The sequence below is a fragment of the Epinephelus fuscoguttatus genome, linkage group LG3 (assembly GCF_011397635.1).
Source record: "Epinephelus fuscoguttatus linkage group LG3, E.fuscoguttatus.final_Chr_v1".
NCBI classification, from domain to species: domain Eukaryota; kingdom Metazoa; phylum Chordata; class Actinopteri; order Perciformes; family Serranidae; genus Epinephelus; species Epinephelus fuscoguttatus.
In genome coordinates this window covers 7769481-7895081 of record NC_064754.1, presented here as the reverse complement: position 1 = coordinate 7895081, position 125601 = coordinate 7769481, and the positions used below count along the sequence as shown (strand labels likewise).

General features: G+C 40.0%; 5 protein-coding genes and 1 long non-coding RNA gene across 27 annotated transcripts; 5 read left to right on the top strand and 1 right to left on the bottom strand.

Moving 5' to 3' along the window:
* The first annotated feature begins 7024 nt into the window (after positions 1-7024).
* LOC125883342 (kallikrein-8-like) lies at positions 7025-11472 on the top strand. Its single transcript, XM_049567541.1, has 6 exons — positions 7025-7046; positions 7634-7820; positions 8046-8237; positions 8432-8493; positions 8893-9050; positions 9183-11472. Exons 1-6 carry the CDS (start codon positions 7025-7027, stop codon positions 9375-9377), a joined length of 816 nt encoding a protein of 271 aa, XP_049423498.1. The 3' UTR covers positions 9378-11472.
* Positions 11473-20046: 8574 nt separating this feature from the next.
* On the top strand, positions 20047-95941 carry LOC125885440 (thrombin-like enzyme elegaxobin-1). 22 transcript variants are annotated; one of them, XR_007448900.1, is made up of 7 exons: positions 20061-20164; positions 21719-21893; positions 22126-22302; positions 22443-22504; positions 24756-24919; positions 42137-42445; positions 95515-95880. XR_007448900.1 is itself a non-coding variant. In XM_049570964.1 (7 exons), exons 1-7 carry the CDS (start codon positions 20125-20127, stop codon positions 94920-94922), a joined length of 822 nt encoding a protein of 273 aa, XP_049426921.1. In that variant the 5' UTR covers positions 20096-20124; the 3' UTR covers positions 94923-95886. The 22 variants fall into 22 exon arrangements, 21 of the variants coding, with proteins under 21 accessions (XP_049426912.1, XP_049426924.1, XP_049426930.1 ...); XM_049570964.1 differs by lacking the exons at positions 21719-21893; positions 22126-22302; positions 22443-22504; positions 24756-24919; positions 42137-42445 and adding exons at positions 40727-40774; positions 93263-93401; positions 93627-93806; positions 93991-94052; positions 94451-94602 and having other exon boundaries at positions 20096-20164; positions 94722-95886; XM_049570963.1 differs by lacking the exons at positions 21719-21893; positions 22126-22302; positions 22443-22504; positions 24756-24919; positions 42137-42445 and adding exons at positions 80686-80733; positions 93263-93401; positions 93627-93806; positions 93991-94052; positions 94451-94602 and having other exon boundaries at positions 20097-20164; positions 94722-95886.
* Positions 45721-46874, top strand: LOC125885450 (complement factor D-like). The gene is made up of 2 exons (XM_049570990.1): positions 45721-46009; positions 46192-46874. The coding sequence occupies exons 1-2, from the start codon at positions 45840-45842 to the stop codon at positions 46379-46381; spliced, it is 360 nt and encodes a 119-aa protein (XP_049426947.1). The 5' UTR covers positions 45721-45839; the 3' UTR covers positions 46382-46874.
* On the bottom strand, positions 82030-122727 carry LOC125885451 (uncharacterized). The gene is made up of 3 exons (XR_007448901.1): positions 119093-122727; positions 114538-114623; positions 82030-82166 (listed from the first exon to the last, which is right to left on the bottom strand). It is a non-coding gene; the product is annotated as an uncharacterized LOC125885451 (long non-coding RNA).
* Positions 104845-109293, top strand: LOC125885443 (anionic trypsin-2-like). Its single transcript, XM_049570980.1, has 6 exons — positions 104845-105212; positions 107729-107915; positions 108141-108320; positions 108463-108524; positions 108822-108967; positions 109091-109293. Exons 1-6 carry the CDS (start codon positions 105173-105175, stop codon positions 109268-109270), a joined length of 795 nt encoding a protein of 264 aa, XP_049426937.1. The 5' UTR covers positions 104845-105172; the 3' UTR covers positions 109271-109293.
* On the top strand, positions 109781-116756 carry LOC125885444 (kallikrein-6-like). Its single transcript, XM_049570981.1, has 6 exons — positions 109781-110163; positions 112363-112540; positions 112705-112899; positions 114586-114638; positions 115239-115396; positions 115516-116756. Exons 1-6 carry the CDS (start codon positions 110118-110120, stop codon positions 115666-115668), a joined length of 783 nt encoding a protein of 260 aa, XP_049426938.1. The 5' UTR covers positions 109781-110117; the 3' UTR covers positions 115669-116756.
* Positions 122728-125601: the final 2874 nt, after the last annotated feature.

The window sequence follows — 125601 nt, the reverse complement described above, 5'->3', positions numbered from 1 at the left end:
TCCAGCAGGGAGCAATTTAAGTGCGACACACAACAAACAGAGCACCGGTCTGCTATTAGCCACCATCAAATAGCTATTATGTATATATGTGATTTATTACATGACTATTTTGGTACAAACATTTACCTGCCAGTGTGGCAGATAGCCTTCCAAGATTTACCAAATGGAAAATCTACCTGCAACTGGGGCTTGGAGGGTGTTCATTTTCAGCCCTGGTTGCAGGTACCGCCTCATGCTACCAGTAGTGACAAGAACACAAAACTAGAGAGGAATCAGTCAGGAAGGATGAGGAGAGAGCAGCTGTCTGTGGACACCACATGTAAAACCATTCCCTTCTGGGGGGTTGTCCTGCCTTTGCCTCTCCATTGCACCGGTTGTCACTCTCATTTGCACCAAAGCAGGTGAAGCTGATTCACAATCACTTGTGCTTCCTAAATGGACAGATTGATATCCCTTTTTTTGAGCAGTGTCATTGATCAGGTGGCTTGTTGTGGCCTGTGGAATGCTGGCTGCCTCCTCTTCAATGACTGTGCGAAGTCACTGGATATTGGCATGAATTGGAACACACTGTCGTACACACCAATCCAAAACAAACATGCTCAATGGGTGAAATGTCACGTGAGCATGCAGGCCATGCAAGAACTGGAATGTTTTCAGCTTTCAGTAGTTGTGCAACATGGGGCCGTGTATTATCATGCTGTATGAGGTCATGGCGGCGGATGAATGGCATAACAGTGGGTCTCAGGATCTCATCATGGTATCTCCGTGCGTTTGAACCGCCATCAATAAAATGCACCTGTGTTCGTTTTCTGTAGTTTTTGCCAGTCCATACCATAACACGAGGGCCACCATGGGGCACTCTGTTCACAACTTTGGCATGAGCAAAACACTCTCCTGCACATCGTCATACACTCTGTCTGTGCATACAGTGTAAAACAGTGGTTCCCAACTGGTCCAGCCAGGGGTTCAACATCATAATCGCATCTGGCCATGATGTTGAGCTAGTTTGCTGTCTCCATCAAGCTGTCTTTTAGCTATTCACTCTACAGCAGGAAATGGTGCTTGGAAGTAAAAGCTATGTGCCAGAAATTCACCGTACTTCAAAATAAAGTGTACAAACTTGACACGTTCTTAAGTCACTTGCAGTCCAATCAGAATGGACCCTGAGCCACCCTTCTTTGAGACCGTTTCTGATGGTTTGTAGAGGAATTCTTCGGCTGTGCAGTCCCATTGGTTCATCAGCTGTTCAGGTGTCTGGTCTCAGATAAACTTGCAGATGAAGATGCTGGATGTGGAGGTCCTGGGCTGGTGAGGTTGGATGTACCGCCAAATTCAAGGACATTGCATTGGAGATGTCTAGCTGTAGTGAAATGAACATTCATTTCATGGGCAACAGCTCTGGTGGACATTCCTGCAGTCAGCATGCCAATGACATGCTCCTTCAAAACTTCTGACATCCGTGGCTTTGTGTTACATGATACAAATGATACATGATAAAACTGATACATGATAAAACTGCAAATTTTAGAGTGACCGTTCATTGCAACCATTCCAAGCCACACCTGTGAAGTTATCATGCTGTTTAATCAGCATGTTACATCTGTCAAGGGGCTGGATTATATACATGGAAAAGTAAAAGTGCTCACTAACGCACATTTTTAAAAATGTACATCTTTTACTTCTTCTTCTTCTTCTTTTTTTTAGTTTTTTTTTTTTTTTTTACATTTCGTCCCTGTACAACTCTGACAGTGTCCCACCTTCTTTATTAAAAGTTCAAAATGTATTTTCAAATGTCCTGCTTCATATCAAATAATATATATATATATATATATATATATAATATATATATATATGTGTGTATAATTTCAAATAGATTTAAATAATAAAATTACACGTAGGGGTTAGAAAAAGGTACAGTAAACCCTATACAAAAGGGCAAAAAGGAGCTGTTATGTATTTTCGAACCCTGTAACAGTATGTGAACACTGTAGATGCCCACCAGTTTCTCTTCTATGCAAAGCCAAGAAAAAAGGAACTTTCATTTCCGGTCTCACTCCTTTTTCCTCTTGCCCTGTACATGTATCAAGCAGGAACAATTTCAACTCGCACAGGTGAGTCTTTGTGTCAATATAGACTGTCTGCCACAAATCTTTTTGCATGCTGGTGCCTTTTTGACAGCCCGAGTCTGCGACTGATGAGGACCATGCTATTTCATGATTAGGTAAAAATAATAACTGTATAGTGACTATATTTAATTTGACTTTTAGTAACAAAAACATATACTTTTGCAACCCTAAAGCCTCTGACGGAAAGGGATTTCTTTTCTTTGGAAAAGAAAAATCGATGTCTGAAACATGCAAGGGTGCCAAATGACTTTACCCGGTGACTCAAAGAGGCCAGAGCTAGACAGGCGCCCTACTGGAAAAGACAGCAGGTTCCTTTACCTGTTTTTAAAGTACAATCATGAAATACATATGGATATTATTGTGGCTGAACTTGTGCTCATGTGACCCCAGAGGTTCACTGTTTCAGCACTACAACAAACTGTTGGGGTGAAGCATTTCTAGCAGTCTCCATGTACACATGAAGGTTGTGAAAGAAAACTTTGGACGATCCTAACTGGTTTCTAGTGATGTTTTTTGGGACACATGTGCAGACGTTTTGCAAAAGGGGCCGTGTGCGTGAGCATTTTAAGAGGCACACAGTGCAGTTATACAGTATGAACAATAGCTGTGTTCATACACACTGATGTCTGTATCATGTTGGTCTAATCTGCCTGCTGAATAAAATGCATCTCATGTGAAATTTTTTTTGTATATCACAGTCTCTTTCATGACACTTGATAAATGATCAAAAAATTTGCAAAACTGCGGGCCTTTGTAGCCAATGGGGTTGCGTTGATAACCGTTCCTGAGGCGATTGGTGGCTCGAAGGCTGACATTACAGCGTGAACAGATTTAAAAGGCACCGATGTAGCACCAGGAGGGCAGTCATTGGAAGAGATGGGTGGCGTAACATGTCTTCTCCTTTTGCTGTGGGCCGGTGAGTATTGTTCACACATCCTAACTTTAACCATTCTATATGCTTTGAAATAGTATTCAGTGTGTTTGAGTTGAGTTAATCCATCAGAAGTGCTGTTACTCCACCTCTCACTCTCTCTTTGTGTTAAGACATCTATTTCATATTCTAAAAACAGTCTGAGTTATCAGTCAATGACATTTTTAAATCAATTCCAAACTGTAGAGGAAGCCAGTGTGATGAGCCAGTGTGGTCTCTTCCTCTGATGTTCATTCATATCCTGACAGCTGAACTCTAGATCAGTTGGAGGTGTGAAGTGGCCTCAGTTGTGGACCTTCTCTCTTTTCTGAATGGCTCTTGTCTTTTCTAGAGAAGCCAGTTAGAAGTTTTGGTAGGTGGTGTGATGCAGCTCTGAGTGATATGGAGCAGATCCAGGGGTTGAGACAGCAGATGGTGGATGGCATTAAGAGCATAAAGATGTCAGGCCCTTTACTTCAGGCAAACTCAAACGGTGGTGCCTGCAGTTTGGTGTGTTGCACCAGATGTTGTGGCCATCATATTGTGTGCTCAAAGGTAGAGAAGCTATAGCAAATGATTAGCTCTCACATCAGAAAGTGTCTGGGAGCCCCACACTACCTCAGCAGTATATGGAAAAGGGATTTTGGAGCCATTTTTCTGAACAGTTCTGAACAGGCAATTCATACAAGATTAAAGGGACACTTTGCGGACTTTCAACCAGCTTTGTGTCATAACAATATGGATAGTATGTGTATGAAATGTGTTAAACTTCCACCATCTTACCAGCGCCTACATCTGTCTGCTTCCCTCCCAGCTAAACACGTCATCCAGCAGAGTTCTGCTGGCTCTCAGACAGCTGCTCGAACTTCAGGCTGTACTCCTGCATTTTCAACAGACCTACCTCTCTCTCTCTCTCTCTCTCTCTCTCTCTCTCTCTCTCTCTCTCTCTCTCTCTCAAACCCCAGACTCTGATCCAACAATAAAACTAAGCAATGCTGATTAAATATAAACCAATATTCTGTAACTGCACTGCCTATTTCTCGCCTAAATGTTTATTAGAAACATGTTTTAGTTTACAGTAGAACTGTAATACATGATTGCTTGTTACTATCTGGCCACCATTGTGTCAAAAGGACGAGTTCGCATTACGTCACCCACAAGCGGCTTCTTTTAATGGCTGGGTGCCGCGCTGTGAATTCTGGTAGTTGTATGTGTTCTATCTCTGAAGCAAAAACGAATGCCACAGTGCTTTTCTGCTGTTTTCTCTGATAACGCAGCACCAATTTCAAAGGTGTTTGCATCTTTCTACTGCCAGGATGGCCCAGCTTAAATATATAAATAAAATATACTTATAAATATACTTTAAAGACAACACTCATGCATTTTGTAATGCCACCCGTTGTTAGTATTGTTTTAGGTCGCTGTGCAAGTCGTCACATATATAGGGCTGGGCGATATTACTTAATATCAATATCATGATTAATTTAAAAAAAAAATTTGGGGGGGGGGATAAATATGCTCGACTTGAATCCTTTGCATATTGTGTGGCATTTGTAAAGGCCTGTGACAGCAACAGTTGCTTTGTGGAAGCGCTAGTTGTCAGGCGCTTGTCAGTCTCCATCTTTTTTGTCCCCCCTCTATTAAATATGAAAGGAGGCTGAAAATCACAGGACGTCTGTTCTGATGACAAGCCAAACGGGGCAGAGCTCCATGAGAAACAGTAGGAGAGACACAGCCCGAGGGGAACCCAGAGGTGTTTCTCAATACTCAAGGTCAGTAGTTCAGACTTGTGGACTTGGCAAGTTCGGAGTTGGCAAGTCCACGCGAGAGTCCAGACTTCCCAAGAACGGGAGGACGGGAGTACAGTCATTTCTGCTTTTGGAACAGCAGCGAACTTGATGATGTCACCACCTCCGCTCCCTTGGCTGTTGTGCTGTGCTGTCTACATGCATTTATAATAAAACAATATAAACACAGCCCAGACCTGCGGCTTTTCATAGACATTGTAATATTTTAATAAAATGTCTTATTAAAGCTTTTCCCTGCAGCTGGCTTCTGATTATAATCAAAAGTCAGGTGCAGGGGGAAAAGTTTGTGGAGAGTTGGTGGTTATTGTGATTGTGAGCATTGACGAGTTGGAAATCAAAAATCAATAATTGACATGGATGGGAGAAGGCGTGCAGTTATTGCAGGAGGAGGCTGCCCAGCTGAGGAGGCAGATCCCAAAAAGACAGCGGAGAATGAGGCGGAGGATGAGGATGAGGATGAGACGTGATGAGACGAATGAAAAGTTCAAAGTACTCATTATGCAGAGTGACCCAGTTTCAAGTGTTGTAATCATCATATACATGAATATGTATTGAGTATTAATTGATCAATTTACACATAGGCTACATGTAAGCAGCATTTAAATGTTGTCATGGTAGAACTAATTTTAACACCTTTCACTAGTGTACTAGTCTAATATATAACAACACACAGCAACTTGTAAATATGAAACAACAACATATAAAAACAAACTATCAGAACAGTAACTATAGCTATCAAATAAATGTAGCTTGAGTAGAATGTACAGTATTTCCCTCTCAGTATAAAGTAGCACAAAATGGAAATACCCAAAGTACAAGTACATCACATTTGTACTTAAGTACAGTAGCTACTTGAGTAAATATACTTAGTTACTGTCCATCACTGCATTTGTCTCATCATTATGCTTTCTGTCTACATTTTTATGGAGACTTGACAGTTTGCTTGGTGCACCTAGAAAAAACAAAAGCAGTTTAATGTTGTATTAAGTCTGACATTTTATTGAAGTGTTGAGTTGTAGATTGTGGTGCTGTTGAACTGTACTGGATTACACTGACAGCAGTTACTCCGTGGTGCTGTGCACCGGATGAAAAAACAAGCGCGTCACACCGAATGTGCGCCACTACGGCGTTGCTTTGGTTTGTGAGTGCACATGACGCACGTCTACACTGAAAGTAATGGGTTTGTGCGTGCAAAACACGCTACATCTGAACTCCCCCCATGCACACACACAAACATGCTTTAACCAAGGCCAAAATTACCCAGGTGGCCCGCCTTTGTCTTAGATAGGCTGGGAAAACCCTGTGTTTGGGATCAAGCTGCTCGAGTTGATTTGTTGGCTCGGTGTGTGCTTGTCTCCTCCATGTAGGCAGCGTCAGTCTCGCTTTGAGTGAATGCAGACTAGATGGAGGGGGCGGAGTCACGTGACCTACATGGCATAGTTTTTTTTTTCACGGGGACAGCACAGGGAAAGTAATACCCAAAATCACTGACATGAGTAAAGCCCTATTCGGACGGGATTAGTTTTACATAGGTACGTAGGGTAAAGTAATAATTACCAGAAATTTTAGTCCCGTCCGAATGTGCCATGTATCATTACCGCACGATGTCAGTAAAGATTACCGCGACTTTTACCTTCTGTAAAAGGGTCCCGGACCAGCAGTAAATATGTGTGTAGATATTTCGTCATATCCTGTTTACAAGTGGTTTTTCGGACTATAGAATAGGACTGACAACCTCTCCAATGTCTCATGTCACTATTTGTCGGCTTTTTATAATGTCTTTTTTTTTTGCGGATGCACTGCTGTTGCACTGCTGCTGCGCCGTGTCTTCAGTTGAATTTACAATAATTTTACAATAATAAATTAGATCAACTTTTGGTCTATAATATTGTTGGCTATATTACGCATTTTAATAAAAAAACAACAACAATAAAAAAAATAAACACCAAAATAATTAGTGGAAACTTTTTTTTTTATTGATACTCCTCCTCTCTGACAGAGGACACAACAGAGCCGGCTATCACACAGTTAAAACACAAATAAAAGCCTAGTCATGAAAAATAACTTACCACAATCACCTCGGCTGCAGTGTTTTTGCATCAGAGTCCAATCTAAGTGGGATCTGCCCGAATTTGACAAGCGAACAGTCGCGTTACGGACACAAAAACAGCATTACGCACATGACGACAGGAGGGGACAGCAGTGCGTGAATGGATTTACCCCTCCCACTTGTGGTAGTTTTACTGATATTTCTTATCCCGTGCAAATTGGCCATCAATATTACCAACGTCCTGTGGTAAAGTGACATTACCCCACGTGCCCATGTAAAACTAATCCTGTCCGAATTAAGATAACGTCAGTTAGAGGGTCTGAATGTTGGTTTCGGTATATTTTCGGTTAATTGCCCAGCCCTAACATATCAGCTCTTTGTCAGTGGCCTTACAGGTCTACATATCACACGTCAGATAGCTCCCTGCTTCTGCTATTGACATTCCAGGGTGCTGCAGCCAAGGTCGGGACATCAACAAAGCACATGGTTAGGTTTAACAAAAACATCATTGTTTGGTTCTACATTCATACAGGAAGTGAACACTGGGCTCTCAGGTGAAAGTCCTGGCTTTGTTGGACCCATCCACCCCCAATTATAAAACACTGTGAAACTAGGCATCAGTGGAATGCTCAGAACACTTTCACAGTCCATCATGTGTATTGATAACTTTCTAGAGAGTGAATAAGTTGTCCTCCTGTAAGTTTAAACAGTGCTGTTGCAGAGAACATTTGTGTTTCAGGTGTCACAGTGAGCACCGTGGTGGATCTGCAGAAGAGAATTACTGGAGGTCAAGACTGTGGACAAAATGAGCGCCCTTACCATGTGAAGTTGAGGATAACTGATGGTACCCATGAGACGTTTTGTGGTGGCTCTCTGATCGGTGACCAGTGGATTCTGACTGCAGAACACTGCCAGGAGCCAGGATGGTGAGAAAGTGACAGTTTTACTTGAACCAGTAATAATATATTTCTCACTCACATATTCAGTGTGAAAGTCCTGAAGCAGCAATCAACAATGATTTGATGTAAATTCCCAAAATAAAGACATCAATGCTTATGTTCATGTTGATTAATTATTGACCTATAATATACAAATAGGGTGCACTGACAGTAATTCAATGATGATCCTCTTTTACCTTTACTTACTTCTAGGAAAATATATGCAACTTTAGGTGTGCATCCAGGGCCAGGAACACCAGTGGAAATCAAATCAGCACCTGTTGTCTTTAAGCGCAAAGATGTCTTGAAGATAGACAGGATTCATGACATCATGCTGCTGAAGCTACCTGAACGTACTAAGATTAAACCTGTGCAACTTCCTGACTGTAACAATTGTCCCAAACTGTGAGTTGTGTTCTTTCCCCTTTATTAAGTCTGAAAGCTCAGCTGTTGAAGAACTCAAAGTTTGAAATTCCTCTTGGATCTTTTTTTAAATATGAAATCATTAGTGGTGAAGTAGTTTGTCTTTTGAATTACTTTAATTTATGTTACAATAACATTCTTTTAACTTTTTTTTTTTTTTTTGTATTGTATTTCAGAGGTGATACAGTTCAGATTGCAGGTCATGGAGCCACAACTACAGGCCCAAATAATGAAATACGTAAGTTTAATCTTGTTTATCTTAAAACAACAACAAATGTTTCTTGGATTTGTTTGTATGTTTGGTCACACTGCTGACATATCTTTACGTTTAATCCATTTAAATTTAGTTTTAAATTGACTAGTTTTGAAAAGACTTTCTTTTCAAGCCTTACTCTGCACATTTTAAGATGTATAGGAAATTAATTTAATAATATATATTTTTTTGTAATAAAACAGATGAATAATGTCATTTAAAGATGCTCCTTGATATTTAAGAAACATCTTGAAATGTGTTTGGATGCATTTGATAGAAAAAAAATAAGCATAAATGATTCATTTGTTGGTGAAATTAATTTGTGTGTTAAGAAGATAATTATTTATTTTTGTAGTAAAGAAACTTTTTTTTATTTCCATCTAGTGGATGATGTATCTGCTACTCTCCAGTGTGCAAATACCAAGATTGTTGACTGTCGGGGGCTCAGAGACTGTGTGGAGAAGCGTGGCCCACAGTTTTATGCATCTAAACGTGATCAACACTTGTTCTGTTGCCAAGAAGAAAACGTGGATATCAGTCCTGTAAGTTGGTGTGTCTTTTAACCATGGATCGTTTCCACAAGTTATTTCAAGTTTTACCACTTTAATATAAATAATCATTTCAATAAATTATGCAAATATCTGTATTAAACAATATAAACATGTCTCTCACAGGGTGACTCTGGTGGAGGAGTGGTGTACAATGACATGATTTACGGTGTCATTTCTTTCCATGGCAATCCAACCCATGCCTGTGTTGAACCAGCTGCAATGATGGACGTCTGTGGATACAAAGAGTGGATCACAAGCGAAACTGGCGGTTTCTTCACTAAAAAGGTCAAAACGTTGCCATGTTTTGGCCGTTTTTAACTGTAAAATGTCCTGCCATTTAACAGACATTTCCATCGATTGGTTCACATTAAATGTTCAGCTGTTACTTGTAAAACCCTTTAAGACAAAAAAATGTCATGATTCTGCAACATAGCTTCACAAGGTAGTGTCTAAGTTTCTAATTCAACAGATTTTCTATGTTATCATACACTGTGTAGAAAATCCTCAAAGGGACAAACGCTATAGTCTGCTGCTTTTTAAACAATGCTGATAAAAATGATAAATGACTTTTCTCTCACAAGATTGTGTCTGTTAAAATAAAATTGCAATGCATCACAATCATTGTTTAACAGGTTGCTGTTGTTTGTATTATTGATCCTCAAAAAAAAACATCTTTTAACCTGCAAGTACAGATGTTATTTGACCACTTGAGGCGTCAGAAACAAGTTGTAATAGTTCATTTACACTTTTGGCAGTTCAGGAGGATTGTTATCATGGACACCTGATAAATGTAAGTCTAAATATTAACTCTCCTTAAAGCTGTGTTTTTTTGTCTTGACCAACTCCTGAGGCTGATAATTGGCTATTGTTAACCGGTTAGCTAACTGTGTCTGTCAGCTGTCTGGCACTGAGCAGACAGAGTACAGTGGGTTTATAGAGCTTTTTGCCTGCTGTGTGTGAAGCATCAATAATGATTCAACTGATGCTTCACACACATCTCCAACCCAGCAGCACAGTAGACCTATACAATTACAGCAGTTTCAGGTGGACAATGTCAGAGAACTGTTTTTACAGAACGTTATGATGTCACTGTGAAGTTAGTATCTGAATTATTAAGTTATGACAAAAACAGCCTGCCACCCTCACAGCAGAAGTATAGAAGAGAATAAAGTGTTGAGAAAAAAGGGAGCTAGTTTAAATCATATATTATTTTGCAATTGCAATTTATTTATTTAATTATTTTGATTAATAAACAATGTACAATGTATTACAATCTAGCATGAGATCCATTTTTTCCAATTCAATTTTATTTATAAAGCCCAATATCACAAATCACAATTTGCCTCAGAGGAATTTACAGCATACGACATCCCTCTGTCCTTCAGACCCTCACAGCGGATAAGGAGAAACTCCCCCAATAAAGTAGAGATGACAGTGTATTACTTCAAATATAGACATGTATCTGATCTGACACTTGAAAGGTAGTATTTATTGCAGGACTGAAGAAAGAGTCATTCCCAACTGCTCCAATTATTTACTTATTTATTTCTGCTTACAATATTCAGTAACAAGATGCCGTGGAAAGCTTGGACTTCAGGTCATTCTGGCTAATTTCTTTCTTAATTCTTGGTCTGAAAGTGGCAGTTTCAGTTGGGCAGCACTTACCTGCTGAGTAAAACATGTTTATGAAATCAGACATGAATCTGCCTTAAAGATGCAGTTTAGACATTTATATAACTGCTGATTCAATAAATTACATCTACTGCATGAATCACAATGCTGAATTTATCAACAGGTGAGGCAGTTGCCGTTGTGGAGGATATTTCTCGTCAACTCATAGAACCCATTGGCTCAGCTATGAGCCTAGAAAATAACAATCTGCTAGCAAGAATGAAAGTCAATAACACTGCTTATGGTATGATTTGACAGTATGTTGAACAGCAAGACTAGCTAGCTATCCAGTGATGTCATTGTCCCAAATCAATATCAAGACATTCACTAATAAGCAACACACCATGTGTAGTGTTCCTGCTGGCTGCAGCCTGAAGGCCCTGACACACCAAGCCGACGGTCAGCCGTCGGTCAAAGTTGGACCGTCGGTGAGCGTCTGTCGGCCTAGTTTTTGCAGTGTGTCCCACACCGTCGGCACTTCGGCGTTGGCAGCTTTTCAGCTGATTGAGCATGTTGAATCGGCAGCGGAGCTTGTTGGTGAGAGAGATCACTCTGATTGGCTGTTCAGGTTTTATTTCCTCGCCCCGGTAGCGAGTGAATCTGCCTGTAGTGAAACCGGGGCTAACCGGTGCTTCCTCTTCAGACTCCACTTCACTCAACTGCCCGACAGACCCACTGCTTCTTCCCACTTTAACCTGAATAACAAACTGGGGCTAGCTGTGAGGCTAGCGGAGCGTTAGTCGCAACATGACTGGAGGCACAGCTAGTTAGCCTCGGCTAGCTTCCCAGCTAGCCCCGGCTCTCTGTTTGGATCCAACTGGAGCACCGAGCCCTGGTTTGTTATTCAGGTTAAAGAACAAACAGAAAGTACATGCTACTTGGCCATCAGATGTAGTCTTTGTAGTGTGTTCAAATGCAACTGACACAGGGCGACGTGAGGCAACGTAGATGACGCAACAGTTGGCTTTCGTCGCCGCTAGTTCTTTGATGTCGGTTTGGTGTGTCCGCACCTTTAGGTAGTGTGTTGAAATGTGAATGGGATGTGAGATGATTGATTATGTGATACAAAGCCAGGGTAAGTTCAGAGAGCTCTCGGAGTAGATCTTGCAGCTTGTGTATTCAGGACTGCCAACTTTTCAAAAAACCTTGGAGTGAGATTTGGTGGGGCCAACCGAAATTTTGCCACATACACTGCAATTTTTTGTATGGCCCATTCAGCGTCATTACCATACAGCAAAAACGTTCTTTTGTTTGTTTTTTTAAACATACCATTTTGCATACATCAGTAGTTCTCGGTGTATTAGCCTAACTCAGAATGTACCAACTGAACCAACTGACCCAACAGTAAGACACAAGACACAGCATGGCTCAAATTTGTGCATGTTTACTTTGGGATTCTGTATAAAAATAAAGTCAACAGATATGCAGCATCATGCAAGAAACATTTAAATAAAAATGAAAACCCCCAAAAGCTATGTTATTGTGACATTTTTGAACATCCCCAGACTACATGCAGCTAATACCAATTTAAATTAAAAAAACAAAAACAAAATTAAAGTTTAACCATTTATACAAACAATTCCAAAAAATAGGGAGGCTACTGTCAAAGTCCTTAAGATCTGCGTGCTTTGTTTGCAGCTACTTGCCTGTGGCCTTTTTTGAGGCCTTGATGATTTCTGGGGAGGGCTCCCACGTGAAACAGGGCTCCAGGCCAGCCATTTTTATTGTCATTATTAATGACAGGGTTCCATCCAGAGCCAGGCTGTTCCTGGTTTTAGTCTCTCTTTCTCTGCATCTGCATTGGAGTGGGGTAACACCAGGACCAGCTTTGCAATGGTGGCAAGCCTTATGAACAGACTGAACCCTGTCACCTATGAAGAATGAACCAAGAACACAGTGGGGAAAAAAATCTCACATTCCTTTGAAAGATGAGTGAAGGTTGATAATTAATTTTGTCTAAAACAAAATGTACGCACCTACTGTATATGATGCTTTATACATACATAAGAAATTATTCTAATTTGTATATACTACTATATATACAGTAATTAATATACAATTATAAAGCAGCATAGAGGAATGGTTTTGTATAGATAAAACAGACAAAATTAATTAGGCATCAACCTACAGTAGACTTTTACAGCTGCATTGAAACCTCAAAATAATATGTACAAAGCTCTCGAAATGCCTTTAAATGATCTCACAACACAAAAAAAACAATTATGCAAATGTTACTTAAAGTTTAAGAGCACAAACACTTAACATACATACCTGAAAAGAGCGGGGGAAATCGATCTTCTTCTTCTTCTTCTTCTTCTTCTTCTTCTTCTTCTTCTTCTCCTTCTTCTTCTGAGTGCAATCCTGGTGTCAATTGGGCCACAGCGCCACCAACTTCCAAGCAGTCGGGAGGTGTATTGTGCATTGAAACAGGGACTTTTTTTGTTTTGGCTCAGACGGACACTTCAGCGTGAGAAATCAGATGTGTGGCTTGAGAGCGTGTGAAGCCAATCACATGCGTGTGTCTCACGGCCAATGCGTGAGAGTTGGCAGCCCTGCTATTACAGTCTCCATCCTGTAGTATTCAGGGCCATTTTGATGCAAGTTACCTCAAAAGACCTTTGTTCTCTCAACACTTCTTCCCTTTCTTATAGTCTCTTTCCATACATTCACCACTGAGCACAAACAACCTCTGCTCTAACTCACAATGGTGGAGGGCTTTCTCTTTCAGGTGTCACAGTGAGCACCATGGTGGATCTGCAGAAGAGAATAGTTGGAGGTGACACGTGTGGACCAGTTGAGCGTTGGTACCACGTGAAACTGACTGCAGTTCAGGGCAACACTGGGTCACTTTGTGGTGGTTCTCTGATCAGTGACCGCTGGATTCTGACTGTGGCTCACTGCTGGGAGCAGGGACGGTGAGAAAGTGAATGTTTTGTCAAAATCCTCCCAAAGTGTGAGTTGTGATCTTTCCCCTTTTAATAAGTCTGAAAGCTCAGCTGTTGAAGACCTGGAAATGAAAAAATCCTGTCGATTTTTTTCATACATCTTTAAAAAGTTTCATTTCACTGTGTTTCAGAAGTGATGCAGTTCAGATTGCAGGTTATGGAGCAAATACTGCAGGCCCTAATAAAAAATGTGAGATGAATCATGTTTAGTTTATGATTGCAAGTAGTATTGCAAGATTGCCAGTGTTTTTATTTTTAATATTAATGACACATAAGCCCCGTTTCCACTGAGCAGTGGTACAGTTCAGTTTAGTCCAGTAAGCTTTTTTTCTGTTTCCACTGCAAAATGTTGTGGATGGTAGGCTACTCACTGAAACCGTTCTGTATGGGGCCATTATGGTAGCAAAATAGCTGCAAATGCGTATTTCAATCTGTGTGTGCGTAATCAGATTTGTACATGTATAAAATAATTTGTAAAAGCGTAATAAAGTTTGTGAATACGTACAAAAATCTGCAAATGTGTATTTAGAATCTGTGAGTGTGTAATCAGATATGTAAATGTGTAAAAAAAAATCTACAAATCTGTATTCAGATTTGCAAGTGTATTGCCATCTGTACATCTGTACAATGATCTGTAAATGTGTACAGAGATCCATAAGTAACAGATTTGTAAACACCTATGTCTTCAGCTTTAACTCAGTCGGGCCTCTCAGTTGGCTCTCTTTGTACACCTGATTTTTGCTTCTCTTCTGCTGTGTGAGATCCGCAAATGTGTGAGAAGATTTGTGTCTGTAACTCAAAGTGTGGGTCACCCTGAGCACAGGCTGACAGGCTCAAGCTGCCGAGACCTTCAGAATGTGTTGCCCTGAGCACAGGCTCACAGGTGCTACTTTGCTGCACTGTTTTGTTGTTGTATGGACAGGCTGCAGCCTTGGAGGCCTATGGATCCTTGTTTGCTCTCTGTAAGTACATGTTCAGGTTTTTTGCAGTAGTTGTCATCATGACAACTTCACTGACTACTTTAATTGACATCAAAGTGTCATTTCTATAGTGTTGTCCCATGAAAATATATAATAAAATATTTCCAAAAATGGGAGGGGTGTACTCACTTATGTGAGATACTGTATATAGTTGACCTTTGCACAAGATATCATCCAGCAATAAATTGCACTTCAGAAATTTCTAATATTTTGTCTTAGTAGTGTGTTTGCTAATATTATTGTGTATGTAATCTGTAATCTATAAAATGTTTTTTCATTGACTCATATTAGACATATGAAAGAAGTAAAACTGAACATTTGATAATCAAAAACAAATAAATGTTTGGAATCTTACCTTGGAAAATCACTCAAATGCTGACATTATTATCAAAATTGTTGTGGATAATATTTGTCTTGATCGACTAATTGAAAAATTGGTTAATTGTTGCAGTTCTGATCACATTAGTAACATTTAGCCTGATCATATGTACAGTATTCTTCCAGCCAAAGGTTTGAGTTCAGCCACTTTATATTCATTTCTTTATTATACATCCTTTATACAGTGTAAATTTCATAGATACATTACTACAATCTATATAATTTCATGTTATTGTATATAGTCCACCTTGCACTCTGTTCTGGTGGCGTGTCCATTGCGTTGCCTATTTTACTGCACCTCCGCCACAAGGGGGCACTGGCGTAACAGTCAACAGCCTTGTGTGTAAAAATATGTCAACGTAATTAAGTAATTTGTTTACATGTTCAGTTTCAAATGCAAAACTTGTGTTTGTGCAATATGCTGTTTATGTTTTTGTGCAAGAATGCCTCAACTTTTTAATACTGGCATTACATAATTACTATTTCACAGAGCACTGGTATCCTGCTGTTTGTGTTAAATTGTGTTGGAATAGTTACTGAAACTGGCTTAATATGGCACAGCCCCACCTACAATATTTTTCACCAGCCACCACTGCATGACAACTACTGCAAAAAAGCTGAACATGTACTTACAGAGATCAAACAAGAATCCATAGGCCTCCAAGGCTGCAGCCTGTTCATACAACAACAAAACAGTGCAGCAAAGTAGCACCTGTGAGCCTGTGCTCAGGGCAACACATTCTGAAGGTCTCGGCACTTTGAGCCTGTCAGCCTGTGCTCAGGATGACCCACACTTGAGTAACACACACACAAATCTTCTCACACATTTGCGGATCTCACACAGCAGAAGAGAAGCAAAAATCAGGTGTACAAAGAGAGCCAACTGAGAGGCCCGACTGAGTTAAAGCTGAAGACATAGGTATTTACAAATCTGTCTGCATATTTACGGCTCTCTGTACACATTTACAGATCTGTGTACAGATTTACAGATGGCAATACACTTGCAAATCTGAATACAGATTTGTAGATTTTTTTTTACACATTTACATATCTGATTACGCACACACAGATTCTGAAAACACATTTGCAGATTTTTGTATGCATTCACAAACTTTATTACGCTTTTACAAATTATTTTACACATGTACAAATCTGATTACGCACACACTATTTTGCTACCATAATGGCCCCACAGTTCCGTACCGTCCCCAGTTTTGATATCCCTCCTGTTGAGGTACCTAGCACACAGATCTGGTACTAACAGGGTATCCACGGATCCTTGAAAAGTCTTAAATTCATGTATCTAAAATTAAGGCCTAAAAATGTCTTAAATTCATTAGAAATGTCTTAAATTGGTCTTAAATTCATTACTCAAAGGGCGTAAAATTGTTGCGGCAGGAATATTTAATCTGACTTTCTTTCTTTTCTTTTTTTTTTCTCGCGGCACTTTTCTGTGAGTGTCCATGTGCCGTCCAATAACAGCGTGCGCTGGCAGTAGCTCATACACAATGAATGGGTTCGTCGGTGGAGGTCTGCGCTTTGCGCGCTCTGTGTGAAAAGGGCTTATCAGCGCGCGCTGGCCACCTGGCACTCAATATGCTGCTGTAGTGGTTTGTTTTCCAGACATGTGAGTATCTTTGAGCAGTGAAAGTTATTATTTATTCCTTTTTACTTGTCAGCAGTGATTTGTTTTCCACAGAGCTCTACGTGCGAGCATTTTACTCGCATTTGCGACTAAAAATAGTTTTGTGCCAGCAAAATACATCATTCAGCACACAGTGCGAGTCCAGATTTCAACCAGCAGCAGAAACGAAAGGCGAATCCTGCTGGTTGTGGGTTGAACGGGGGTCACAGACAGGAATACGACAGTCAAAATAACGGCTTACCAGCGACAGTGAAGTCCGACTCCAGGTCCAGTAATTTCCTCTTTTGTTGGTGTCATGACTGCCCAGTGGTACCTGGACAGCCGAGCCATGGCGGCACACAGGTATGTGGCGTGTCAGAGGAGAAACGAGCCGTTCACATTTCTGTCTTTGTGGCAGGTAACGGCCCACAAACCTCGCCGCACTTTAGGGACTGTTCTTTACTTATGAAGGGACTGTTCTTTACTTGTCAGAGGAGGAGGGTGGCTGGTTGATTTTTATTTTATTTATTTATTTTATTTTGATCCCCCCTATGTTCATCACTTATTGATGCTGTTTTTGAAGTATGAATAAGTCAATAAGTAATTTATTCCATTGAAATATTATTGATGTATTATAGAAGTGATTTATCTTTTGATAAATAACAAAAGGCACATCTGCCTCATTTTTGCTGTGGTATTGTGATACTACTCAGAACCGTGATACTTTCACTGGTATCGTACCGTGGGTCCCAATTTTGGTACCATGACAACACTAGATGTCACAACCATTCCATTTGGAGTTGCACAGTGAAGCGGCTCTGGTGCCGCTTAAAAAAGTGCTCCCCCACTTTTGGGAGTGGGGGAGCACTGCTCTCTCAGAGGCCAAAAGTGTTCCCCTACTTCTAATATTACAAATTAAGCACTGGTTATAGTACAGCGAGATCCCCCAACCATCACTTATATTTATAGTTTTTTCGGTCTTAAATTCCATTCAAGGTGGCATTAAAAAGGTCTTAAAAAGTCTTAAATTTAACTTACTGAAACCTGCAGATACCCTGTACTAAGAGGTGGAGCTGTAAACACTGCAGTCTGATTGGTCAATAGAGGACAGTCACTCTGCTCAGGGCTGAGCTGTGGCTGTGTTTTGATGCTCATGTAACTACTGTTCATACAAAATGAAATGGTGTTTTGCTGCCTCTCGCAGCAGCTGGAGTCTGCTCCCAGCAACTTTTAAGGTGGAATGTTAATTTGTAATGTTACTTAATGAATAAGGTCAATCAACACCTTAAATATTCCATATGACAACACTGACCATCACTTTAGTTTTTATGTGACATACACTTTTAGTAATGAGTGGATCTTCAAACATTTATATATTTATGTCAGCTGGATTATGTGTATGGCATATATTCTAATCCTTACTCTGAGAAAAAAAAGCACTGCGAAGCGTTGTTCCTGTGGACTACAGCAACACTATAAACCCCTGAGCTTGCCTGAGAAGGACTAAATGCACAAACCAGCTGTTTTTAAATATCCCATGGAGAGAGACTCTCACTGCAGCCTGTTTATTTTGTTCTCTTGTGTTTCATGAGTTTATTAGTTCCACCTGTGTCCAATCACCTTGCTCTCTTTGTGTGTTTAGCCCGTGTGCTCCCCTTGTCTTTTATCAGTAATCATCACTTTGTGTGCCCGAAAGTCCCGCCTGTTTACAAGGTTTGTTTCCCAGTGTTTCTGAGGTCCTGGTTTTCTTTTGAATTTGCCTTTACTGCAGCTGTCTCATCTATTCATCCTACGTTTGAGTCCAAAACTGCTCTTCCTGAATTGTTTCATATTTATGTTTTCTAACATCTTTAATCATTTTGTGACCTCTTAGTTATGACTTGAAAACTACAGGTTGGGAACCACTGTTTCATTCGCCCATCTCTTATCTCCTCTTTCCTCCCCTGCTGCCTCTACTCTCTCCTCTCTCCTCTCTCCTTTTTCAGTGGTACAGTGACTTATCACTTCTCCTCCTCCAGGCTAACCGTTGCTCTTTGGTCTTTGATACTGCATTATGTTCCTGAGTGTGCACATGCATTTGTCTGTGTTGGTGTGAGAGAGAAAGAAAGAAAGAGAGTTTGCTCACACTTGATACAGAGCCATATGCCAGATAGTGGGATTTAAGTTGACACGTGGACAAGAGAAGCTGTACTGTGCTCAAGTTTCATTTATTTAAATATGACCTAGGCTACTGTCACACCATAAGGCCCATAAAAACTCAGGGTGTGTAAATGTATGGACTATAGGTGCCTCACCTGAGCTCCAATGTTTTGATAAGGCAACGGTAACGGAAAAAATTTTACTAAGTAACTCAAATAAAACTGTGTAACATTCACCATCTTGTGAGCAGCTGTTAGAGTCCAAGTGAGGTTAAATTTGACTCGATTTGACTTGTCAAATTACATAGCTGCATCTGTGAGCATACAGAGCTGTGAGAACAGCCTCCACTCTCCAAACCCCTCTACACACACACACACACACACACACAAAGCACTGGCCCTCGACAGGTCCATTCACATTTTGACGTTTTGGCGAAAGTTTTAATTCTGCACCTGTATCACTAGATGTCAATACATCCTACACACTTTACCATTAAGGGACACTTTTACCAATCTTTTGATCTTTAGACAATGGACTTAGGGCGTTTTCATATTAGGTAATGTATTGATTCGTACCATGCCTGGGCACGATTGCTCCTGGTCCACTCAGCATTCACATTGTTGTTCCATAACCAAGTACACCTGCATCATCATTTTTGTTGTGCTACAGTGTAGAAAAGGGCACTACAATCGGACACCGCTGCCCCTGGGACTGTCATCAGCTTTGAGCAGATCTCCCTCTCGCTGGAGCTCTGACTGCAGGTCAAAGGTAGCAGTGAAGCTGGAACCAGGTCTATTCGTGGCGGGCTGCGCTGCCGTCTGATATAGAGGCATCAGTATTAAAATGAGACTGTTTCATAACAGGTTACAAGCTCCTTGTAGTTGCGTTAAATACCATTCTGCTTTGGCACAGTAGGCATTCACACCTGATGCACACCGTACCAGAGTACGCATGAACCATACTCACAGTGTTCAAACTAATCAAGAGAACTGAACTTTGGGGTGTACTTAGATTTAGGCCCGGCTCCCTGATGTGAAAGCCCCCTTGAGTAATATCTGTGTTCATGCACAGTGGTGTCAGTTCCATGTTGGTTTCATCTGCCTAATGCAGCTGAGCTGAGGACAGTTTTTCTTTCCTCTTTGTATATCACAGTCTCTTTCATGACACTTGATAAGTCATCCAAATTTGCAAACCTGTGGACCTTTGTAGCCAATGGGGTTGTGTTGATAAACCTTATGAGGTGATTGGTGGCTCAGAGGCCAACAGGACAGTGTGAACAGATTTAAAAAGGTGCCACTGTAGAACCAGGAGGGCAGTCATTGGAAGAGATGGGTGGCATAACACGTCTTCTCCTTTTGCTGTGGGCCGGTGAGTATTGTTCACACATCCTAACTTTAACCATTCTATATGCTTTGAAATAGTATTCAGTGTGTTTGAGTTGAGTTAAAACATCAGAAGTGCTGTTACTCCACCTCTCACTCTCTCTTTGTGTTAAGACATCTATTTCATATTCTAAAAACAGTCTGAGTTATCAGTCAGTAACATTTTTAAATCAATTCCAAACTGTAGAGGAAGCCAGTGTGATGAGCCAGTGTGGTCTCTTCCTCTGATGTTCATTCATATCCTGACAGCTGAACTCTAGATCAGTTGGAGGTGTGAAGTGGCCTCAGTTGTGGACCTTCTCTTTTCTGAATGGCTCTTGTCTTTTCTAGAGAAGCCAGTTAGAAGTTTTGGTAGGTGGTGTGATGCAGCTCTGAGTGATATGGAGCAGATCCAGGGTTAGACAGCAGATGGTGGATGGCATTAAGAGCATAAAGATGTCAGGCCCTTTACTTCAAGCAAACTCAAACTGTGGTGCCTGCAGTTTGGTGTGTTGCACCAGATGTTGTGGCCATCATATTGTGTGCTCAAAGGTAGAGAAGCTATAGCGAATGATTAGCTCTCACATCAGAAAGTGTCTGGGAGCCCCACACTACCTCAGTAATATATGGAAAAGGGATTTTGGAGCCCTTTGTTATCAGTTTAACAGAGGAGTATAAATGTGCAAAAGCAAGGCTGAAGACAATGCTGTCAAAGTGGAGGGATATAACAGTGCAGAGTACAGCACCAGCGGTCTCAGCAGGAGCAAGTGGAATCCAAGAGAGGCACTTGTACAGGATCAGCTGTTAGATGTAGACATATTAAAGGGTATTTTTCTGAACAGTTCTGAACAGGCAATTCATGCAAGATTAAAGGGATACTTTGCTGATGTCCAACCAGCTTTGTGTCATAACAATATGGATAATGTGTGTATGAAATGTGTTAAACTTGTGTCAAACGGACAAGTTCACATTACGTCACCCACAAGCAGCTTCTTTTAATGGCTGGGTGCAGCGCTGTGCATTCTGGTAGTTGTAGGTTTTCTACCTCTGAGGCAAAATCGAACGCCACAGTGCTTTTCCTGTTTCAAAGGTGTTTGCATCTTTCTACTGCCAGGATGGCCCAGATTTATGAAAAGACCATCTTTGCAGTGGCTAAATAGTTCTTTAACCTCTCTCTCTTGTGACTCTATTGACCTGCCTGTCCTGTGACACCCTCACACAACTTTGTATTGAAACCATTTACCTTACATTACCTCACCCCACAGAGGAATTCATGCAAGTGCTCTTCTTTTTGTTCTAATGGAATTTTGCTTTAAGGTAAATAAATAAAGAAAAAAACAATTAAAAGGCAATAGTGAGAGATACTGTAATGCCACCTGATGTTAATGCTCTTCTAGGTTGTTGTATTATGAGTGACTGTTAGGGGACAGAAGCTCTTTTTGGCCTCCATACAAACACTCACACAACTTTTTGCAAAGTTTGCCTTTTATATTAACTGAGAGTGAAGAAACTGTTCTGAACAAGCAGTGTTCTGGCTTACAGGGAGACTTTTGTGTTTCAGGTGTCACAGTGAGCACAGCGATGGATCTGCATAAGAGAATCATTGGAGGTCGTGAGTGTCCTCACAATGAACGTCTGTACCATGTCAAAATAACTGATGACGCTGATGATATACTCTGTGGTGGATCTCTAATCAGTAACCAGTGGTTTCTGACTGCAGCTCACTGCTTACAGGAGTGAGTCTATGGCAATTTTACTAAAAAACTAGTAACAATATATTTCTCACTTATGAACACACAGAAAGTCCTGAAGCAGCAAGTAGCAAGGATTTGCTGTGAAACTACAGCATTCCCAAAATGAAGATAGCAATGCTTTTGTTCATGTTTAGTAATTACTGACCTATACTAATACATCATGATGCATCTAGTAATTCAGTGATGTTGCTCTTTAACCTCTGCTTATTTACAGCTCTATGACAGTATTTTTAGGTGCGCACCCAGGTCCAGAAAGAGAAGTGCAGATCACAACACATGAGATATTTAGGGACAACCGGGACAGACCTCATGACATCATGCTGGTGAGACTATCTCACCCCACTAACATTATCCCAGTACGACTTCCTGACTGTGCACATCGTCCCAATATGTGAGTTTTGATCTTTCCCCTTTATCTAGTCTAAAAGCTCAACTGCTGAGCAACTCCAAATCAAGCATCCCATTTGAATCGTTAGCAATTCTCTGCAAAGGGAACTGCTAAAAAAAAGCTGTCTTTTTACTGTATTTCAGAGGTGATACCGTTCAGATTGCAGGTCATGGACCCACAGCTGCAGGCCCACAAGGTGAAAGAGGTGAGATGAATCTTGTTTACTTTTTGATGATGATGATGATGATAATAACAATAATAATAATAATAATAATAATAATAATAATAATGATAATGATAATAATAATAATAATAATGATAATAATTATCAGCGTTTGTCACAGCCAGTTTTCTTATTTTTGTTTGTATGTTTGATATCATTACCAAAGCACATATATTATATACTTTTTTTTTCGTAAAAACATGTTGCTTATTAATTCTGTTTATACACAAGAAATCTTGATATCTCCATATACCTTCGTTTTAAGCCAAACCAGACAAATAGGGTCACATCTTTTCAATAAAGCAGATAAACAGCGTAGTTAGGGGCCGGGCCTATTGTTATCCTGCATCTTCTTCTTCATCTTCTTCTTCCGAGCAAATCCTACTTCCCATGCACGAAAAATCACCAAACTTTGCGCAAAGGTCCAGTCCCATGCCAGATTGCCTCAGCTGCAAAAACAGGCCAATAGTCCTGATGGTGGCGCTACAGCAAGCCTCTAAAGTTCAGTGAAAATTCACAACAAATCAACCATATGTGCTACAGATTTGCAACTTTCACCAAAATGTAGCCCCAATACTGAAGAAACTTTTGTACATTTAAACCTATTGCAAATTATGAAGTTCATCACTACTACTGTAAACCTATCTCCTCCCACAATTTTTGCTCAATTGACACCAAACTTGCTACAGAGCATCTTCAGACTGTCCTCCACAAACGATCCAGACAGATTTTTGATTTATCGAAAATTGAGCCTACAGTGCATCAAAATGTTTGACTGTAAACAGTACTGTAAACATATACTTGCAAATTCTTGCTCAATACATTTTAAATGTTCATTAAAAAAATGACAAAATTTTGGAGTCATGGTTGATGATGTTTGGAAAATGTAAGAATTTTATCTCAAAAACTGATTTTTTTTTTTTTTTTCCCCCAGCATTTTGAATTTTGCTCTCATGCGAACAATTGGAGTCAATGCAAAAATGGCATTTTTAAACATCAGTTTTTCACTTATGGAGCCAATAAATCATTGTTAAAAACAAATTACCAACATCTCCATGCTGTCTAGATGCAATATGTGTATTTTCGGATTTTTGTCTTAATAACTGAATTTTTTACAGTGGTTTCAAATCTGCCTTTACACACTAACAGCTGCTGTCTTGCACACAGGTGACCGGCTTAGTCAATTTGTGAAGCTACATGTGACATTTCCATTTGCCAATTAGCTCAGTGAGATAGAGGATGGTTCTTGGTGTTGAAGATTGTGTGTTCAAGCTTCAGCTCGTGCAACATTTCCATTTGAGAAATCTACCCAAACTGCTAATCATTGCAGCTGTAGAATTCCTACAATGAGCTAGAATAAGTTTTAAACATATATACCGCAGAGTTGTCTCTTGCTAATTAGCTCAGTGAGATAGAACATAATCTCTTATGCTTACAATGCCACCTCTTCCTACACTCTGCTTGTTGCTCAGAATTGCCTAATTTTGCCTAAAATTGCCCGACCATTGCTGTGCAGCAGCTATAATTAAAAGATGCTGTTTGATTCTTATAATAAGATGTTTGAATGCATTTATTATATTATTATATTATCATTAATAATAATTCATTAATCAATGTTTAATGAAGGCTATATGCACCTGTAAAAACAATAGAATCACCTGTAAATATTATCAAACTGCTATAATACAAATAATCCAGTTTCTAATTGCAGAAAAGTACTGTTGTTAGTCGGGTTGTTTTATATTATTTTATGTAAATAATCTTCTGTATTAATCAATATTTACTACAATAAAATGATTTACCACCCATAAAACATTTGATATACCCACCAGCTGTCTATCCAGATGATAGATAGATATGATCCACAGATAACACGAAGTTCACTGCTGCCTTAAGAGAACTTGCTGTTTTACATATAGGCCTACACAACAGGGGGTTTAGTAAGTTTTTGTGACAAACTAAGCCCAAAGATCATAAAATCCAAAATGAAATATGATTTTACATTACAAACGGATTAAACTGTATATCCAAAAACTCATACCATAACTTCACTTGTTGTGAAATTACACAAAAAAAATACAAAAATAAAACATACATTTTTTGGTTATTCAGGGTTACAGGTTTTTCACGTTATTTTGCACTGGTCTGTTTTTTTTTTTTATTTTGTTGTTTTCTTCATGTATTTCAAAAATTAAATAAATAAATAAACAGGAACATTTTTGTAAAATTACAGATTATATATACCTTGACGAACACGTTGAGTCAAGTACCCTCCAGTGTGCAGACACCACGGTTGTCGACTGTCAGCGTGTCAGAGACCTGGTTGGGCACATTGACCCAGACAAACTGTATCAGCACTTGTTCTGTGGCCAAAGGCATGGAGTGGATACATGTCCAGTGAGTTGGCATGGCTTCTAACCTTATACCTTTTTCATAGACATTAGAATTTTCCACTACTTTAATATAATACAGTAAGTATTTCCATAAATTATATAAAAGTCTGTATCAAATGACATCTCTCTCACAGGGTGACTCTGGTGGAGGAGTGGTGCGCAACGGCATGATCTACGGTGTCATTTCATTCAGTGGTGACTCGGATTATGTCTGTAGAGAACCAGCTGCATTTATGAACGTCTGTGAATACATCAATTGGATCAATGGTGTCATTACCAGACAGTAAAGATGTCAACAGACATTTCACATAAGAAAACAGTTGAGTTAACCTAAATTTGTAATCAATACATTTACGATTGATTGGTTTAATTTAAATTATTATTCTTGATACCCTTTAAGACAAACCTTAAATTCTGATTATATAACATGAATTTAGTTTCACAAGCTAGTGTCTAAGTTTACACATTCTTGCTGTCAGACTGTCAAAAATCATCTACATTTTGATTTTACAGATCTAAATTCAGATAAAGACAATTAGACATATCCCTTATATAGATTTAATATAGTATTAGTATTATTAGTATTATATAGTATTTTGCCTGTTAGTACACTCATTGAGTCATTGTGTGAAAACACTACAAAGGGCCAATTATAATAAGGTCTGCTATTCATTTAAAAATACTGGTAACAGTGATAAATATGACAGTTCTTTTACATGTTGTGTCTGTTGAAATAAAATTAAAGTGACTCACAATTTAACAGTTTGCTCTTGTTTATTTGCTTTTAATGTCACAAACAAAACAAAAAAAAATATGCAAACAGATTTTTGCACAATTTAGCTCGGGAACACGAAATGGACATACCACCACCTGTTAAGTTATTATGGCGAACATTTAGCAAAGAGTTGCTTCCTGTACACAGTCAGCAGTTATGGAGCAACATTAGCTTTCATTTGGAGTCGTGCTTCTGGCCACTATATAAAGTTAAGTCCAGTATATTTACTGTCATTTTAGCTCTGCTTTTGGGCTCCACCAAAGGTGATTATTTGCTCTTTAGCTGCTAAATGCTCCTCTATGATCACCAGCTAGTCGCTAACAGTGTCTGTCTGCTGGTTGATGCTAAGTGCACAATGGGTTTAACACTAGCCGTGGTTGTGCCATGATCTTTGCCTAACCATAACCAAGTGGTTTCTAGGGGGTGAAAATTGCAGAAATTCAGAGCCTACTATTCTGAGCCAACAGTCAGCTGCTGTTTGAAGCAGTGCTGAAGGACCGTCTCAGTGAGCCGCTCTCCTCCTGCTTTCTCTGCCTGGTTAGCACAAGCTAACATAGCAGCAGTGGCGTCTGACACCATATGCTTAACAACAATAATCTCCCTCCCGCACAGATATGGCGCAACTCTGTTGTTAAACACATTAATAACTGTTTCGTAACATTGGGCGTGTGATGCAAACAGTTTTAATCTCTTGATATATATCTACCAGCTGGCTGCTGAAGTTTGTTCTTAATTCTTGGTCTGAAAGTGGCAGTTTGAGTTTGGCAACACTTATCTGCTGAGTAAAACATGTTTATGAAATCAAACATGAATCTGTAGGAATGAGATAAAATGTGCTTCATCATAACACAACAAAAGCCAGATATGCGATGAGTGAAGCAACTGTTCAGAAACTAGTTGTTCCGTGCAACTCAGCAGGCGACTATAATGAACAGTAGAGCCAAATGGCTCAGTCTGATACAAACAGGTGGGGATGTGTGTGATAAAAGTAAAGGTTTATTTACTGCTCCACTCGTCTGCCTTAAAGATGCAGTTTAGACATTTTTATAACTGCTGATTCAATAAATTACATCCTATAGTATTCAGAGTATGACGCAGTAAAGGACTGCCATCAATGTAAACAGAGGTTCTGTTGCTATGGTTACTCATGAGATACAAGCTGATACCATCATGAAGCCACCTCACTGATTTAGAACTGCAAACTGACAGTTTCTTCTTTTTATTTTTACCTTTTATTGACATTCAGTAACACATTTATTATGTACTTTACTTCAATTATTAATCACATGGTCTCAACCTGAGTGTCTTCTTTTGTTTCTGAGATAAAAAGAAAGGAAAACAAAAAAACACAAATAAAGAAAAACATAACAAGAATAACTATCTATTTCAGCTACGCTGCCCCTCGCCTTTTTAGAGTAAAGACTGTGTTCTGTGCTATTTTCTTCTTTAGTTTCCAAGCCAAACTCAATTTAGATCTGCCTTCATAATACCTTTGTTTAAGAAACATTAGATTTCTCTTAATTCCGTGTGTAGTCAAATCATTAATTTCGTTCCTTGTTTTCTTATATATATATATATATATATATATATATACATATCCTGTGCTGTTTTCATTTTATGTTTTTTCTCTAATTCTTTTAATTTATTTTGTAATTCTTCTAATTTCTTATTTCTCATCTTTTTCTTATAAGAGGATATTGCTATAATTTTCCCTCTCAGGACAGCCTTTAGGGCATCCCATAGAATGGGAGGGGACACGTCACCATTATCATTTATTTCCAAGGACAAGTGGATCTCTCTTTAATCTGTTCTTTAAAGGGAGGATCATTGAGTAGGCTCAAGTTTAGTTTCCAATTATTCATTTTTTGTTGTAGGTTTAGATCAATAGACAGCTATACAGGTGCGTGGTCGCTTAAATCTATCGTACCAATTTCACAGGTGTTTATTTTGTCTTTGTCTTTTCCAAATGTTATAAAGTAATCTATTCTTGTGTATAATGAGTGGGGTGAGGAGTAGTGAGTATAGTCCCTTTGATCAGGATGTAAGTCTCTCCATATATCGATTAAACCAACCTCCTCAAATAATGTATTAATTTTCTTTACTAAAGACTTTGTATCCTGTGCTTTTCCATTAGAGGTGTCTAGTTTTGGCCATAGGTGTATATTTAGGTCTCCCCCACAGATTAGAAGGCCTGCTGTCTCTGATATCATCATATCAACCATTTTCTTGAAGAAATGGATATCGCTTCCATTTGTGCTTGTTCTTTCCTCATTTTAGTTATAATCTTATTACGTTTAATTGGGTTCAACAGCCAACTTCTGTAACCGAGGATCGGACCGCCAAGGCCCCCGCCTTGGTCTGCTGCCCAATCCACATTGCACCGAACCCTTCTCGATCCCTCTGCGGGTGGTTTGCCTGCAGGGGATGAACCCATGTAGCCGTTCGGGCTGGGCCCGGCCGGACCCCATGGGCGAAGGCCCGACCACCAGGCGCTCGCCCACGGACCACAACCCCAGGCCTGGCTCCAGGGCGGGGCCCCGGTAACCCTCCGGGCCGGGTACACGTATCCTTGATCATAACCATCATGAAGGGTCTTTTGAACCGTTCTTCATCTGACCCTTCGCCCAGAACCAATCTGCCATGGGAAACCCTACCAGGGGCAAAATGCCCCCGACAGCATAGCTCCTAGGGTCATTAGGGCACTCACGTTCACGAGTGAGGGTAGGATGGAGCGGGATTGGGGCAGCGTCAGCAGTGATGCGAGTGCTTAACCGGTCCGTTGTGGTGAAGAGGGAGCTTAGCCAGAAAGCGAAGCTCTCGATTTACCGGTCGATCTTCGTTCCAACCCTCACCTATGGTCATGAGCTCTGGGTAGAGACCGAAAGAATGAGATCGCGAATACAAGCGGCCGAAATGAGTTTCCTCCGCAGGGTGGCCGGGCTCAGCCTTAGGGATAGGGTGAGGAGCTCAGACATCCGGGAGGGACTCAGAGTAGAGCCGCTGCTCCTCCACATCGAGAGGAGCCAGTTGAGGTGGTTCGGGCATCTGGTAAGGATGCCTTCCGGACGCCTCCCTTGGGAGGTGTTTCGGGCATGTCCAACCAGGAGGAGACCTCGGGGCCGCCCCAGGACACGCTGGAGGGACTACATCACCCGGCTGGCCTGGGAACGCCTCGGGGTTCCCGCGGAAGAGCTGACGGAAGTGGCTGGGGAGAGGACTGTCTGGGCTTCCTTGCTGAGGCTGCTGTCCCCGTGACCCGGACCCGCATAAGCGGAGGACGACGAGTATGAGTACGAGTACGAGTACGAGTGGGTTCAACAGACTATTTACATTATGTGAAACGACTTTGACCTTGCCATTAGCCATACTCTGACTGTCTGAATGCTTTCGAAATAGCACAACCCGGTGCAATCAACACACTCCCTGAACATACATAAACAAACATTACATGAACATTAGAGCTGTATAGAACAACAGCTACTGAAAGAGCTCTTAGTTGTACTTGAACAAAGTAAAAAGAAGAAACAGATATGTTGACTTCTAACTGTGGGGTCTCCAATATGACCCTAAATAAGCCCAGATGAAAAAAAAATTTAAATACAAATAAAAATAATATTAAAAAACAAAATGAAAAAAATAAATAAAAAGTAAATAAATAAAATAAAAAAATAAATATAAATAAATAAAATAAAAATAAAATCAAATAAATAAATATAGACGGATAAAAATAAAATAGTAATAATAATAGTGTATAATAAATAAATAAATAAATAAATAAATAAATAAATAAATAAATAAAACAAAAATAAATAAAATGAAATAACCTGTCCCCTTCAAGTTTCAGTCTCTCAGTGTCCTATAGTCAGTCCTGCTCTTGGCACCTGAACGCTCGGAGTCTTTCCTTGTAGTCCCCGGTCCGATCCTTATTCACCTGTCCCTTCGTTTTTCTCTCTGTGTGCCACGATAAACGTCGGATCTGCTCCAATAAATTCTCTGGGCGTTTGATGACCGTTCCCGGAAATCCCCTCTTTGCCATGTCGCCAGTCGCCTCCTCCACCGAGCCATATAACACAGTTCCCTCCGGATAAAAGACTGTCATCTTTGCTGGGAATGGGGTTTGGAACCGGATTTCACCTCTGCATATTCCCTCCGCTGCTTCAGAACCACAGGTGCATAGTCATGATCCAGGTTAATGCTGTTTCCCAGGTACTCAAACCCACGTTTATGTCAGGTTAGTTTTAATATTTCTTCTTTCCTTCTGTAGCTGGCCATTTTGGCAACGATGGATCGTTGTGCCGCCTTGACACCAGAGCGTGGTGCGCTCTCTCAACTCGTAGCTCAGCGGAGTTGGGCAGCTCGAATTTATCCCTTAATAAACGTTCCACAAAAGGAACCATCAACGTAGCTTCCGATCCCTCTTTGACACCATGTATTCTGATATTTTCTCTTCTGGACCGTCCCTCCAGGTCCGTCACCCTGGTCTCCATTTCGGTATGCAGTTTGAGCATCTCTGTTACTGCTTCCTCATTAGCCAGTATTTGAGTTTCAGCTTCTATGATCCTTTCTTCTGCCTCTTCCACTCTCTTGTTTGTTTTATTTATTTCCTCTCTAATTCCCTTCAGCTGCGCATCATTGACTTTCCTGAATTCTCTTAGTTCTTTAAGTATAAGGTCCAGGCTCGCATTGCTAGCTTGTTCCCCTTCGTTTGTTAGCATGTCGTTATCCTCCATGGCGCTGCTAGCAGGTGAAGTCTGGTCGACTCCGTTTCCCTCGTGTAACTCGTAGCCTACTGTATAACATTAGATTTCTTACTGATTTTTCCTCTTGGCATCTTGAAGCCCTCAGTCTTATTTCTTGCTGCCGCAAATTTGTTTTCACAAATTCGAGTTGCTATGGGCTGTTTTTAACTCAAATGTCGGGAGCTCGTTCTCCTGTGCTGCCATCTTCTAGCTTGCCAAACTGGAAGTCACAAACTGACAGTTTCAATAGAGCTACTTAGTAGGTGTCCCATATCAGGTTTTAATGGACACCCTGCAGCACCCTGCAACCAGAGTCGAGTATTCACCCAGACCATGCTATAAATGTTGCCATCGTACTTTTCGGCAAAACTCCAGATATGTAACATTTGTACATTATTACATAGAGGATATGTTAAAACTTTACATTTCTACACATTTCAGCAACACTGTGGATAATGCATGGTTATGTTAAGCCACAAAAACACTTGGTTAAGGTCAGGAAAAGATCATATTTTGGCTCAAAACACCCAGTTTTGGTGGCACAAGGGCTGTCAAAAATGCTGCTGATGTTTTGCTACAAAACACCAACTATAGGTGGCACAGTCACTGCAAGAAATGCCACTGATGTCTCACCAAAAAACAACCATTTTCATCTGCTGCTTGGCAGCCATCTTGCCAAGATGTCACACCATCCTTGTCATCCACCATGACTTGCAAGTAAAATCATCGGCACCACTTACTGCAGCAATCCCCATGAACCATGACCTCTCCGGCAACGGTAAACAGCTGGTCAACTGTTTGGCCTGATAGTTGGAGCAGTCCCTTGGACCACTTCCTCCACCCTCTCATCCACAGGCACAGTCCTCAACATCCCTGCAACAATGACGAGGGTATACAGATGGATTTGATTATTCTGACTCCGTACTCCAGGACACTGAATTGGACTTTGGACATTTTTTAGAATAAAGTATTGAATTTTAGCTTTGAAAGTGTTCACAACCACACTGAGTGCACAGTGTAGGCCTCAGAACCATTTTGATGCAAGTTACCTGAAAAGACCTTTGCTAACACTTCTTCCCTTTCTTACTTCTGGTTTGAGGATGACTGACTATTTTCCATTGTTTTGCTTCTTCATTTCACCTGAAATCTTCACGTTAAATCTGCAAGTCAGGATGAAGAGTCAAAACACCACAAGATTTCTAAATGGTTTTAAAGAAAACACTTTTGACTGTAAGTAACAGCAATAACAAGGTACTACAAAAGTAAGGATCGCTGCATGGTGGAAAGAAATCCAACTAAGTAGTGCTTGATGGTTAAAATGTTGAATTGTTCTGTCAGTGTCAGAGACATGAATCTTTGGGAGCTACAACGCAACAAAAGCCGAGCATATCTTGAATGGGACAATTGTTTGTACCATCTAAAAACCAATGTGACTAAATACATTTTGAAACACAGTATTTGCCTAATTCATTGGGGAGGTAAAAATTATGGCTGAGGTTGTTGACCATTGCTGTTGTCCAGGAGACAGACACCGTCTCCACATTTGAGAATACGCTTTAAGGGAAAGTGCACCCAAAAATTAAAATTCACCCATTATCTACTCACCCATATGCCGATGGAGGCTCAGGTGAAGTTTTAGAGTCCTCACAACATGTGCGGAGATCCAAGGGGAGAGGGGGTAGCAACATAACTCCACCTAATCGAGGCGTACTGGCAGAACAGTTAAACATCTTTGATAAAGCTTGTAGTTAGGGCTTGCTCAGACTTGCCTTGGACTATTTGGTAGTTAGATGGACTTTGGCCTAGTATATCCAGGGGATGTCCCATGATACACTGACCTTCTCTCTCTGTTTGTACACATTCATGTCCCATTAATGCATGTTACTGACTTGGCTTCTTCCCTGGAACTTTTGTGCTTTCTCAGGACAGTGTGAACAGACTTAAAAAGCCAACTTGGTTGCACCAGGAGGGCAGTCATCAAAAATTCCATGACAGCGATGGCACATCTTACGTCTCTTCTCTTTGTGCTGTGAGTCGGTGAGTAGTTAACAATTTCTAAAGATTTTAGTTTACACTGAGCTTATAGTCTCTTTCAGTTCTCGTGCAATACGAGTTAACCTGCAAGACAGTGGAGCACAAAGGCTCCGGAGAAGAAGCAGAAGAAGTTTGTGACATGCAGTACGGCCGAGTTAGTGGGATGCAGTAGGAGCAAAGGAGAGAGAGAGAGAGAGAGGAGAGAAGGTGCTTGATGTATTGCAGGAGGTCCCCCGGCAGACTAGGCCTAAGTCAGCCTAACTAGGGGCTGGTACAGGGCGAGCCTGAGCCAGCCCTAACTATAAGCTTTGTCAAAGAGGAAAGTCTTAAGTCTAGTCTTAAATGTGGAGACGGTGTCTGCCTCCCGGACCGTAACAGGAAGATGATTCCACAGGCGAGGAGCCTGATAGCTGAAGGCTCTGGCTCCTGATCTACTTTTGGAGACTTTAGGGACCACAAGTAACCCTGCGTTCTCAGAGCGCAGTGTTCTGGTGGGATAATATGGCACTATGAGCTCTTTAAGATATGACGAAGCCTGACCATTTAGAGCTTTATAAGTTAGGAGTAGGATTTTAAATTCAATTCTGGATTTTACAGGGAGCCAGTGCAGAGAAGCTAAAACAGGAGAAATTTGTTCTCACCTCTTAGTTCCTGTTAGTACACGTGCTGCTGCATTCTGAATTAGCTGGAGAGTTTTTAAAGACTTACTAGAGCTACCTGATAATAGAGAGTTACAGTAATCCAGCCTTCAAATCTTTGTCATCGTCTTTCTAAACGTAGACTATAGCTTTTAATGAGAATTAAAAGACAAATCGTGATCAAATATTTCTCTGAGGTTTCTTACAGTGGTGCTAGAGACCAGAGCAATGGCATTTAGAGAAACTATGTCATCAGATAAAGAGTCTCTGAGGCCAAGAACAATAACTTCAGTTTTGTCTGAATTTAACATCAAGAAATTAGAAGTCATCCAGGTTTTTAGGTCTTTAAGACAATTATGAAGTTTAGTTAATTGATTAGTTTCTTCTGGCTTTGTCGATAAATACAATTGTGTATCATCCGCATAACAATGGAAATTTACAGAGTGATTCCTGATGATGTTACCTAAGGGCAGTTTTGGGCAGTAACATGTTACAGTAATAATAAGTATAATATTACTTTTCCCAGTAACGAGGGTTGTGGCGAGTTATTTATCAGATTTAAGTAATAATATTACAGTTACTTACCCCCAGAAAGCTCGCTACTGCGTTACAATGGGGAACAGCTGATATTCCAATACTGTTGTGAGCAGCGAGCACCACTATCCACCAGATGCGATAGTCAGGTGATAACCATCTTGCAAATAGGGCGATCACCGGTCTTGTTTCAACGCCATCTTGGGGATTCAGGCGCTTGTTGAGTGCGACATGCTACGCAGCTGCATAATCAGTGTAGTGCACCAAGGTGGTTTGTATTCGATAATAAACTACATTCTGTGACGGCCCCTGCTTGGCTGCATGGGTTGGTTTAGTTCATGCTATGTTAATGACGTAATTGGTGACATGATGTGTTGTCTTTTCCCCGAGGTCATCAGCTGATTGTCTTGATCACGAGCACCTGGGCCCGGTGCGTGGACAGATATAAGCGGTGCTGGCCGACGCCGTGCGCTCTCTCTCTCCCGACTCTTCGCCAGCGCCCATACTTTTGTTTGGCTTTTCTGTTTATTTAGGTTATCTCCACAACATCACATCTCGCATGCTCCACACATCCACATGTACACTACTGATCACACTGACTAACACGTCCCATACCTGCATTATGTTTATTTACGTTGCTTTATTTAAATAAATATACTTTTGTATATGAGTTCGCGCTGTGTCTCTCCGCTTTTGTCATTGCCTGCGAGCCGGGTTATGACAATTCACAGAGACATAATAAAAGTGTGACACCGTCTGTCATCATAGAGAGCACCGTCTATTTATCTTGCGCATGTGCACATGCGCATACATCTCTGTCTGTCAAGCCTTAGCTATGTTTAGTGGTGATCACCGAGATTCACACAGGGATGTACTGGGAAAGTAATTTATTATTACATAAGTAACTAGTTACTTTTGGCTGGGAGTAATAAGTAAAGTAACAATATTACTTTTAAAAAGGGTAATTAGTAATAAGTAATATCTTACATGGGCGGCACGATGGTGTGGTGGTTAGCACTCTCGCCTCACAGCAAGAGGGTTGCCGGTTCAATCCTGGGCGTGGGAGCCCTTCTGTGCGGAGTTTGCATGTTCTCCCCGTGTCGGAGGTTCTCTCCGGGCACTCTGGCTTCCTCCCACAGTCCAAAGACATGCAGCTTGGGGACTAGGTTAATTGATAACTCTAAATTGTCCGTAGGTGTGAATGTGAGCGTGAATGGTTGTCTGTCTCTACGTGTCAGTCCTGCGACAGTCTGGCGACCTGTCCAGGGTGTACCCTGCCTCTCGCCCGATGTCAGCTGGGATAGGCTCCAGCCCCCCCGTGACCCTCAAGAGGATGAAACGGTTAGAAGATGAATGAATGAATGAATGAATGAATAAAATCTTACATTTTTTGAGTAACAAGCCCAACACTGCCTAAGGGAAGCATATATAGAGTGAACAGGATAGGTCCAAGCACAGAACCTTGTGGAACTCCAAAAAAAACTTTAGTACGTAAAGATGATTCATTATGAACATGAACAAACTGAAAACAATTAGATAAATAAGATTTACACAGCTTAGTGCAGAACCTTTTAGGCCAATTAAATGTTCCAGTCTCTGAAGCAGAATTTGATGGTCAATTGTGTCAAACGCCGCACTAAGATCTAATAAAACAAGTACAGAGACGAGTCCTTTGTCTGAAGCAATCAGAAGATTATTTGTAATTTTAATTAGTGCTGTGTCAGTGCTATGATGCACTCTAAATCCTGACTGGAATTCCTCAAATAAATTATTATCATAGAGAAAGTCACACAGCTGGTCTGTGACTACTTTCTCAAGGATCTTTGAAAGAAAGGTAACGTTTCACTTAAAAAAACTACCAACAACATACACCATTTCTCGCTCATAAATTGAATCTGAAAGTCCTCCAGCAGCAATCAGTACTGACTTTACGCAGTTTTAAGAATTAAAAAAAAGTAAAAAAAATACCACAATCCATCTTGTGAGCAGCTGTTAGAGTCCAAGTGAGGTTAAATTTGACTCGATTTGACTTGTCAAATTACATAGCTGCATCTGTGAGCATACAGAGCTGTGAGAACAGCCTCCACTCTCCAAACCCCTCTACACACACACACACACACACACCAAGCACTGGCCCTCAGCAGGGCCATTCATATTTTAGCATTTTTGTGAAAGTTTTAATTCTGCACCCGTACTACGAGATGTCAATACATCCTACACACTTTACCATTAAGGGACACTTACCAATCTTTAGACAATGGACTTAGGGCGTTTTCATGTTAGGTAATGTATTGATTCGTTCCATGCCTGAGTACGATTGCTCCTGGTCCACTCCGCCGCCACTCAGCGTTCACATTGTTGTTCCATAACCAAGAACACCTGCATCATCATTTTTGTTGTGCTACAGTGTAGAAAAGGGCACTACACTCGGACACCGCTGCCCCTGGGACTGTCATCAGCTTTGAGCAGATCTCCCTCTCGCCGGAGTTCTGACTGCAGGTCAAAGGTAGCAGTGAAGCTGGAACCAGGTCTATTCGTGGTGCGCTGCTATTGATGTAGAGGCATCAGTATTAAATTGAGACTGTTTCATAACAGGTTACAAGCTCCCTGTAGTTGCGTACCAGAGTACGCATGAACCATACTCACAGTGTTCAAACTAATCAAGAGAACTGAACTTTGGGGTGTACTTAGATTTAGGCCCGGCTCCCTGATGTGAAAGCCCCCTTGAGTAATATCTGTGTTCATGCACAGTGGTGTCAGTTCCATGTTGGTTTCATCTGCCTAATGCAGCTGAGCTGAGGACAGTTTTTTTTCCTCTTTGTATATCACAGTCTCTTTCATGACACTTGATGAGTCATCCAAAAGTGCAAACCTGTGGACCTTTGTAGCCAATGGGGTTGTGTTGATAAACCTTTATGAGGTGATTGGTGGCTCAGAGGCCAACAGGGAAGTGTGAACAGATTTAAAAAGGTGCCACTGTAGAACCAGGAGGGCAGTCATTGGAAGAGATGGGTGGCATAACACGTCTTCTCCTTTTGCTGTGGGCCGGTGAGTATTGTTCACACATCCTAACTTTAACCATTCTATATGCTTTGAAATAGTATTCAGTGTGTTTGAGTTGAGTTAATCCATCAGAAGTGCTGTTACTCCACCTCTCACTCTCTCTTTGTGTTAAGACATCTATTTCATATTCTAAAAACAGTCTGAGTTATCAGTCAATAACATTTTTAAATCAATTCCAAAATGTAGAGGAAGCCAGTGTGATGAGCCAGTGTGGTCTCTTCCTCTGATGTTCATTCATATCCTGACAGCTGAACTCTAGATCAGTTGGAGGTGTGAAGTGGCCTCAGTTGTGTACCTTCTCTCTTTTCTGAATGGCTCTTGTCTTTTCTAGAGAAGCCAGTTAGAAGTTTTGGTAGGTGGTGTGATGCAGCTCTGAGTGATATGGAGCAGATCCAGGGGTTGAGACAGCAGATGGTGGATGGCATTAAGAGCATAAAGATGTCAGGCCCTTTACTTCAAGCAAACTCAAAGTGTGGTGCCTGCAGTTTGGTGTGTTGCACCAGATGTTGTGGCCATCATATTGTGTGCTCAAAGGTAGAGAAGCTATAGCGAATGATTAGCTCTCACATCAGAAAGTTTCTGGGAGCCCCACACTACCTCAGCAGTATATGGAAAAGGGATTTTGGAGCCATTTTTCTGAACAGTTCTGAACAGGCAATTCATACAAGATTAGAGGGACACTCTGCTGACTTTCAACCAGCTTTGTGTCATAACAATATGGATAGTATGTGTATGAAATGTGTTAAACTTCCACCATCTTACCAGCGCCTACATCTGCCTGCTTCCCTCTCAGACAGCTGCTCAAGCTTCAGGCTGCATCTTTCTATTGCGAGGATGGCCCAGTTTAAATATATAAATAAAATATACTTATAAATATACTTTAAAGACACTGATGCATTTTGTAATGCCACCCGTTGTTTAGTGTTGTTTTAGGTCGTTGCGCAAATCGTCACATATCATAGGGCTGGGCGATATTACTTAAAATCAGTATCACGATTAATTGAAGCTTTTACCTCGATTACGATTAATGAATGATTATTTTATTATTTACAAAAAAACAAAACCTTTTTGGGGGGGGGGGTAAATGTGCTCGACTATTATTCTTAAATCCTTTGCATATTGTGTGGCATTTGTAAAGGCCTGTGACAGCGACCGTTGCTTTGTGGAAGCACTAGTTGTCAGGCGCTTGTCAGTCTCCTTCTTTTTTGTCCCCCCTCTATTAAAGATGAAAGGAGGCTGAAAATTACAGGACGTCTGTTCTGATGATAAGTCACTGGTCCTGAAATGTGTGTTTCTCTTCTATAACACAAATTCTACATCTCCAAGGCGATGTCTTTCCACATTTAGACTTCCTTCGCCTTTCAAACGGGGCAGAGCTCCATGAGAAACAGTAGGAGAGACACAGCCCGAGGGGAACCCAGAGGCGTTTCTCAATACTCAAGTTCAGTAGTTCGGACTTGTGGACTTGGCAAGTTCGGAGCTGGCAAGTCCACGCGAGAGTCCGGACTTCCCAAGAACGGGAGGACGGGAGTACAGTCATTTCTGCTTTTGGAACAGCAGCGTTGTATAGCCTCCATGCATTTAGAAAGAAACAATATAAACACAGCCCAGACCTGCGTCTTTTCATAGACATTGTAATATTTTAATAAAATGTCTTATTAAATCTTTTCTCTGCACCTGGCTTCTGATTATAATCAAAAGTCAGGTGCGGGGGAAAAGTTTGTGGAGAGTTGGTGGTTATTGTGATCGTGAGCATTGGTGAGTTGGAAATCAAAAATCAATAATTGACATGGATGGGAGAAGGCGTCTTGGTGCAGTTATTGCAGCAGGATTGCTGTAGGCTACCTGCAGGCTGAGGAGGAGGCTGCCCAGCTGAGGAGGCAGATCCCAGAAAGACAGCGAAGAATGAGGCGGAGGATGAGGATGAGGATGAGACGTGATGAGACAAATGAAAAGTTCAAAGTACTCATTATGCAGAGTGACCCAGTTTCAAGTGTTGTAATCATCATATACATGAATATGTATTGAGTATTAATTGAACAATTTACACGTAGGCTACATGTAAGCAGCATTTAAATGTTGTCATGGTAGAACTAATTTTAACACCTTTCACTAGTGTACTAGTCTAATATATAACAACACACAGCAACTTGTAAATATGAAACTTACAACATATAAAACAAACTATCTGAAAAGTAACTATAACTATCAAATAAATGTAGCTCCAGTAGAATGTACAGTATTTCCCTCTAAGTATAAAGTAGCACAAAATGGAAATACCCAAAGTACAAGTACATCACATTTGTACTTAAGTACAGTAGCTACTTGAGTAAATATACTTAGTTACTGTCCATCTCTGCATTTGTCTCATCATTATGCTTTCTGTCTACATTTTTATGGAGACTTGACAGTTTACTTGGTGCACCTAGAAAAAACAAAAGCAGTTTAATGTTGTATTAAGTCTGACATTTTATTGAAGTGTTGAGTTGTAGATTGTGGTGCTGTTGAACTGTACTGGATTACACTGAGAAAAAATGTGTGTGACATAGAACATAGAAAAATAAACCAGCTACATTCTGTCTTACCTTTCCTCAGTACAGTTGCAGCCTTCATTGAAAGTGGGTCCTCCATGCTAAGCTGCACACACACACTTTGTAATCAGTCCTAGGTATTCTGGTCTGGGAAAATCCTGTGGACCAGAGTTGATTTGTTGGTGTGTTTTTTTGCAGATGTACCATGGTACAAAACTTACATGGCATAGTTTTTTCACGGGACAAAAAAATCCCAAAATCATGGACATGAGTAAAGCCCTATCATGGACTGGGATTAGTTTTACATGGGAGACAAATGTAGTGTTAATTACCAGAAATTTTAGTCCGAAGAGTATGTGCCATGCATTACTGCACGATGAATGTAAAGATTACCGCTGACTTCTGAGCTACCAAAGGGTCCCGGACCAGCAGTAAATATGTGTGTAGATATTTCGTCATATCCTGTTTACAAGTGGTTTTTCGGACTATAGAATAGGACTGACAACCTCTCCAATGTCTCATGTCACTATTTGTCGGCTTTTCATAATGTAATGGATGCACTGGTTAGTTCATCAGTTGAATTTACAATAATTTTACAATAATAAATTAGATCAACTTTTGGTCTATAATTGGCTTATTGTTGGCTATATTACTCATTTTAATAAAAAAAAAAATAAACACCAAAATAATTAGAAACTTTTTTTTTTTATTGATACTCCTCCTCTGACAGAGGACACAACAGAGCCGGTTATCACACAGTTAAACTTACAAACATTTGTGTTTCAATGTCACAGTGAGCACCGTGGTGGATCTGCAGAAGTGTTTTGCATCAGAGTAGACAAATGTCTGCTTTACCATGTGAGGTTGAGGATAACAGCATGGTGCCCATGGGATTTGTGTGGTGGCTCTCTGATCAGCAACCAGTGGATTTTACTGCAGCACATGCCAGGAGCGAATGGTGAGAAAAGTGACAGTTTACTTGCCAGTAATAATATATTTCCACCACATATTCCATGTAAAGTCCTGAAGCAGCAATCAACAATGATTGTGATGTAAATTCCCAAAATAAAGACATCAATGTTGGTTCATGTTGATTAATTATTGCGGTTAATTGCCCAGCCCTAACATCAGCTCTATGTCAGTGGCCTTACAGGTCTACATATCACACGTCAGATAGCTCCCTGCTTCTGCTACTGACCTTCCAGGGTGCTGCAGCCAAGGTCGGGACATCAACAAAGCACATGGTTAGGTTTAACAAAAACATCATTGTTTGGTTCTACATTCATACAGGAAGTGAACACTGGGCTCTCAGGTGAAAGTCCTGGTTTTGTTGGACCCATCCACCCCCAATTATAAAAAACTGTGAAACTAGGCATCAGTGGAATGCTCATAACACTTTCACAGTTCATCATGTGTACTGATAACTTTCTAGAGAGTGAATAAGTTGTTCTCTGCAACAGCACTGTTTAAACTTACAGGAGGACATTTGTGTTTCAGGTGTCACAGTGAGCACCGTGGTGGATCTGCAGAAGAGAATTATTGGAGGTCAAGACTGTGGACAAAAAGAGCGTCCTTACCATGTGAAGTTGAGGATAACTGATGGTACCCATGAGATGTTTTGTGGTGGCTCTCTGATCAGTGACCGCTGGATTCTGACTGCAGCACACTGCCAGGAGCCAGGATGGTGAGAAAGCGACAGTTTTACTTGAACCAGTAATAATATATTTCTCACTCACATATTCAGTGTGAAAGTCCTGAAGCAGCAATCAACAATGATTTGATGTAAATTCCCAAAATAAGGACATCAATGCTTATGTTCATGTTGATTAATTATATTCTAGGAAAATATATGCAACTTTAGGTGTGCATCGGGGGCCAGGAACACCAGTGGAAATCAAATCAGCACCTGTCGTCTTTAAGCGCAAAGATGTCTTGAAGATAGACAGGATTCATGACATCATGCTGCTGAAGCTACCTGAACGTACTAAGATTAAACCTGTGGAACTTCCTGACTGTAACAGTTGTCCCAAAATGTGAGTTGTGTTCTTTCCCCTTTATTAAGTCTGAAAGCTCAGCTGTTGAAGAAGTCAAAGTTTGAAAGTAGTTTGTCTTTTGAATTACTTCAATTTATGTTACAATAACATTCTTTTAATTGTTTTTGTATTGTATTTCAGAGGTCATACAGTTCAGATTGCAGGTCATGGAGCCACAACTAAAGGCCCAAATAATGAAAGACGTAAGATTAATCTTGTTTATTTTAAAATAACAGTTTTCTATGTTTAGTAAGTGTTCTTGGATTTGTTTGTATGTTTGGTCACACTGCCGACATATCTTTACATTTAATCCATTTTAATTTAGTTTTAAATTGACTAGTTTTGAAAAGACTTTCTTTTCAAGCCTTACTCTGCACATTTTAATATGTATAGGAAATTAATTTAATAATATATTTTTTTGTAATAAAGCAGATGAATAATGTCATTTAAAGATGCTCCTTGATATTTAAAAACATCTTGAAATGTGTTTGGATGCATTTGATAGAAAAAAAATAAGTATAAATGATTCATTTGTTGGTGAAATTAATTTGTGTGTTAAGAAGATAATTATTTATTTTTGTAGTAAAGAAACTTTTTTTTATTTCCATCTAGTGGATGATGTATCTGCTACTCTCCAGTGTGCAAATACCAAGATTGTTGAATCTGTGAGTAGATCTGCACAGTAAAAAACGTCAATCAACACTTATTCTGTTGCCAAGAAGAAAACGTGGATATCAGTCCTGTAAGTTGGTGTGTCTTTTAACCATGGATCGTTTCCACAAGTTATTTCAAGTTTTACCACTTTAATATAAATAATCATTTCAATAAATTATGCAAATATCTGTATTAAACAATATAAACATGTCTCTCACAGGGTGACTCTGGTGGAGGAGTGGTGTACAATGACATGATTTACGGCGTCATTTCTTTCCATGGCAATGACTGTGTTGAAGCAGCTGCAATGATGGACGTCTGTGGATACAAAGAGTGGATCATACGCAAAACTGGCAGTATCTTCACTAAAAAGGTCAAAACGTTGCCATGTTTTGGCCGTTTTTAACTGTAAAATGTCCTGCCATTTAACAGACATTTCCATCGATTGGTTCACATTAAATGTTCAGCTGTTACTTGTAAAACCCTTTAAAACGAAAAATGTCATGACTCTGCAACATAGCTTCACAAGGTAGTGTCTAAGTTTCTAATTCAACAGATTTTCTATGTTATCATACACTGTGTAGAAAATCTTCAAAGGGACAAACGCTACAGTCTGCTGCTTTTTAAACAATGCTGATAAAAATGATAAATGACTCTTCTCTCACAAGATTGTGTCTGTTAAAATAAAATTGCAATGCATCACAATCATTGTTTAACAGGTTGCTGTTGTTTGTATTATTGATCCTCAAAAAAACCCATCTTTTAACCTACAAGTACAGATATTATTTGACCACTTGAGGCGTCAGAAACAAGTTGTAATAGTTCATTTACACTTTTGGCAGTTCAGGAGGATTGTTATCATGGACACCTGACAAATGTAAGTCTAAATATTAACTCTCCTTAAAGCTGTGTTTTTTTGTCTTGACCATCTCCTGAGGCTGATAATTGGCTATTGTTAACCGGTTAGCTAACCGTGTCTGTCACCTGTCTGGCACTGAGCAGACAGAGTACAGTGGGTTTATAGAGCTTTTTGCCTGCTGTGTGTGAAGCATCAATAATGATTCAACTGATGCTTCACACACATCTCCAACCCAGCAGCACAGTAGACCTACACAATTACAGCAGTTTCAGGTGGACAATGTCAGAGAACTGTTTTTACAGAACGTTGTGATGTCACTGTGAAGTTAGTATCTGATTATTAAGTTATGACAAAAACAGCCTGCCACCCTCACAGCAGAAGTAGAAGAGAATACAGTGTTGAGAAAAAAGGGAGCTAGTTTAAATCATATAATATTTTGCAATTGCAATTTATTTATTTAATTATTTTGATTAATAAACAATGTACAATGTATTACAATCTAGCATGAGATCCAATTTTTCCAATTCAATTTTATTTATAAAGCCCAATATCACAAATCACAATTTGCCTCAGAGGAATTTACAGCTCTGCTCCAATTATTTACTTATTTATTTATGCTTACAATATTCAGTAACAAGATGCCGTGGAAAGCTTGGACTTCAGGTCATTCTAGTTAATTTCTTTCTTAATTCTTGGTCTGAAAGTGGCAGTTTCAGTAAAACATGTTAATGAAATCAAACATGAATCTGCCTTAAAGATGCAGTTTAGACATTTTTATAACTGCTGATTCAATAAATTACGTCTACTGTCTGAATCACAATGCTGAATTTATCAACAGGTGAGGCAGTTGCCGTTGTGGAGGATATTTCTCGTCAACTCAGAGCTCATAGAACCCATTGGCTCAGCTATGAGCCTAGAAAATAACAATCTGCTAGCAAGAATGAAAGTCAATAACACTGCTTATGGTAGATCACTCTGATTGGTTGTTCAGGTTTTATTTCCTCGCCCCTGTAGCGAGTGAATCTGCGTGTAGTGAAACCGGGGCTAACCGGTGCTTCCTCCTCAGGCTCCACTTCACTCAACTGCCCGATAGACCCGCTGCTTCTTCCCACTTTAACCTGAATAACAAACTGAGGCCAGCTGTGAGGCTAGCGGAGCGTTAGCCGCAACATGACCGGAGGCACAGCTAGTTAGCCTCGGCTAGCTTCCCAGCTAGCCCCGGCTCTCTGTTTGGATCCAACTGGAGCACCGAGCCCTGGTTTGTTATTCAGGTTAAAGAACAAACAGAAAGTACATGCTACTTGGCCGTCGGATGTAGTCTTTGTAGTGTGTTCAAATGCAACTGATACAGGGCGACGTGAGGCGATGTAGATGACGCAACAGTTGGCTTTAGTCGCCGCTAGTTCTTTGATGTCGGTTTGGTGTGTCCGCACCTTTAGGTAGTGTGTTGAAATGTGAATGGGATGTGAGATGATTGATTATGTGATACAAAGCCAGGGTAAGTTCAGAGAGCTCTCGGAGTAGATCTTGCAGCATACACTGCAATTTTTTGTATGGCCCATTCAGCGTCATTACCACACAGCAAAAACGTTTTTTTTTTGTTTTGTTTTTTTAAATATACCATTTTCCATACATCAGTAGTTCTCGGTGTATTAGCCTAACTCAGAATGTACCAATTGAACCAACTGACCCAACAGTAAGACACAAGACACAGCATGGCTCAAATTTGTGTATGTTTACTTTGGGATTCTGTATAAACATAAAGTCAACAGATATGCAGCATCATGCAAGAAACATTTAAATAAAAATGAAAACCCCCAAAAGCTATGTTATTGTGACATTTTTGAACATCCCCAGACTACATGCAGCTAATACCAATTTAAATAAAAAAAAATAAAATAAAATCAAAGTTTAACCATTTATACAAACAATTCCCAAAATAGGGAGGCTACTGTCAAAGTCCTTAAGATCTGTGTGCTTTGTTGTAGGCTACTTGCTTGTGGCCTTTTTTGAGGCCTTGATGATTTCTGGGGAGGGCTCCCACATGAAACAGGGCTCCAGGCCAGCCATTTTTATTGTCATTATTGATGACAGGGTTCCATCCAGAGCCAGGCTGTTCCTGGTTTTAGTCTCTCTTTCTCTGCATCTGCATTGGAGTGGGGTAACACCAGGACCAGCTTTGCAATGATGGCAAGCCTCATGAACAGACTGAACCCTGTCACCTATGAAGAATGAACCAAGAACACAGTGGGAAAAAAAATCTCACGTTCCTTTGAAAGATGAGTGAAGGTTGATAATTAATTTTGTCTAAAACAAAATGTACGCACCTACTGTATATGATGCTTTATACATACATAACAAATTATTCTAATTTGTATATACTACTATATATACAGTAATTAATACACAATTATAAAGCAGCATAGAGGAATGCTTTTGTATAGATAAAACAGACAAAATTAATTAGGCATCAACCTACAGTAGACTTTTACAGCTGCATTGAAACCTCAAAATAATATGTACAAAGCTCTCGAAATGCCTTTAAATGATCTCACAACACACAAAAAACAATTATGCAAACGTTACTTAAAGTTTAAGGGCACAAACACTTAACATACATTCCTGAGAAGAGCGGGGGAAATCATTCTTCTTCTTCTTCTTCTTCTGAGTGCAATCCTGGTGTCAATTGGGCCACAGCGCCACCAACATCCAATGTTGCGGTCAGGAGGTGTATTGTGCATTGAAACAGGGACTTTTTTTGTTTTGGCTCAGACGGACACTTCAGCGTGAGAAATCAGATGTGTGGCTTGAGAGCGCGTGAAGCCAATCACATGCGTGTGTCTCACGGCCAATGCGTGAGAGTTGGCAGCCCTGGTATTACAGTCTCCATCCTGTAGTATTCAGGGCCATTTTGATGCAAGTTACCTGAAAAGACCTTTGTTCTCTCAACACTTCTTCCCTTTCTTATAGTCTCTTTCCATACATTCACCACTGAGCACAAACAACCTCTGCTCTAACTCACAATGGTGGAGGGCTTTCCCTTTCAGGTGTCACAGTGAGCACCATGGTGGATCTGCAGAAGACAATAGTTGGAGGTGACACGTGTGGACCAATTGAGCGTTGGTACCACGTGAAATTGACTGCAGTTCAGGGCAACACCGGGTCGCTCTGTGGTGGTTCTCTGATCAGTGACCGCTGGATTCTGACTGCGGCTCACTGCTGGGAGCAGGGACGGTGAGAAAGTGAACGTTTTACTTAAAAACTACCAACAACATACACCATTTCTCGCTCATAAATTGAATCTGAAAGATAATATATGTTGGCTTATGTTCATGTCCATTAATTACTAACCTACACAGTTACAATCTGGTATTCACACTAATTCAGTGATGTTCCTCTTTAACCTCTATTTGTAGGACAATAAGAGCAGTTCTAGGTGTGCATCCAGGTCCTGGACAAACAGTGCAAATCACAGCACCACCCGTGATCTATACTGACAGCAGCAACAACGGTGTCAGTCATGACATCATGCTGCTGAAGCTACCTAACCTTGCTCAGATTCAACCTGTACCACTTCCTGATTGTCAAAATCCTCCCAAAGAGTGAGTTGTGATCTTTCCCCTTTTAATAAGTCTGACAGCTCAGCTGTTGGGGACCTGGAAATGAAAAAATCCTGTCGATTTTTTTCATACATCTTTAAAAAGTTTCATTTTACTGTGTTTCAGAAGTGATGCAGTTCAGATTGCAGGTTATGGAGCAAATACTGCAGGCCCTAATAAAAAATGTGAGATGAATCATGTTTAGTTTATGATTGCAAGTAGTATTGCAAGATTGCCAGTGTTTTTATTTTATCATTACTGACACATAAGCCCCGTTTCCACTGAGCAGTGGTACAGTTCAGTTTAGTCCAGTAAGCTTTTTTTCTGTTTCCACTGCAAAATGTTGTGTATGGTAGGCTACTCACTGAAACCGTTCTGTATGGGGCCATTATAGCAGCAAAATAGCTGCAAATGCGTATTTCAATCTGTGTGTGCGTAATCAGATTTGTACATGTATAAAATAATTTGTAAAAGCGTAATAAAGTTTGTGAATACGTACAAAAATCTGCAAATGTGTATTTAGAATCTGTGTGTGCGTAATCAGATATGTAAATGTGTAAAAAAAAAATCTACAAATCTGTATTCAGAGTCAAAGTGTATTGCCATCTGTACATCTGTACAATGATCTGTAAATGTGTACAGAGATCCATAAGTAACAGATTTGTAAATACCTATGTCTTCAGCTTTAACTCAGTCGGGCCTCTCAATTGGCTCTCTTTGTACACCTGATTTTTGCTTCTCTTCTGCCGTGTGAGATCCGCAAATGTGTGAGAAGATTTGTGTCTGTAACTCAAGTGTGGGTCACCCTGAGCACAGGCTGACAGGCTCAAGCTTCCCAGATCTTCAGATTGTTTTGCCCTGAGCACAGGCTCACAGGTGCTACTTTGCTGCGCTGTTTTGTTGTTGTACGGACAGGCTGCAGCCTTGGAGGCCTATGGATCCTTGTTTGCTCTCTGTAAGTACATGTTCAGGTTTTTTGCAGTAGTTGTCATCATGACAACTTCACTGACTACTTTAATTTATATCAAAGCGTCATTTCTATAGTGTTGTCCCATGAAAAGATATAATAAAATATTTCCAAAAATGGGAGGGGTGTACTCACTTATGTGAGATAGTGTATATAGTTGACCTTTGCACAAGACATCATCCAGCAATATATTGCACTTTAGAAATTTCTAATATTTTGTCTTAGTAATGTGTTTGCTAATATTATTGTGTATGTAATCTGTAATCTATAAAATGTTTTTTCATTGACTCATATTAGACATATGAAAGAAGTAAAACTGAACATCTGATAATCAAAAACAAATAAATGTTTGGAATCTTACCTTGGAAAATCACTCAAATGCTGACATTATTATCAAAATTGTTGTGGATAATATTTGTCTTGATCGACTAATTGAAAAATTGGTTAATTGTTGCAGTTCTGATCACATTAGTAACATTTAGCCTGATCATATGTACAGTATTCTTCCAGCCAAAGGTTTGAGTTCAGCCACTTTATATTCATTTCTTTATTATACATCCTTTATACAGTGTAAATTTCATAGATACATTACTACAATCTATATAATTTCATGTTATTGTATATAGTCCACCTTGCACTCTGTTCTGGTGGCGTGTCCACTGCGTTGCCTATTTTACTGCACCTCCGCCACAAGGGGGCACTGGCGTAACAGTCAACAGCCTTGTGTGTAAAAATGTGTCAACGTAATTAAGTAATTTGTTTACATGTTCAGTTTCAAATGCAAAACTTGTGTTTGTGCAATATGCTGTTTATGTTTTTGTGCAAGAATGCCTCAACTTTTTAATACTGGCATTACATAATTACTATTTCACAGAGCACTGGTATCCTGCTGTTTGTGTTAAATTGTATTGGAATAGTTACTGAAACTGGCTTAATATGGCACAGCCCCACCTAGAATATTTTTCACCAGCCGCCACTGCATGACAACTACTGCAAAAAACCTGAACATGTACTTACAGAGAGCAAACGAGGATCCATAGGCCTCCAAGGCTGCAGCCTGTTTGTGAGCCTGTGCTCCAACACATTCTGAAGGTCTGGTGAGTAACAGACACAAATCTTCTCACACATTTGCGGATCTCACACAGCAGAAGAGAAGCAAAAATCAGGTGTACAAAGAGAGCCAACTGAGAGGCCCGACTGAGTTAAAGCTGAAGACATAGGTGTTTACAAATCTGTCTACATATTTACGGCTCTCTGCACACATTTACAGATCTGTGTACAGATTTACAGATGGCAATACACTTGCAAATCTGAATACAGTAAAGAATACTGTTCTTTACTTGTCAGAGGAGGAGGGTGGCTGGTTGATTTTTATTTTATTTATTTATTTTATTTTGATCCCCCTATGTTCATCACTTATTGATGCTGTTTTTGAAGTATGAATAAGTCAATAAGTAATTTATTCCATTGAAATATCATTGATGTATTATAGAAGTGATTTATCTTTTGATAAATAACAAAAGGCACATCTGCCTCATTTTTGCTGTGGTATCGTGATACTACTCAGAACCGTGATACTTTCACTGGTATCGTACCGTGGGTCCCAATTTTGGTACCATGACAAGATGTCACAACCATTCCATTTGGAGTTGCACAGTGAAGCGGCTCTGGTGCCGCTTAAAAAAGTGCTCCCCCACTTTTGGGAGTGGGGGAGCACTGCTCTCTCAGAGGCCAAAAGTGTTCCCCTACTTCTAATATTACAAATTAAGCACAGGTTATAGTACAGCGAGATCCCCCAACCATCTCTTATATTTATAGTTTTTTCGGTCTTAAATTTCATTCAAGGTGGCATTAAAAAGGTCTTAAAAAGTCTTAAATTTAACTTACTGAAACCTGCAGATACCCTGTACTAAGAGGTGGAGCTGTAAACACTGCAGTCTGACTGGTCAGTAGAGGACAGTCACTCTGCTCAGGGCTGAGCTGTGGCTGTGTTTTGATGCTCATGTAACTACTGTTCATACAAAATGAAATGGTGTTTTGCTGCCTCTCGCAGCAGCTGGAGTCTGCTCCCAGCAACTTTTAAGGTGGAATGTTAATTTGTAATGTTACTTAATGACTAAGGTCAATCAACACCTTAAATATTCCATATGACAACACTGACCATCACTTTAGTTTTTATGTGACATACACTTTTAGTAACGAGTGGATCTTCAAACATTTATATATTTATGTCAGCTGGATTATGTGTATGGCATATATTCTAATCCTTACTCTGAGAAAAAAAAGCACTGCGAAGCGTTGTTCCTGTGGACTACAGCAACACTATAAACCCCTGAGCTTGCCTGAGAAGGACTAAATGCACAAACCAGCTGTTTTTAAATATCCCATGGAGAGAGACTCTCACTGCAGCCTGTTTATTTTGTTCTCTTGTGTTTCATGAGTTTATTAGTTCCACCTGTGTCCAATCACCTTGCTCTCTTTGTGTGTTTAGCCCGTGTGCTCCCCTTGTCTTTTATCAGTAATCATCGCTTTGTGTGCCCGAAAGTCCCGCCTGTTTACAAGGTTTGTTTCCCAGTGTTTCTGAGGTCCTGGTTTTCTTTTGAATTTGCCTTTACTGCAGCTGTCTCATCTATTCATCCTACGTTTGAGTCCAAAACTGCTCTTCCTGAATTGTTTCATATTTATGTTTTCTAACATCTTTAATCATTTTCTGACCTCTTAGTTATAACTTGAAAACCACAGGTTGGGAACCACTGTCTCATTAGCCCATCTCTTATCTCCTCTTTCCTCCCCTGCTGCCTCTACTCTCCCCTCCTTTTTCAGTGGTACAGTGACTTATCACTTCTCCTCCTCCAGGCTAACCGTTGCTCTTTCTTCTTTGATACTGCATTATGTTCCTGAGTGTGCACATGCATTTGTCTGTGTTGGTGTGAGAGAGAGAAAGAAAGGGAGTTTGCTCACACTTGATACAGAGCCATATGCCAGATAGTGGGATTTAAATTGACACATGGACAAGAGAAGCTGTACTGTGCTCAAGTTTCATTTATTTAAATATGACCTAGGCTACTGTCACACCATAAGGCCCATAAAAAACTCAGGGTGTGTAAATCTATGGACTATAGGTGCCTCACCTGAGCGCCAATGTTTTGATAAGGCAACGCTAACGGAAAAAATTTTACTAAGTAACTCAAATAAAACTGTGTAACATACACTGACCCCATTTTAAATAAAAAAAAGTAATAAAAATGCCACAATGTGAGCAGCTGTTAGAGTCCAAGTGAGGTTAAATTTGACTTGATTTGACTTGTCAAATTACGTAGCTGCATCTGTGAGCATACAGAGCTGTGAGAACAGCCTCCACTCTCCAAACCCCTCTACACACACACACACACACACACACACACACACACACAGACGGACACACCAAGCACTGGCCCTCAACAAGGCCATTCACATTTTGGCGTTTTTGCGAAAGTTTTAATTCTGCAACCGGATCACTAGATGTCAATACATCCTACACACTTTACCATTAAGGGACACTTTTACCAGTTTTTGGATCTTTAGACAATGGACTTAGGGTGTTTTCATATTAGGTAATGTATTGATTCGTACCATGCCTGAGTTCACATTGTTGTTCCATAACCAAGTACACCTGCATCATCATTTTTGTTGTGCTACAGTGTAGAAAAGAGCACTACACTCGGACACCGCTGCCCCTGGGACTGTCATCAGCTTTGAGCAGATCTCCCTCCCGCCGGAGTTCTGACTGCAGGTCAAAGGTAGCAGTGAAGCTGGAACCAGGTCTATTCGTGGCGGGCTGCGCTGCTGTCTGATATAGAGGCATCAGTATTAAATTGAGACTGTTTCATAACAGGTTACAAGCTCCTTGTAGTTGTGTTAAATACCATTCTGCTTTGGTACAGTAGACATTCACACCTGATGCACACCGTACCAGAGTACGCATGAACCATACTCACAGTGTTCAAACTAATCAAGAGAACTGAACTTTGGGGTGCACTTAGATTTAGGCCCGGCTCCCTGATGTGAAAGCCCCCTTGAGTAATATCTGTGTTCATGCACAGTGGTGTCAGTTCCATGTTGGTTTCATCTGCCTAATGCAGCTGAGCTGAGGACAGTTTTTCTTTCCTCTTTGTATATCACAGTCTCTTTCATGACACTTGATAAGTCATCCAAATTTGCAAACCTGTGGACCTTTGTAGCCAATGGGGTTGTGTTGATAAACCTTTATGAGGTGATTGGTGGCTCAGAGGCCAACAGGACAGTGTGAACAGATTTAAAAAGGTGCCACTGTAGAACCAGGAGGGCAGTCATTGGAAGAGATGGGTGGCATAACACGTCTTCTCCTTTTGCTGTGGGCCGGTGAGTATTGTTCACACATCCTAACTTTAACCATTCTATATGCTTTGAAATAGTATTCAGTGTGTTTGAGTTGAGTTAATCCATCAGAAGTGTTGTTACTCCACCTCTCACTCTCTCTTTGTGTTAAGACATCTATTTCATATTCTAAAAACAGTCTGAGTTATCAGTCAGTAACATTTTTAAATCGATTCCAAAATGTAGAGGAAGCCAGTGTGATGAGCCAGTGTGGTCTCTTCCTCTGATGTTCATTCATATCCTGACAGCTGAACTCTAGATCAGTTGGAGGTGTGAAGTGGCCTCAGTTGTGTACCTTCTCTCTTTTCTGAATGGCTTTTGTCTTTTCTAGAGAAGCCAGTTAGAAGTTTTGGTAGGTGGTGTGATGCAGCTCTGAGTGATATGGAGCAGATCCAGGGCTTGAGACAGCAGATGGTGGATGGCATTAAGAGCATAAAGATGTCAGGCCCTTTACTTCAGGCAAACTCAAACTGTGGTGCCTGCAGTTTGGTGTGTTGCACCAGATGTTGTGGCCATCATACTGTGTGCTCAGAGGTAGAGAAGCTATAGCTAATGATTAGCTCTCACATCAGAAAGTGTCTGGGAGCCCCACACTACCTCAGCACTATATGGAAAAGGGATTTTGGAGCCCTTTGTTATCAGTTTAACAGAGGAGTATAAATGTGCAAAAGCAAGGCTGAAGACGATGCTGTCAAAGTGGAGGGATATAACAGTGCAGAGTACAGCACCAGCGGTCTCAGCAGGAGCAAGTGGAATCCAAGAGAGGCACTTGTACAGGATCAGCTGTTAGATGTAGACACATTAAAGGGTATTTTACTGAACAGTTCTGAACAGGCAATTCATGCAAGATTAAAGGGATACTTTGCTGATGTCCAACCAGCTTTGTGTCGTGACAATATGGATAGTATGTGTATGAAAGGTGTTAAACTTGTGTCAAACGGACAAGTTCGCATTACGTCACCTACCAGCGGCTTCTTTTATTAGGTGGGTGCAGCGCTGTGCATTCTGGGATTTGTAGGTTTTCTACCTCTGAAGCAAAATCGAACGCCACAGTGCTTTTCCTCTGTTTCAAAGGTGTTTGCATCTTTCTACTGCCAGGATGGCCCAGTTTTGTGAAAAGACCATCTTTGCAGTGGCTAAATAGTTCTTTAACCTCTCTCTTTTGTGACTCTATTGACCTGCCTGTCCTGTGACACCCTCACACAACTTTGTATTGAAACCGTTTACCTTACATTACCTCACCCCACAGAGGAATTCATGCAAGTTCTTTTTGTTCAAATGGAATTTTGTTTTAAGGTAAATAAATAAAGAAAAAAACAATTAAAAGGCAATAGTGAGAGATACTGTAATGCCACCTGATGTTAATGCTCTTCTAGGTTGTTGTATTCTGAGGGATAAAGTGTGACTGTTAGGGGACAGAAGCTCTTTTTGGCCTCCATACAAACACTCACACAACTTTTTGCAAAGTTTGCCTTTTATATTAACTGAGAGTGAAGAAACTGTTCTGAACAACCAGTGTTCTGGCTTACAGGGAGACTTTTGTGTTTCAGGTGTCACAGTGAGCACAGCGATGGATCTGCATAAGAGAATCATTGGAGGTCGTGAGTGTCCTCACAATGAACGTCTGTACCATGTCAAAATAACTGATGACGCTGATGATATACTCTGTGGTGGATCTCTAATCAGTAACCAGTGGTTTCTGACTGCAGCTCACTGCTTACAGGAGTGAGTCTATGGCAATTTTACTAAAAATCTAGTAACAATATATTTCTCACTTATGAACACACAGAAAGTCCTGAAGCAGCAAGTAGCAAGGATTTGCTGTGAAACTACAGCATTCCCAAAATGAAGATAGCAATGCTTTTGTTCATGTTTAGTAATTACTGACCTATACTAATACATCATGATGCATCTCGTAATTCAGTGATGTTGCTCTTTAACCTCTGCTCATTTACAGCTCTATGACAGTATTTTTAGGTGCGCACCCAGGTCCAGAAAGAGAAGTGCAGATCACAACACATGAGATCTTTAGGGACAACCGGGACAGACCTCATGACATCATGCTGGTGAGACTATCTCACCCCACTAACATTATCCCAGTACGACTTCCTGACTGTGCACATCGTCCCAATATGTGAGTTTTGATCTTTCCCCTTTATCTAGTCTAAAAGCTCAACTGCTGAGCAACTCCAAATCAAGCATCCCATTTGAATCGTTAGCAATTCTCTGCAAAGGGAACTGCTAAAAAAAAGCTGTCTTTTTACTGTATTTCAGAGGTGATACCGTTCAGATTGCAGGTCATGGACCCACAGCTGCAGGCCCACAAGGTGAAAGAGGTGAGATGAATCTTGTTTACTTTTTGATGATAATAATAATAATAATAATAATAATAATAATAATTATCAGTGTTTGTCACAGCCAGTTTTCTTATTTTTGTTTGTATGTTTGATATCATTACCAAAGCACATATATTATATACTTTTGTTTCTTAAAAACATGTTGCTTATTAATTCTGTTTATACACAAGAAATCTTGATATCTCCATATACCTTCATTTTAAGCCAGACCAGACAAATAGGGTCACATCTTTTCAATAAAGCAGATAAACAGCGTAGTTAGGGGCCGGGCAGCCTAAGCTGCCAGGACCCTATTGTTATCCTGCATCTTCTTCTTCTTCTTCTTCTTCCGAGCACATCCTACTTCCCATGCGCTAAAAGTCACCAAACTTTGCACAAAGGTCCAGTCCCATGCCAGATTGCCTCAGCTGCAAAAACAGGCCAATAGTCCTGATGGTGGCGCTACAGCAAGCCTCTAAAGTTCAGTGAAAATTCACAACAAATCAACCATATGTGCTACAGATTTGCCACTTTCACCAAACTGTAGCCCCAATACTGAAGAAACTTTTGTACATTTAAACCTATTGCAAATTATGAAGTCCATCACTCTGTGTTTTTCAAAAACTGTAAAACCTATTAAAACTCTCCTCCCACAGTTTTTGCTCAATTGACACCAAACTTGCTACAGAGCATCTTCAGACTGTCCTACACAAACGATCCAAACAGATTTTTGATTTATCGAAAATTGAGCCTACAGTGCATCAAAATGTTTGACTGTAAACGGTACTGTAAACATATACTTGCAAATTCTTGCTAAATACATTTTCAATGTTCATTAAAAAAATGACAAAATTTTGGAGTCATGGTTGATGATGTTTGGAAAATGTAAGAATTTTATCTCAAAAACTGATTTTTTTTTTTTTTTTTTACAGCATTTTGAATTTTGCTCTCATGCGAACAATTGGAGTCAATGCAAAAATGACATTTTTAAACATCAGTTTTTCACTTATGGAGCCAATAAATCATTGTTAAAAACAAATTACCAACATCTCCATGCTGTCTAGATGCAATATGTGTATTTTTGGATTTTTGTCTTAATAACTAAATTTTTTACAGTGGTTTCAAATCTGCCTTTATACACTAACAGCTGCTGTCTTGCACACCGGTGACCGGCTTAGTCAATTTGTGAAGCTACATGTGACATTTCCGTTTGCCAATTAGCTCAGTGAGATAGAGGATGGGTCTTGGTGTTGAAGATTGTGTGTTCAAGCTTCAGCTCATGCAACATTTCCATTTGAGAAATCTACCCAAACTACTAATCATTGCAGCTGTAGAATTCCTATAATGAGCTAGAATAAGTTTTAAACATATATACCGCAGAGTTGTCTCTTGCTAATTAGCTCAGTGAGATAGAACATAATCTCTTATGCTTACAATGCCACCTCTTCCTACACTCTGCTTGTTGCTCAGAATTGCCTAATTTTGCCTAAAATTGCCCGGCCCGACCATTGCTGTGCAGCAGCTATAATTAAAAGATGCTGTTTGATTCTTATAATAAGATGTTTGAATGCATTTATTATATTATTATATTATCATTAATAATAATTCATTAATCAATGTTTAATGAAGGCTATATGTAAAAACAATAGAATCACCTGTAAATATTATCAAACTGCTATAATACAAATAATCCAGTTTCTAATTGCAGAAAAGTACTGTTGTTGATCAGGTTGTTTTATATTATTTTATGTAAATAATCTTCTGTATTAATCAATATTTACTACAATAAAACGATTTACCACCCATAAAACATTTGATATACCCACCAGCTGTCTATCCAGATGATAGATAGATATGATCCACAGATAACACGAAGTTCACTGCTGCCTTAAGAGAACTTGCTGTTTTACATATAGGCCTACACAACAGGGGGTTTAGTAAGTTTTTGTGACAAACTAAGCCCAAAGATCATAAAATCCAAAAATAAACATGATTTTACATTACAAACGGATTAAACTGTATATCCAAAAACTCATACCATAACTTCACTTGTTGTGAAATTACACAAAAAAAAAAATACAAAAATAAAACATACATTTTTTGGTTATTCAGGCTTACAGGTTTTTCACATTATTTTGCACTGGTCTGTTTTTTTTTTTTTATTTTGTTGTTTTCTTCATGTATTTCAAAAATTAAATAAACAGGAACATTTTTGTAAAATTACAGATTATATATACCTTGACGAACACGTTGAGTCAAGTACCCTCCAGTGTGCAGACACCACGGTTGTCGACTGTCAGCGTGTCAGAGACCTGGTTGGGTACATTGACCCAGACAAACTGTATCAGCACTTGATCTGTGGCCAAAGGCATGGAGTGGATACATGTCCAGTGAGTTGGCATGGCTTCTAGCCTTATACCTTTTTTTTTATAGACATTAGAATTTTCCAGTATTTTAATATAATACAGTAAGTATTTCCATAAATTATATAAAAGTCTGTATCAAATAACATCTCTCTCACAGGGTGACTCTGGTGGAGGAGTGGTGTGCAACGGCATGATCTACGGTGTCATTTCATTCAGTGGTGACTCGGATTTTGTCTGTAGAGAACCAGCTGCATTTATGAACGTCTGTGAATACATCAATTGGATCAATGGTGTCATTACCAGACAGTAAAGATGTCAACAGACATTTCACATAAGAAAACAGTTGAGTTAACCTAAATTTGCAGTCAATACATTTACGATTGATTGGTTTAATTTAAATTATTATTCTTGATACCCTTTAAGACAAACCTTAAATTCTGATTATATAACATGAATTTAGTTTCACAAGCTAGTGTCTAAGTTTACACATTCTTGCTGTCAGACTGTAAAAAATCTACATTTTGATTTTACAGATCTAAATTCAGATAAAGACAATTAGACATATCCCTTATATAGATTTAATATAGTATTAGTATTATTAGTATTATATAGTATTTTGCCTGTTAGTACACTCATTGAGTCATTGTGTGAAAACACTACAAATGGCCAATTATAATAAGGTCTGCTATTCATTTAAAAATACTGGTAACAGTGATAAATATGACAGTTCTTTTACATGTTGTGTCTGTTGAAATAAAATTAAAGTGACTCACAATTTAACAGTTTGCTCTTGTTTATTTGCTTTTAATGTCACAAACAAAACAAAAAAAAATATGCAAACAGATTTTTGCACAATTTAGCTCGAGAACACGAAATGGACATACCACCACCTGTTAAGTTATTATGGCGAACATTTAGCAAAGAGTTGCTTACTGTACACAGTCAGCAGTTATGGAGCAACATTAGCTTTCATTTGGAGTCGTGCTTCTGGCCACTATATAAAGTTAAGTCCAGTATATTTACTGTCATTTTAGCTCTGCTTTTGGGCTCCACCAAAGGTGATTATTTGCTCTTTAGCTGCTAAATGCTCCTCTATGATCACCAGCTAGTCGCTAACAGTGTCTGTCTGCTGGTTGATGCTAAGTGCACAATGGGTTTAACACTAGCCGTGGTTGTGCCATGATCTTTGCCTAACCATAACCAAGTGGTTTCTAGGGGGTGAAAATTGCAGAAATTCAGAGCCTACTATTATGAGCCAACGGTCAGCTGCTGTCTGAAGCAGTGCTGAAGGACCGTCTCAGTGAGCCGCTCTCCTCCTGCTTTCTCTGCCTGGTTAGCACAAGCTAACATAGCAGCAGTGGCGTCTGACACCATATGCTTAACAACAATAATCTCACTCCCGCACAGATATGGCGCAACTCTGTTGTTAAACACATTAATAACTGTTTCGTAACATTGGGCGTGTGATGCTAACAGTTTTAATCTCTTGATAAATATCTACCAGCTGGCTGCTGAAGTTTTTAATTCTTGATCTGAAAGTGGCAGTTTGAGTTTGGCAACACTTATCTGCTGAGTAAAACATGTTTATGAAATCAAACATGAATCTGTAGGAATGAGATAAGATGTGCTTCATCATAACAAAACAAAAGCCAGATATTTGATGAGTGAAGCAACTGTTCAGAAACTAGTTGTTCCGTGCAACTCAGCAGGCGACTATAATGAACAGTAGAGCCAAATGGCTCAGTCTGATACAAACAGGTGGGGATGTGTGTGATAAAAGTAAAGGTTTATTTACTGCTCCACTCGTCTGCCTTAAAGATGCAGTTTAGACATTTTTATAACTGCTGATTCAATAAATTACATCCTATAGTATTCAGAGTACGACGCAGTAAAGGACTGCCATCAATGTAAACAGAGGTTCTGTTGCTATGGTTACTCATGAGATACAAGCTGATACCATCATGAAGCCACCTCACTGATTTAGAACTGCAAACTGACAGTTTCTTCTTTTTATTTTTACCTTTTATTGACATTCAGTAACACATTTATTATGTACTTTACTTCAATTATTAGTCACATAGTCTCAACCTGTCTTCTTTTTTTTCTCAGATAAAAAGAAAGAAAAACAAAAAACACAAATAAAGAAAAACATAACAAGAACATTAACACACAGGGAGTGAGATGAGGTTGTTGCCACTATCCAAAGCTAGCAAAATCAAAATCCGGCCTGCGCGGTATTATATAGTCCATCCATTTCTTTCAACGTGAAATAAACAGGTCTCTCTTGTAATTCACATCCGCTGTCATTCTCTCCGTCCTGCATATGTCCATTGTGATGTCCATCCACATGTTCAGAGTTGGGCTCTCCTGTGAAAACCATTTTTTCGAGGGGGGCTTTTTTGCCTGCCACCAACAAAATACTAAACAGATATTTGTCTCTCTTTGGCCATTCTCCAGGCATGAGTCCAAAAAATAACATTTTACTGTCCATAGGCAGGTGGCAAGTCGGGAGTTACCTTCATAGTGGGATTTTTGGCAAGGTGTAATAAAATATCTTATCAGGCTTTTCCGGCCAAATTCCCTCCAACTCTGTGAGCTGCTACAGTTCTATTGATATGCACATATTGTCACCCATTCTTCCTCCGTTATACCTATTCCTCCCTCCATTGTCCTTTATAAAGACCTGAGATGATACCCCGATCTTTATTTGAACCATATGCCCTTTTAAACAGGTCTAACAGCTGTTTGCTTGATTCTGATACACATTTTATCTTGTCACTGACAAAATGTCTCATCTGTAAGTATCGATAGAAATCCTGAGCTTCTAGTAAATATTTCTCTTTAATCCTTTCAAAACTAAGTAGTGTACCTTCCTTCATTATCTTACATAGAGCCGTTATTCCTTTATATGTCCAATCCTTGAATCGAGTATCTAATTTATTTGCAGCAAAATGTGTATCATATGCACACCACTTAAGGGTTGTTATATCCTCTTCTAATTTGTATTCTGTTATTACTGCTTTCCAAGTTTTCAGAGTTAATTTGATCCATGGGTTTTTTATATTTTTTTATGAAGTCTTGCAGGCTACTGTCAGCTATTGCTTGTGTGGGAATGGAGGTCAGGCCCTCTTCAATACTTTTCCACTGAGCATCATATGAAGGATTACACCAGCATATGACAGGCTTTATTTGTGCTGCCCAATAGTACTACCTGAGAGAAGGAAGGCCCCATCCCCCTTTTTCTTTGGTCAATTGTAAAGTCTTAAATCGAATTTGGGGCCTTTTACCTTGCCATATGTATCTGGACAAAATTTTATTCCATTCATTAAATTGTTTTTGGCTTATTTCTATTGGCAGAGTTTGAAATAAATATAATAACTTGGGTAGAATATTCATTTTAATCAAATCTATTCATGAGGTAAAACTAAAATATGGGATTAGGTTCCATCTCGTTATATCCTCTTTAATTTTCCTTTGTATTGGTGAGTAATTGTGTTCTAATAGTTCTGTGAGGTCCTTTGGTGTTATTACTCCCAGGTATTTAAAATATTCTGTTTGCCATGATAGGTGGTACTTTCTTGATTTCCTCTGGTGGGCTATAATTGTATTTAAGCAGTTGTGTTTTACTTATATTGATGTTGTATCCTGATAATTGGTCATAGTGCTCAAACGATTGCATCAGTTTGGGTAGAGAGTTTGTTGGATGGCCCAGAAAGACCAAAATATCATCTGCATAGCAGGCTAATTTATGCTCCTTTCCATGAATATTTATGCCTTTTGTTTCTTTATATATTGAGCAAATGGATCCAAGTATAGTGCAAATAATAGTGGTGAACATGCACGACCCTGCCTTGTTCCTCTTTCCAGAAAAAAAAACTGTTTGATAAGCAGCCATTAACTTTAATTCTGACAGTAGGTTTATTATATAATGCCTGTATTGTTTAAATCATTGTTTCATGTAGGCCAAATCTATGTAGAACTCGAAAAAGAAAGCTCCAATCCACTGAGTCAGATGCCTTTTCCGCATCAATACTGATTATCATTGCTGTTATTTTATTCTTTTGAATGTGGTTAATAATTTGTAATGTCCGTCGTATATTATCTTGCGTTTGGCGCTCTCGGATGAAGCCTGTCTGATCATTATGTATCAAATTAGGTAAGAACATTTCCAATCGCCTAGCTATGATAGAAGTAAACAGCCCATAATCTATATTAAGAACTGATATTGGTCTATACGATCCACATTCTAATTTATCTTTATTTTCTTTTGGGGTGGCTGAGATTATTGCTTCTTTCCAGCTGGGTGGTGTTTGTGCTTTCTTTAGGACCCAGTTCAGTGTATGAAGCATGACTGGTTTTAGCTCTTCTTTCAGCTCCTACCATTCTGCCGTATAGCCATCTGATCCTGGTGATTTATTTAATTTGAGTTTACTTATTGCTAATTTTAGTTCCTTTTCTGTTATGTCCTCAATCATTGTTTTATTCTGTTCTTCGTTTAACACTGGTAACTCCAAAGAGACCAAATAACTATCTATTTCAGCTATGCTGCCCCTCGCCTTTTTAGAGTAAAGACTGTGTTCTGTGCTATTTTCTTCTTTAGTTTCCAAGCCAAACTCAATTTAGATCTGCCTTCATAATACCTTTGTTTAAGAAACATTAGATTTCTCTTAATTCCGTGTGTAGTCAAATCATTAATTTCGTTCCTTGTTTTCTTATATATATATATATATATATATATATATATATATATATATCCTGTGCTGTTTTCATTTTATGTTTTTTCTCTAATTCTTTTAATTTATTTTGTAATTCTTCTAATTTCTTATTTCTCATCTTTTTCTTATAAGAGGATATTGCTATAATTTTCCCTCTCAGGACAGCCTTTAGGGCATCCCATAGAATGGGAGGGGACACATCACCATTATCATTTATTTCCAAGGACAAGTGGATCTCTCTTTAATCTGTTCTTTAAAGGGAGGATCATTGAGTAGGCTCAAGTTTAGTTTCCAATTATTCATTTTTTGTTGTAGGTTTAGATCAATAGACAGCTATACAGGTGCGTGGTCGCTTAAATCTATCGTACCAATTTCACAGGTGTTTATTTTGTCTTTGTCTTTTCCGAATGTTATAAAGTAATCTATTCTTGTGTATAATGAGTGGGGTGAGGAGTAGTGAGTATAGTCCCTTTGATCAGGATGTAAGTCTCTCCATATATCGATTAAACCAACCTCCTCAAATAATGTATTAATTTTCTTTACTAAAGACTTTGTATCCTGTGCTTTTCCATTAGAGGTGTCTAGTTTTGGCCATAGGTGTATATTTAGGTCTCCCCCACAGATTAGAAGGCCTGCTGTCTCTGATATCATCATATCAACCATTTTCTTGAAGAAATGGATATCGCTTCCATTTGTGCTTGTTCTTTCCTCATTTTAGTTATAATCTTATTACGTTTAATTGGGTTCAACAGCCAACTTCTGTAACCGAGGATCGGACCGCCAAGGCCCCCGCCTTGGTCTGCTGCCCAATCCACATTGCACCGAACCCTTCTGGATCCCTCTGCGGGTGGTTTGCCTGCAGGGGGATGAACCCATGTAGCCGGTTCGGGCTGGGCCCGGCCGGACCCCATGGGCGAAGGCCCGACCACCAGGCGCTCGCCCACGGACCACAACCCCAGGCCTGGCTCCAGGGCGGGGCCCCGGTAACCCTCCGGGCCGGGTACACGTATCCTTGATCATAACCATCATGAAGGGTCTTTTGAACCGTTCTTCATCTGACCCTTCGCCCAGAACCAATCTGCCATGGGAAACCCTACCAGGGGCAAAATGCCCCCGACAGCATAGCTCCTAGGGTCATTAGGGCACTCACGTTCACGAGTGAGGGTACGATGGAGCGGGAGATTGACAGGCGGATTGGGGCAGCGTCAGCAGTGATGCGGGTGCTTAACCGGTCCGTTGTGGTGAAGAGGGAGCTTAGCCAGAAAGCGAAGCTCTCGATTTACCGGTCGATCTTCGTTCCAACCCTCACCTATGGTCATGAGCTCTGGGTAGAGACCGAAAGAATGAGATCGCGAATACAAGCGGCCGAAATGAGTTTCCTCCGCAGGGTGGCCGGGCTCAGCCTTAGGGATAGGGTGAGGAGCTCAGACATCCGGGAGGGACTCGGAGTAGAGCCGCTGCTCCTCCACATCGAGAGGAGCCAGTTGAGGTGGTTCGGGCATCTGGTAAGGATGCCTTCCGGACGCCTCCCTTGGGAGGTGTTTCGGGCATGTCCAACCGGGAGGAGACCTCGGGGCCGCCCCAGGACACGCTGGAGGGACTACATCACCCGGCTGGCCTGGGAACGCCTCGGGGTTCCCGCGGAACAGCTGACGGAAGTGGCTGGGGAGAGGACTGTCTGGGCTTCCTTGCTGAGGCTGCTGCCCCCGCGACCCGGACCCGGATAAGCGGAGGACGACGAGTATGAGTACGAGTACGAGTACGAGTGGGTTCAACAGACTATTTACATTATGTGAAACGACTTTGACCTTGCCATTAGCCATACTCTGACTGTCTGAATGCTTTCGAAATAGCACAACCCGGTGCAATCAACACACTCCCTGAACATACATAAACAAACATTACATGAACATTAGAGCTGTATAGAACAACAGCTACTGAAAGAGCTCTTAGTTGTACTTAAACAAAGTAAAAAGAAGAAACAGATATGTTGACTTCTAACTGTGGGGTCTCCAATATGACCCTAAATAAGCCCAGATGAAAAAAAATTTAAATACAAATAAAAATAATATTAAAAAACAAAATGAAAAAAATAAATAAAAAGTAAATAAATAAAATAAAAAAATAAATATAAATAAATAAAATAAAAATAAAATCAAATAAATAAATATAGATGGATAAAAATAAAATAGTAATAATAATAGTGTATAATAAATAAATAAATAAATAAAACAAAAATAAATAAAATGAAATAACCTGTCCCCTTCAAGTTTCAGTCTCTCAGTGTCCTATAGTCAGTCCTGCTTTTGGCGCCTGAACGCTCGGAGTCTTTTCTTGTAGTCCCGGGTCCAATCCTTATTCACTTGTCCCTTCGTTTTTCTCTCTGTGTGCCACGATAAACATCGGATCTGCTCCAATAAATTCTCTGGACGTTTGATGACCGTTCCCGGAAATCCCCTCTTTGCCATGTCGCCAGTCGCCTCCTCCACCGAGCCATATAACACAGTTCCCTCCGGATAAAAGACTGTCATCTTTGCTGGGAATGGGGTTTGGAACCGGATTTCACCTCTGCATATTCCCTCCGCTGCTTCAGAACCACAGGTGCATGGTCATGATCCAGGTTAATCCTGTTTCCCAGGTACTCAAACCCACGTTTCTGTCAGGTTAGTTTTAATATTTCTTCTTTCCTTCTGTAGCTGGCCATTTTGGCAACGATGGATCTTGGCGCTGCCTTGACACCAGAGCGCGGTGCGCTCTCTCAACTCGTAGCTCAGCGGAGTTGGGCAGCTCGAATTTATCCCTTAATAAACGTTCCACAAAAGGAACCATCAACGTAGCGTTATCTTCTGATCCCTCTTTGACACCATGTATTCTGATATTTTCTCTTCTGGACCGTCCCTCCAGGTCCGTCAGCCTGGTCTCAATTTCGGTATACAGTTTGAGCATCTCCGTTACTGCTTCCCTCGTGTAACTCGTAGCCTACTGTATAACGTTAGATTTCTTACTGATTTTTCCTCTTGGCATCTTGAAGCCCTCAGTCTTATTTCTTGCTGTCGCAAATTTTTTTTCACAAATTCGAGTTGCTATGGGCTGTTTTTAACTCAAACGTCGGGAGCTCGTTCTCCTATGCTGCCATCTTCTAGCTTGCCAAACTGGAAGTCACAAACTGACAGTTTCAACAGAGCTACTTAGTAGGTGTCCTATATCAGGTTTTAATGGACACCCTGCAGCACCCTGCAACCAGAGTCGAGTATTCACCCAGACCATGCTATAAATGTTGCCATCGTACTTTTCGGCAAAACCCCAGATATGTAACATTTGTACATTATTACATAGAGGATATGTTAAAACTTTATGTTTCTACACGTTTCAGCAACACTGTGGATAATGCATGGTTATGTTAAGCCACAAAAACACTTGGTTAAGGTCAGGAAAAAATCATATTTTGGCTCAAAACACCCAGTTTTGGTGGCACAAGGGCTGTCAAAAATGCTGCTGGTGTTTCGCTACAAAACACCAACTATAGGTGGCACAGTCACTGCAAGAAATGCCACTGATGTCTCACCAAAAAACAACCATTTTCGTCTGCTGCTTGGCAGCCATCTTGCCAAGATGTCACACCATCCTTGTCATCCACCCATGACTTGCAGGTAAAAGCACCGGCACCACTTACTGCAGCAATCCCCCGAGATACCTTGTGGATGTGGTCAAAACTGTTCAGGTTTACAAAGTACGTATAGACTAGATGGGTGAACCATGACCTCTCCGGCAACGGTAAACAGCTGGTCAACTTTTTGGCCTGATAGTTGGAGCAGTCCCTTGGACCACTTCCTCCACCCTCTCATCCACAGGCACAGTCCTCAACGTCCCTGCAACAATGACGAGGGTATACAAATGGATATGATTATTCTGACTCTGTACTGAATTGGACTGTGGACATCTTTGAGAATAAAGTATTGAATTTTAGCTTTGAAAGTGTTCACAACCACACTGAGTGCACAGTGTAGGCCTCAGAGCCATTTTGATGCAAGTTACCTGAAAAGACCTTTGCTAACACTTCTTCCCTTTCTTACTTCAAATAAATAAATATAGATGGATACAATTAAAATAGTAATAATAATAGTGTATAATAAATAAATAAATAAATAAAACAAAAATAAATAAAATGAAATAACCTGTCCCCTTCAAGTTTCAGTCTCTCAGTGTCCTATAGTCATTCCTGCTCTTGGCACCTGAACGCTCGGAGTCTTTTCTTGTAGTCCCGGGTCCCATCCTCACTTGTCCTTCGTTTCTTTTCTGTGTGCCACGATAAACATCGGATCTGCTCCAATAAATTCTCTGGACGCTTGATGACCGTTCTGAAATCCTCTTTGCCATGTGTGCCAGTCGCCTCCACCGAGCCATATAACACAGTTCCTCCGGATAAAAGACTGTCATCTTTGCTGAATGGGGTTTGGAACCGGATTTCACCTCTGCATATTCCCTCCGCTGCTTCAGAACCACAGGTGCATAGTCATGATCCAGGTTAATGCTGTTTCCCAGGTACTCAAACCCACGTTTCTGTCAGGTTAGTTTTAATATTTCTTCTTTCCTTCTGTAGCTGGCCATTTTGGCAACGATGGATCTTGGCGCTGTGACACTGTGAGCGCCGTGCGCTCAACTCGTAGCTCAGCGGAGTTGGGCAGCTCAATTTATCCCTTAATAAACGTTTCACAAAAGGAACCATCACGTCATCTCTGATCCTCTTTGACACCATGTATTCTGATATTTTCTCTTCTGGACCGTCCCTCCAGGTCCCTCAGCCTGGTCTCAATTTCGGTATACAGTTTGAGCATCTCCGTTACTGCTTCCCTCGTGTAACTCGTAGCCTACTGTATAACGTTAGATTTCTTACTGATTTTTCCTCTTGGCATCTTGAAGCCCTCAGTCTTATTTCTTGCTGTCGCAAATTTATTTTAACAAATTCGAGTTATGGGCTGTTTTTAACTCAAACGTCGAGCTCGTTCTCCCATGCTGCCATCTTCTAGCTTGCCAAACTGGAAGTCACAAACTGACAGTTTCAACAGAGCTACTTAGTAGGTGTCCTTTTAATGGACACCCTGCAGCACCCTGCAACCAGAGTCGAGTATTCACCCAGACCATGCTATAAATGTTGCCATCGAGATATGTAACATTTGTACTTAAAACTTTATGTTTCTACACGTTTCAGCAACACTGTGGATAATGCATGGTTATGTTAAGCCACAAAAACACTTGGTTAAGCTCAGGAAAAGATCAAATTTAGGCTCAAAACACACAGTTTTGGTGGCACAAAGGCACTCAAAAAAGCTGCTGGTGTTTCGCTGCAAAACACCAACTATAGGTGGCACAGTCACTGCAAGAAATGCCACTGATGTCTCACCAAAAAACAACCATTTTCGTCTGCTTGGCAGCCATCTTGCCAAGATGTCACACCATCCTTGTCATCCACCCATGACTTGCAGGTAAAAGCACCGGCACCACTTACTGCAGCAATCCCCCGAGATACCTTGTGGATGTGGTCAAAACTGTTCAGGTTTACAAAGTACGCGTAGACTTGATGGGTGAACCATGACCTCTCCGGCAACGGTAAACAGCTGGTCAACTTTTTGGCCTGATAGTTGGAGCAGTCCCTTGGACCACTTCCTCCACCCTCTCATCCACAGGCACAGTCCTCAACATCCCTGCAACAATGACGAGGGTATACAAATGGATATGATTATTCTGACTCTGTACTGAATTGGACTGTGGACATCTTTGAGAATAAAGTATTGAATTTTAGCTTTGAAAGTGTTCACAACCACACAGTGCAGGCCTCAGAGCCATTTTGATGCAAGTTACCTGAAAAGACCTTTGCTAACACTTCTTCCCTTTCTTACTTCTGGTTTGAGGATGACTGACTATTTTCCATTGTTTTGCTTCTTCATTTCACCTGGAGGGCTCTAGTTTCGCAGACCAGGTGAGGCGCACCTGCGCTTCGCCAACTGGGTGTGGCCAGGCGGATTTTGTTAGTTTGGCACACCGTGCACCTGGAGCAGCTACTCCTCTATCCCACCTCCGTCCCTCCTACCGGCGCAAGTCGGAAAGAGGGAGGAGAGAAGGTGTGGAGTGGGTTTTACACACATCACACCAATCAAATGAGCCCCTCTCCTCGCCCTTAAATGCGCTGCGCAAAGGTGTAATGAGAGTTTACTCAATTCGCCATGGCAGAAGAGAGCAGCAGTGTCAGACAGCCAAACTTCTCCCAGGAGGAAACTGATGTTTTGGTCTGGGAGGTCCAAGCTCGCAGTGTCCGAATATAACTGTGAGCAGACCTCCACGGGCTGATGATGCAAAGGTAGCCTGGGAGGAAGTCACCACAATTGTAAATCAATGTTGCGTTTCTCTCATGCGCTCTCTCTTTCTCTCTCGCAGTCTCACTCTGTTTCTTTTCTTTTGACTTTTCTAAGATGACAGATGCTGAATATATACTCCCTATCTGATGCTGTGGCTGTTTGTGGTTGGCTGAGAGGGATGTGAACTCATTAGTTTGTAGCTGTTTAATCAAATCAGGTTGGGTTTCCATTACGCGTGCTCAACGTGCCAAACGGTGCCAATCCCCTTTGATCTGACATCAGATGTGATAGGACAGTCGATATAGAGATGCATTTATGTGCTGATTGCAGATAGTTGCATTGAATAGTGATTTTTTGGGTATTTATTGCATCATTAATGTGCCTGATATTCTGGAAACCTGCCTGTGAGGTTTTGGTGACGTGTGCACACTGTCCGCCGGTCAGCCAAACTTTGGCTTACACCAGCTGCGCTCCCCGTGCACTGACAGTAGACCTGGTTTCAGATGGCGAGCTTTTTGCGCACCTTCGCCGAAGCCTTTTGGCACGAAACTGTCACTGTGCCAAGCTGGATCTGTCGACACCTCCCCCTGCTGCGCCGCCACACCCATCTCAGCGCACCTCGGTCTGCCAAACTACCAAACTGAGCGCGCCTTGGGTTGCGCTGCTCGAAACTAGCTCTGCTCGGGGTTCGCCACCCTGCGCCACCTGCGCTGCGCTGGGAAACTAGAGCCCGAAATCTTCACGTTAAATCTGCAAGTCAGGATGAAGAGTCAAAACACCACAAGATTTCTAAATAGTTTTAAAGAAAACACTTTTGACTGTAAGTAACAGTAATAAAAAGATACTCCAAAAGTAAGGATCTCTGCATGGTGGAAAGAAATCCAGCTAAGTAGTGCTTGATGGTTAACCTCTGTGAGGTACTTTGTGTTACTGTTGTATGAAAAGTGCCATATTAATAAAGTTGATTTGATTTGATTTGATAGACAACACAAAACAAACACAGTAGACAGGACACCGCTAAGGTTACAGCTACAGATACAGATAGTTACAAATATACCAAATAATAAGTTGCAAAAATTGAATTTCCCTTTGGGATTAATAAGGTACTTCTTGAATAAAGGAATATTAGAGACTTTGATTAACATTGGGAGGAGGGATTCAAGTATCAAAGATCGTTCGAAATGTCTATACATAAATATACGACCGCAAGGACGGCCACAATAAAGCACAGCATTGGTCCATTTCCAATTCGATTTCCAAATTCATACAAGCCCTAACCCCAACAAACAACCACACCTCAGTATTGGCAGAAATCCACTTAACGAATATTTAAAAACTGTTTATACAAGCTACATAAGAAGTCCATATTTTGTCTTATATGTCCAGCTTTCCTTTCATTTTATAGTACAAATAATCAAATGGGATGTAGCTTGACAATTCTGCCTTCCACTGAGATAGGCTTGGAGGGGCAGGGGCTTTCCAGTTGACAGAAATGCATTTTTTTGCAGCTATGAAAGCAAGATTGCAGAATTTATTTTGGTAACAGTCAACAAAATTAGTGGTGACTCGGATTATGTCTGTAGAGAACCAGCTGCATTTATGGATGTTTGTGTGTACATACAGTGGATCAATGGAGTCATTACCAGACAGTAAAGATGTCAACAGACATTACACATAAGGACACAGCTGAGTTACTCTAAATTTGCAATAGATACATTTACGATTGATTGGTTTAAATTATTTTTCTTAATACCCTTTAAGACAAACCTTAAATTCTGATTATATAACATGAATTTAGTTTCACAAGCTAGTGTCTAAGTTTACACATTCTTGCTGTCAGACTGTTATGGTTAAAAAATATCTAAATTTTGATTTTACAGATCTAAATTCAGATAAAGACAATTAGACATATCCCTTATATAGATTTAATATAGTATTAGTATTATTAGTATTATATAGCATTTTGCCTGTTAGTACACTCATTGAGTCATTGGCTACGGTTACATGATGGCTTCTCATTCGGAATGAAATGAATCTGAATGAAATCATTCAGAATTAAAGTCTTTCCAGGTAGTTTACATGGGAAACATTCATTCCGAATGAGGGTTTACATGGGAGATCAGTTCAATCGCCTTTATTCAGGTTTGCGCAAGGTTTGGGGCAGGGAAGGTTTCTGATTGGATAGGGGGCGGGGCAGATGTTACGTGTTTACGTTTACCGGAAGAAAACACTGTAGTTCTCGCTCCGGATAACAAGATGCTTGACAACGCCGTTATTAGTGCCTTTTTCGGGCGTGTTTTGCTTATATTCTTAAAGCAGCAGTACGACAACAACCTTGTTCTGCTAATGTTTCATCTGTTGAGGAGGAGAAGGGAGGTAGAAGACTGTGCTGTGACAAATGGAAGCCGGTTAGTGCAACGAGTCCGACTGCTCTAGCTCAGCCCGTTGCTATGCAGCTCGTTGCTATGCGCGCTATATACGTCATCGCACCAGAAGGGCAAGGAAACGAGCATGCGCAGAAAGACCGGAATGAATTCAAAGAGGAATGAGTGTATACATGCACACAAAATTCTTTCATTCGGAATGACAAACGGAATAAACCACCCCCTTTAATCGGATTTAATTTTCAATCGGAATGAACGTTTACATGACCACTTTTAATCGGAATGGCCGTTCATTCCGATTAAAAGTGGAATTAAACTGTCCATGTAAACGTACTGAGTGTGTGAAAACACTACAAATGGCCAATTATAATAAGGTCTGCTATTCATTTAAAAATACTGGTAACAGTGATAAATATGACAGTTCTTTTACATGTTGTGTCTGTTGAAATAAAATTAAAGTGACTCACAATTTAACAGCTTGCTCTTGTTTATTTGCTTTTAATGTCACAAACAAAACAAAAAAAATATGCAAACAGATTTTTGCACAATTTAGCTCGGGAACACGAAATGGACATACCACCACCTGTTAAGTTATTATGGCGAACATTTAGCAAAGAGTTGCTTCCTGTACACAGTCAGCAGTTATGGAGCAACATTAGCTTTCATTTGGAGTTGTGCTTCTGGCCACTATATAAAGTTAAGTCCAGTATATTTACTGTCATTTTAGCTCTGCTTTTGGGCTCCACCAAAGGTGATTATTTGCTCTTTAGCTGCTAAATGCTCCTCTATGATCACCAGCTAGTCGCTAACAGTGTCTGTCTGCCGGTTGATGCTAAGTGCACAATGGGTTTAACACTAACCCCAGCCGTGGTTGTGCCATGATCTTTGCCTAACCATAACCAAGTGGTTTCTAGGGGGTGAAAATTGCAGAAATTCAGAGCCTACTATTCTGAGCCAACGGTAAGCTGCTGTTTGAAGCAGTGCTGAAGGACCGTCTCAGTGAGCCGCTCTCCTCCTGCTTTCTCTGCCTGGTTAGCACAAGCTAACATAGCAGCAGTGGCATCTGACACCATATGCTTAACAACAATAATCTCACTCCCGCACAGATGTGGCGCAACTCTGTTGTTAAACACATTAATAACTGTTTCGTAACACTGGGCGTGTGATGCTAACAGTTTTAATCTCTTGATATATATCTACCAGCTGGCTGCTGAGTTTGTTTTTAATTTTTGATCTGAAAGTGGCAGTTTGAGTTTGGCAACATTTATCTGCTGAGAAAAACATGATTATGAAATCAAACATGAATCTGTAGGAATGAGATAAGATGTGCTTCATCTCTGCACAAAGTAAAAAGAAGAAACAGATATGCTGACTTCCAACTGTGGGGTCTCCAATATGACCCTAAATAAGCCCCGATGAAAAAAATTTAAATAGAAATAAAAATAATATTAAAAAACAAAATAAATAAAAAAAATTAAAAAACATTAAATAAATTAAATAAAAAATATAAAAAATATATAAATAAATAAAATAAAAATAAAATCAAATAAATAAATATAGATGGATACAATTAAAATAGTAATAATAATAATAGTGTATAATAAATAAATAAATAAAACAAAAATAAATAAAATTAAATCACCTGTCCCCTTCACATTTCAGTCTCTCAGTGTCCTATAGTCATTCCTGCTCTTGGCACCTGAACGCTCGGAGTCTTTCCTTGTAGTCCCCGGTCCGATCCTTATTCACCTGTTCCCTCGTTTTTCTCTCTGTGTGCCACGATAAACGTCGGATCTGCTCCAATAAATTCTCCGGGCGTTTGATGACCATTCCCGGGAATGCCCTCTTTGCCATGTCGCCAGTCGCCTCCTCCACCGAGCCATATAACACAGTTCCCTCCGGATAAAAGACTGTCATCTTTGCTGGGAATGGGGTTTGGAACCGGATTTCACCTCTGCATATTCCCTCCGCTGCTTCAGAACCACAGGTGCATAGTCATGATCCAGGTTAATGCTGTTTCCCAGGTACTCAAACCCACGTTTCTGTCAGGTTAGTTTTAATATTTCTTCTTTCCTTCTGTAGCTGGCCATTTTGGCAACGATGGATCGTTGTGCCGCCTTGACACCAGAGCGTGGTGCGCTCTCTCAACTCGTAGCTCAGCGGAGTTGGGCAGCTCGAATTTATCCCTTAATAAACGTTCCACAAAAGGAACCATCAACGTAGCGTTATCTTCTGATCCCTCTTTGACACCATGTATTCTGATATTTTCTCTTCTGGACCGTCCCTCCAGGTCCGTCAGCCTGGTCTCAATTTCGGTATACAGTTTGAGCATCTCTGTTACTGCTTCCCCATTAGCCAGTATTTGAGTTTCAGCTTCCATAATCCTTTCTTCTGCCTCTTCCACTCTCTTGTTTGTTTTATTTATTTCCTCTCTAATTCCCTTCAGCTGTGTATCATTGACTTTCCTGAATTTCCTTAGTTCTTTAAGTATAAGGTCCAGGCTCGCGTTGCTAGCTTGTTCCCCTTCGTCTGTTAGCATGTCGTTATCCTCCATGGCACTGCTAGCAGGTGAAGTCTGGTCAACTCCGTCTCCCTCGTGTAACTCGTAGCCTTCTGTATAACGTTAGATTTCTTACTGAGTTTTCCTCTTGGCATCTTGAAGCCCTCAGTCTTATTTCTTGCTGCCGCAAATTTGTTTTCACAAATTCGAGTTGCTATGGGCTGTCTTTAACTCAAATGTCGGGAGCTCGTTCTCCTGTGCTGCCATCTTCTAGCTTGCCAAACTGGAAGTCACAAACTGACAGTTTCAACAGAGCTACTTAGTAGGTGTCCTATATCAGGTTTTAATGGACACCCTGCAGCACCCTGCAACCAGAGTCGAGTATTCACCCAGACCATGCTATAAATGTTGCCATCGTACTTTTCGGCAAAACCCCAGATATGTAACATTTGTACATTATTACACAGAGGATATGTTAAAACTTTATGTTTCTACACATTTCAGCAACACTGTGGATAATGCATGGTTATGTTAAGCCACAAAAACACTTGGTTAAGGTCAGGAAAAAATCATATTTTGGCTCAAAACACCCAGTTTTGGTGGCACAATGGCTGTCAAAAATGCTGCTGGTGTTTCGCTGCAAAACACCAACTATAGGTGGCACAGTCACTGCAAGAAATGCCACTGATGTCTCACCAAAAAACAACCATTTTCATCTGCTGCTTGGCAGCCATCTTGCCAAGATATGACACCATCCTTGTCATCCACCCATGACTTGCAGGTAAAAGCACCGGCACCGCTTACTGCAGCAATCCCCCGAGATACCTTGTGGATGTGGTCAAAACTGTTCAGGTTTACAAAGTACGTATAGACTAGATGGGTGAACCATGACCTCTCCGGCAACGGTAAACAGCTGGTCAACTTTTTGGCCTGATAGTTGGAGCAGTCCCTTGGACCACTTCCTCCACCCTCTCATCCACAGGCACAGTCCTCAACGTCCCTGCAACAATGACGAGGGTATACAGATGGATATGATTATTCTGACTCTGTACTGAATTGGACTGTGGACATTTTTGAGAATAAAGTATTGAATTTTAGCTTTGAAAGTGTTCACAACCACACTGAGTGCACAGTGTAGGCCTCAGAGCCATTTTGATGCAAGTTACCTGAAAAGACCTTTGCTAACACTTCTTCCCTTTCTTACTTCTGGTTTGAGGATGACTGACTATTTTCCATTGTTTTGCTTCTTCATTTCAACTGAAATCTTCACGTTAAATCTGCAAGTAAGGATGAAGAGTCAAAACACCACAAGATTTCTAAATGGTTTTAAAGAAAACACCTTTGACTGTAAGTAACAGCAATAACAAGATATTACAAAAGTAAGGATCCCTGCATGGTGGAAAGAAATCCAACTAAGTAGTGCTTGATGGTTAAAATGTTCTGTCAGTGTCACAGACATGCATCTTCGGGAGCTACAACACAGCAAAAGCCGAGCATATCTTGAATGGGATAATTGTTTGTACCATCTAAAAACAATGTGACTAAATACATTTTGAAACACAGTATTTGCCTAATTCATTGGGGAGGTAAAAATTATGGCTGAGGTTGTTGACCATTGCTGTTGTTATCCAGTTTCAGTCCAGGAGGCAGACACTGTCTCCACATTTGAGAATACGCTTAAAGGGAAAGTGCACCCAAAAATGAAAATTCAGCCATTATCTACTCACCCATATGCCGATGGAGGCTCAGGTGAAGTTTTAGATTCCTCACAACACGTGTAGAGATCCAAGGGGAGAGGGGGTAGCAACGCAACTCTACCTAATCGAGGCGTACTGGCAGAACAGTTAAACATCTTTGATAAAGCTTGAAGTTAGGGTTGGCTCAGACTTGCCTTGGACTATTTGGTAGTTAGATGGACTTTGGCCTAGTATATCCAGGGGATGTCCCATGATACACTGACCTTCTCTCTCTGTTTGCACACATTCATGTCCCATTAATGCATGTTACTGACTTGGCTTCTTCCCTGGAACTTTTGTTCTTTCTCAGGACAGTGTGAACTGACTTAAAAAGCCACCGTGGTTGCACCAGGAGGGCAGTCATCAAAAATTCTATGACAGCGATGGCACATCTTACGTCTCTTCTCTTTGTGCTGTGAGTCGGTGAGTAGTTAACAATTTCTAAAGATTTTAGTTTATACTGAGCTTATAGTCTCTTTCAGTTCTTGTGCAATACGAGTTAACCTGCAAGACAGTGGAGCACAAAGGCTCCGGAGAAGAAGCAGAAGAAGTTTGTGACATGCAGTACGGCCTGCAGACTAGGCCTAAGTCAGCCTAACTAGGAGCTGGTACAAGGCAAGCCTGAGCCAGCCCTAACTATAAGCTTTATCAAAGAGGAAAGTCTTAAGTCTAGTCTTGAATGTGGAGACGGTGTCTGCCTCCCGGACCGTAACAGGAAGATGATTCCACAGGAGAGGAGCCTGATAGCTGAAGGCTCTGGCTCCTGATCTACTTTTGGAGACTTTAGGGACCACGAGTAACCCTGCATTCTCAGAGCGCAGAGTTCTGGTGGGATAATATGGCACTATGAGCTCTCTAAGATATGACGGAGCTTGACCATTTAGAGTTTTATAAGTTAACAGTAGGATTTTAAATTCAATTCTGGATTTTACAGGGAGCCAGTGCAGAGAAGCTAAAACAGGAGAGATATGATCTTGTTTCTTAGTTCCTGTTAGTACACGTGCTGCTGCATTCTGAATTAGCTGGAGAGTTACGAGAGCTACCTGATAATAGAGAGTTACAGTAATCCAGCCTTGAGGTAACAAAAGCGTGGACCAATTTTTCTGCATCTTTTCGGGTCAGGGGATGCTTTTTCAAATCTTTCTCATCGTCTTTATAAACGTAGACTATAGCTTTTAATGAGAATTAAAAGACAAATCTTGATCAAATATTACTCCAAGGTTTCTTACAGTGGTGCTAGAGACCAGAGCAATGCCATGTAGAGAAACTATGTCATCAGATAAAGAGTCTCTGAGGCCAAGAACAATAACTTCAGTTTTGTCTGAATTTAACATCAAGAAATTAGAAGTCATCCAGGTTTTTAGGTCTTTAAGGCAATTATGAAGTTTAGTTAATTGATTAGTTTCTTCTGGCTTTGTTGATAAATACAATTGTGTATCATCTGCATAACAATGGAAATTTACAGTGTCATTCCTAATGATGTTACCTAAGGGCAGTGTTGGGTAGTAACACGTTACAGTAATAATAAGTATATATTACTTTTCCCAGTAACGAGGGTTGTGGCGAGTTATTTATCAAATTTAAGTAATAATATTACAGTTACTTACCCCCAGAAAGCTCGCTACTGCGTTACAATGGGGAACAGCTGATATTCCAATACTGTTGTGAGCAGTGAGCACCACTATCCACCGGATGCGATAGTCAGGTGATAACCATTATGCAAATAGGGCGATCACCGGTCTTGTTTCAACGCCATCTTGGGGGATTGGGCGCTTGTTGAGTGCGACATCCTATGCAGGTGCATAATCAGTGTAGTGCACCAAGGTGGTTTGTATTCGATAATAACCTACATTCAGGGAGACATAATAAAAGTGTGACACCATCTGTCATTGTAGAGAGCACCGTCTATTTATTTTTTGCATTTGCACATGCGCATACATCTCTGTCTGTCAAGCCTTAGCTATGTTTAGTGGTGATTACCGAGATTCACACAGGAATGTACTGGGAAAGTAATATATTACATAGGTAACTAGTTACTTTTGGCTGGGAGTAATAAGTAAAGTAACAATATTAATTTTAAAAAGGGTAATTAGTAATAAGTAATATATTACATTTTTTGAGTAACAAGCCCAACACTGCCTAAGGGAAGCATATATAGAGTGAACAGGATTGGTCCGAGCACAGAACCTTGTGGAACTCCAAAAAAGAAACTTTAGTACGTAAGGATGATTCATAATGAACATGAACAAACTGAAAACAATCAGATAAATAAGATTTACACAGCTTAGTGCAGAACCTTTTAGGCCAATTCAATGTTCCAGTCTCTGAAGCAGAATTTGATGGTCAATTGTGTCAAACGCCGCACTAAGATCTAATAAAACAAGTACAGAGATGAGTCCTTTGTCTGAAGCAATCAGAAAAGCATTTGTAATTTTAATTAGTGCTGTGTCAGTGCTATGATGCACTCTAAATCCTGACTGAAATTCCTCAAATAAATTATTATCATAGAGAAAGTCACACAGCTGGTCTGCGACTACTTTCTCAAGGATCTTTGAAAGAAAGGGAACGTTTCACTTAAAAAAACTACCAACAACATACACCATTTCTCGCTCATAAATTGAATCTGAAAGTCCTTCAGCAGCAATCAGTACTGATTTTACGCATTTTTAATAATTAAAAAAAAATAATAATAAAAATACCACAATCCATCTTGTGAGTAGCATTGTTAGAGTCCAAGTGAGGATAAATTTGATTCGATTTGACTTGTCAAATTACATAGCTGCATCTGTGAGCATACAGAGCTGTGAGAACAGCCTCCACTCTCCAAACCCCTCTACACACATGGACACACCAAGCACTGGCCCTCAACAGGGCCATTCACATTTTGGCGTTTTTGTGAAAGTTTTAATTCTGCACCCGTACTACGAGATGTCAATACATCCTACACACTTTACCATTAAGGGACACTTTTACCAATCTTTTGATCTTTAGACAATGGACTTAGGGTGTTTTCATATTAGGTAATGTATTGATTCGTACCTTGCCTGAGTACGAGTGCTCCTGGTCCACTCAGCGTTCACATTGTTGTTCCATAACCAAGTACACCTGCATCATCATTTTTGTTGTGTTACAGTGTAGAAAAGAGCACTACAATCGGACACCGCTGCCTCTGGGACTGTCATCAGCTTTGAGCAGATCTCCCTCTCGCTGGAGCTCTGACTGCAGGTCAAAGGTAGCAGTGAAGCTGGAACCAGGCCTATTCGTGGCGAGCTGTGTTGCCGTCTGATATAGAGGCATCAGTATTAAACTGAGACTGTTTCATAACAGGTTACAAGCTCCTTGTAGTTGTGTTAAATACCATTCTGTTTTGGCACAGTAGGCATTCACACCTGATGCACACCGTACCAGAGTACGCATGAACCATACTCACAGTGTTCAAACTAATCAAGAGAAGTGAACTTTGGGGTGTACTTAGATTTACGCCCGGCTCCCTGATGTGAAAGCCCCCTTGAGTAATATCTGTGTTCATGCACAGTGGTGTCAGTTCCATGTTGGTTTCATCTGCCTAATGCAGCTGAGCTGAGGACAGTTTTTCTTTCCTCTTTGTATATGACAGTTTCTTTCATGACACTTGATGAGTCATCCAAATTTGCAAACCTGTGGACCTTTGTAGCCAATGGGGTTGTGTTGATAAACCTTTATGAGGTGATTGGTGGCTCAGAGGCCAACAGGGAAGTGTGAACAGATTTAAAAAGGTGCCACTGTTGAACCAGGAGGGCAGTCATTGGAAGAGATGGGTGGCATAACACATCTTCTCCTTTTGCTGTGGGCCGGTGAGTATTGTTCACACATCCTAACTTTAACCATTCTATATGCTTTGAAATAGTATTCAGTATGTTTGAGTTGAGTTAATCCATCAGAAGTGCTGTTACTCCACCTCTCACTCTCTCTTTGTGTTAAGACATCTATTTCATATTCTAAAAACAGTCTGAGTTATCAGTCAATGACATTTTTAAATCAATTCCAAAATGTAGAGGAAGCCAGTGTGATGAGCCAGTGTGGTCTCTTCCTCTGATGTTCATTCATATCCTGACAGCTGAACTCTAGATCAGTTGGAGGTGTGAAGTGGCCTCAGTTGTGTGCCTTCTCTCTTTTCTGAATGGCTCTTGTCTTTTCTAGAGAAGCCAGTTAGAAGTTTTGGTAGGTGGTGTGATGCAGCTCTGAGTGATATGGAGCAGATCCAGGGGTTGAGACAGCAGATGGTGGATGGCATTAAGAGCATAAAGATGTCAGGCCCTTTACTTCAAGCAAACTCAAACGGTGGTGCCTGCAGTTTGGTGTGTTGCACCAGATGTTGTGGCTGTAGCACCAATTTCAAGGCATTTGCATCGTTCTACTGCCAGGATGGCCCAGCTTAAATATATAAATCAAATCAAATCGAACTTTATTTATATAGCACTTTCCATACATTGAAAATGCAACACAAAGTGCTTCACAAAATAAAAATATACAACAAAAATAGCTCATCCACACTGAGAGCTGTCACAGCCTACAGCCACAGGGAGCGCTGCCACAGAGACCACCCCAACCCAGACAGTCCAGGGTAGACTCCACACATGGTGCAGAGCCTCCCAGTCCTCCGGGCCTGAGGGATCTCCATGATTCTATTAGGTTAGGTTTAGGTTTCTATTCAAAAAGTCATTTACTTGGTTAAAAACCAGTTTTTCTAAAATTTTACTTAAAAATGGTAAGTTGGATACAGGTCTGTAATTATTAAAAATGTTGGGATCTAAATTACTTTTCTTCAGAAGGGGCCTCACCACTGCTGTTTTGAAGGCAGCGGGGAAGACACCCGTCTGAAGAGAGTAATTTACAATGTTTAAAATGTGTTCCTCAAAGAATCCATAAAATGGTTTTAAAAGATGTGGGAATCGGATCTAAAAGGCAGGTTGTTGGGTTTACCTGGGAGAAAACTCGACCAAGTGTCCTTGCATCAACCAGGGCAAAACTCTCCACTGTTTCCTCAGGTAAAAGCAACTGTTCAGGTGTGTTAAAAATTACATTCTGTTGAGACAAAAGACAGGATCTGATATCATCGATTTTACTTCTGAAGTGGTTTGCAAAGTCCTCACAGAAGGCTTGTTTGGCTGTTTTGTTGTAGGATTTGAGTTGATCACGTAATATTTCATAGTGAACTGTCAGTTTAGTTTTTCTCCACCTCCTCTCTGCACTCCTGTATTTTCTTTTCAAGTTTGTGATATTATCATTTCTCCACGGGGGTGTAGGTTTTGTTTTTATCATTTTGGTTAAAAGTGGAGCCACTGAGTCAAGTGTTGACCTCGATTTACTGTTAAAATTGTCCACAATAAAATCACAGGGTGCAGGTAAAATTTCAGCAGCGGTGCTCTGTAAAATCACGATAGAATTTGCAGCCACTTCAGAAGTTAGGTAGCGTTTCCTCACCGTTCTCACCGGGGCCTCCTGATGGCTAAAACTGGTGATGTTAAAATACACACAGTAGTGGTCAGACACAGCCAGGTCAGCAACAGAGGACACACCAGTGGACAGGCCATAGGTTATGACCAGGTCCAGGGTGTGTCCTCTGTTGTGAGTTGGCTGTGTGACGTGTTGTTTAAAATCCATGCAGGTTAAAAGGTTTAAAAATTCTCTGGACATTGTATCGGAGATATTATCTACATGCAAATTAAAATCACCAGTTTTTAAAATTCTATTGTAAGTGGTGTGTATGATTAATAATAGTTCACTGATAAAAGAGGTGGAATGTTGGGGTGGTCTGTAAACTGTGATGCAAAGAATAGGAGGACTTCTAAAAACCAAAGGAATGATGCTCAAATGATATGTAGCTGTCAAAAGAAACTTCATTTGAGTGCAGTGTATTTTTAGTTATAGAAGCAGTTCCACCTCCCCCACTATCAGAGTGGCTGGGGGGAAGAGGGGACGAGGAGAGGACAGCTGCAGCTCATGGGGGAAGGCGGCTGGCAGTCAGCGTCCGGACCGTGTGCTGGGGTCACCAGGAGAGGAGTCCGAGCAGACGAGTGTTGCAGCGAGGCAGCGGCACCAGTCCCGTGAGGAGGATTATCTCCCGGTTTAGGGTAGTGGGGACCTCCGGAACAGATATATTTTATAAGAACAGATAAAATATAAAAAACAAATAAAATATACTTATAAATATACTTTAAAGACAACACTGATGCATTCGGTAATGCCACCCGTTGTTAGTGTTGTTTTAGGTTGTTGCGTTCTGGGTGACAAAGTGTTACTGATGGGAGACAAGTCTACATATCATGCAATAGATAACTCCCTGCCATTGTTTGGTTCTATATTCATACAGGAAGTGAACACTGGGCTCTCAGGTGAAAGTCCTGGCTTTGTTGGACCCATCCACCCCCACTAATAAAAAGCTGTGAAACTAGGCATCAGTGGAATGCTCAGAACACTTTCACAGTTCATCATGTGTATTGATAACTTTCTAGAGAGTGAATAAGTTGTTCTCTACAACAGCACTGTTTAAACTTACAGGAGGACATTTGTGTTTCAGGTGTCACAGTGAGCACCGTGGTGGATCTGCAGAAGAGAATTATTGGAGGTCAAGACTGTGGACAAAAAGAGCGTCGTTACCATGTGAAGTTGAGGATAACTAATGGTACCCATGAGATGTTGTGTGGTGGCTCTCTGATCAGTGACCGCTGGATTCTGACTGCAGCACACTGCCAGGAGCCAGGATGGTGAGAAAGTGACAGTTTTACTTGAACCAGTAATAATATATTTCTCACTCACATATTCAGTGTGAAAGTCCTGAAGCAGCAATCAACAATGATTTGATGTAAATTCCCAAAATAAAGACATCAATGCTTATGTTCATGTTGATTAATTATTGACCTATAATATACAAATAGGGTGCATTGACAGTAATTCAATGATGATCCTCTTTTACCTTTACTTACTTCTAGGACTATAAATGCAAATCTAAGTGTGCATCCAGGGCCAGGAACAGAAGTAGAAATCACAGCAGCACCCGTGGTCTTTACTGACAACAACGGCGTCAGTCATGACATCATGCTGCTGCAGCTACCTAACCCTACTCAGATTCGACCTGGACCACTTCCTAGGTGTAACAATCGTCCCAGAGTGTGAGTTGTGATCTTTCACCTTTTAATAAGTCTGAAAGCTCAGCTGTTGAGGACCTGGAAATGTAAAATTCCTGTTGATTTTTTTCATACATTTTTAAAAAGAACACTGTTGAAAGAAAAATGTTCCATTTTACTGTGTTTCAGAGGTGATGCAGTTCAGATTGCAGGTTATGGAGCAACTACTGCAGGCCCTTATAATGTAAGAGGTGAGATGAATCTTGTTTAGTTTGTGATTGCATTATCTCCATTTATCAGAGTTAGTGTTTTTGCTTGTATGTTTTGTAACATTGCTGACACATATTAACATTAAATACATTTTTAATTTGTCTTTAAAGTGTTTTGTCTTCAAATATATTTGAATGCTTTTCATAAAAGAATAGAATTTAAAAATAATCCCATTCCAGTGTTACGTTACAGCAGAAATTTGTTCATTTGTTGGTGTGTATAAGTAGATAATGTTGTTTTTGTTGTCAATAAACACTCTTTTTCTACTCTCATCTAGTACCTGGGAGAGCTAATACCCTCCAATGTGCAGTCACCACGGTTGTCAACTGTCAGAGGCTGAGAGGTCTGATGTTCTTTAAAGCCCCACACAAACTGTCTCATTACTGGTTCTGTGGCCAAAGGGCTGGAGTGGATACATGTCCAGTGAGTTGGCATGGCTTCTAACCTTATACCCTCTCTACAGTCATCACAAGTGTTACAACTTTAATATGGTGATTATTTCAGTATATGGTCAAAAAGTCTATAACACACAATATCTCTCTCACAGGGCGACTCTGGTGGAGGAGTGGTGTACCACGGCAAGATCTACGGTGTCCATGCATTCACTGGTGACCCGGTTTATGCCTGTCGAGAAGCAGCTGGATTTATGGACGTCTGTGCATACCTGCAGTGGATCACAAATACCATTAACAGACGATAGAGATGTCTGACGTGTGGTTAACCATGAAATGTCCTGTCATTTCACAGACATTTCATATGTACTAAGAAAACTGTTGAGTTACTCTAAATTACCAAAGAATACATTAATAGTTGATTGGTTATGTTTAAATGTTCAACCATTATTTATGAAGCCCTTCAAGACAAACAATAACTGTGATTCTGTTTGAGTTACAAATGTTAATTAACACATTCTTGCTTTTATATTGTAAATACAATAAAAGAAATATCTACATTTTTTTTAAATCAGAATTTGTAAAAACACAATTGTACTTTTTCCTCATATCTAAATTTGATGGATTTTGCCAGTTTACAGTCATTAAATTGAAAACTGTAAATTATTTTAAAGTAAGTATTACAGTCTGCCCTTCTTTCAACAATACTGATAATGATACTCTTCTTTGACAAGATTGTGTCAGTTAAAATAAAATTAAGATGACTCACTATAAAGAAAGTGTTGTTTTTATTATTTCAGCATCACAAAAAAATATACATTAATTTCTGCAAAGGTAAAGCTCCAATAACTAATGGGTCTCATTCATGAAATGTTGGTGAATCTGTGAGTAGATCTGCACATAAAAAACCTCAATACTAAAAACCTACACCGGAAAACTCGGATTTGATAGTAGGCATGTCAGTACTTTCATGAATGCCACTTCTTTAATATAATACAATAAGTACAAAAAACTAGTAGATCCCTGTGCACAGCAGCGCAGTGCTTCTTCTAGGTGCCAGCTGGTGAAGGATAAATAACAGTCAAAAGTTCAAAAACTTCCAGCGCACACTAGAATATCAGGATTGACACAGAGTTTATTCAAAAATGTTTAAAAACAAAAGGAGCGAATAACGCGTTTCACATGCTGCTTCATCAGATTCGCTCTGGATTGTCATCAGGTGTGTGCTTAAATAGTCAGGGCAAGTGACAACCAGCCAATCAATCAATCAATCAATCAATCAATGAGAAACAAATACAAAATACATAACCTAGCTGTAATATTAAAGGGAGAGTGCATACAATATAAATAGAAATAGATATCAAAACAGTGATACAAGAAAATACTATACAGTTGCACAGTTCATCATCTGACAAGTCTCAACTCTAATCCACCAGGAAGGCCTATTGTTGCAGGGAATAATTCTTTATCTGAACCACTAAGTTCGTTGATCACTTCATTAAGGATATTGTATGGACTTTGCCTTCTTACATTCAAGACACTGGTGATGTCTGGAAATTATTGTCTAGTTTGAAAGTGCCTGAAGATTCATTTTTGGTAACTCTTGATGTGGAAAGCCTATATACTAACATTCCACATATAGCTGGTCTTGAAGCTATGCAACATTTTTTAGAATTGGAAGAAGATTTGCCAGTTGAATTTTTATAACTCTAACAGAATTTATTTTGAGTTGTAATTATTTCAACTTCAATAAAAACTACTACTTACAGATTCAAGGGACAAGCATGGGCTCTCCCTTCGCCCCTAATTATGCTAACTTATTTATGGGGCTGTGGGAGAAGAAGTATATATTCATCAATAACCCCTTTTTGGAAAACATTTTGTTTTATAAGAGATACATTGACGATGTGATTTTGTGTTTTACATCTAATGAGGAGGATCTTCATGGGTTTTGTGACTATATTAATCATACTTATCCTACACTGAGATTTACTATGGAATATAGTCAAGAGAAAATTCATTTCTTGGATTTGTTGATATCTAAAAATGAAAGTGGAGAACTTGATACCTCTATTTTTCAAAAAGATACTGATAGAAATGTTATCCTACATGCTGAAAGTTACCATCCTAAGAAAATGATAAACAACATTCCTTGTGGACAATTTGTTAGGTTAAAACGTATATGCAATAAAGATAATGATTATGATGTTAAAGCAAGAGAAATGAAGACAAGATTTGTCCACAGAGGGTACAAGGACCACGTCACTGATACAGCCATCAACAAATCTAAAGGTCTCAATAGAGAGGAACTTTTAGGTTCATCTTTTAGACTTGCAGACAACAGAGTCACTTTTGTGTCTGAATACAATACTATCTCTGGGAGGGTGGAGAACATTATTAAAAAACACTGGAGTGTACTTAAATGTGACCCCGCTTTGCAGCATATCTCTGCCTCCATGCCAAGGTTCTGCTACAAAAGAGGTAGAAACATACGTGACTCTATTGTTACATCATTTTATAAAGAACCTGACATGAAAACTAACTGGCTTTCTAAGGAAGTATATGGTAATTATAGGTGTGGCAGATGCACCCATTGCTCTAACACGTATGACACCAAAGAGTTCTGTCATCCTCATACAGGGAAGAAGTATAAAATCAAAGAGTTCATTAATTGTATTTCTACACATGTGGTGTATATGCTCAAATGTCCATGTGGCCTTATATATGTGGGCCAAACCAAACGTAATCTCAAATTGAGAATAGCTGAACACAAAGCAGCTATAAGAAATGAAAATATGGACTATGCTATTGCAAGACACTGCAAGGGCAGAAATCATGGTTCGGCCGCCTCTCTTTAATTTATAGGTATTGAGAGAGTTAATCCCAATCCTAGAGGTGGTAACATCATTAACCGGCTATTGAAGAGAGAAGCCTACTGGATACACACCCATAACTCTTTAGAGCCACATGGACTAAATGAGACATTAGACTTAAGTCCATTTTTGTAAGTTTACTATATGTCTAACTTTTCTCTGCTTCTGTGTCTACAGGTAATGTGTAGACAGGAATGCTTGAGTAGATATTGTAGATTGTGGTATAACCTTTGTAACTTCTGGGGTATCTCCTCTTTTGTTTATATCTCTTATATTGGCCCACTTGTTTTTGATATGTATTTCTAAAAAAATCTGACTATTTGAATGTATGACTATTTATACTGTACTCACTCTACCCTGTTTATATGAGTTGGTACAGCCAGATTATGTATTTTGCAGTTATATCTCATTATTGCAATGGGTCTTAACAAAAAAAAAAATTATTCCTTTTTGATCTATACTGTTTATATTGTTCACACTCTACCTCAAAATTAGAGTTGAGACTTGTCAGATGATGAACTGTGCAACTGTATAGTATTTTCTTGTATCACTGTTTTGATATCTATTTCTATTTATATTGTATGCACTCTCCCTTTAATATTACAGCTAGGTTATGTATTTTGTATTTGTTTCTCATTGATTGATTGATTGATTGATTGATTGATTGATTGATTGGCTGGTTGTCACTTGCACTGACTATTTAAGCACACACCTGATGACAATCCGGAGCGAATCTGATGAAGCAGCATGTGAAACGCGTTGTTCGCTCCTTTTGTTTTTAAACATTTTTGAATAAACTCTGTGTCAATCCTGATATTCTAGTGTGCGCTGGAAGTTTTTGAACTTTTGACTGAATAATACAGTAAGTATTTCCATAAATTATATAAAAGTCTGTATCAAATGACATCTCTCTCACAGGGTGACTCTGGTGGAGGAGTGGTGCGCAACAGCATGATCTACGGTGTCATTTCATTCAATGGTGACTCAGAATATGTCTGTAGAGAACCAGCTGCATTTATGAATGTTTGTGTGTACATCCAGTGGATCAATGGTGTCATAAACCAGACAGTAAAGATGTCAACAGACATTTCACATAAGAAAACAGTTGAGTTACTCTAAATTTGCAGTTGATACATTTACGATTGATTGGTTTAATTTAAACTAGTTATTCTTGATACCCTTTAAGACAAACCTTAAATTCTGATTATATAACATGAATTTAGTTTCACAAGCTAGTGTCTAAGTTTACACATTCTTGCTGTCAGACTGTTATGGTTAGAAAATATCTAAATTTTGATTTTACAGATCTAAATTCAGATAAAGACAATTAGACATATCACTTGTATAAATTTAAAACAGTATTAGTATTATTAGTATTATATAGTATTTTGCCTGTTAGTACACTCATTGAGTCATTGTGTGAAAACACTACAAAGGGCCAATTATTACGGAGCCCCTAAAGTCCCCAAAAAAGAAAAAAAAACTATCTCATGCGCACGAGACACTAACTCGAGCTCACGAGATACTAAAATGTGTGCTTGACATACAATTATTTCCCACGCTGAAAGCTCAGACAGGTCAGTACCATGGCCGTGTATAGACGAAGTTACGTTGCAGCTAGCTGTTATAATTAAGAGTATTAAACCGCAATCCTTGTTATTTGAATGGCGCAACACGGAAGCATGATTATGTAATAAATCAGGTGTTTATTTTAGGATCCAGGTGGTGAAGGGCTGTACGCACACAATGTCCCAACAGGGGACAGCCCTCCATTCCGAACCCCCCCACTCGGAAATTGATTTTCAAGTCCATATCGAGTTTCCTGCATCAAACACTGCCGCCCGCTCTCCGTCACTCGCACAATTCCGAAATTCGTTGTACTACAAAAGCTTGAAATGAAAGTTCAACTCATTGTTTTTTATTGAAAAATTGTCACTGTCTTCTTTCATTAGGCTATGTATAATTTCTCTAGCAGCAAACACATTTAAAGGAGACGCTTGTCAGGTGTTTGTACGCGCGCTGTCCGTGGTGCTGAAATCCCCGCTCCTGCTGACAGCAGACCGGGGGAGAAAAAAAGACATATTAGGCTACATTATAATTCATTATTCCTTATTAGTGAGGATCATTTTAGGTGTTGCCTACTGTTTATAGCCTGTACTATTTACAACATCATCATATAGTTTGTATTCACAAAATACAGTTTGATATTCAAGCGGATGCGCTGGTAAACTTGGCAGAGAGCCAATGCTGCCTGGCTGCGCTGTAACGTAACCTCATCTATAAATAGTACACGGCCATGGTACTGACTCAGACAGTGACCTGTCTGAGCTTTCAGCGTGGGAAATAATTGTATGTCGAGCGCACGTTTTAGTATCTCGTGCGCTCGATTTAGCTTATCTCGTGCGCACGAGATAGTTTTTTTTTCTTTTTTGGCGACTTTAGGGGCTCCGTAATTATAATAAGGTCTGCTATCCGTTTAAAAATACTGGTAACAGTGATAAATATGGCAGTTCTTTTACATGTTTATTAGTTCCACCTGTGTCCAATCACCTTGCTCTCTTTGTGTGTTTAGCCCGTGTGCTCCCCTTGTCTTTTATCAGTAATCATCGCTTTGTGTGCCCGAAAGTCCCGCCTGTTTACAAGGTTTGTTTCCCAGTGTTTCTGAGGTCCTGGTTTTCTTTTGAATTTGCCTTTACTGCAGCTGTCTCATCTATTCATCCTACGTTTGAGTCCAAAACTGCTCTTCCTGAATTGTTTCATATTTATGTTTTCTAACATCTTTAATCATTTTGTGACCTCTTAGTTATAACTTGAAAACCACAGGTTGGGAACCACTCTCTCATTCGCCCATCTCTTATCTCCTCTTTCCTCCCCTGCTGCCTCTACTCTCTCCTCTCTCCTCTCTCCTTTTTCAGTGGTACAGTGACTTATCACTTCTCCTCCTCCAGGCTAACCGTTGCTCTTTCTTCTTTGATACTGCATTATGTTCCTGAGTGTGCACATGCATTTGTCTGTGTTGGTGTGAGAGAGAAAGAAAGGGAGTTTTCTCACACTTGATACAGAGCCATATGCCAGATAGTGGGATTTAAGTTGACACGTGGACAAGAGAAGCTCTACTGTGCTCAAGTTTCATTTATTTAAATATGACCTAGGCTACTGTCACACCATAAGGCCCATAAAAAACTCAGGGTGTGTAAATTTATAGACTATAGGTGCCTCACCTGAGCTCCAATGTTTTGATAAGGCAACGCTAACGGAAAAAATTTACTAAGTAACTCAAATAAAACTGTGTAACATACACTGACCCCATTTTAAATTAAAAAAAAATCATAAAAATACCACAATGTGAGCAGCTGTTAGAGTCCAAGTGAGGTTAAATTTGACTTGATTTGACTTGTCAAATTACATAGCTGCATCTGTGAGCATACAGAGCTGTGAGAACAGCCTCCACTCTCCAAACCCCTCTACACACACACACACACACACACACACACACACACACACACACACACACACACACAGACAAACAAAGCACTGGCCCTCAACAGGGCCATTCACATTTTGGCATTTTTTGCGAAAGTTTTAATTCTGCAACCGGATCACTAGATGTCAATACATCCTACACACTTTACCATTAAGGGACACTTTTACCAGTTTTTGGATCTTTAGACAATGGACTTAGGGTGTTTTCATATTAGGTAATGTATTGATTCGTACCATGCCTGAGTTCACATTGTTGTTCCATAACCAAGTACACCTGCATCATCATTTTTGTTGTGCTACAGTGTAGAAAAGAGCACTACACTCGGACACCGCTGCCCCTGGGACTGTCATCAGCTTTGAGCAGATCTCCCTCTCGCTGGAGCTCTGACTGCAGGTCAAAGGTAGCAGTGAAGCTGGAACCAGGTCTATTCGTGGCCGGCTGTGTTGCCGTCTGATATAGAGGCATCAGTATTAAATTGAGACTGTTTCATAACAGGTTACAAGCTCCTTGTAGTTGCGTTAAATACCATTCTGTTTTGGTACAGTAGGCATTCACACCTGATGCACACCGTACCAGAGTACGCATGAACCATACTCACAGTGTTCAAACTAATCAAGAGAACTGAACTTTGGGGTGTACTTAGATTTAGGCCCGGCTCCCTGATGTGAAAGCCCCCTTGAGTAATATCTGTGTTCATGCACAGTGGTGTCAGTTCCATGTTGGTTTCATCTGCCTAATGCAGCTGAGCTGAGGACAGTTTTTCTTTCCTCTTTGTATATCACAGTCTCTTTCATGACACTTGATGAGTCATCCAAAAGTGCAAACCTGTGGACCTTTGTAGCCAATGGGGTTGTGTTGATAAACCTTTATGAGGTGATTGGTGGCTCAGAGGCCAACAGGACAGTGTGAACAGATTTAAAAAGGCGCCACTGTAGAACCAGGAGGGCAGTCATTGGAAGAGATGGGTGGCATAACACGTCTTCTCCTTTTGCTGTGGGCCGGTGAGTATTGTTCACACATCCTAACTTTAACCATTCTATATGCTTTGAAATAGTATTCAGTGTGTTTGAGTTGAGTTAATCCATCAGAAGTGCTGTTACTCCACCTCTCACTCTCTCTTTGTGTTGAGACATCTATTTCATATTCTAAAAACAGTCTGAGTTATCAGTCAATGACATTTTTAAATCAATTCCAAACTGTAGAGGAAGCCAGTGTGATGAGCCAGTGTGGTCTCTTCCTCTGATGTTCATTCATATCCTGACAGCTGAACTCTAGATCAGTTGGAGGTGTGAAGTGGCCTCAGTTGTGGACCTTCTCTCTTTTCTGAATGGCTCTTGTCTTTTCTAGAGAAGCCAGTTAGAAGTTTTGGTAGGTGGTGTGATGCAGCTCTGAGTGATATGGAGCAGATCCAGGGGTTGAGACAGCAGATGGTGGATGGCATTAAGAGCATAAAGATGTCAGGCCCTTTACTTCAAGCAAACTCAAACTGTGGTGCCTGCAGTTTGGTGTGTTGCACCAGATGTTGTGGCCATCATATTGTGTGCTCAGAGGTAGAGAAGCTATAGCGAATGATTAGCTCTCACATCAGAAAGGAGCCCTTTGTTATCAGTTTAACAGAGGAGTATAAATGTGCAAAAGCAAGGCTGAAGACAATGCTGTCAAAGTGGAGGGATATAACAGTGCAGAGTACAGCACCAGCGGTCTCAGCAGGAGCAAGTGGAATCCAAGAGAGGCACTTGTACAGGATCAGCTGTTAGATGTAGACATATTAAAGGGTATTTTACTGAACAGTTCTGAACAGGCAATTCATGCAAGATTAAAGGGATACTTTGCTGATGTCCAACCAGCTTTGTGTCGTGACAATATGGATAATGTGTGTATGAAATGTGTTAAACTTCCACCATCTTACCAGCGCCTACATCTGTCTGCTTCCCTCCCAGCTAAACACGTCATCCAGCAGAGTTCTGCTGGCTCTCAGACAGCTGCTCAAACTTCAGGCTGTACTCCTCTGTACTCTCTGTCTCTGTCTCTCTCTCTCTCACTCTCTCTCTCTCTCTCTCTCTCTCTCTCTCTCTCAGCTTAAATATATAAATAAAATATACTTATAAATATACTTTAAAGACACTGATGCATTTTGTAATGCCACATATCATAGGGCTGGGCGATGTTACTTAAAATCAATATCACGATTAATTGAAGCTTTTACCTTGATTACGATTAATGAAAGATTATTTTATTATTTCTACGTGCATTTAGAAAGAAACAATATAAACACAGCCCAGACCTGCGTCTTTTCATAGACATTGTAATATTTTAATAAAATGTCTTATTAAACCTTCTCTCTGCACCTGGCTTCTGATTATAATCAAAAGTCAGGTGCAGGGGGAAAAGTTTGTGGAGAGTTGGTGGTTATTGTGGTCGTGAGCATTGACGAGTTGGAAATCAAAAATCAATAATTGACATGGATCGGAGAAGGCGTCTTGGTGCAGTTATTGCAGCAGGATTGCTGTAGGCTACCTGCAGGCTGAGGAGGAGGCTGCACAGCTGAGGAGGCAGATCCCAGAAAGTCAGCGGAGAATGAGGCGGAGGATGAGGCGGAGGATGAGGATGAGACGTGATGAGATGAATGAAAAGTTCAAAGTACTCATTATGCAGAGTGACCCAGTTTCAAGTGTTGTAATCATCATATACATGAATATGTATTGAGTATTAATTGATCAATTTACACGTAGGCTACATGTAAGCAGCATTTAAATGTTGTCATGGTAGAACTGAAAAGTAACTATAGCTATCAAATAAATGTAGCTTGAGTAGAATGTACAGTATTTCCCTCTCAGTATAAAGTAGCACAAAATGGAAATACCCAAAGTACAAGTACATCACATTTGTACTTAAGTACAGTAGCTACTTGAGTAAATATACTTAGTTACTGTCCATCTCTGCATTTGTCTCATCATTATGCTTTCTGTCTACATTTTTATGGAGACTTGACAGTTTACTTGGTGCACCTAGAAAAAACAAAAGCAGTTTAATGTTGTATTAAGTCTGACATTTTATTGAAGTGTTGAGTTGTAGATTGTGGTGCTGTTGAACTGTACTGGATTACACTGACAGCAGTTACTCCGTGGTGCTGTGCGCCGGATGAAAAAACAAGCGCATCGCACCGAACGTGCGCCACTACGGCGTCGCTTTGGTTTGTGAATGCACATGACGCACGTCTACATTGAAAGTAATGGGTTTGTGCGTGCAAAACAAGCTACATCTGAACTCCCCCCATGCACACACACACACACACACGCTTTAACCAAGGCCAAAATTACCCAGGTGGCCCGCCTTTGTCTTAGATAGGCTGGGAAAACCCTGTGTTTGGGATCAAGCTGCTCGAGTTGATTTGTTGGCTCGGTGTGTGCTCGTCTCCTCCATGTAGGCAGCGTCAGTCTCGCTTTGAGTGAATGCAGACTAGATGGAGGGGGCGGAGTCACGTGACTTACACGGCATAGTTTTTTTTTTTTTTTTTCATGGGGACAGCACAGGGAAAGTAATAACCGAAATCACTGACATGAGTAAAGCCCTATTCGGACGGGATTAGTTTTACATAGGTACGTAGGGTAAAGTAATAATTACCAGAAATTTTAGTCCCGTCCGAATGTGCCATGTATCATTACTGCACGATGTCAGTAAAGATTACCGCGACTTTTACCTTCTGTAAAAGGGTCCCAGACCAGCAGTAAATATATGTGTAGATATTTCGTCATATCCTGTTTACAAGTGGTTTTTCGGACTATAGAATAGGACTGACAACCTCTCCAATGTCTCATGTCACTATTTGTCGGCTTTTCATAATGCCTTTTTTTTTTTTTTGCGGCTGCACTGCTGCTGCGCTGCTGCTGCGCCGTGTCTCCAGTTGGAAGTGGCTTTGCTAAATAGTACATTTTACAATAATAAATTAGATCAACTTTTGGTCTATAATATTGTTGGCTATATTACGCATTTTAATAAAAAAACAACAACAATAAAAAAAATAAACACCGAAATAATTAGTGGAAACTTTTTTTTTTTTATTGATACTCCTCCTCTCTGACAGAGGACACAACAGAGCCGGTTATCACACAGTTAAAACACAAATAAAAGCCTAGTAATGAAACATAACTTACCACAATCACCTCGGCTGCAGTGTTTTTGCATCAGAGTCCAATCTAAGTGGGATCTGCCTGAATTTGACAAGCGAACAGTCGCGTTACGGAGCTTTGTGTGTGCGCACGGAGAGCTGAGAGAACAGCCTCCACCCCAAACCCCCTCTGCACACACACACACACACATACGCACACACACACACACAAAAACAGCATTACGCACATGACGACAGGAGGGGACAGCAGTGCGTGAATGGATTTACCCCTCCCACTTGTGGTAGTTTTACTGATATTTCTTATGCCGTGCGAATTGGCCATCAATATTACCAACGTCCTGTGGTAAAGTGACATTACCCCACATGTCCATGTAAAACTAATCCTGTCCGAATTAGAGGTCAGTCAGTTAGAGGGTCTGAATGTTGGTTTCGGTATATTTTCGGTTAATTGCCCAGCCCTAACATCAGCTCTATGTCAGTGGCCTTACAGGTCTACATATCACACGTCAGATAGCTCCCTGCTTCTGCTATTGACCTTCCAGGGTGCTGCAGCCAAGGTGGGGACATCAACAAAGCACATGGTTAGGTTTAACAAAAACATCATTGTTTGGTTCCACATTCATACAGGAAGTGAACACTGGGCTCTCAGGTGAAAGTCCTGGCTTTGTTGGACCCATCCACCCCCACTTATAAAACACTGTGAAACTAGGCATCAGTGGAATGCTCATAACACTTTCACAGTTCATCATGTGTATTGATAACTTTCTAGAGAGTGAATAAGTTGTTCTCTACAACAGCACTGTTTAAACTTACAGGAGGACATTTGTGTTTCAGGTGTCACAGTGAGCACCGTGGTGGATCTGCAGAAGAGAATTACTGGAGGTCAAGACTGTGGACAAAATGAGCGTCGTTACCATGTGAAGTTGAGGATAACTAATGGTGCCCATGAGATGTTGTGTGGTGGCTCTCTGATCAGTGACCAGTGGATTCTGACTGCAGCACACTGCCAGGAGCCAGGATGGTGAGAAAGTGACAGTTTTACTTGAACCAGTAATAATATATTTCTCACTCACATATTCAGTGTGAAAGTCCTGAAGCAGCAATCAACAATGATTTGATGTAAATTCCCAAAATAAAGATATCAATGCTTATGTTCACGTTGATTAATTATTGACTTATAATATACAAATAGAGTGCATTGACAGTAATTCAATGATGATCCTCTTTTACCTTTACTTACTTCTAGGAAAATATATGCAACTTTAGGTGTGCATCCAGGGCCAGGAACAGAAGTGGAAATCAAATCAGCACCTGTTGTCTTTAAGGACAGCAGCAACAGGATTCATGACATCATGCTGCTGAAGCTACCTGAACGTACTGACATTAAACCTGTACCACTTCCTGACTGTAACAATCGTCCCAAAATGTGAGTTGTGTTCTTTCCCCTTTATTAAGTCTGAAAGCTCAGCTGTTGAAGAGCTCAAAGTTTGAAATTCCTCTTGGAATCTTTTTAAATATGAAATCATTAGTGGTGAAGTAGTTTGTCTTTTGAATGACTTTAATTTATTTTACAATAACATTCTTTTAATTTTTTTTGTATTGTATTTCAGAGGTGATACAGTTCAGATTGCAGGTCATGGAGCCACAACTACAGGCCCAAATAATGAAAGACGTAAGATTAATCTTGTTTATCTTAAAACAACAACAAATGTTTCTTGTATTTGTTTGTATGTTTGGTCACACTGCTGACATATCTTTACATTTAATCCATTTTAATTTAGTTTTAAATTGACTAGTTTTGAAAAGACTTTCTTTTCAAGCCTTACTCTGCACATTTTAAGATGTATAGGAAATTAATTTAATAATATATTTTTTTGTAATAAAGCAGATGAATAATCTCATTTAAAGATGCTCCTTGATATTTAAAAAACATCTTGAAATGTGTTTGGATGCATTTGACAGAAGAAAAAAAATAAGTATAAATAATTCATTTGTTGGTGAAATTAATTTGTGTGTTAAGAAGATAATTATTTATTTTTTAGTAAAGAAACTTTTTTTATTTTCCTCTAGTGATTGTTGAATCTGCTACTCTCCTGTGTCTAAACACCGAGGTTGTTGACTGTCAGGGGCTCAGAGAATGTGTGAAGAAGCGTGACCCACAGTCATCTAGACGTTATCAACACTGGTTCTCTTGCTATAGACAAGGAGTGGAAAGCAATCGTGTAAGTTGGTTTGTCTTTTAACCATGGATCGTTTCCACAAGTTATTTCAAGTTTTACCACTTTAATATAAATAATCATTTCAATAAATTCTATTCACAATATAAACATGTCTCTCACAGGGTGACTCTGGTGGAGGAGTGGTGTACAATGGCATGATTTACGGTGTCATTTCTTTCGGTGTCAAACTAGCCCCTGCCTGTGTTGACACAGATGGATATATGGACGTCTGTGCATACAAGGATTGGATCGAAAGCAAAACTGGCAGTATCTTCACTAAAATTGCCAAAGCATTGTCATGTGTTGGGTGTCCTAAACTGTAAAATGTCCTGCCATTTAACAGACATTTCCATCGATTGGTTCACATTAAATGTTCAGCTGTTACTTGTAAAACCCTTTAACCCTTTAAAACCTGAGCAAATTGGCTTGATGTCTTTTAAAAACATGGGAAGAGGGCAGTGAGCAACAAAAGAAGAAATTTGCAAGAAATTAGTAAAAAAAAAAAAAAAAAATTAAAAAGAAAATTAGTTTTAAAAAAGTTAAAATAACATGGAAAGAGTGCTTAAAAATATTATATTTCTGAAAAATGTAATAATAATAATTATAAATATTGTTTCCCCAAAGCTTTTTTCCGTAGTTTTAAAAAAATGTATTCATTATTATTATTATTATTATTATTATTATTATTGCAAAATAATTTTCTAAATCTTTTTTGTTTTGTTCTGCAATTTGTGGGACATTTCCAACCAAAATGCCCATTGCCGTTTTCCCATATTTTTTAAAGAAATTGCACCAATCTGCTCAGGGTTCAAAGGTTCCAATATTTGTGAAAGGCAAACAAGGAAAGTGATGTCACCCAAGGTTTCAAAGGGTTAAGACAAAAAATGTCATGACTCTGCAACATAGCTTCACAAGGTAGTGTCTAAGTTTCTAATTCAACAGATTTTCTATGTTATCATACACTGTGTAGAAAATCCTCAAAGGGACAAACGCTATAGTCTGCTGCTTTTTAAACAATGCTGATAAAAATGATAAATGACTCTTCTCTCACAAGATTGTGTCTGTTAAAATAAAATTACAATGCATCACAGTCATTGTTTAACAGGTTGCTGTTGTTTGTATTATTGATCCTCAAAAAAACACAAGAGTACCCAGCTGCAGACAAGATGGCGGACAAGGGCACTGCCATATATCCAATCCATACTGGAAGTCCATACCGGACATTAATCTTCTTCGTGTCTACGATACTGGAAGTCCATACCGGAAGTCAGTTTTTTGTAGTTTTTTTCCCCAGAAGTTGATTTTTAAGTCCGTCTTTTTTATATTATTTATTTTAGCGATACATTTACAAACTTTGAAGCAACCAACAATTATAAATATATTATAAAATAAATAATAATATTAATAATAATAATAATACAATTATTTCAACAATTATTTTAAATGCAATCATGTTTTGTTTGGAATAACATTGACCTCAACAAGTTAAACCTACAAAAACTGCAAAAAATCAGCAAACACATGAATTTTAGTTGGATTAATTTTTAACAAAGATTAAATAAGGTGAGCACTTTCATTTATTGGGCTACAGTTGCAACATGCAGATTACTATCATGTCATTCAAAACAGCTGAAAACCATGGACACAACAAATGTCATACTTACTCTTACATCAGTATGGTTAATTGTAACTATTTAACTATTAAATGAATGTAATAATTAGATTGTCATATTGTCAGATGTATTCTATTATATTTCAGGAACACATGTAAACACAATATTACACTATTGTAATGGCAACATAAAGAAGTAGACTCTTAGTTTTAGTAGTTCTCTTTTTGTGAACAAGTTTTTATTCCAGATATCCATATCAATCTCAAAAGTAGAAAAAAACTAAGAAAAAAAAATGGAAAAACAGTAAAATAATTAATTTGTTTGGTCTATAAAATGTAAGAAAATGGTATAAAATGTCAACCACTGTTCCACAAATCCCAAGATCCCAAGATGCAGCCAAAAATGTCTTGTTTTGTTCCAAACAAATATCATTAAACATTACTGTTACATGTAGAAGTATATGAGCTCAAACAGACATTTCTCATCAACATACCATGGAAATGAACTGCATTTTCCGTATGGTTTTTCAGGTGCCTCTGGATCGCGCTCTCATTTTTTTTTTTTAAATCTGGGGCAGAGGACACCCAAACTCGGATGGTGAAAGGGTTGTGTGCCCCAGACTGGCTTCCTCACTCAAAATAGAGGGGTGCATCTGAAAAAAGGAGAAGTCAGTCAACATTGATAGCTGGAAAACATACTGATCAACCATATTTTACCGATCTAAGGGACTTTTCCTTATCCGCTGTGAGAGTCCAAAGGACAGAGGGATGTCGTATGCTGTAAAGCCCTGTGAGGCATATTGTGATTTGTGATATTGGGCTTTATAAATAAAATTGATTGACTGATTGATAGTGGAGGAGGCACTATAGGCATTTATGTATCCACATGTGTATGTGTATTAGTGCTCTGCATTACTAAAACATAATACAAATATATTTTTTGCAGACACCCGGGGCGATGTATACGTTATTTATCTGACCCGGTTAACCCTTGGGGGTCACTCATGAGACGACTCTCGTTACTATTTTTAGAATATCTCTGGAAAAAAAGGCTGTATATAACTTGATTGAGCAGTGCAGGGTTGAGGTTATACAAGCATTAATACACAAGGAGACCAGGCGAACCAAAAACTGGGGAAAAACATGGCTTGTGTGCAGTGAGTGTGTGCACAGATGTTTTACACCACAACACACCAAAAAGCAGAAGAACACATATTAACCCCGCTGCAAACTACACATCTAAATTAACCAACACATCAAGCGAGGGCAGTAATAGTCTCTGACCAACATTAACACTGTTTACACACAGACATTGATGAAAGGGAGCACAACAGACCTTGAGCAGCTAATGTTAAGTTAATACCAATCATGCCGTCGTTTTTACACAACAAATGTAGCTAAACCCACCATCCAGTGGTAGTAATTTGTGCATGCTGAGATTCCCCACATAGACGCCCCCCTAATGATTCGATACATTACGTAGAATTGCATCTTAGAGAACATAACACACGTGTTAAAATATAATGAAGATGCTAGTGCTAGCTACTAGCTAGTAGTGCTAGTGCTAAGTGCCGAACAGAATTTCGTTGTACAATGTACAATGACAATAAAGTTGTCATTGTAAAAATAATTAAAAGACTTGTTCCCTTACCGCTCTTTCTCTTAGTCGTGTGTGTATTGTTTGCATTCTTCTCTTCATCTTCTCCGTTGTCTTCTTCCTCTTCTTCTTTGGCGAATAGTACACACACAGACCAACTTTCGGTATGGACTTCCGGTATGGATAGGATATACGGCGGCGCCCATGTCCGCCGTCATGTCTGCAGCTGGGTCCCTCCAAAAAAAACCAAACATCTTTTAACCTTTAAGTACTTATATTATTTGACCACTTGAGGTGTCAGAAACAAGTTGTAATAGTTGTTCATTTACACGTTTGGCAGTTCAGGAGGATTGTTATCATGGACACCTGACAAATGTAAGTCTAAATATTAACTCTCCTTAAAGCTGTGTTTTTTTGTCTTGACCAACTCCTGAGGCTGATAATTGGCTATTGTTAACCGGTTAGCTAACCGTGTCTGTCAGCTGTCTGGCACTGAGCAGACAGAGTACAGTGGGTTCATAGAGCTTTTGGCTAAACAATGAGTGGGTTGTATTTTAGTTTCTAACGCTGTATGTGAAGCATCAATAATGATTCAACTGATGCTTCACACACATCTCCAACCCAGCAGCACAGCAGACCTATACAATTACAGCAGCTTCAGGTGGACACCCAACATTAGTGTCACCAATCCAGTACGACCAAATGTCTCCCCTTCTGTTCCTGAGTTGTGGTGCTGAGAAATGGCCAGAGAACTGTTTTTACAGAACGTTATGATGTCACTGTGAAGTTAGTATCTGAATTATTAAGTTATGACAAAAACAGCCTGCCACCCTCACAGCAGACGTATAGAAGAGAATACAGTGTTGAGAAAAAAGGGAGCTAGTTTAAATGATATATTTTGCAATTGCAATTTATTTATTTAATTATTTTGATTAATAAACAATGTACAATGTATTACAATCTAGCATGAGATCCAATTTTTCCAATTCAATTTTATTTATAAAGCCCAATATCACAAATCACAATTTGCCTCAGAGGAATTTACAGCATACGACATCCTTCGTTCCCTCACAGCAGATAAGGAGAAACTCTCCCAATAAAGTAGAGATGACAGTGTATTACTTCAAATATAGACATGTATCTGATCTGACACTTGAACTGGACTGTATTCATCGTTAATGTCATTAATGACACCTGTGTTTCTTCTGAGAAGTTGACTCAGTTGTAACTGAATCATCTTTTAAGTTTGACAAAGGTAGTATTTATTGCAGGACTGAAGAAATAGTCATTCCCAACTGCTCCAATTATTTACTTATTTATTTATGCTTACAATATTCAGTAACAAGATGCAGTGGAAAGCTTGTACTTCAGGTCATTCTTCACTGTGAGGAAGAATAGACCAAACTCAGTGAGCCTCAGTTACTTGGATAGATGTTTGCTACAAACATACCCAGCATCAGAGAGGTTTTTGGTTCAGTATGTATCAGTCCCTCCAGGACTGTTTTGGTAATTTTTGTGGCCTGAAATATCAAAGGAGTTTTTCTGCAAAAATAGCGATGCATGTTGCAATATTTCTAGGGGGTGAAAATTGCAGAAATAGTTGTAGTGCTGTCTTGGATTCAGAGCGTATTATTCTGAGCCAACGGTCAGCTGCTGTTTGAAGCAGTGCTGAAGGACCGTCTCAGTGAGCCGCTCTCCTCCTGCTTTCTCTGCCTGGTTAGCACAAGCTAACATAGCAGCAGTGGCGTCTGACACCATATGCTTAACAACAATAATCTCACTCCCGCACAGATAAGGTGCAACTCTGTTGTTAAACACATTAATAACTGTTTCGTAAAGTTAGGCATGTGATACTAACAGTTTTAATCTCTTGATATATATCTACCAGCTGGCTGCTGAAGTTTGTTCTTAATTCTTGGTCTGAAAGCAGCAGTTTCAGTTGGGCAACACTTATCTGCTGAGAAAAACATGTTTATGAAATCAAACATGAATCTGTAGGAATAAGATAAGATGTGCTTCATCATAACACAACAAAAGCCAGATATTCGATGAGTGAAGCAACTGTTAAGAAACTAGTTGTTCCGTGCAACTCAGCAGGCGACTATAATGAACAGTAGAGCCAAATGGCTCAGTCTGATACAAACAGGTGGGGATGTGTGTGATAAAAGTAAAGGTTTATTTACTGCCCCACTCGTCTGCCTTAAAGATGCAGGTTAGACATTTTTATAACTGCTGATACAATAAATTACATCCTATAGTATTCAGAGTACGACGCAGTAAAGGACTGCCATCAATGTAAACAGAGGTTTTGATTGCATCCCTCTTGCTATGGTTACTCATGGATACAGGCTGATACCATCATGAAGCCACCTCACTGATTTAGAACTGCAAACTGACAGTTTCAACAGAGCTACTTAGTAGGTGTCCTATATCAGGTTTTAATGGACACCCTGCAGCACCCTGCAACCAGAGTCGAGTATTCACCCAGACCATGCTATAAATGTTGCCATCGTACTTTTCGGCAAAACCCCAGATATGTAACATTTGTACATTATTACATAGAGGATATGTTAAAACTTTACGTTTCTACACATTTCAGCAACACTGTGGATAATGCATGGTTATGTTAAGCCACAAAAACACTTGGTTAAGGTCAGGAAAAGATCATATTTTGGCTCAAAACACCCAGTTTTGGTGGCACAAAGGCTGTCAAAAATGCTGCTGGTGTTTCGCTGCAAAACACCAACTATAGGTGGCACAGTCACTGCAAGAAATGCCACTGATGTCTCACCAAAAAACAACCATTTTCGTCTGCTGCTTGGCAGCCATCTTGCCAAGATGTCACACCATCCTTGTCATCCACCCATGACTTGCAGGTAAAAGCACCGGCACCACTTACTGCAGCAATCCCCCGAGATACCTTGTGGATGTGGTCAAAACTGTTCAAGTTTACAAAGTACGTATAGACTAGATGGGTGAACCATGACCTCTCCGGCAACGGTAAACAGCTGGTCAACTTTTTGGCCTGATAGTTGGAGCAGTCCCTTGGACCACTTCCTCCACCCTCTCATCCACAGGCACAGTCCTCAACGTCCCTGCAACAATGACGAGGGTATACAAATGGATATGATTATTCTGACTCTGTACTGAATTGGACTGTGGACTTTTTTGAGAATAAAGTATTGAATTTTAGCTTTGAAAGTGTTCACAACCACACTGAGTGCACAGTGTAGGCCTCAGAGCCATTTTGATGCAAGTTACCTGAAAAGACCTTTGCTAACACTTCTTCCCTTTCTTACTTCTGGTTTGAGGATGACTGACTATTTTCCATTGTTTTGCTTCTTCATTTCACCTGAAATCTTCACGTTAAATCTGCAAGTAAGGATGAAGAGTCAAAACACCACAAGATTTCTAAATGGTTTTAAAGAAAACACTTGACTGCAAGTAACAGCAATAACAAGGTACTACAAAAGTAAGGATCTCTGCATGGTGGAAAGAAATCCAACTAAGTAGTGCTTGATGGTTAAAATGTTTAACTGTTTTTGACTGTCAGAGATGTTGATTCAGCTCTTGCTCTAAATATATTTTAACTTTATGACTGTCGAAATATGTTTCATATTTCTGGGGTCAGCTCCAGAAAACGCTAAAATTGGCTGACCTTGTTTCCTTGGGTGATTTTAAATGTTTGTTATAGTCTGTAAAAACTGAAGTCTGTAGCTGCTTTTTTTAGTTTGGTGTGTACTGTATGTACTTCATGTATCTATGTACTGTTGTGTTTATGTTTTATGGTGTTGTATTGTTGTAACTTTGGTTTGCTGCCTTCTTGGCCAGGGCTTCTTTGTAAAAGAGATGTCAATCTCAATGGGACTCACCTGGTTCAATAAAGGATAAATAAATAAATAAATAAATAAAAATTTTCGGAATTTTATCTCAAAAACTGAATTTTTGACAGCATTTTGAATTTTGCTCTGATGTGAACAATTGGAGTCAATGTAAAAATGGCAATTTTAAACATCAGTTTTTCACTTATGGAGCAAATCAATCACTGTTACAAACAAATTACCAACATCTCCATGCTGTCTAGATGCACTATGTGTATTTTCAGATTTTTGTCTTAATAACTGATTTTTTTTACAGTGGTTTCAAATCTGCCTTTCCATGCACGGATGGCTACACTGAATGGCTTCCTTAATTTGTGAAGCCGCTGTTGAGCTTCTACCTGCGGTAGATGACCGTCTTTGGTTCCAGAGGTTGCAGATTCGAGCCTCAACTGGTGCAGAATCTACATTGTAATGTAATCATCTTCTTGTGCTCCAGCTTATTGCTTAAAATTGCCGAGCGTGACTGATCACTGTGCAGCATCTTCAAGTCTTTTTTCTGCTAGAAAATCTGCCTTCTCATGCTTGAAAATAAACCAAACTTTGCACAAAGATCCAGTGTCAATACTTCAGTGTGAAACCATCTGAGGCTTCTCACTTTGCACATAGCTCAACTAGTTAAACATCAGTTTTTCACTTACGAAGCAAATCAATCATTGTTAAAATAAATTACCAACATCTCCATGCTGTCTAGATGCAATATGTGTATTTTCAGATTTTTGTTTCGATAACTGATTTTTTTACAGTGGTTTGAAATCTGCTTTTCCGTGCACGGACGGCTGCTAAACCTGCACGTCTGGCTTAGTCAGTTTGTGAAGCTACATGTGCATTGTCACTGATTAATTAGCTCAGTGAGATAGAAATTGATTCTTAGTCTCAGAGGTTGTGAGTTCAAGCCTCAGCTGATGCAAAAGGCAGATTGTGTTGCTAAATGTCTTCCAATTCTTCTGCTTGTTGCTCAGAATTGCCTAAAAATGTCCGGACCCGACACATCGCTGCGCAGCACCTGTAATATTATAATTATAATTCTGGCTGTTGTGGTACAATATGTTGAAAGTATATATTAATATCTGATAGCATACATATGTGACAATAATCAAATGTGTATAATAACAGTAGGAGTATGACTAATGATAACAGCAGCAGAACGAGAAGGAGAGAAGGTGCCTAAGTCAGCCTAACTAGGGGCTGGTACAAGGCAAGCCTGAGCCAGCCCTAACTATAAGCTTTATCAAAGAGGAAAGTCTTGAGTTTAGTCTTAAATGTGGAGACGGTGTCTGCCTCCCGGACCGCAACAGGAAGATGATTCCACAGGAGAGGAGCCTGATAGCTGAAGGCTCTGGCTCCTGATCTACTTTTGGAGACTTTAGGGACCACGAGTAACCCTGCATTCTCAGAGTGCAGTGTTCTGGTGGGATAATAAGGCACTATGAGCTCTCTAAGACATGACGGAGCTTGACCATTTAGAGCTTTATAAGTTAGGAGTAGGATTTTAAATTCAATTCTGGATTTTACAGGGAGCCAGTGCAGACAAGCTAAAACAGGAGAAATGTGTTCTTGCCCCTTAGTTCCTGTTAGTACACGTGCTGCTGCATTCTGAATTAGCTGGAGAGGTTTTAAAGACTTATTCGTCTCTGAGTTGTTTGGGGCCAAGAACAATAACTTCAGTTTTGTCTGAATTTAACATCAGGAAATTGGAACTCATCCAGGTTTTTATGTCTTTAAGGCAATTTTGAAGTTTAGTTAATTAATCAGTTTCTTCTGGCTTTGTCGATGAATACAATTGTGTATCATCCGCATAACAATGGAAATTTACAGAGTGATTCCTATTGATGTCACCTAAGGGAAGCATAAATAGAGTGAATAGGATTGGTCCGAGCACAGAACCTTGCGGAACTCCAAAACGAACTTTAGTGCGTAAGGATGATTCATTATGAACATGAACAAACTGAAAACTATCAGATAAATAAGATTTAAACCAGCTTAGTGCAGAACCTTTTAGGCCAATTAAATGTTCCAGTCTCTGAAGCAGAATTTGATGGTCAATTGTGTCAAACGCCGCACTAAGATCAAAGAACACAAGTACAGAGATGAGTCCTTTGTCTGAAGCAATCAGAAGAAAATTTGTAATTTTAACTAGTGCTGTGTCAGTGCTATGATGCACTCTAAATCCTGACTGAAATTCCTCAAATAAATTATTATCATGGAGAAAGTCACACAGCTGGTCTGCGACTACTTTCTCAAGGATCTTTGAAAGAAAGGGAACATTTTACTTAAAAAAAACTACCAACAACATACACCATTTCTCGCTCATAAATTTAATCTGAAAGTCCTTCAGCAGCAATCAGTACAGATTTTACGCATTTTTAATAATTAAAAAAAACAAAGTAATAAAAATACCACAATGTGAGCAGCATTGTTAGAGTCCAAGTGAGGTTAAATTTGACTAGATTTGACTTGTCAAATTACATAGCTGCATCTGTGAGCATACAGAGCTGTGAGAACAGCCTCCACTCTCCAAACCCCTCTACACACACGGACACACCAAGCACTGGCCCTCAACAGGTCCATTCACATTTTGGCATTTTTGCGAAAGTTTTAATTCTGCACCTGTATCACTAGATGTCAGTACATCCTACACACTTTACCATTAAGGGACACTTTTACCAATCTTTTGATCTTTAGACAATGGACTTAGGACGTTTTCATATTAGGTAATGTATTGATTCGTACCATGCCTGAGTACAATTGCTCCTGGTCCACTCAGCGTTCACATTGTTGTTCCATAAACAAGTACACCTGCATCATCATTTTTGCTGTGTTACAGTGTAGAAAAGGGCACTACAATCGGACACCGCTGCCCCTGGGACTGTCATCAGCTTTGAGCAGATCTCCCTCTCGCTGGAGCTCTGACTGCAGGTCAAAGGTAGCAGTGAAGCTGGAACCAGGTCTATTCGTGGCGGGCTGCGCTGCCGTCTGATATAGAGGCATCAGTATTAAAATGAGACTGTTTCATAACAGGTTACAAGCTCCTTGTAGTTGCGTTAAATACCATTCTGCTTTGGCACAGTAGGCATTCACACCTGATGCACACCGTACCAGAGTACGCATGAACCATACTCACAGTGTTCAAACTAATCAAGAGAACTGAACTTTGGGGTGTACTTAGATTTAGGCCCGGCTCCCTGATGTGAAAGCCCCCTTGAGTAATATCTGTGTTCATGCACAGTGGTGTCAGTTCCATGTTGGTTTCATCTGCCTAATGCAGCTGAGCTGAGGACAGTTTTTACTTCCTCTTTGTATATCACAGTCTCTTTCATGACACTTGATGAGTCATCCAAAATTGCAAAACTGTGGACCTTTGTAGCCAATGGGGTTGTGTTGATAAACCTTTATGAGGTGATTGGTGGCTCAGAGGCCAACAGGACAGTGTGAACAGATTTAAAAGGCGCCACTGTAGAACCAGGAGGGCAGTCATTGGAAGAGATGGGTGGCATAACACGTCTTCTCCTTTTGCTGTGGGCCGGTGAGTATTGTTCACACATCCTAACTTTAACCATTCTATACGCTTTGAAATAGTATTCAGTGTGTTTGAGTTGAGTTAATCCATCAGAAGTGCTGTTACTCCACCTCTCACTCTCTCTTTGTGTTAAGACATCTATTTCATATTCTAAAAACAGTCTGAGTTATCAGTCAATAACATTTTTAAATCGATTCCAAACTGTAGAGGAAGCCAGTGTGATGAGCCAGTGTGGTCTCTTCCTCTGATGTTCATTCATATCCTGACAGCTGAACTCTAGATCAGTTGGAGGTGTGAAGTGGCCTCAGTTGTGGACCTTCTCTCTTTTCTGAATGGCTCTTGTCTTTTCTAGAGAAGCCAGTTAGAAGTTTTGGTAGGTGGTGTGATGCAGCTCTGAGTGATATGGAGCAGATCCAGGGGTTGAGACAGCAGATGGTGGATGGCATTAAGAGCATAAAGATGTCAGGCCCTTTACTTCAAGCAAACTCAAACTGTGGTGCCTGCAGTTTGGTGTGTTGCACCAGATGTTGTGGCTGCAGCACCAATTTCAAAGGCATTTGCATTGTGTTGCACTGGAGCTAAAAAATAAAAGACTAAAAGGCGATAGGATAGCTTAAAACAAGTATGATACTTCTCTAAAATATTGTTTCCATTCAAAAAGTCATTTACTTGGTTAAAAACCAGTTTTTCTAAAATTTTACTTAAAAACAGTAAGTTGGATACAGGTCGGTAATTATTAAAAATGTTGGGATCTAAATTACTTTTCTTCAGAAGGGGCTTCACCACTGCTGTTTTGAAGGCAGCGGGGAAGACACTCGTCTGAAGAGAGTAATTTACAATGTTTAAAATGTGTTCCTCAAAGAATCCATAAAATGGTTTTAAAAGATGTGGGAATCGGATCTAAAAGGCAGGTTGTTGGGTTTACCTGGGAGAAAACTCGACCAAGTGTCCTTGCATCAACCAGGGCAAAACTCTCCAGTGCTTCCTCCGATAAAAGCAACTGTTCAGGTGTGTTAAAAATTACATTCTGTTGAGACAAAAGACAGGATCTGATATCATCGATTTTACTTCTGAAGTGGTTTGCAAAGTCCTTGCAGAGGGCTTGTTTGGCTGTTTTGTTGTAGGATTTGAGTTGATCACTTAATATTTCATAGTGAACTGTCAGTTTAGTTTTTCTCCACCTCCTCTCTGCACTTCAGCATTTTCCTTTCAAGTTTTTGATATTATCATTTCTCCACGGGGGTGTAGGTTTTGTTTTTATCATTTTGGTTAAAAGTGGAGCCACTGAGTCAAGTGTTGACCTCGATTTACTGTTAAAATTGTCCATAATAAAATCACAGGGTGCAGGTAAAATTCTCAGCAGGAGTGCTCTGTAAAATCACAATAGAATTTGCAGCCACTTCAGAAGTTAGGTAGCGTTTCCTCACCGTTCTCACCGGGGCCTCCTGATGGCTAAAACTGGTGATGTTAAAATACACACAGTAGTGGTCAGACACAGCCAGGTCAACAACAGAGGACACACCAGTGGACAGGCCATAGGTTATGACCAGGTCCAGGGTGTGTCCTCTGTTGTGAGTTGGCTGTGTGACGTGTTGTTTAAAACCAATGCAGGTTAAAAGGTTTAAAAATTCTCTGGACATTGTATCGGAGATATTATCTACATGCAAATTAAAATCACCAGTTTTTAAAATTCTATTGTAAGTGGTGTGTGTGATTGATAATATTTCACTGATAAAAGAGGTGGAATGTTGGGGTGGTCTGTAAACTGTGATGCAAAGAATAGGAGGACTGCTAAAAACAAAGGCATGATGCTCAAATGATATGTAGCTGTCAAAAGAAACTTCATTTGAGTGCAGTGTATTTTTAGTTATAGAAGCAGTTCTGCCTCCCCCACTATCAGAGTGGCTGGGGGGAAGAGGGGACGAGGAGAGGACAGCTGCAGCTCATGGGGGGAGGCGGCTGGCAGTCAGCGTCCGGACCGTGTGCTGGGGTCACCAGGAGAGGAGTCCGAGCAGACGAGTGTTGCAGCGAGGCAGCGGCACCAGTCCCGTGAGGAGGATTATCTCCCGGTTTAGGGTAGTGGGGACCTCCGGAACAGATATATTTTATAAGAACAGATAAAATATAAAAAACAAATAAAATATACTTATAAATATACTTTAAAGACAACACTGATGCATTTTGTAATGCCACCTGTTGTTAGTGTTGTTTTAGGTCGTTGCATTCTGGGTGACAAAGTGTTACTGATGGGAGACAAAGCTACATATCATGCAATAGATAACTCCCTGCCATTGTTTGGTTCTATATTCATACAGGAAGTGAACACTGGGCTCTCAGGTGAAAGTCCTGGCTTTGTTGGACCCATCCACCCCCACTTACAAAAAACTGTGAAACTAGGCATCAGTGGAATGCTCATAACACTTTCACAGTTCATCATGTGTATTGATAACTTTCTAGAGAGTGAATAAGTTGTTCTCTGCAACAGCACTGTTTAAACTTACAGGAGGACATTTGTGTTTCAGGTGTCACAGTGAGCACCGTGGTGGATCTGCAGAAGAGAATTATTGGAGGTCGAACATGTGGACAAAATGAGCGTCCTTACCATGTGAGGTTGAGGATAACTAATGGTGCCCATAGTGGGTTTTGTGGTGGCTCTCTGATCAATAACCAGTGGATTCTGACTGCAGCACACTGCCAGAAGCCAGGACGGTGAGAAAGTGACAGTTTTACTTGAACCAGTAATAATATATTTCTCACTCACATATTCAGTGTGAAAGTCCTGAAGCAGCAATCAACAATGATTTGATGTAAATTCCCAAAATAAAGACATCAATACTTATGTTCATGTTGATTAATTATTGACCTATAATATACAAATAGGGTGCACTGACAGTAATTCAATGATGATCCTCTTTTACCTTTACTTACTTCTAGGACTATGTATGCAACTTTAGGTGTGCATCCAGGTCCTGGACAAACAGTGCAAATCACAGCACCACCCGTGATCTATACTGACAACAACGGCGCCAGACATGACATCATGCTGCTGAAGCTACCTAAGGCTACTCAGATTCAACCTGTACCACTTCCCGACTGTAACAATCGTCCCAGAGTGTGAGTTGTGATCTTTCCCTTTTTAATTAGTCTGAAAGCTCAGCTGTTGAGGACCTTGAAATGTAAAATTCCTGTTGATTTTTTCATACATTTTTAAAAAGAACACTGCTAAAGAAAAATGTTTCATTTTACTGTGTTTCAGAGGTGATGCAGTTCAGATTGCAGGTTATGGAGCAGTTAATGCAGGCCATAACAATAAAAGAGGTGAGATGAATCTTGTTTCGATTATGATTGCAATTATCTCCATTTATCCCAGTTAGTGTTTTTGCTTGTACGTTTTGTAACATTGCTGACACATATTAACATTAAATACATTTTAAATTTGTCTTTAAAGTGTTTTGTCTTCAAATATATTTGAAAGCTTTTCATAAAAGAAGAGAATTTAAAAATAATCCCATTCCAGTGTTACGTTACAGCAGAAATTTGTTCATTTGTTGGTGTGTATAAGTAGATAACGTTGTTTTTGTAGTCAATAAACACTTTTTTTCTACTCCCATCTAGTACCTGGGAGAGCTAATACCCTCCAATGTGCAGACACCACGGTTGTTGACTGTCAGAGGCTGAGAGACCTGAAAGTGTCTGAAAACTCGCCAAGACTGTCTCATTACTGGTTCTGTGGCCAAAGGGCTGGAGTGGATACATGTCCAGTGAGTTGGCATGGCTTCTAACCTTATACCCTCTCTACAGTCATCACAAGTGTTACAACTTTAACATGGTGATTATTTCAGTATATGGTCAAAAATCTATAACACACAATATCTGTCTCACAGGGCGACTCTGGTGGAGGAGTGGTGTACCACGGCAAGATCTACGGTGTCCATTCATTCACTGGTGACCCGGATTATGCCTGTCAAGAAGCAGCTGGCTTTATGGACGTCTGTGCATACATCCGGTGGATCAGAGATACCATTAAAAAACCAAGGAGATGTCTGAATTGTTATCGTGGTTAACCGTGAAATGTCCTGTCATTTCACAGACATTTCATATGTACTAAGAAAACTGTTGAGTTACTCTAAATTACCAAAGAATACATTGATAGTTGATTGGTTATGTTTAAATGTTCAACCATTATTTGTGAAGCCCTTCAAGACAAACAATAACTGTGATTCTGTTTGAGTTACACATGTTAGTTAACACATTCTTGCTTTTATATTGTAAATAGGGTAAAAGAAATATCTAAAAAAAATTAAATCAGAATTTGTAAAACACAATTGTACTTTTCCTCATATCTAAATTTGATGGATTTTGCCAGTTTACAGTCATTAAATTGAAAACTGTAAATTATTTTAAAGTAAGTATTACAGTCTGCCCTTCTTTCAACAATACTGATAATGATACTCTTCTTTGACAAGATTGTGTCAGTTAAAATAAAATTAAGATGACTCACTATAAAGAAAGTGCTGTTTTTATTATTTCAGCATCACAAAAATATGCATGAATTTCTGCAAATGTAAAGCTCCAATAACCAATGGGTCTCATTCACGAAATGTTGGTAAATTTGTGAGTAGATCTGCACATAAAAGACTGGATTCATGAACTCCACGGAAAACTCGGATTTGACCTGTGAACATGCTGCAAACAAAGAAAAAGTTTATTATTATTAATATTATTTATTATTATTATTATGTGCAAAAACCTACAAGTGCCACCAGACAAGAGCAGGAACTGTTAATAAGCGATCAAACTTTGCATAAATGTGTAGAGCTTCACAGCCATAAGGGTTGGCTGATAAGCCTTTAGAGAGTGATTGGTAGCTGCTGCTGCTGCTGTGACAGAAGGGCAGTCATTAGATAGTGGATGGCAGCAATGGCTCATCTGATGCTTCTCCTTTCGCTGTGCATTGGTGAGTTTTCAAATACTTTATCTACATAGATTATACTTATGATGCTTACTTTAACAGTGTTACTATTTTTGTCCATAATGCCTTTTGAAATGATGTAATTTCATGTTGAGCTAATCCAACATGGACTGTTTCTGCATGTCTCACTCATCTTGACTTATGTGTGCATTTGTCTGTACTGTATGTTGCTTTAAGGGTTAGGGTTAGTGAGATATAAGTCACTTCATGTAGTATCAGTACGTAACCTTCTGGGACACTACATCTTCATTTAAAGGGATAGTGCACCCAAAAATGAAAAGCCAATGAATCAGCCATTATCTACTCACCCATATGCCGCGGGAGGCTCAGGTGAAGTTTTAGAATCCTCACAACACTTACGGAGATCCGAGGGGGAAGTGGGTAGCAGCACAACTCCACCTAATGCAGGCTGGGCACCCCAGATTAAAACGTCCTAAAACACTTAATTGAAACCACAAAATATCTCCATACTGCTCGTCCGTAGTGATCCAAGTGTCCTGAAGCCCTGACATAAAAAGTTGTTTGGAAAAACGTCATTTAAACTCTGTTTTTAGCCTCGTTGTAGCCTGTAGCTCTGACTGCCTCTCTGTACACTGCGCTCACGTGTAAAACTTCACCTGAGCCTCCCTCGGCATATGGGTGAGTAGATAATGGCTGAATTTTCATTTTTCGGTGCACTATCCCTTTAAGGACATTACATTTTGGGATTGCTGCACTTTATATATCTTCATATATCATTTTGCGTAACTTAGAACTGTTGTCCTCGCATGTGGACACTTTTGTGCGCCTTCTAGCCCTGAAATGGTCTCTGGATCCTGGGGGATACAGTCATTTGACAGGCTGTGGGGAGAGGGGCATCAAGTGGGTGCACTTTATATCATGAGAAACACTGAAGGTGGGGATGAGTCATCTGCTCAGGTCATGTGGCTTCATGCCATCATTCAAAAATATACTGATCATTTGTATCAAAATCCAAAATGACAGCCTACATTGTCGAAGACACTTAGCCATGAGGTACACGTCAACACATTCACTCTGACCTCGTCACATATTGATGTTTGCTCATGGACTTTCCACGTCCACATACAACGTGAAAGGTGCCCTGGGTGCATCGTTTTTTGATGTTCTGTCTTCTTTCAAGATACACTTCTGTTTTCACAGGTAATCTAACGTTTGCATACAGTCTCTTTCTAAAGAAACGCACTACATCGGTGCAACAACAATAATCGGCAATCGGCCTAAAGTTCATCACTAATAAAATGCAGGGAATATGGTGTTTTACTTAGAAATGATGTCCTTGGGTTACTAATCCAGTATAGGGCGCTCAGACTCCTTTCATGTCATGCTCCACACCCCAGTGACAGCAAAGACTGAAGAGCCGACAGCACATTTACTGAACCGAGCGGTTTGCCACAGTGTATTTAAGCCATCAAAAGCAGGTATTTTGGGTTTTTTTAAAATTGAAAAATATAAAAATTTAATCGGCCGATATATCGGTTATCGGATTTTTTATTCCATAATATCAGAATCGGGATCGGCCCCACAAAATCCATATCGGTCGGGCCCTAGTTCTTTCTTTGTTCTTCTTCAAGACTTCTTTAAACTTTTTAGGTCTCAAGAGGTTAATGCTTTTGTTGTCGTGCATGCATGAAATTTAGCTTCGCAAATGTTCTCAACACATTTGTCAGGTCAAAAGGACCCCACAATGTATTTTGGTGAATGATACGGAATGTAAGAAGGAGCTTTGTTTAAAAGTAAGCTCTAAAGTGGATTTGTAGTTGTGTTTTAAGGGGTAACCATAGCCCCAGCCAAGTTATGGAGACACCACATAGACACCTCAAGAACTGTGACTGGTCTTCTAAGGCCTGCTTGTGTTTCTACAACAATTTTCCAGTAGTTATAAAGACATTAACATGAAGCATAAGCTCAGTAATCCTCTCTTCAGTAACACACTTCTAGCAAGGCTGTTCCACTGCAAACCTTCTGCTCACCAATCATCCATCTCCGTCATAGTAAATTATCCAGTTCTATGTAATCTAAAGCAAGATACAGCCGGATCATGAATAATACATAATTTTGCTGCTGTGGAAATCCAGCTCTTAACTATAAATCAAGACCTATGCCAAGACATCCATAATTATCATTTGAAATCGCAGTCACATGCTGGCGGACCTTCTCTTTCAGGTGTTACAATGAGCACAGTGCCCGATCTGCAGAAGAGAATCATCCAAGGTAAACCATGCGAGCGTCTGTATCATGTCAAACTGAGAGTTGCTGCTGGTGGAACATCCACCTTGTGTGGTGGTTCTCTGATAAGTGACCAGTGGATTTTGACTGCAGCTCACTGTTTGAAGCCACGAGGGTGAGAAGACAACATCTTAATAAAAATACAATGCAGGGTATAATCAGACAGATATAAAAGTTTTAATAAAGAACACGTGAATACAAAATAGATGAGAAATCGAACTGGATGATTGAATGTGTTTTATCATGTGATATTCACCTGTAACCTCTTCCTGTGTTTAGGACTCTGTTCGCAAATTTACGTGTGCATCCAGATGGTCCAGTACAAGAAGTGCAAATCACATCAGAACCTTTGATTTATACAGACAAAGACGACAACGGCAACAAGAGGTCCCATGATGTCATGCTGCTGCAGCTACCTGTCCCCTCTGCCATTCAACCTGTAGCTCTTCCAGACTGTGAATATCATCCTAAAATGTGAGTTGTCATTTTTTTCCATCTTGTTGTTAGTTTTAAAAGTCTCAAAGTTTCTAGAGGTTTGATTCAGATCAGAGCAGCTGAAAGTCACCTCACCAAGTTTGGATTTATTTCTGGATATGATCCATCCATCCATCCACTTATCCGGGGCCGGGTCGTGGGGGCAGCAGGCCAAGCAAGGCACCCCAGACATCTCTCTCTCCAACAACACTTTCCAGCTCCTCCTGGGGATCCCAAGGCAATCCCAGGCCAGATGACATATGTAATGTTCTGGGTCTGCACCTGGGCCTCCAACCAGCGGGATGTTCCCAGAGCACCTCCAACTGGAGGCGCCCAGGAGGCATCCGGATCAGATATGATCAGGATATGATCAGTGCCAGGAAAAGTCCAGTGTAGGGCAGCCTTGAAGATCTCTAGACCTAATGACTGATTACCAGCTAACCGTAAACTGTAAAGTGAGCATTTTGCATCAGCTACGCCCATATGTACCTTTACACTATGTAACACCAGAGAGGTAATGTCTTATCTGATCGAGATTTGCTATTTTGAGACCATTTTTCATTGCACTCTAGAAGATGATGTATCCATGTCACTGTGGAAGGAGTGAAAAAAAAACAGCCCCTCCAGAAAAATGCGATTATGCGATCGCATAATACAATGCGTAATCAGCCAAAAGACGCTGATCATGCTAGGGTCACGTTTTTTGGGAAATAGCGCATTTTCACGGCAATAATCGTAGAATTTAACATGGATTATCAGACGTATTATTATGCAATGCTCATATTACCACTGGTCTGCGAGTCTGTTGTTGTTGAAAACAAATCCTTCGCAGATGCCGCAGCCGCTGCTGATGCCGCTCCCATAAGAATAACAAAAGAAAAAGCGGACTGACTACTGACTACTTTTCTCTTTTCTTTTGGTGGTAGGTCGTCTTTGCTGGTGCTTTGATGTAATTTGCCTCGTACAATAAAGTGATCAGTTGTCCCTCTCACGTCTTTCTCCTTTTAAATGATATTATCCCTCACACTGGCTGCCAAATAGGGCCTTTAAAGTGTCACACACTAATAATTCCCATGCGCAGATGCTGACAAATAGGTTCCCTGTGAAGGTTTTTCAAATCAAATTAAATTACATTTTTTAGCTAGAGTTGCCCCTTTATTGGGAAATGGGTGTGCACAACATATTGATACAGTCAATTAAAAATTAATTCATAACTTTTTATACAGCCCCGGTTGATTATTGCAATGATAATGTGTGGTTATCACAAAATCCCATGGCACACCTGGATTGGCATTACGGCACACCATTTGAGAACCACTGATTTAATGCATCCAAAATGAAGTGTATCACCGCACAGAAAGAAACATGCATTAACTGTGAGCTCGCCTAGCACCACTGAGCTAGATGTAGGATGCCATTAATATCTACTTCGGGTTTCAAGTTTTTTTCCAGTTCCCGCAAATTCCCGCAATTTCGCCGCATGAATTCACAAAAAAATCCTGCATATTCCATTGCATAATCAAGGATTTTTGCCCGCATCGATCACACACAAAAAAAAAAACCCGCAGCCATTGAGCCACTATCAACAATACTTTTGTCAGCAATATCTGTAGCAGCAGGAATATAAAACCTACCCACCTGGTTATTGTTGTTGTTGTTGTTGTTGTTGTTGTTGTCATTTTCTAGGGTTGAGATCGCAGGTCACGGTGCCACCACTGGAGGCCCTAATGATAAAAGGAGTAAGATGATTTTTGATGATTTAAATAAATGAATGATATATTTTCATAAGGTTTATATGATTAATTTTATATTGCAAAGCATTTTTAATACTAAAATGGTATTGATTTCAATTTATAAAGAAACATACATTTGTTTAAAAAACTGATCAATGTCAAGTAATTGTCATGATGCTGGCTTTTTGTTTATATTGTCTCGTTAGTCCTTCCCTGTTCCCAGAGTCTTCCCCTCACACTTGTCCAGCCACTCCAGCTGTGTCTCGTTCTTGTGATTAGTTTTCTGTGTATATATACCTGCTTGTTTCCCTTTGTTCGTAGTCAGTTCATCTGCGTTCAATCCCGTGTTCTTGGTGTGGGTCCCGGTTCCTTTTCCTTCCTGTTGTCTTGTGTTCTGTTTTACCTGAGGTCATTGTATTTTCCCGGTTGGATTTCAGTTTAGTTTTCGATCTTATTTCATTTAGACGTTCAGTTACCTGCCTGTACTGGATGTTTTGTATCAGCAACAAGAAACCTTTCATGTATAAAAATAAATAAATAAATAAAAAGTTCAGATGTATTTTTTTTTGTTAAACCTTTTGTTGTTCTTATTTTTCTTTTCTCTAGAACCCAGCCAATCACCTACTCTGCACTGTGCAGATATTGAAGTTGTGAACTGTGAAGACCTCAAAAATACGTTGCAGAAACATTTCCAAGAGGTCTACCCAGTCAAGGTGTATCAGCACTGGTTCTGTGGTCAAACACCTAACGTGGATATATGTTACGTGGGTTTGCATGGCCTCTCATTTGTACTCTCCTCTTCTGTCATTAAAGTTTTAAGACAAATAAGTATATCAACAAGGGCAAAATGATATTACACACTAAATATATTTCTCTCTCACAGGGAGATTCTGGCGGAGGAGTGGTGTACGAAGATAAGATTTACGGCATCATTTCTTTTCTTGGTGATCCTAAGCGTGTGTGCAGGAAAGCAGCTGCGTTCATGGACCTATGCAGTCCAGAATATGCAAAGTGGATAAATCAAACTATTACCTGACGATAAAAAAAGATGTCTGCAGTATGATGTGGATAATGAAAATAATGAAAGCTCAATGAGAAACCTTCGTCGTTTTTTTGTTGTTGTTTTTTGTTGTTGTTTACCCAGGTAATGTTTTCATACAAAATAGAAACAGTGTAACAATCAGTTTAATATTTGGATATAAAACTGAAACTCTCCATCCTAAAACCAAATCAAAGATCAGTTATCTGTTCCTACAATTTTGCCATCTTTGACAAATGATACAAAATCCTTGCCAGGATTTTAGAAATACCAGGTCAAAGTCTTCCAGTCCTACAGAACATTTTAAACGTTCTTCAGGTTGTTGGACTAAGAGTCCTGTCACACTTTCTGTAATCACTTCCTCAAACCCTGTCTCTGTCTGTCTTACCACTGCATATGCTGCTTTGAGTCCCTCCGTTGGATGTCTAAAACAATATCCATCTGTGAATAATGTTTTTTTTACACATAGGGCCTAAGTCTTTAGCTTGATGTTTTGCATGCACTGCAAAGGATATGTGAGGGGAGGCTTCCTCCGCCGCCTCATACCACTGCAATTGCTCTGAGGTCAGTTCAACAGCTGCAGCCACTCCCTCATTTCCCACCAGTATGCAGGTGGATGTTATCTCCTACATTTTCCCTTCTATCTCATTATAAAATGCCTGTTGATACAGCTCGTCGCCATTCCTGTCATAATAAAGAGTTACATGGAGGGGATCGGGAGGAGGCGTGTAGGGATTTAATGACTGAACCCAGGGACGCCACGACTGATAGAGAGTGCCAATGCCAGGCGTCTCCATGGTTTCTGGCTCGAGAAGGCCCCAGTAGATATCAGCCCAATGTCCTTCAGCCGTGGGGGAGGTATCCGCTGATAACAACATTTGCGAGGAGGAATGCACAGTTGTTAACGAGCAGTTCACAGTGTAGCCATTTGGGAAGGTCACTATCAGCCCATCCGGGTGCAGAGTATGGAAGTTCCACACTTCAGCAGCACATCTCTCCCCAATAGATTCACAGGGCATGACAAAGGAGAAACACATCTGTGTGAAAATGTCTGTTCAGCCTGGAGTATGGTGGTAGTGAGTGGTTTGGTGAACGGCAGATTTTGTGGTTGTCCGAGAACCCAGTTAGTTCAACTGCTGAGGATGATATTTGGTGTTTAGACACAGGGAGATTCAAGGTGGCTCCACAAATAAAACACCCTCTACCGCCCTGACCCTCTTGGGCCGCCACGATCCCCACCCCTGCCTCTGAATCCTCCTGTACCTCCTCTCGAGCCACTCCAATGGGGAGGGCGAGGATCAACCCACTCTGGGGTCGGAAATAGATCTGGAGTGTGTATGGGGGAGGGCGGAGGGTGCTGAACCGTCTGATTGGTTGATTTTTTCCTCTGCTTTTTTGCATTGTTGGTTTTACGACATGTATCTTCCAATTGGAGTTTCAACAGCTGAACCTGTGCTGACTCTGTACTGTCCTTCTCTGCCTTTCTCTGATGGCATTGTATATGACTTCATTAATCCTGTAAGCTTCACTGCTCTCTCCTCGTATTCTTCCCCTGAGTCTGTGTCTGACCATATCTGATCTCCCTCATCGTCTGCTTCCTGTGTCAGTCTCTTTACATGTGCCAACCCCTGTCTTATTTCCCTAGTTACTTCCTGTTTAGCTTTCTCATACTCCTCCTCATCCACCACATCTGCATTGATCACTCCCTCCTTAATCACCAGCAAAGGCATTTGCCTGTTGCTCCCCAAGTATGGTGGTGGAGATGGGGCTGGGGGTGTCTGAGGTAGCTCGGGATACAATCTATTATGGGTGGGCTCTGGTGGTGTCGGCGCAGGAACTGGCGCAGGAGTTGGTGGAGTTTGTTTGTCTCTGGTTTTTTTTTTGGTTTTTTTGTGAGTCTTATCAGTGTGTTTCCAATAAGCCATGGCAGTAACTGCCATCTGATGGAGCAAGGCGCGTTTACGTTCCTTCTCCTCCTTCTGGTTTTTTCCATTGTCTTTTTATGAGTTTTGGTTTATTCTCCTTTTTTTGTATGTTCTTCCAAATCATCTCTCGCCTTTACCTCTGCAGCCAGCAATTTCTTTGTAACATTTACTGCCTCCTCATCGCCAGGAAGCTCATTTTGGGCCTGTAATGCCTTCCATAAATCATCAAACTCCTTTCCTACAGCCTGTCTCTGCTTATCTATTACTCCTGACAATAACTGTTTCCTAATCTCCCCGCACTGTGTTTTTCTAGGATGGGAGGACACCCACCCTGCTCACGATAGTCCCTGTCAAATTCACCGTCCATGATGTCTCTCTGTCCCTCCTCTGTCCTTACTTATTTTACTCAGAGGGTACTACTCGTCACGATGTTACAAAGCTTCACACAATTACAACAATACACACAATACTCAGCGCCACGTGACCGCTCTGCAGCGCAGTCCGCGTGGACTTATTTTCCCCTTTCTACCGTTGTGATTTCGCTGCTTAAGTTCCACCAAATGCAGGCCGACACACCCAAGCTTCTACACCACTCTCCTAGGAGGGTGCGGGGTGCCTGTGGCTCGGCGGCAAATGGCTTCTATCTTAAGGCAAAATTACACAACTTCCTCTTTTTCTTCCCCACAGAACGCGACCACCGCTCAGGCACGAAAAGAGTTGGAATTCGAGTCACCTCTAATAGACTCTACACAACTCTTCTGCCCCGTAAAAATAGCTGGTTGTTGGTAAGCCACCCACAAAACAATAACCCCTTAAAAGACTTATTTATTTACACTCCCAATATCAGGGTGGTTCTGCGGACCACTGAATAGATGTCTCAACATGAGCGATAGTATTTAATGTTAGGGATCACATGGAAAACGCTCCCCTGCCCGCAGAACTCTGTAACCTCTTTTTTGTGTTGTAACAATCTACACAAAGGTCTTTCAACCTCAGACAACCCGTGTCTTCAGACTATATTCTCAGCTGTCCAAGGGGCAACTTTATGGGTTCCCCCCCGAGCTTATCAACCTCAGGACACTCGTCTTTTTCTTTTTTAGAGACTAGATGGAAAACCTAGTCTCAGGGCTTTTCACCTGACTATGTTTCATATTTACGAGTCAAATTTATGATTTGCTCCAGGGCCTTACACCCGACTATATTTATGATTTGCTCCAGGGCCTTACACCCGACTATGTTTCATATTTAGGAGTCAAATTTATGATTTGCTCCAGGGCCTTTCACCCTGTCCTGTCGAGGTGTTGACTATGTTTCGTATTTAGGAGTCAAATTTATGATTTGCTCCAGGGCCTTTCACCCTGCCCCAGGGCATTTCACTTTTGTTTTGTTTTAATTTTATTCCTTTATGTTTTAGACTAGGAGACTGTAGTAAAATGACAACACAATCTTTTAGCATTTCCAATTGCAGAACTTCGATAAAACAGGCGTCTGCTTACCTTTTTCTCAGGCCGGCCAAGTGTTGTCACGATACTGTCGTCCTCCGCTGAATAATCTTTATTCCATCACTTCTCCGTCTTCATCACGTGGGTCACCAAATTGTTGGACTAAGAGTCTCATCCTACTCTCTAATGTGCTATGTGTGAGCTCAGTCCTGCGTGTTCTTTAATGAAGCAATAGGAGAAGATATTCGGTCTCAGTTAATGTAGTTTATTAAGCAGTAAAGGAATAAAATTACAGAGCTCTGGGTCTCAACTGCACGTCCCTGACGAACAACAAAGGTGTGTCAGTTCACGAAGTCTGACCTCCTGTCCTTTCCCTGACCCAGTATATTTGAGCGTAACAGAGTGTCATTGTGCACGCAAGGCGTTGTCCTCTTCTCATTGGCAGTTCCACTTCCTCCTTCACCACACCACGCCCCTGCCTCGTGTTAATCTGACTCCTTCCCGCTGGCGGTGGGGGCGTGGTTCCTGTTTTGAAAGACAAGAGAACAACACAACTCCCTACACGTGCTGTACCTTACTATCTGTACATCACTTTCTATTCTTTTTACCATATATCAAACTAATTATCTAAGCATTGCAGTATGTGCTCCTCAGACTTCATGTCTCTTCCTCTCCTGTACTTCTCCACTTCTGCAAAGCAAACACATTCAGATCAGCTGAAATCATCTCAGTATTCTCGTTGTTCACACATCTAAAACTTATATAGTGAAACACAACTGATAGTAAAACACATAAAATCATTCTATTCCCAACAAGGTTGATAAAACTCTCAGGGCCAGTTTATACGACAATGGTTTTAGGATGAAATGCAAAGGTTTTGCTACATTTTGGCTGATCGTTTACACAACAGCGGCATTTTAGGTCCCGTTTATAAGACGACAATTTCAACTGAAAATGGTAAACTTTAGTTGTGTTTTGGCTGATCGTTTACACAACAGCGGCGTTTTAGGGGCCTGAAAACGCAATGTCTTGAAAACGGTTTCCAGAGTGCAATATTTTGGAAACAGCACCGTCTCCGTTGTCATGTAAACTCGCAATATGCAGTTCCTCTGGCAAGGCAAGGCAAGTTTATTTGTAGAGCACAATTCGTACACAAAGTAATTCAAAGTGCTTTACAGAACAAGAAAATGCATTAAAATCACAATACAAAATAAAAACATAAATAATCATTATAAAATGAACTTTAAAAGAGAAGAGTGCAGATAAGATCCTTTCAGTCATATGCACAGTGAAATAGAGCTGTTTTGAGCCTAGATTTGAACATTGTCAGAGTAGAGGCCTGTCTCACATCTTCAGAAAGACTGTTCCAGATTTTAGCTGCATAAAACTGGAATCCTGATTCCCCATGTTTAGTCCTGACTCTGGGCACCAGCAGGAGGCCGGTCCCTGAGGTCCTCAGAGTCCAAGATGGTTCATATGGCACTAACATGTCAGAGATGTGCTTTGGTGCTAGGCCGTGGAGAGACTTGTACACAAGCAGAGCTGCTTAAAGTCTATTCTCTGAGCCACAGGAAGCCAGTGCAGAGACCTGAGCACAGGACTAATGTGCTCGTACTTCCTGGTTCTGGTCAGGACCCGAGCAGCAGCATTCTGGATGTACTGCAGCTGTCTTACAGCCCGTTTGGAGAGGTCAGTGAGCAGGCCGTTACAGTAGTCTAACCTACTAGAGACAAATGCATGGATAAGTCTCTCCAAGTCAGGTTTAGACACTATACCTTTAATTTTGGCAATGTTTTTTAGATGGTAAAAAGCTGCTGTTATTGATTTGATGTGGCTGTTAAAGTTCAAGTCTGAGTCCATTATTACCCCGAGATTTCTAACCTGATTTGTAGGTTTTAGAGAGAGAGACTGGAGGTGACTGCTGACACTTTCTCTTTGTTTCTGTGGACCAAATACGATGACTTCGGTCTTGTCTGATTTCTGAAAACGGAGACTTTTCTTACATGCGCATTACGGTTGCAGTCACTACACTGCAAAAACTTACAATTTTACCAAGAATATTTGACTTATTTCTAGACAAAACAATCTCATTACACTTAAAATAAGACTCATCACAAAAAAGTAACTTGTTTTAAGACAATTTTCACTTGTTTCAAGCAAATTTTCACTTGGAATAAGTAGAAAAATTTGTCCATGGAGTAAGTTTTTTTTGCTTGTAATAAGAAAAAAAAACACTCAATGGATAGATTTGTTTTGACTAGAAATGAGACATTTTGTCTAGAAATAAGACAAATATTCTTGGTAAGATTTTGAGTTTTTGCAGTATAGGCACGTACGAGAAGTCGACCATCACAACATCAATGGCGGACTCCCAAGCTCTGTTTGTGCTGCTCACCCTGTTGAATTTATCAACGCTTCTCCAGCAAAGTGTAGATTTACTGTAGCAGCTCCACCTCGTCGTCCATCCAGACAAATTTTCGTGTGGTTGCCATTTTGTTTGTTTATACATCACTGCTCTGTAGAAGGACGCGCGTGCGTGTGTTGTTTCATTGCGAAGTCACACCGCCATCTACTGGCCTGGTATGTATACTGCAGCGTTTTTGGTCATTTTTGCAGATCTCTGTGCACAGCTATTGTTATCAAAATATTGTCATCTGAACGCGGAACTTTTTTCAAAATGAAAATGAGAAACAATACCATTTTCAGCGGAATGTTTTCATGTAAACATGGCCTCAGACGACCTTAAACGGAAACTTTTGAATACGGCCTCCAGAGTGGAATTTTTCTCAAACATAACAGCCATCGTCTCCATGTCAACGGGTACGCCGTAGTTTTCAGTTAGAACGCTCACGTCATGCGCCGCTTTGTGCATGCGCATTACACTTATTCTAATTGCCATGCGCGAACCAGACGACAACAGTAACAATGGCGGACTACCGTGTTGTGCTTCTGCTGCTGATGTTTAGCATCCATACTGTTCTGTGTTTCTCCATCTTCTGTTTTGTTTATTTGTGGCTGGCTGTATTTCTTCCGGTCTGTGGAGGAACTGGTAATGGTCACGTGGGGTGTGCCTCTACAAAGTTGCATCGCCGACTACTGGCCTGGCATGGATACTACAGTGTTTTCAGTCCTTCCAGCGTTCTAATTGTAAACACAGAGTTTTTTTTTTTACATTTGTCGTATAAATGTTTTCGGGTGAAACATTGTCGTGTAAACTGGGCCTCAAATTGCCCGAAAGTATACAGAGGACATGACATCACTGTTCTCAACGGTCACTACAGCTCTGAAGAGTTATTTTTATCTGTTTTTATTTAAACAAGTCACTGTGTTGAAATTTTGTGGTAAAAGCATTCTCTAATTTGTAAACAGCAGTTAGTTGATTTTTTTTATGTGACTGAAAAATTAAAAAGAAGAAAACAAAAACAACATAAAACTTGTGACTGCAGCTCAGTCGGCAGAAGAAAATGGCATTGTACATTTCTGCAAACCCCAAACACGTTACATGTGCACGTTTCAAACAAGTCATATTAATGTTTGTGACACAGTATTTGAGCTGACTTTGTCATTGAGAGGTGGAGGGAAAGGAGGAAGGCGTATAAATTGTGATTTAACGAGTCATTGCTGTGTTTCCAGAGGCCACAGAGACTGCTTATGCACAGGGCCAGAATTTGGTGTGATGCTCCTCAGTTTTAATTGAGATATCACTGCGGTTTTTGTAGGAATAGTGGCACAAACAGTAATTTCTTATTTACAGAAACATTACTGCTTTTCCCTCAGGAATTGTGCCTCAAACAAAGTGTATTTTAAGCTAAAAAACATGGTTTGATGAAAAAATAGAGACAAGTACCAGTCAATAGTAGCCTTTAACTGCAAACTGAGACTTCAGTTTTTTGATGACATATGTTTGAGTTAATGTAGAAGTCTGTTGTAGCTTTTTAAATTGATCTGAATTCATGTGAAGAACCCTATATGTATTCCCAGGGCATCAAATGGCAACGCTTTGTGACGCCCTCCAGTGAGTGACATGACATCAATGCCAAATGCAGCCTTTAGCATCTTTATAAGACGCACCAGGTTTTGAACTAACTCCAATGTAAACCCATCCGCTGCAAATTTGACACTGAGAGCAAATGACTTTGTCTAAAAAGCGAGAAGGTCCGCATAGGGTGGGATTAAAGGAGAGGTGGATTGGTCAAAGAAAACCGGGCAGCCACAGGTGACCACATTTCATGTTCCGTCTGAAACCAAAAGTCACTGTTGTTTTAACGTAACGTTACACAATTTATGTACAGCCATTGCACACTGATGTCACACAACAAGCATCCTTATTTTAAGCCAAAACATGATCTTTTTTTTTTCTAAACCTATTCAAGAAGTTTTGTTGCCTAAACATAACCGTGACTGATTCACAACTTTAACCGCATGTTACAATGTGTTTCAGCTGCATCACATAGAGGTGCTACAGGGTGCCCCGTTATGGGGTGCCGTTTGTAAAGTGTCTCACGCTGAAAATAACATCAACATTTTGCCACATTTAGCTTCAAACAATGTTTAAAAAAGTATTGTGATTTTTTTTAACGTCACCTTTTACCACATTTACAGCAATATTTGTTAACTTAGAAATATATTAAATAGTTAAATCTAAATATTAAATGTGGCACCTAAATGTTAAATGTTAAATCTAAATATTAAATCTAAATCTAAATGCTAAATCTAAATCTAAATCTAAATGTTAAATCTAAATATTAAATCTAAATCTAAATATTAAATCTAAATCTAAATCTAAATGTTAAATCTAAATGCTAAATATAAATATAAATATAAATGTTAAATCTAAATATTAAATCTAAATCTAAATATAAATGTTAAATCTAAATGTTTTGGGTGAAACTAAATATTTAGCTAATATGCAAATTCACACTGCCGGTCACGGAAGTACCAAAATAAAAGCTCGAGATGGTCAGACTGTTTATAGAATCAAATAACGAATTAAAACCAACTTATCGGGGGAAATGGACACTTGAACATACATTAGCGTGATAATAACTACCTAAAATAACAAGAAACGTGTTTGGAGAAATTTTATTTGACGTGTACTTTGAGTTGTTAGTGTCCCTTCGGAGGGATTAACAACCTAAGCTAAGCTAACAACCGTCAGTTCTTAGCCCCGTTTGCAGTGTCTGTAATGACTCATTAACTCTTAAACGGTCCGTGAAAAAAAATATTTTTTTCCAGCGGATGTCTTAGTTACAACATGATTGATCTAGCAAAGCAGTTTTGTGTTGCGATGTGTGGTATTTATTCAGTTTTGGGAAATCACGATGTCTAGAAAGCACCAGTGGCTGCAGCAGCAGCAAAGCTATCAGGACGTCATCTGTTAAATGTCTCCCGTTGTCGGATACGACATTAAACTACTCCAGTTAGCTCAATCATGTTGTAACTAAGACATCCGCTGGAAAAATATTTTCTTAACGGACCGTTTAGAGTTAGTGAGTCATTACAGACACCGCTAACGGGGCTAACAGCTAACAGTTAGCCTCGCTAATCTACGATAACCATGTTATTAATTTCAGACCGTGATAGTAATGTTTGTTCAGTCATAGTGTTTATAGGCTTTACAAACACCAGATTAGTCTAAACGCTGATACAGTGACGTGAAAAACGTGAGATGTGCATATATATATATGTTGCTAAACTCCGCTGGTTTTCTACCCGGAAGTATTTGTAAACAACAAAGTGATTCCCTCCGAAGGGACACAAACAGCTCAAAGTACACGTCAAATAAAATTTCTCCAAACACGTTTCTTGTTATTTTAGGTAGTTATTATCACGCTAATGTATGTTCAAGTGTCCATTTCCCCCGATAAGTTGGTTTTAATTCGTTATTTGATTCTATAAACACAGTCTGACCATCTCAAGCTTTTATTTTGGTACTTCCGGTGACCGGCAGTGTGAATTTGCATATTAGCTAAATATTTAGTTTCACTCAAAACATTTAGATTTAACATTTAGATTTAGATTTAGATTTAATATTTAGATTTAACATTTATATTTATATTTATATTTAGCATTTAGATTTAACATTTAGATTTAGATTTAGATTTAATATTTAGATTTAGATTTAGCATTTAGATTTAGATTTAATATTTAGATTTAACATTTAGATTTAGATTTAGATTTAATATTTAGATTTAACATTTAACATTTAGGTGCCACATTTAATATTTAGATTTAACTATTTAATATATTTCTAAGTTAACAAATATTGCTGTAAATGTGGTAAAAGGTGACGTTAAAAAAATCACAATACTTTTTTAAACATTGTTTGAAGCTAAATGTGGCAAAATGTTGATGTTATTTTCAGCGTGAGACACTTTACAAACGGCACCCCATACCCCGTGTGTGGCTATGAGATGCTGAGGGGCGTGGCAAAGTGTTGGTCTCTGACTACCTGGGAATGAGAATGGATTGCAGCAGTTGGCATTTGCCACCTCAAGTCTAAAATGTAGGCTTACAGATTGGCTAGAGTATTGTTAAAATTATCAAAATTCATGCTAAATTAA

Excerpts from the sequence above, each read along its gene's own strand:
- LOC125885450 (XM_049570990.1), top strand. The coding sequence starts at position 45,840 with ATGGTGGATCTGCAGAAGACAATAGTTGGAGGTGACACGTGTGGACCA. Across the intron at positions 46,010-46,191 it reads CACTGCTGGGAGCAGGGACG|GACAATAAGAGCAGTTCTAG; the intron begins GTGAGAAAGTGA and ends CTCTATTTGTAG.
- LOC125885443 (XM_049570980.1), top strand. The coding sequence starts at position 105,173 with ATGGGTGGCATAACACGTCTTCTCCTTTTGCTGTGGGCCG. Across the intron at positions 105,213-107,728 it reads TCTCCTTTTGCTGTGGGCCG|GTGTCACAGTGAGCACCGTG; the intron begins GTGAGTATTGTT and ends TTTGTGTTTCAG. Across the intron at positions 107,916-108,140 it reads CACTGCCAGAAGCCAGGACG|GACTATGTATGCAACTTTAG; the intron begins GTGAGAAAGTGA and ends ACTTACTTCTAG.
- LOC125883342 (XM_049567541.1), top strand. The coding sequence starts at position 7,025 with ATGACGACAGGAGGGGACAGCA. Across the intron at positions 8,238-8,431 it reads TGTAACAATTGTCCCAAACT|AGGTGATACAGTTCAGATTG; the intron begins GTGAGTTGTGTT and ends ATTGTATTTCAG. Across the intron at positions 9,051-9,182 it reads AAAACGTGGATATCAGTCCT|GGTGACTCTGGTGGAGGAGT; the intron begins GTAAGTTGGTGT and ends TGTCTCTCACAG.
- LOC125885444 (XM_049570981.1), top strand. The coding sequence starts at position 110,118 with ATGGCAGCAATGGCTCATCTGATGCTTCTCCTTTCGCTGTGCATTG. Across the intron at positions 110,164-112,362 it reads TCTCCTTTCGCTGTGCATTG|GTGTTACAATGAGCACAGTG; the intron begins GTGAGTTTTCAA and ends CTTCTCTTTCAG. Across the intron at positions 115,397-115,515 it reads CTAACGTGGATATATGTTAC|GGAGATTCTGGCGGAGGAGT; the intron begins GTGGGTTTGCAT and ends TCTCTCTCACAG.
- LOC125885440 (XM_049570955.1), top strand. The coding sequence starts at position 20,125 with ATGGGTGGCATAACACGTCTTCTCCTTTTGCTGTGGGCCG. Across the intron at positions 41,263-93,990 it reads TGTAACAGTTGTCCCAAAAT|AGGTGATACAGTTCAGATTG; the intron begins GTGAGTTGTGTT and ends ATTGTATTTCAG. Across the intron at positions 94,603-94,721 it reads AAGGAGTGGAAAGCAATCGT|GGTGACTCTGGTGGAGGAGT; the intron begins GTAAGTTGGTTT and ends TGTCTCTCACAG.